General features: G+C 40.2%; 3 protein-coding genes across 16 annotated transcripts; 1 reads left to right on the forward strand and 2 right to left on the reverse strand.

Moving 5' to 3' along the window:
* Positions 1-6,674: 6,674 nt before the first annotated feature.
* LOC140517334 (eukaryotic translation initiation factor 1) lies at positions 6,675-8,029 on the reverse strand. The gene has a single exon (XM_072628476.1). The coding sequence runs from the start codon at positions 7,885-7,887 to the stop codon at positions 7,546-7,548; it is 342 nt and encodes a 113-aa protein (XP_072484577.1). The 5' UTR covers positions 7,888-8,029; the 3' UTR covers positions 6,675-7,545.
* A 17,710-nt stretch (positions 8,030-25,739) lies between these two features.
* Positions 25,740-86,274, reverse strand: ERLIN1 (ER lipid raft associated 1). 3 transcript variants are annotated; one of them, XM_072628489.1, is made up of 12 exons: positions 86,153-86,274; positions 84,084-84,207; positions 81,362-81,443; positions 67,300-67,346; positions 65,464-65,525; positions 63,372-63,497; positions 61,843-61,916; positions 52,561-52,619; positions 37,427-37,518; positions 30,797-30,886; positions 29,706-29,785; positions 25,740-27,979 (listed from the first exon to the last, which is right to left on the reverse strand). In XM_072628489.1, exons 2-12 carry the CDS (start codon positions 84,194-84,196, stop codon positions 27,758-27,760), a joined length of 1,047 nt encoding a protein of 348 aa, XP_072484590.1. In that variant the 5' UTR covers positions 84,197-84,207; positions 86,153-86,274; the 3' UTR covers positions 25,740-27,757. The 3 variants fall into 3 exon arrangements, with proteins under 3 accessions (XP_072484590.1, XP_072484591.1, XP_072484592.1); XM_072628490.1 differs by lacking the exon at positions 86,153-86,274 and adding an exon at positions 85,603-85,692; XM_072628491.1 differs by lacking the exon at positions 86,153-86,274 and adding an exon at positions 84,623-85,428.
* A 39-nt stretch (positions 86,275-86,313) lies between these two features.
* ZNF774 (zinc finger protein 774) lies at positions 86,314-114,868 on the forward strand. Of its 12 annotated transcripts, none has more exons than XM_072628485.1 (6): positions 86,314-86,729; positions 87,383-87,718; positions 100,398-100,487; positions 110,118-110,240; positions 110,691-110,797; positions 112,361-114,868. In XM_072628485.1, the coding sequence occupies exons 4-6, from the start codon at positions 110,134-110,136 to the stop codon at positions 113,602-113,604; spliced, it is 1,458 nt and encodes a 485-aa protein (XP_072484586.1). In that variant the 5' UTR covers positions 86,314-86,729; positions 87,383-87,718; positions 100,398-100,487; positions 110,118-110,133; the 3' UTR covers positions 113,605-114,868. The 12 variants fall into 12 exon arrangements, with proteins under 12 accessions (XP_072484586.1, XP_072484583.1, XP_072484587.1 ...); XM_072628478.1 differs by lacking the exons at positions 86,314-86,729; positions 87,383-87,718; positions 100,398-100,487 and adding exons at positions 101,547-102,495; positions 105,403-105,478; positions 107,250-107,295; XM_072628482.1 differs by lacking the exons at positions 86,314-86,729; positions 87,383-87,718; positions 100,398-100,487 and adding exons at positions 101,327-101,535; positions 105,403-105,478.
* The last annotated feature ends 29,311 nt before the right edge of the window (positions 114,869-144,179 follow it).

The following is a 144,179-nucleotide window of genomic DNA, read 5'->3' on the forward strand; positions in this document are numbered from 1 at the left end:
GTACTGGAGAAGGGTACAAGTATTAAGTGACTACGGTGTGCCCAGTACTGAGATAAATACTCTCTCTCCTTCTCTCTTTTGTATGTATGTATATATAATATACATATACATACATATAAAATTTCCTCCAAAATTATGTTAAAACAATTTTTTAACATTTTTAAAGTTTTGCGTTCCAAATTCTATCCCTCCTTCCCCTTTTCCCTCCCTGAGATGGTAAGCAATCAGATATAGGTTATACACATGTAATTTCCACATTAGTCATTTTATACAAGAAGACTCGAATAAAAGAAAAAAAAGAAAGGAAAAAACTGAAAATAGCATGCTTCAGTCTTTATTCAAACAACATCAGTTCTTTCTCTCAAGGCAGACAGTATGCTTCATTATTAGTCCTTTGGAATTGTCTTAGATCATTGTATTGTTGAGAATAGCCAAGTCATTCACAGTTCTTCATCAAACAATATTTCTTTTACTGTGTGCAATATTCTCCTGGTTCTGTTCACTTCTCTGTGCATCAGTTCATGTAAGACTGATTTCCAGGCATTTCTGAAATCATCTTGGCTTGTCATTTCTTATAACATAATAATATTCCATTACAATTATATACCACAACTTCTTTAGTCATTTCCCAATCAATGGGCATTCCTTTGATTTCCAGTTCTTAGCCACCACAAAAAAAAGAGCTACTACAAATATTTTTGTACAAATATGTCCTTTCTCATTTTTTTAATGTCTTTGGGTTATAGACCTAGCAGTATTATTGTTGGATCAAAGGGTATGCACAGTTTTATAGCCCTTTTGGCATAGTTCCAAATTGCTGAAATAAGTACTTTGCAAATATTTCATTTGTTCCTCACAACGATCCAGTGATTATGATCACCATTGTACAGATGAGGAAACTAAGGCAGAGAGAGGGTAAGTGACCAGGTTAGGGTAATATGGTAAGTGTCTGAGGCTGGATTTGAACTCAGATCTTCCTGATGCCAAGCCCAGTACCTGGGGAAGAGAGAAAAGAGAGGGAAAAGGCAAAGGGGAGAGAGAGAAGATAGCAGAGAACAGTAGTATTTCCTTATGAAAATATTGATGTATGTTTGATAGTCATACTAAGCTTCCAAAATACAAGGAAATACAAGGTTGATTAGTTTAAAGTGAAGTGGACATTATTTCCCCTCCCCCCCAGAGCCCCTGGGTTGAGAAATGTCTGTTGAGTTTCTAGGCAGGGTTGGGCCTAGTAGCCACTTACTGTTAGTGGCTACACTCTCTGTTGTACCCCTTTGCCTAGCAGCTACCTGGGCCCCCCTCTCTGTTGTACCCCTTTGCCTAGCAGCTGCCTGGGCCCCCCTCTCTGTTGTGCCCCCTTGCCTAGCAGTACCCAGGAACCCCTGTCAAAACTGTTCTGTGAAAAATGTGTGCTATTGGAACCACAAGGCTGTACCGGGAAGTGCTAAGATGCTTAAAAGGCACACACACCTTTGTTCGGGGCTTCCTCTTTGGAGGACAGCCGCCGGCTGATAACGACGCTCCCACATTCTCAATTGACTCTTGCCTGTGCCTGTCTCAGTCTGTCCATTTCACTTGGAGGTCCCACCGAGATAGCCTTTGGCTCTGTGAGCACAGACACCTGCCTGTACTTTTTTTTTTTTTGAGAATGCCTCTGGTTCTATGTGCACAGGCACCTGCCTGTGATTTTTCTTCAACCAAGACAGCCTCTGGCTCTGTGTGCACAGGCAAACCGTCTGCCCTGGACGGCTGGACTGTGCTTTGACTTCAGGGGGTGGCCACCGGGATTGATGTTCCCCGGCCCTGATCTCAAAGCACAGCCAGGCGAACCAGGCTCCCAGTAGCAAAATTCCTCTGATCTGGCCATTCTGAGCACCCTGTCTGTGTAGGTGAGTACTCTTGTGGAGTAAGTGGTGAGGCTGGATGCAGCAGGAAAAGCCCTTACTGGCCTCTGTGGGACACCGCGTGAGGTCCTGTGTAGACTCTCCTGTATTTTGGGTTTCTGAGAGTCCTGGACCACTTGACTGACTCTGCGCTCTGTATCTGTCTGGCTCTTCTGTATTTTTTGGGTTTCCGAGAGTCCTGGACCACTTGACTGAGTCTGCATTCTGCATTTTGACTGTCTCCTGTTTTGTGTTTTTGTTTGAGTCCGGACTGTCTAACCGTGTCCGTGCATTTTGTCAGTCTCTTGTTTTGTGTTTTTGTTTGACCCCCAGTTTAATCAGACTTTGTATCTTACTCTCCTTTCCCGGTCTCATGGGCCAAAAACAATCAGGTCCCGAGACCCCGTTGCAGTTCATGATAAAGTGTTTTAAACAATTCCAACAAGCTGCACCTGGTTATGGGTACACAGTCTCCAAGGAGAAATTAACTTTACTCTGTCAACAAGAGTGGCCCACCTTCGGGGAGGATTGGCAACCCGAGGGGACTTTTGATAAATCCATTGCAGGATGGGTGCAGAGAATATTGAATGGGGATCTGGGCCATCCAGATCAGATCCCATATATCAGCATCTGGATAGATTTGATTCCCTGCCCTAACCGTAAGGTCTCTCTAAAGCCTCCCCACACATGGGGAAGAAGACAAAAAAAGAAAAAAGAAAAGAAAAGACACCTCAGAGATCAGTCTGTGAAACTCCCAAGTGAAAAGGAGGAGACTAGGCGCCACTGGACTTTGTTCCAGAGTCTCTCTCACTTCCACTTGCAGTTTCACAACTTTTTCTTTCAAAAACTTTTAAGGAGTGGACACAGATGCGAAATTTTCTTGAGTAAAAGTTAGAACCATCAAGATTTTTATTTTACTCTATAATCCAGAAATGGTGTTAGAGAAAGCCATTTGTAATCTGAATTTTGTTGAAACTAAAAGATGTTGGAAAAATTGTGTAAGGTCAGTTATGTTATTTAGAAAACCAGGTATTTTCACCTTTGCCTGTTAAAAAAAAAGTTACAGCTAAGAAGCTGCTGTTTTAATGCTAAAGCTAAAATTGTTAATTGATTACTATGTGTGGAAAGAAATGAATGGTGTAATAATTTATTTAGACTGGTTCTGCCCATTCAGAACAGTCCTCTTATATGTTTGGGGTTGGCAGACATGGGATCCATGCCGATTCCTTTTGTTTTGTAAAACTGCCAAGGCCTCTTTCATGTGGATGCGGTCATCAGTCCTAAGAAAATTGTTTGGCTTGTATAATTCATAAATAATGAATGTGACTTGCTCAAAAGTTGTAACAATTGGCTTTTATATCAGGACAAGTTTTAAATTTGAGAAGGAAGGATCTGAAATGAAATCTCTTATGTATGTGAGTCCTATTAATCTTCATTGCTTATTTCAACTCCATGGGAATACAAATAACTGTATTTGGCTTTAAGTTGGGATTAGTGAAATTTGTTGTTTAAGGTAAAAGCATTTGGGACCATAAATATTTTTGTTTAAGTTTGAATTTGGGTATAGTTGTCTGCATTAAATCAGTATCTGAAAGAATATGCCACAGGTTACTCAGAGGGACTGTGATCCTGCATCCTGTACTATTATCAGGTGAAATTTGTATCTGGAGAGGAAACACCAAGGGGACAATTCTATACTCAATCTAGGATGGGATCCTCCTGGTCAGTTTCTCCACTGTGCCCTTTTATAAAGGAATAGTTCCCACCTGACTGTTCCTGAGTCTGGCTATAATACAGATACTGCATGATTGGAAAATTTCACCCCTACCTGAATTCAAACAGAGTTAAGGATGTTCCTTAGCCAATGTGAAATTATAGTCATATCTGAAAGCTGATTATTGGAACTTGCTATCCTAAGATGTCATGGGACTATTAACTGACTGTTCTTCTGAGTCTAACTCCAGGTATGGATAGTAAGAAGGGTGGTCTGAGCCTCTGATCCATGATGTCAGTAAGCCTGTGATGGTAAAGTTGGGAGAACGGCTGTTCAGCCTGGGCTGAGGTAGGATTCTCCTGACTCAATTTCCCCAAGGACACATGGCAGACTTTAAGCCTGGCTGAATGCCAGCTGACAATCTGCTCCTGCCTGGAATTGACATGAAGTTAGGGAGATGTTGTTTCCCTGCAATGTCCCTACTCTTAGTGGCAATTTCCTATAGTCAAAGGTTTTGTAAGTCTAATATCAGATTTATGAAACAACAGATTGTTGGTAGGGGAACATCTGAGGTTAAGTCTAAAATTAAGCTATCAGGTTTAGTACTTTAGATCTGAGTGTAAGATGTAAATACTGGGTTCTAATGTGGATTTCTTAAATATGACAATTGGCCAAAGTCCCAATTTTGATTTTGTAGAGTGATAAAGGTATAAAGCTTAAGAATGGTCATCTGAAATGGTATTAAGGTCAGTATCGTAGGAGAGTAGACATCCGGATTTCTACAAGAAGATAAAGAATGTGCAGAGATGCTGTGCTGAAGATGACTGAAGGAGCATCTAGATCAGAAAACTGCATCAGATGATGTCCCTTCTCAGATGAGATGGAACCTCTGAATGGATAATTCATTGATCTACCTTTGTATCTTAAATCTCTGTATCTGTACTTATAACATGGGATAGTCCCCTTGTAAATAAAGGGGATAGATGAAGGGAAAAATGTATAGGGGAAAGAATGTGAGGATTGTATTTAATTTTCCATAAGGCCTTTCTCCTTGGATACCTGAGTTTCAGGTATCCGGGGCTTGTGGATGGTCGGTTGGTTTCCCCCCCTTACCATCTACCAGCTTTCTTTGTGAAAGCGCTGTGGGCTGTAGCCGAAACCTGGAAGTCACTCAGATCTCCTCATTGTTTGTTGTACTGTTGTCTTGCTTCTCCCCCTACCCTCTTTTCTAAAGCCACATGAGCAATTAAGTGGGATTCTCTGCGTTAGGGTCTGTAAGTTGCCTCCCTCCACCAGGTTCCCTGACCTGATGGAGGGACGTCCCTTTCTCAAGAATCGTAATATCACCTATCACCCTCTGAATCGTCAAGTTCCTCATACTGGTCAAAGACCCAACCCCTCCGATGTTGGGACCCTGTGAGGCAGGGTCAGCTCTACGTCCAGTCTCAGCAGGAAGCAGTTTCAGAAGCCGAGACCTTCATCTCTTATCCCGAAATATGTTGGGTCCCATCTGCTTAAAAGGGGACAAGGTGGGGTGCTTAAGTACATGTACTTGGGCCCCAGAGTTCAGGCCAGGTAGAAAGGATGAATAGGACCCTGAAGGAGCATATTGCCAAGCTAAAGGATGAAACTGGTGAGGCCTGGGTGAGTCTCCTTCCTTTTGCCCTGCTTCAGGCTGGGTGTACACCCCCCCAATCCCATGGCTCTCTCGATGGCCCCCCTTTGAAACCATATTCAGAGTAACCCCCCGGTTGTTCCTTGAGTTGTTAATTCTGGGTGTTGGCTTCCCAACTTTTCTAATGTTGCCCTCCTTAAGTCCTTACAGGCTCTGCGCGAGGTCCAGAGTGCTCTCAAATCGTTATATCAAGCAACAACTACCCCGGGGATCCTCGCTTGAACCTCGGTGGACCGGGCCTTTTCAAGTGATCCTGTCAAATTTATCAGTGGTTAAGGTCGCAGGACGCAAGGCGTGGATACATCGTTCACACGTCAAGCCAGTTATACCCCTTTGGACTCTGATGAGTCCCTCGTTTAAATTAGTTACATGAAAAGGGGGGAGTGAAGTGGACATTATTTCCCCTCCCCCCCAGAGCCCCTGGGTTGAGAAATGTCTGTTGAGTTTCTAGGCAGGGTTGGGCCTAGTAGCCACTTTCTGTTAGTCGCTACACTTTCTGTTGTACCCCTTTGCCTAGCAGCTGCCTGGGCCCCTATCTCTGTTGTACCCCTTTGCCTAGCAGCTACCTGGGCCCCCATCTCTGTTGTACCCCTTTGCCTAGCATCTGCCTGGGCCCCCCTCTCTGTTGTACCCCTTTGCCTAGCAGCTACCTGGGCCCCCATCTCTGTTGTACCCCTTTGCCTAGCAGCTGCCTGGGCCCCCCTCTCTGTTGTACCCCTTTGCCTAGCAGCTGCCTGGGCCCCCCTCTCTGTTGTGCCCCCTTGCCTAGCAGTACCCAGGAACCCCTGTCAAAACTGTTCTGTGAAAAATGTGTGCTATTGGAACCACAAGGCTGTACCGGGAAGTGCTAAGATGCTTAAAAGGCACACACACCTTTGTTCGGGGCTTCCTCTTTGGAGGACAGCCGCCGGCTGATAACGACGCTCCCACATTCTCAATTGACTCTTGCCTGTCCCTGTCTCAGTCTGTCCATTTCAGAAAGTACACAGGTCCTAGAATTCATAGAGAAATTTGTTTAAAGCCTCCCTCCATGTGACTGTGGACAAGCAGTCTAACATTTCTAGATTTCAGTTTCCCAAATATGAAATGTGAATAATGATACCCATAGAACCTATTTTACAGGGTTGTTATAAGACTCAAATGAGATAATATGTGTAGTGCTTTGTAAATCTTAAGGTGCTATTAGATTTCAGTTATAATAAGTAATGCCTTAATGTGGTATATGAGGCAGCTGTTGGCACAGTGGACGGAACGCTAGACCTGGAGTCAGGATGAGTTCAAAACTTCCCTAGGTCACGTACTATCTTTGTGAACCTGGGCAAGTCACTAACTCTCACTTTCAACTTTTTCATCTGTGAAACAGGGATAATAATAGTACCTACCTGCCAGCATTGTTGTGAGATTTTTTTTTTTCTGAAAACCAGTTTTATTTAAATAAGAGCTTAAATACATTACATAACATTTAAACTAAAAAAAAAAAGAAAAAAAAGAAACCAAAACCAAACCAGTCTGTTACTTCACATGGCATTGGGCAGTTGTTGCTAGTAAATTGCAAGCTCCGCAGTTACTACATTGACTGTTTTGATACATGAATTCAAAATTTGTTCCCTTGTCAAAAGTTTAATTCAGGTAAAGATGGCCTCACAGTATGGTGTTTTCTCCACTTGTGCATCCCCCAGAGGTAGTGCACTATTACTACTAAAAAAAAAGTCTGGTCAGACAACATTGGACCTTGGTGTGATGTAAGAAAGAAAATGTCCTGCCCCAAAATGCAATTCCTCCCTGGTCAGGTGGTGCAAGTCATCAGGGGAAGCCCTGTTCTACTGCCAAAGGCTAACTCTTTAGCTTGGTGGTATAACTGGACTGGGTGGTGGTGGCGGCCTTAACTTACTCTTCTGAGCATCACCAAGGGCAGCTCAGACAGCAGTAATGTTCTCTTAAATAGACAGGGAGCACCAAGGAGCCTCTGGACAGACATGGTCTCAGATGCTACTAGGGCTTTGGACTTGACTGAAACATTAAGATTATTTGTGTTTCAGGCTGGACACTGCCAGGCTTTACCTCTGTTTAAATGAGGGACTGCAAGACTAGACAGCATGGCTCTTTTCAGTTTATTACATGAATGAGTTACACTAGTCCAAGTTAAACAGCGGATCCCAAATGGTTACATTATACAGGCTGTGAGGTTTTTAAACTTGTGACAAGGGACAGAAGGGAATTTTTCTACTCATTGCAAGGAAATCCTCACTTAAGCTTCAGTGAGCCACAAGCACTTAAAACCCATGAACCTTCAGCTGGTCGTCCTTAGCCAGTCCAATCTCGACGAGGAACTGGCATATGTTCTTGCGCTGGTCACCCTGTAGCTGAATTACTTCTCCATATTCTGGATGCTCAATTACAGTACCATTGCAGGCAAATTTCTTCTTGAATGCCTTCACTAGTTTCTTTTTATCGTAATCATCAGCGATCCCCTGGACAGTAGTGAGGGTCTTCCTGCCGTTTCTCTGTTGAATTCTTATATGGATATAATCCTCAGTCCCAGCAGGAAGCAGGTCATCACCCTTACTTGCATCAGCAAAGGGGTCGAAAGAGTGGAGGTTCTGGATAGCGGACATACGATACGATTCCTTTTCCTCGGTGGAAACGGCCTGCGGAAGGCGGTGGCGGGAGAAGGCGGGCGGGGGGGACGGAGCGTCGGGAAGCGAGGGGGCTCGAGGGGGAGGCTGCTGAGTCCTCGGCGGCGGCTCAGTGACTGGGCTGTTGTGAGATTTAAATTACATATATATGTGTGTGTATATATATATATATATATATATATATACACACACACACACACACATGTATATATATACATATATATATACGCAGTGTTTTGCAAATCTGAAAACAATATATAAATATCAGCATTTATCATTTAGATTCCTGTTTTATGAGTCTCTGAAACTAGAATAAAGTCTTTTGACCTCATCTTGTCTTCAACGACTGGGCAGATCAAATGTGTTTCTTTTTAAATCTGGGAAGATTCAGAAAGAAGTTGGTGGCAACCTTTGTTCTGAAAAGCCCAACCCTAGACAGACTTGGGCCCCAAAGGTCAAACCAACAAAAGATTACCCAATGAGTAGGCAGGTTTAAGAAGCTTGAGATACAGGCTCCAGGCTTCAGACTGAAATGTGATCATATCAGGTCAGGGAAATAACCTCACAGTTTCCTGACGTGCCTTATGACATGCCTGCTTCTCCAATTCTGTGACCTTGCTACTACTGACTTTCTGCTATGAATTATCTAAATTAGGAGTCAAGGATATCATCTGTGCCTTACTGTTAAAATCCACCATTAAGATTTTTCTTAAAAAATTGTACTTATTATTTAATAACACCAGTCTCCTAGGGTTATTGTAAGAATTCAATGAGACCATATTTGTAAAGTGTTTTGAAGACCTTAAAATGGTATGCAAATATTAGCACTTATTATTTGATTCCTCTTTTATGGGTACCTGAGACTAGAATAAAAGTTCTTTTGATTTCATCTCATCTCCAGTGAGTGGTCTGACCTGTGCTAGGACCAGGTTTCTCCCTCTCCCCTTCCTGTAGTTTTGGTTAACCCTAATTTCTGAACTGATCCCCACTGCCCTGAGTTAGTTTCCCTAGATCTTTGAAATTTAGAGCTCTGGATCTTCAGAGTCCTTCATAGCATCTTATGACAGAGTGCCTTGGAACCCTGGAATATTCCAGTCTGCACATAGGCATGGGGTACTTGCACCTGCCATTCCTAGTGGCTTCCAAAACCTGTTGTAGGTTTCCAATATCTATGAAGCTTTCTCATGAAGTCCCTCTGGTTTCTCTGCCTCCAGATACAAAGTCTCTATCCTATCTATGGTCATGCTGGGAGGTTGGTGGTTTGTTTGAAGTATGGCTAGGATTTTTTCTAAACTAGTGATCTCAGAGAGGTAGTCACCAATTAGGAGATCAGGGGCAGAAGTTACGACTGGATGTTAAGGTAGCTGGTGAGGCCATGAAAGATATGGCCAAGACTTGACTTCTTTCCTGATCCACCAACCATCCAGAAGAATTCTGAAGACAGAAAAGCATGGAAAGATCTATATGAAGTGATTGCAGAGTGAGTAAGTATAATCAATAAGACAATACATACAACAATAATGTAGCCACAAAGAGGTAGCTACAAAAATATGGCTATGACAGTGTAAGTAAAAGAACAATCATACGTGTACAAATCAAAAGTGAATATTGTGAAATTATAAAGAACAATCAGGGCATGAAAAAAGATATATAAGAAGATACTCCCACACTAAGATGATCTTAAATGGATACCATCCTTACTGGATACCATCCCACCATGTCCTATAGTATGACAGCTTTCATCCACTTGGATCTCCCTCCAGCATCTTAAACTCAACATTTCCAAAATAGAATTCATCATATCCCCTACAAATTCATTTCTCTCATGAATTTCCTTGAATTTTTGTTGAAGGAACATATGTTCTGTCTCTCAAGGTCATGAACCTAGTCATCCTTGACTCTTCTTTCTCCCATGCCTTCCTATCCAATCAATTGCCAAGTGTTGTCAGTTATATTTCCACACTATCTCTTACATCTAAATACTTCCCACACAGATACTACCCTCTGTAAAACTTCCAAATCTTTCACTCAGGCTGTTGCTGTAGCTGTTTCAGCCATGTCTCATCCTTCATGATGCCATTTGGGGTTTTCTTTGGCAAAAATGCTGGAGTGCTTTGCCTTTCCTTCTTCAGTTCATTTTATATATGAAGAAATTGAGGCAATCAGGGTTAGGTGAGTTACCCAGTGTCACACAGCTAGTAAGTATCTGAGGCCAGATTTGAACTCAAGAAGAGGGGTCTTCCTGACTCCAGGTAGGGCACTCTATCTACTTCACTACCTACCTAGCTGAAGTTATTGTACTAGCCTTCAAATTGCTATCCCTTCTTCCATTCTTTGCCCTCTCCAATTCTTCCCTCACACAGCTGCCAAACTAATTTTCCTTATACACAAGTCTGACCATATTATCCCCCTGCTAAAAAATCTTCAGTGACTCTATGTGATCCTTAGGATAAAATAATAACTTAAGTTTGGGATTTAATGCTGTCTGTGATCTAAGTTTCAACTTCTCTTTGCAGACAGTTTATATAATTCCCCTTCATGTATTGTTTTAGTCAAATTATTTTGCCACCACAAAAAGAGCTGCCATAAACATTTTTGTACTTGTAGGTCTTTTCCCCCTTTATATGATTTCTTTGGGATGTAGAGGTAGTAGCGGTATTGCTAGATCAATCTGGTTTGGTTGCCCTTCAGATAAAGTCCCAAATTTCTTTCCAGAATGGTTGAATCAGTTCATACCTCCACCAACAACCAATTAGTGTCCTAATTTTCCCACATCCTCTCTAACATTCATCATTTTTCTTTTTTGTCGTATTAGCCAACCTGATAGATGTGAAATGATACCTCAGAGTTGTTCTAATTTGCATTCCTCTAATCAAAAGTGATTTAGAGCACTTCTTCTTATGACTGTAGATAGCCATGTGGTATGGGTATTGATTATTCTTCAAAAGTTTGATAGATTCTCCCATGAATCCGTCAGGACTGGGTTTTTATTTCCTTTCTTTGGGAATTGCTTTAGAGATCATTCTATTTCTCTTTTCTGGGATTGGGTTATTTAAGATCACTATTTGATCTTCTATTAATTTTGTCTCCTGTTCTGTTCTCAATTTTGTTAGCATATAACTGCTTAATAGGTTCTGATTTTTTTTTTTGCTTCTGGTTTTATTATGATTTAACTTTGTTCCTTTTTTAATCATATTGATTTCATTTTCCTGTCCTTTTCTTTTTTAGATTTCCTCAATATTTATCAATTTTAGTCATTTGAAAGAACCAACTTTTAGTTTTATCATTTCTATAGGTTGTTTTTATTTCCAGTTTATTTCTCTCTTAACTCTTAAGTAACTTCTCTTTTGTGCTTATTTTAGATTTGGTTTTTTTCAGCTTTCTAATTGTTTTTGCCCTCTTTGTCTGTAAAGCCATTACTTTCTCTTCAGTTATTTTAGTTTAATGTACTTCAATGTAACCTTATTCCCATTAGCTCTCTTCCTTTTTACCCTCAAGACCTGACCTCTCTTACCTGCACCCTTTCTTCTAGATTTATAGTTTTGCTTAACTTATTGATTCCTTTTTCCTTTTATTTAGTTATAAAATTCTCCCCTTTTTTTGCTCTCTATTAAATAGAATCCCCCTCCCTCTTCTCCCTTTCAACTTGCTTTGTTTGTTAGTTTTTAAATTTAATGTTTGTGCCTTTTTCTAAAAAGAATTTCTTTTATTCTCTTTATAATTATATCTTCCCTTTTTGTCTACTTGTCTGTTGTCCCTTGATCCATGACCTGTCTATTCAATCAGTCTTTCATTAGTCTTTGTATTCCTCATGGAATTAGTGCTTGCAATGTCACTATTTTGAGTTTCCTCTTCTAAACAGTTTACATATTTTTGCCTTGTAGATCTTTCCTGTTGTTACTGTTATTGCTTAGTAGTTATTCAGTCATGTTCCACTCTTTGTGACCCCATATTTGGAGTTTTCTTGGCAAAGATACTAGAGTGGTTTGCCAATTCTGTTTGCAGTTCATTTTACAGATGAGGAAACTGAGGCAAACAGGGTTAAGTGACTTGTCCAGGAGAACACAACTAGTGTCAGAGGTCAGATTTGAATTCAGGAAGATGAGTCTTCCCAACTTCAGCATGGTACTCTACCCCCTGTACCAAAGAGCAGCTCAGATCTTGCCTACTGACCCCTTTTTCTCTTGTCACTCACTCTTAGAAATAGAAACTCCTGCAGGTGACTTAGAATATTGTCCCCATGGTAAGGATTTTCCTTTGATTGTGCAGTTCATTAGTAACCTTTGCCCTCCCTTGATATCATTTTTTCCATTTGCCTTGAAATTTCTTCCCTAGACCCATGCCTTTTCATTCTTCTGGGTGTCAGTCATTCCCAAGTGAAAGATTCCTCCTCACTGGAAGAAGGATAAGTAGTCTCTTTATGCACTAATTTCCTGCAGACCATACCCATTGTAAGGTCACCATCTCCCTTTATAGACTTTTTTTCTCCCATAAGAGCATTTCTCAGTGATTCCCCTTCCTCCACTGTGCCTCCCCATAAATCAAGTTCTCTCCCTTGCTTTCTCCTTTTCTAATCCCTCCCCATACCTCCTTGCCCATTCTCCTATAGGCTTTCTTCCTCCCAAGAGAACATAGGAGTCATTTTTGCTTCATTGTTGGCCTTTGGCTTGTTCTGAAAGTTTTAAAAGGGGTAAGAGAAGAGAGGGCAAAGAGAATAGTGTAAAAAGGAAGGTTTTCCCCATAATGTGTGAGGGGAGTAAATACATATAGGAGGGCTAGTAGGGGTAGGAGGTCATCCTACCCTTGTTCATGTGAAATGAACAAAGGAGGACTGAACACATACACAAAAAGTCTGGTGCAGAAATACAGAAAACTCAAATGGGAAACAAGCAGAGAGAGGGAGTGGAGTTAAGAGGGAGGATAACCTTAGAGAGAAAATAAACACAAGCAAAGCAAGCTTCCTGATTTTGAAAGGCCAATTAAAATGAAAGAAAAGAACTGGTACCTCAGGGTGAGGTTCTCATCAATAGGCAATGGATAAACAAATTGTGGCATATACATATTTTAGAATATTATTGCACAGTGAGAAATTACAAATGATATGATTTCTTTGAATCATAGAAGTATGGACTGATGCAGAGTGAAGCAAGCAGAAGCAGGAGAACAATTTATACCAGGACAAAAATACTGCAAAGAATAAGAGTGTAGCCTTCCCTCTTTTCTGATCACCAAGGCATGTGCATGGAAAAAGCAAATCACACATCTGATGGCTCAGAATTATCAGTCTTCTTGGAATGTCTTTCAGCTGCTCCTGTTTGATGCATTCCCCACTGGGTTGAATGGAATTACAGTCTTTCCCAGGTGCACAGTCACTACATCAAGCTAGATCACTCCTGGTTGCTGCTGTATACTGTTCTTCTTGGCTTATGGTTGTATACTTCTATGGTCTTGTGACTTCTGAGGTTGTCTTCACTACCTGCTTCTGGGCTACATCCCTTCAGGATGCCTATAGTCATCTCAGCTCCAGTCTGAGAGGCTGCAGTGGCTTGAAAGCATTTCTCTGAGGAAAGTACCCTCAGGCAAATGTTAAGTCTATTTTGGAAACTATTTCCTTTCCTCCCTGAAGGATCCTCATCATTATCCCCAGCTTCTATTTTAGGTTTAGAAATCCATTACATCTCTCACTTAATTTCTGATTGATACTCCAGAAGAATTTAAGAAGCTGCCCTTGAAAAAAATTACCAAAGTGCTTTTTGGTTCTGAGGCCTCTTAGTTACTGTCCCATAGATTCCCTTTTTTATCAAAGGGGCATGGCATAAGAACAAAACCAGTAGGGATTTTTGAGGCATTCCCTTCCATCTCAAACCTTTGTCACAAATTTTTTCCTTTAGCCTGCATACAAATTTTCTAGGGTTCTTGAGCTGCCTCATACATACTACACTCCTTAACCTTTCCCCCACCACCATGATCCCCTTTAATTTATCTGGTTTCTTTTGAATACTAGGAAAAGTTTCAAGCAGGAGATTGGACTTTAGTTGGGACAGCCAGAAGTGGACTGTCTGTCATATCTGAGGAAGAGCAAAAAAGACCTGTGTCATATAAAAGTAGAGGAAGAAGATAGAGGAGAATGTGTGATGTACCTTAATCAAGGCAAAGACTAACAAGGAAGGGGAAATAATTCCTGTGGGCTCTCAGGAAAAAAAGTGAATCTATAGGAAAATAAGTGAGGGGGCAAAGGGTGGGATGCAGTTGGGGGGAAAAAGGGGAAGTATTGTTTCAGTGGTGAGATGGGGTACTACCAATGAATATTCCTATGGGAAATATTCTAGAAATAATCTATAAAGGAAGATGGGAACTTTACAATAGATATAATCCGCAAGGATCTGGAGCTTAGAGAGACCACTCATCCTGCCTCAAAAGGGATTCAGAGATTCTGGGGGTAACTGGTATACAGAAGAGTGGAAAGACATGGACCCAGAGAGACGATTTCAAGTAAAATGGGAAAAAATTTCCAATGAGGAAGGCAAAAGTTAGTAATAAATGACACAATCAGAGCCATAGTAAAATCCCTATCATGGGGCAATATCGTTTCTATTACCTACAGGATTTGGCATTTCTAAGAGTGGGGGCATTATAGAATAAAAGGGGCCAGAAACAAAGATCTTTATATCCCCAGGGCTTAGTAAAGCCCGGCACAGGGGGTTAATATGTTTACTAACTGACAGATTTACAAAGCAATAATATACAAGTTATTTAGTATAGGGAACCAAAAATAGGTATCTCAAAAGTATTAATTCTTTTTTTTTACATGTTTCTTTTTATTTTATTGTTAAAAAAAGTACAAAATCTCATTTTCCAGTCAGCTGTGCCCCTTCCTTCTTCCACCTCTCCCTCCAAGACTTCCTCCCCACTGTCTGGGGACAGATAGGCTCCACTTTCCACTTATCTCCTCTCTCTTCTCATGCAACCTGACTCCAAAAGCAATGGTAGCTATGGCACTGTCAAATCTCCAAAGTATATTGCTCAGAAGCTAAAGGACATAGAAGAGAACAGGGATTCTGGGGACTCTGGTGGTTTTGGTGAATCCAAGGACTCTAGGGCCATGGAAGCATTAATTCCTTGAGGAAGACAGGGACTCAAGGAGGCCTAAATAAGTGTAAGGGCCATGAATTTAAGAATAAAAATCTAGAATAGACAGAAAGGAAAAATAAAGAATGAAGAAAATAAGCAAGGGGGGAATCTTACTTACAGAACGGCTCAGATAATTAAAATTTAAGTACAAAACAAATTGAAGGGAGGCAAGGAAAAGAGATTTTCCTTACCTGAGAGAAAGAGAGGAAGAATTAGATAATTAGATAAAAGAAAGAAGAGAAAAAGAATTAATGAATTAAGCAAAATGTCAAAAGCAGAGGAAAGTATAATAAATGGGAGGGTGGAAGCTTGAGGGTGATGGGAAGAGAGCCAGTAAGAAGAGGGATGCCTTAAAGTACGTTAAACTCATTAGTGTTCAATATTGTACTAGAAATGCTAGCTATAGTAATAAAACACAAAGAAGAAATTGAAGGAATAAGATTAGGCAATGAGGAATGAGGTTTACTTAGAGAACCCTTAATGTCAACTAAAAAATTAATCAGGACAATTATCAACTTCTGGAAAGTTGCAGAGTATAAAATAAGCCCACAAAAAATCACCAGTATTTCTGAACCTTACCAACAAAACCCAGTAGGAAGAGATATAAAGAGAAATTCCATTTAAAATAGCTATAGATAGCGGAGGGTAGAGTCAAGATGGCAGATTACAGGCAGCAACCCACCTGAACTCTCCCAAAATTCCCATCCAAACAATTTTAAAATAACTCCTCAAATTGAATTTTGAAGAGGCAGAACCAACAAAAGGTCAGAATGAGAGAATTTTCCAGCCTACGGCGCCTTAGGAGGTCAGCAGGAGAGATCTGTGGCCCTGGGGTGGGAGCTGTCCAGCAACAGCAGCAGTAGTGGGTCCAGAGGCAACTATGATATCAGAAGTAGTAGTAATGGATTCAGGAGCTCTTAGCCCAGAGACAAGAAGAGAGCTATACAGCTGGCCAGACAGAAATTACAGAGGACCCTTTGCAGGTGCTAAGTTCAGGGAGCAGCCATTGGTAACTCTATTGCTCACATGAAGTTCTGGGTCATAGTTCTAGAGCAGAGAGGAGCACTTGTGATCAACCACAAGAGAACAGGGGCCCTTGGCATAGTACCAAGGAAGAGAAGAGCACTAGCACTTGCAGCTGAAGGGGAGTAGGAACCATTCCTTGGTAAAGGCCACAGTGCAGTCCAAGAGAGCTGTGACCACAACTCTCCCTGGATCACACAACCCTGAAAGCACTGAAAATATGTAGACCCCCAAAACTAGTTCTGAAAATAGCAGACTGAAAAAGTCTGAAGTTTGGAACAGTGCCTCCTCACCCTGAGGTAAGCAGAGTCATACCAGAGTTCTTAACTCCAAAGTCAAGAAACAGGCTAGGAAAATTAAAAAAAAAACACAAAAAAGAACTTGACCATAAAAAGCTACTTCCAGGGCAGGGAAGATCAAGAAATAAAGATAAACTCAGAAGACACTAATTGAAAAACAGCTACAACCAAAGCTTCAAAGATAATGTTAATTAGACTAAAGTCCGACATTAATTCTTGGAAGAGCTAAAAAAAATAGAGTTGTTTGCCATTTCCTTCCCCAGATCATTTTATAAATGAGGAACCAAGGTAAACAGGGTTAAGTGAATTGCCCAGGGTCATGCAACTAGTAAGTATTTGAACTCAGGAAGATGAGATTTCTAGTGCTCTATATTGTGTGTCCTTCCACAAGTGTGCTCTAGGTGTTTTCATTCCTTCCACTGATAGCGTGTGTACTGACAGGAAAGTATGCCTGAGGTTTATAGGAAAAATGTTTCATCGCCACTTCGCTTACTATATTTTATGAAGTACCTTTGCTTTGTCTCCTCTGGGCAAGTGTAAGTAGAAATATATCTTTGGGGGCTCACAAGATATGGTTTCTTTTGATGGGATACAGAGTATCTTTTAAAAATTTTAGTATTTCATTTATCCCCAGTTACATGTAAAAATAAAATTTAACATTTTTTAAAAATTGAGTTCCAAATTCTCTCCCTACTTCCCTCTCCTCTCATCCCTCATTGAGAAGGCAATTAAGTTGATATAGGTTATATATGTGCAGTCATGGAAAACGTATTTCCATGATATTCATTGTTGTAAAAGAGAACACATACCAAAAAAACCCTAAGAAAAAAAATTTTTTAAGTATGCTTTAAGCTGTATTCAGACTCCATCTGTTCTTTCTCTGGAGATGGATAGTATTTTTCACCATAAGTATTTCTGTATTGTCTTGGATCATTGTATTGCTATTTGCTATGTCCTTAACAACTGATCATCATTTAATACTGCTGTTACTGTACACAATGTTCTTCTGGTTCTGCTCATTTCACTTTGCATCAGTTCACATATTTCCAGGTTTTTTCTGGGAGCATCCTGCTTGTCATCTTACAGCACAATAATATTCCATCATAATCATATCACAGCTTGTTCATCCATTTTCCCTCATCCCCTCAATTTCCAATTCTTTGTACTCATATGTCATTTTCCTTTATTAAAAAATTTCTTTGGGATACAGACCTAGCAGTGATATTGCTTGACCAAAGGTTACACATGGCTTTATAGCCCTTTGGGCACAGGTGTAAATTACTCTACAGAATAGTTGGAACAGCATACCACTTCACCAACAGTATCTCAGTTTTAGTGTTTCAATTTTCCCACATCCCTTCCAACATTTGTCATTTTCCTTTTCTGTCATTAGCCAATCTAACAGATGTGGGGTAGTAGCTCAGAGTTGTTTTAATTTGCATTTCTCTAATCAATTGTGATTTAGAGTATTTTTTTTCACATAACTATAAATAGCATTGATTACTTTGTCAGAAAATTATCTGTTCATCTCCTTTGACCATTTATCAATTGAGTGGCTCTTATTTCTAACGATTTTGCTCAATTCTCTATATATTTGAGAAGTAAGATCTTTTTCAGAGAAACTTGCTGTAATTTTTTTCAGTTTTGATTACTATGTATTTCCCTCCATCCTATTTTCCCTGTTTATCCTACTCTTTCTCTCCTTTCACCCTGTTCAATCTCAAAAGTGTTTTGCTTCTTTTACCTCCCCTAATCTACACTCCCTTCTATCACCCCACTCACACTTCTCTTAGACCCTTCCCTTCCTACTTTCCTATACAGCAAGATACATTTCTGTACCCAACTGAGTGTGTATTATTCCCTCTTTGAACCAATTCTGATGAAAGTAAGGTTCATGCACTACACCCCCACCTCCCTCATCTTCCCCTTCATGGTAAAAGTTCTTTTACACCTCTTTTAATGCCAGATAATTTACCCCTATTCTACCTCTTCTTTTCCTTTTCTCCCAATGAATTTCTCCTTCTCACCCCTTAATCTTATTTTTTAATAATTATCCCATCGTATTCAACTCACACCTGTGTCACAAATATATATATATGTATATATATACATACATACATACATATATATATATATATATATACACACACACTCTGTCTCACTGACTAATGAAAAGTTTTTAGGAGTTACAAGTATCATTGCCCCATGTAGGAAAATAACAGTTTAAACTCATTGAATCCATTGATTTCTTTGTCTTATTTACCTTTTTATGTTACTCTTGAACCTTGTATTTGAAAGTCAAATTTTCTATTCAGCTCTGGTCTTTTCCTCAGGAATGACTGCATATCTACCACTGAATATCCATTTTTCCCTTGAGGGATTATACTTAGTTTTGCTGGGTAGGTGATTATTAATTGAATTCTTAGCTCTTTTGACTTTTGGAATATTATATTCCAAGCCCTTCAGTCCTTTAATGTAGAAACTGCTGAATCTTGTGTTATCTTGATTATGGCTCCATAATATTTGAATTGTTTCTTTTGGACTCTTTGCAATGTTTTCTCCTTAATCTGGGAGGTCCACAATTTGGCTATAATATTCCTGGGAGTTTTCATTTTGGTATGTATTTCAGGAAATGATCAAGGGATTCTGTCCATTTCTATTTTATTCTCTGGTTCTAGACTATCAGAGCAGTTTTCCTTGATAATTTCTGGGAAGATGATATCTAGATTTTTTTATCATGACTTGGGAAATAATTCTTAAATTATCTGTCCTGAATCTATTTTTCAGGTCAGTTGTTTTTCCAATGAGATATTTCACATTTTTTTTTAATTTTTATATTTTTTAATTTATTTTAAGTTTTCAACATTCATTTCCACAAAATTTTGAGTTCCAAATTTTCTCCCCATCTCTCCCCTCCCCCACCCCAAAATGCCTTGCATTCTGATTGCCCCTTCCACCAATGTGCCCTCCCTTCTAAGACCTCTCCCTTCCCTTATTCCCATCTTCTCTCTTGTCCTGTAGGGCAAGATAAATGTCTATACCCCATTACCTGTATTTCTTATTTCCCAGTTGTATGCAAAAGCAATTCTCAACATTTGTTCCTAAAACTTCAAGTTCCAACTTCTCTTCCTTCCTCCCTCCCCACTCATCCCCACTAAGAAGGCAAGCAATTCAATATAGGCTATATGTGTGTAGTTTTGCAAATGACTTCCATAATAGTCATGTTGTGTAAGACTAACTATATTTCCTTCCATCCTATCCTGCCTCCCATTTCTTCTATTCTCTCTTTTGACCTTGTCCCTCCCCAAGTGTTTACTTCTAATTGTTCCCTCCTCCCATTTGCCCTCCCTTTCATCATCTCCCCCACCCCACTTGTCCCCTTCTCCCTTACTTTCCTTTAGTGTAAGATAGATTTTCATAACAAATTGAGTGTGCATGTTATTCCTTCCTTGAGCCAAATGTGATGAGAGTAAGCTTCACTTTTCCCCTCTCACCTCCCTCTTTTCCACCCACATTGGAAAAGTTTTTTCTTGCATCTTCTGTGAGAGATAATTTGTCCCATTCCATTTCTCCCTTTCTCTTCCCAATATATTCCCTTCTTTTTAGATACGATCCCTTCCTATTCAACTCACCCTGTGCTCACTCTCTTGTTCTCTCTCTCTCTCTCTCTCTCTCTCTCTCTCTCTCTCTCTCTCTCTCTCTCTCTCTCTGTCTCTCTCTCTCTCTGTGTGTGTGTTGGGTGTGGGTGGGTGGGTGTAGGCGTGGGTGTGCAGGTGTGTGGGTGGGTGTGTTTATAAGCCTTCTAACTACCCAGATCCTGAGAAAAGTTTCAAGAGTTACAAATATTGTCTTTCCATGTAGGAATGTAAACAGTTCAACTTTAGTAAGTCCCTTGTGATTCTTATTTCCTGTTTACCTTTTCATGCTTCTCTTGATTCTTGTGTTTGAAAGTCAAATTTTCTTTTCAGTTTTGGTCTTTTCATCAAGAATGCTTGAAAGTCCTCTGCGTCATTGAATGACCATCTTCCCCCCCATTTTTCCCAGGTTTGCTGGGTAGGTGATTCTTGGTTTCAATCCAAGTTCCTTTGACTTCTGGAATATCATATTCCATGCCCTTCAATCCCTTAATATGGAAACTGCTAGATCTTGTGTTATCCTGATTGTATTTCCACAATACTCAAATTCTTTCTTTCTCACTGCTTGCAATATTTTCTCCTTGACCTGGGAACTCTGGAATTTGGCTACAATATTCCTAGGAGTTTCTCTTTTTGGATCTCTTTCAGGAAGTGATCAGTGGATTCTTTCAATATTTATTTTGCCCTCTGGTTCTAGAATATCAGGGCAGTTTTCTTTGATAATTTCATGAAAGATGATGTCTAAACTTTTTTTGATCATGGTTTTCAGGTAGTCCCATAATTTTTAAATTTTCTCTCCTGGATCTGTTTTCCAGGTCAGTTGTTTTTCCAATGAGATATTTCACATTACCTTCTGTTTTTTCATTCTTTTGGTTTTGTTTTGTAATTTCTTGGTTTCTTATAAAGTCATTAGCTTCCATTTGCTCCATTCTAATTTTTAAAGAACTATTTTCTTCAGTGACCTTTTGAACCTCCTTTTCCATTTGGCTAATTCTGTTTTTTAAAGCATTCTTTGACTCATTGGCTTTTTGGACCTCTTTTGCCAATTGAGTTAGTCTATTTTTAAAGGTGTTATTCTCTTCAGCATTTTTGGGGGTCTCCTTTAGCAAGCTGTTGATTTGCTTTTCATGATTTTCTTGCATCACTCTCATTTCTCTTCCCAATTTTTCCTCCACCTCTCTTACTTGATTTTCAAAATTTTTTTGAGCTCTTCCATGGCCTGGGACTACTGCATATTTATTCTGGAGGTTTTGGATGCAGAAGCCTTGACTTTTATGTCTTCCCCTGATGGTAAACATTGTTCTTCCTCATCTGAAAAGATGGGAGAAAATACCTGTTTACCAAGAAAGTAACCTTCTACTTATTTTTTCCCCTTTTTTGGGCATTTTCCCAACCAGTTACTTGACTTTTGGGTCCTTTGTAAAGAGTAGGGTATATTCTGGGGACTTATAAGTTCTCAGTTCCCCCAAGGTGGCACAATTCAGGCAGACAAGTTTATTCCTCAGGGGCCTCCAGCTCCACCACGCCCCAGGACTGTGCTCAGGGCTGAGATTCAGAACAACTGCTCTATTCCTCCAGGGGCTTTAGGCAGGGGCAGTGCCAAGGTTCAGATCAGCTGCTCAATTTCCCCAGGGACTTTAAGCTGAGACACTCCAACAAAGGCCCCTGGAGGCTGCTGCTGCCGTGGCTGCCAACTGAGACAGGGGCTACAGGAGGACCCTGTACCCTTCTCACTATGGTTGAAAAAGTCCTCTCACTGACCTTTGGCACCTATGGGTCAAGGGATCTGTAAACTTTTGCTGCTGCTGCTGCCAGGGATTGTCCCCAAAGCATTGTCCATTCCTGCTCCTCCCAGTGCCATGCAGCCAAGACTGGGCTGCGCTCCGCTTCAAGTCTGGTGTGACAGACCTTTCCCATCAGCCTTCCAGGTCACCCTGGCCTGGAAATCTCCTCCAGTCCATTGTTCTGTAGCTTCTGATGCTCTAGAATTTGTTGAGAGTCTTTCTTTACAGGTATTTTATGGGCTGTGGGTGAAGAGCTAGAGTATGTGCATCTTTCTACTCTGCCATCTTGACTCAGCCCACATTTTTTCTTCTATTTTTTCATTCTTTTGGTTTTGTTTTATTGTTTCTTGATGTTTCACAAAGTCATTAGTTTCTACTTACCAAACTCTAATTTTTAAGGAATTATTTTCTTCAGTGAGTTTTGGCAGCTCTTTTTCCATTTGGTCGGTTTTGCTTTTCAAGGAGTTCTTTAATGAATCTTTAAATATCTTTTTCAGTTTGGCCAATTCTGTGTTTCAAGGCATTCTCTTCATTAGATTTTTGTAACTCTTTTACCATTTGGCTTATTCTGTTTTTTAAGATATTATTTTCCTCAGCATTTTTTTTGTGCCTCCTTTACCAAGCTTTTGGCTCTTTTCATGATTTTCTTGCATCAGTCTCATTTCTCTTCCCAATTTTTCCTCTACCTCTCTTACTTGATTTGTAAAAACTCTTCTTGAGCTCTCCCATGGCCTGAGACCAATTCATATTTTTCTCTGAGGCTTTGGATACAGCAGTTTTGACTTTGTTGTCTTCTGAGTTTGTGTTTTGATTTTCCCTGTCATCATAGATACTTTCTTTAGTCAAAATATTTTCCAGCGTATTTCTTGACTTTTAACTCGATGCTAAAGTGAGGCTGTACTTCCAGAGTAGAGGGACCACTGTCCCAAGCTTAAGGATTTTTGTACAGCTGTCATCAGAGATAACTCTGGGGGCCTGTAAGTTTTCAGTTTTCCAAGATGGTATGATATAGGTAGAGGGTATGCTTACTACTCTCCTGGCTTGTTCCCTGGCTGATGACCAAAAGCACTCTTTCCCATGCTGGAACTGTGACCAGGGTCCCAGCTTCCCTGTGGTCAAAATTTCTATTGGGTTAGTGCTCCCCCTCACCTTGGGACTGCAACCTAGGACTTCAACCCAGATCCAAATATGGGCAGTGCAACAGAGTCCTGTCCCAAGTGCCAACAAGGTGATCCCTGTAAATCTCCTTCTGACCTATTGTCTGACCCCCTAAACCATCTGTGAGCTGAAAGGTCCAGAAACCACCATTGCTGCCACTTATTCAGTCACCCTCAAGGCCTACTACTAGTTTTCTGGGGTACAGCCTGTACTGGACTCCACTCTCACCCCTGTGCAACAGACCTTTCCTGCCAACCTTTAAGTTGTCTTAGGATGGAAAATTGTTTCACCTTGTCTTTTTGTGGGTTCTGCCTCTCCAGAATTTGTTTTGAGGTATAATTTAAAGTTGTTCAGAGGGTTTTGGGGGAGACCTCAGGTAAGCCCCTGCCTTTTCTCCACCCTCTTGGTTCTACCCCCAACACAGAGTATCTTAAACCCAAGGTAGCTTCTGTGAGGACCACAAATGAAAGAAAGGGGTCCTTCTGATGCCATGTTTATTTTAAGAGGTTGGAAGATTCAATAACCAAACCTTAACTTGCTGAAGAACAAATCCAAAAAATACACATCGTTGAATTACAACATCAGTTGGCAGGTGTTCTCCTCAGGCTTCCATAGCCAAGGCACATGACACTATAACTTGAGGCAGATTCCAGAATTTGGTATTATCTAAGTAGATGAGTTCTGCAAGGGATGTCTCAATCTGTAGGCTCCTTGGCACCTTCTCTCCTTCCCCATGACCAGCACTTTTACCTCCCACCTTCACAATGCATATTCTCTCCTAAGCCTCTCTATTTGGATAGGAAAACCGCTAAAGGGCTGTCTGTGAACACAATTGGTCAAAGACAGGACAATGCTTCCAAAGCAAGTATTTTACAGAAAAATAGCAGCTTGATTTCTCCAACTTCACAATGAAATAAGAGCTGTTCATATAAGTCCACAAAACTTTCCATCTTGAACAACCCCATCCCAGACTCAGGAATTACTATTTATGACTATGACGCCAGTCAGGGAGAAAAGAAGTCTTTATTGATCTGCAACAAAGATAATTTGAGGATCAAATACCTAAAGCACTTTATAAAACCCTAAAGCATTATAAAAATCAGCTATTATTACCTATATCTGGTGGTAAGTGGCCACCAATTTATTTTACTCTCATTTTGTAAATCTCTCCTTTAATTTTCAGGACTTCAATTGGGTATTTAATTGGAATTTTAAAATCTGTCAGTTTTCTAGTTGTTTTTTTCTTAAATTTTTACATACCCAATTCATTGATCTGTTCTCTTATAGATGTAAGCATTTAGGAATATTAATTTTCCCCTAAGTGGTGCTTTGGCTGCATTGCACAAATTTTCATATGTTGTCTCATTGTCATTACCTTTAGTATTTTTGTATTCTTTCTATCATTTGTTCTTTGGCCCTCTCATTCCTTAGGACTATTAGTTTCTAATTTGTAATGTGTTTCAAAGGCCTTTTATTTAATGTAATTTTTATCGCATTATGGTCATTAAAAGATGCATTTCTACTTTTCTTTGTGAGGTTTTTAAGCTCTAATACATGGTCGATTTTTGTGAAGGTATGGCCAGCAATAATTGCTAATGATGAAACCAAACAACCCTGGATTGCGACTAAATAGGGAATCCCAGTTTTTTATGAGGTATTGAAATGGGATAGCTATTTCTTCCTTTCAGACCATCTTCCTCCACCTTTATGTAGCCACTTGTTGTTCAAAAGACCCATTATTCTTTTTCCACTACAATTCAAATTTATAAAGAACTCTCACTTCTCTTAAATAGAACCTAGTCTTGGCCATGACACTACCTGGTATGACCTTTTAAAAAAGTATTCAGACTCTCTCCCACCCTAACACCTCCACACCTTAGGAGGGTCTGTTTACAGCCACTTAGTGGGATATTTTAGTGGGTTCTTGCCACCATCCTCCTCTCTTTACCCTTCACCCCTAATCCCTTCTTGTAGTGAACTCCTGTTATTGGGCCTCCGGTAACTACTTCAAACCTTTTGAATTTAGCCTTGTCTACTCCTATTGATATTCAATCATCCAAAAGTAAGAACAAACACAAAGAGGCACCATGTGTTCATGGCCACACATATTGGCCTAGGTGGGAAAGAGTATAGACAAAGTGACTGCCCTTCTTCCCATCCAAAGACCCACAGCAGTTCTTTTCCTTCTCAAAAGTTACCAGGGAGAGAGAGCTAGAGTCTCGGTTGGAAACTTTTGTATGTACTCTCTAGCTCAGGGACCAATTAAAAGGCTTTTCTTCACTACACAATGAAGCAGACAGGAAATAATCACAGAATACCTGTCCATGCTGTGAATTAGGAGCAGGACCTTTTCATTACACATTATCACATTCTTCTGGAAGCAGGTCCACCAAGTCTCCCAGGTAGGTTGACAGAATTAAGTGTAAGATGTCCAGAAAGGTAGGAAGCGGCCTGGTTGTGAAGGTCGGTAGGTGAAGAACTGCTGAATCTCAAAATGACCATCACTGAAGCCTTCTTCCTTTTGCTATGGTGTGAGGACTAGCATACCCAAGGTCCTTCAAAAATGGCTAGGTTATAGCCTTCCCTTCTTATTCCTTTCCCCTCACATCCCTAGCTCAGGGTGTTTCTTGTTCCTTTCCCCCCACATTCCTAACCAAGGTGTTCCATTTTAAGCCTTGAGCCCTCCTTATATGATTTAAAATATCTATAATAAGAGGCCCTTGGCTTTATATATTACCCATCTGCCTGATTCTTTTGTGAAACTCCCCTCAAGTTCCAAGACAGATAACACCACTCAACAGTGACAGTAAAATCATTTTATTTATTTTTTTCAAAAAGTAACATTTTGCATATAAATTTCAACTTCAAGATTACAGCATATATTTACCAAAAGGCACATCCCCAAAGAAGGGACAGAATCAAAAGCCCATTGAGTGAGCACTGGGAAACAAGCTTCTTGGGGAGTTTAAGTGGATGAACTTCCTTTAAAAATTCAAAAAAAAATTTCTTCCACAATGGCATTCCATTTCTAAGAGCTGGCAGGTGTAGGGTGAGGAAATGTAAACCCACCACTACCACCTTAGGGTGATTTTCAGATCAAGAGCTCATTAAATGGAGGAGAATATCTGGGACTAAGAGTACAAAGGGTCAAGGACACAAATTTTTCCACGACAGATACTTCAATCAGAAACAACAATAAAGCCATGTGGATTGCCGAGTTTATTTTGATCAACTTACCAAGAAACTTTAGAGTTATAGGAGGCATGAGGATGCAAAATTGAATTGAAAACTGAATTTATAAAGTAAGCAAAGAATAAAAACAGATTTCCAATTACAATTCCATCACAGTGCACAGCCCAGGAAACTGATCTTAAGAACTAATGTTTGGGCTTTCCCTTCTTGGCATAATGGATGTTCAGATGGAACATCTTCTACCACCTCCTACAAGAAGACAAATGAAACATCTTCATAAGCTGCACACTCAGCTTTTGGAAGGGTCTTGAGGTCCGAGTAATGTCTCCCAGACCATTAGGATATGTATCGATTCAGAATCTTTCTCTCTGTGACATTGCCCAAAAGGGACTCTTCTTCCTTTTCAGGTGCTGTTGACAGGACAATGGCCTCCCGGTGACAGTTTGGGAAGGACAAACAAGCTGACCACTTTAACATCCCAAGACCAGATAGTTACCAACTAGCCAGTGAGGAGGACACAGAAAGGAAGGGATGTCAAGGTGCACTAACCAATACTTCTTACTACATTAGGGTTTTTGATGAACAGTAGCAAGAATCATTGTGCTAGAGTTATCAGGGCAGCCACAGGACCTGGCCTCAGAAATAGGCAGAGCGCTGGGGTATGATGATGCCCCCAAATCCAGTTTTAAGAACAAAACTTCTTTCATTTAGGATAAAAGTGTGTAGCGGATAGCAAAGTCCTATTCCATTCTCAGGCAGCTGCTGAGCTGAGAACACCCAAGTCATAGTCTTAAGACAGCTTGTTACAAACTCCTTGGGTAGAAATATAGTCCAACAATCACCTGAATGAGGGGAAATCAGGAACAGCAGTACTTTGGTCCATAGAAGAAAGGATTAGTTTAATGACCTTAGAATCAGGAGCACCCTGTCCCTGAGTCTGTTGCTGCCACCTATGTACAATTTCCACACACCTAAGATGTTGCAGCAAGAAATCTTCAAGAGTTTCTAGTTGGATGGCAAGGTCTATGGACCAACTGGCCATAAACTCTGCTGCTGGACAACAGAAGCCATTCATTCAGAAGGTCCTTTTCCAAAGAACCTCAGTGGACTACATGTCAATCATGCCTGTGAATTCGGGGTCTGGACTCCAAAGGGGAAAGTAATGAGCCCTGGGACCCAGTCATCTGTAGTTTTGTCTTTACTGTACTTACCATACACCTGGGTCTCTTTGGCCTGGAAACACATTTTCCCCAGAATCTGATGTAAACATATGCAGACTGCCACTCAGAAAAGCCACAACTCCTACAGATTTTTGTGTTTAACATTCCAGTGCAGGCAGTGTCTTAGCATTAGTCTTTTCATCATTCACAAATGCCTAGCTTATAAAGGGACACACACAGAAGGAGCTTGAAAGAGCTGTGGTTGAAGAAAACCACCTGACTGCCAGAGAGTTGCATCCTACAGTCAGTGGATAAACCAGGCCCATCCCAGGAGAGCAGAGTAGACTGAGCAGTATTTCTGTGAATTAATTTGCAGTCATTGTAACCCTTGTCCCAATTATTGCCCCCACCCACCCACCCTCCCAACTGCCATATCTTGGTACAGATGAGTTTTTCCAGCTCTTGCATCAACCTGTGCTTGCTTTGTTTCCAATGGGGCTTTTCTCAGAGGACTCCGGCGCCTCCTTAGAGAGGAGGGAGATTTCTCTCCCAGTCCTGGCATCTGGATATTTGAAAGCACAAGAGGAGTCCATGAATATGCTAGGGATGCTGCTGCCAAAGTAGATCTTACTGTTTGCAGCAATGGCCTGATACTTTTTAAGCTCCAGATATTCCGGGGTTAGTTTAAGCTGTGTGAAACAAACAAGAGGAATGCTGTTAGAACACTTGAAACCCTCCCTGCCTTTTACAAAATAATGATTTATCCTTTCTCTCTTTCCCCTGAGAACTGCTAGGAAACAATTCTGAATCCATGAGCAACACTTGGCCCCCTGCCCTCCTCCATCTAGAAGCCAAATGTACCTTAATAACTCATATCCCTCCCCAATCTCACACCTCCAGCCCAATTCATTCATTATCTAGTCCTAGCCCATTCCACTCTGTCCTTTAAGAAATACAAAACTATTGACCAAAGTTCCCCACGTCCTCAGGCTTTCCAACCAAATATCCTTCTGCCTTTTCACTTTCACAAAAATGTGCCTGTCCCCTGAGAACACTGTATCGTGTGTAGCCCATTCCACTGGTGGCAACTCCTCTGGGATCAGTAGGCTGGAAGGAGAGGCCACCATGCTACTTCTAGACTAAAGGGGCTCTTCACTTTTTGGATCATGAACCCCTTCTCAGAAAAACGTTTGCTGCCTACATTCATAATCGAAAGAAATAATAAATTCCAGATGCCAGTAAAAATAAGGATGCAATTTTTTGCTCATCCAAGTTCACACACCCAATGACATCTATTTACAGATGTAGACTCCAGGTTAAGAACCTATGTTCCACATAATACCTTATCACCAGTCATTTGAGCTCCATTCAAACCAACTGTACTAGCCTCCTCTTCCATCCTTGTCACCTGCTGTCACACTGCAAAGGTTACCTACTTTTTATCCCTTGCACTACGCTGCCTACTGCCACTAAGGACAGTCACCTGGTAATCCAGGAGAGTTCAGGCTCTACAAACTTCTTCCTGAATTCATCAGATTGTGGCCTCTAATTCTGAGGATCTTAGGTTCACAGATGTAAAGCTCAGAGAGGCCCCAGAGAACACCTAGGCCACGGCCTTGTCTCTACCTCTACCCAATCAGTTTTCTAAGTCTTGTCCATTCTTCCTCTATGACATCTCTCCCATCTGTCCCATTTTCTCCTTTGTTGGACACTTATTGTGTTACTCTGGACAAGTCACTTAACTTCTGTCTCAGTTGCTTCATCTATAAGATGGGTGCAATAACAGTACCTACACTTCAAAGGGTTGTGGGAAGGATCGAATGAGATAATATGTGTAAAGCAACAACAGTGCTTTAAGATTTCCAAGAGCCAGCTCTTGGTAGATTATTTCCAAGAACGTTTGTCCATTCTAAGATCCTATGTTCCCAAGTCTCAACAGGAGCTCCACCAGGGCCCGAATCATGTCCCTCAAAGAAAGTGGCTCCAGCACCCTGGCAGATTTGATGACCAGAACATTGTCTAAATCCTTGTTCCCCACTCAGTTTCCCAAAACTGAATCTCTGTCTGGTTTTTAGACTGATCTAAGCACTGTCTCCTTGCTGCTACTGGTTGTATTTCCCCTGGAGCAGAAATTCTGATTACATTCAAACTGTACCAATGATTACTTCAAGTTCTGATCTTATATCCCCCTTTCTTTCCTCTGCCCAGGCCAATCAAGAGCTAACTTTCCCCAACTTACTTGGATGCAGAAACTCCATAATATATACTTTCCTTTAGAAATTAGACGAAATCACCTCTATCCCATTATTGCCAACAGGTGGCTTAAGGGAAATACCAGACCAAATCCCACTCTTCTACTTTCCACATCCAGAACACCAGAAAATAAAAAAGGTTTTGGGGAGCAAAGCCAGTCACCTTGTTTGAAGTAGCATGTTTGTGTGCTGTGTAGTATTCTGCATCTGCTCTTGCCTTCTCTCGGGCCAGGAATGCAGCATCTAGTAGGCAAAGCACAGTGAAAGAATGCTAAAATAAAAGTTTCTAGACTGTCTCTAAGTTGGGGAAGATTTCAGATTCCCTCCTAATGAGTGGCACAGCCCAGAATCTGAGGGTATATAAGCAGAACAAAATATAGATTACTCACTTAGGCTTAAAAAAATAGTCATTAAATTAAGCATTTTTCAATTAAAATAGGCTTAAAACTCTGTTAGTTTTTAAGTTTGCCTATTTCCCCACTATCTCTTCCTTTCTCTTTTCTCTCTTTTTTCTCTTTCCACTCATACAGTCCTAACACCACTACAATAAAAGTAGTATTGGCAATGCCATATCCCTTAAACAAAGTTACTCTCCCCTCTCTGGAAATGCAACAGGAGCATACCTGGCCTTAAGAAGAGGTATCATTCTTTGCACCTTCAAGATCAACTGACAGAATGACTGAATCAATCAACAATGATGGAACATACCATTCCCTCACATTCTGTCTAACCCATCCCAAGCATCTATCAATCAGTTCTGGAAGAAACAATTACTCCTGAATTGCTTAGAGGTAAGGATGGAGAGACAAAAATGACAGGGTACAAATAAAAAAGAATCTGAATATTCAAAAAATATATGGGAGCTGAAGAAAACTAACTTGTGAAATCAAAAGAGTCGTGACATCTACTAAGGACCCAACATTTGTTTCCTCAATTATGGTAGAGAATCTATAGTAAAAGTTAAAAATCAAGTCACAATAAATATACATGAGAAGAAAAAGGCAGCTAGCTCATCAACCCCATTTTTAAGAGGGCAAACTAAGGTCTGAGGTCAAATGATTTGCCCAAAGTCACAGACCAGAAGCTGTGAACATAGACAGATATTTTCATTGAGCTGCCTAAAACTGGCCTGGCTGGCACTCGTGACCAGTCAAGAGAAGACTTTGGTTGTAGTTATGCACTCTCCCTGTCTCCTGCAATGACAAGAATTTTCCTTTCCCTGAGAATGAAAGGCCCTCAACTGCAACAACACACCTTCAATTTCAGAAATGCGTTTCTCGGTTTCTTTCTCCATCACCTTCTGCTGAAATCGGATTTTTGCAACCTGTGCAGTTTTCTCTGCCTCTACAATTAAGAACAAGAAAAAAATGTCCCTTTAAATTAAAAGCAGTATTTATTAGCACACACACACACAATCTAACACTAAGTACTATATTATAACATATAAATCTTTTCTCACCACTAGTCTACAAAGTCAAAGACAGAATAAAGGAGGTACTTAATAAATAATTGGCAAGATAATAAAAATGAAGACATAATTGCTACTTAATTGCTCTTAGGTGCCATGACAAGAAAACAGAGTTCAAATGCAGTCTTTGACCTTGAAAAGCTCAGTCCTTATTCAGGTAACATTATATACAGACATGAGAAACAGAAGGGCAAACGATACCCCAAATAACACACCTGCATGACTACATACCCAAGTAGGGAGGGAAAGAAGAACATGGAAATGACCAAAGAAAGAAGGGGCAAACTGGGAAAAGATTCTTAGAGGTTGTGAACTGGCAAGAATTGAGAGAAATTGAGAGAACATCATCCTGGAACTAGAAGCAACATGGGCAAAGGCTCGGAGCTCAGTATGAGCAGTCACATGGAGGGGATGGCAGAGAGACTCAGTCTAGCTGGAGAGAAGAGCAACGAAAGCTGAGGTTTGAGCTGGGCTTGGTAGTTTCATCTGACATAAGGCTTTGAAAGGAGCAGGTGCACTGAGGCAGAGCCAAGATGGAGGAGTAGAAAGATGCACATACACTAGCTCTTACCCCACAACCCATAAAATACCTGTAAAGAAGAACTCTAGAGCAGCAGAAGCCACAGAATAAAGGAGTAGAGATTTCTAGCCAAAGTGACCTGAAAGACCAACAGGAAAAGTCTGTCGCACCAGACGCGGAGTACAGCCCAGCCCAGCCTTGGCCATGTAGCACCAGGAGAAGCAGAATCGAGCAGGCTTCAGGGACAGAATCTCCAGCAGCAGTGCAGGTTCCTCAACCCACAGGCACTAAAGGTCAGTGAGAGGGTTTTTTTGGCTGGCCAAGAAGGGAGCAGGGTGTCCCCATAACTCAGGCTTCCTCAGGTGGCAGCAGCGGAGGCAGCAGTGGACAGGGGCTCACAAGGAAGGCAGCAGCCCACATGCATTGTTGAAGGCCTCAACGTAAAGCCCCTGAGGGAACTGAGCCCTGTGTGGCAGCCCTGCCCTCACCTGAGCAGCTGATTTTAATCACACACTGAATAGCAGCCCAGGCCCTGCCTAAAGCCCCTGAGGGATTGGAGCAGCTCATCTGAATCTCAGCCCCCAGTGCTGGCTTGGCAGAACTAGAGGCAAGGTGGTTGTGGACAGGAAACTCAGAAGTCAAGTAACTGGCTGGGAAAATGCCCCAAAAAGGGAAAAAAAATAAGACCATAGAAGGTTACTTTCTTGGTGAACAGGTGTCTTCTCCCATGAGGAAGAACAAGGCATACTTTCAGAGAAAGTCAAGGCCCCTGCCTCCAGGGCCTCCAAAGGGAATTTAAACTGGACTCAGGCAATTGAAGAGCTTGAAAAACGAGTTAGGAGCTTACTAAAGGAGAAGCAAAAAAATGTTGAGGAAAATAACACCTTTAAAAAGAGGCTAACTCAATTGGAAAAAGAGGTCCAAAAAGTCAATGAGGAAAAGAAGGCTTTAAAAAGCAGAATTAGCCAAATGGAGGAGAAGGTTCAAAAGCTCTCTGAACAAAACAGTTCGTTGAAAGAGAATTGAGTTCAGGGAAATGAATGATTATGAGATAAACCAAGCAGTTAAAAAACAAAACCAAAAGTTTGAAAAAATAGAAGATAATGTGAAACATCTCACTGGAAAAACAACTGACCTGGAAAATAGATCCAAGAGAAACAATTTAAAAATTATGGGACTACCTGAAAGCCATGATCAAAAAAAGAGCCTAGACATTATCTTCTATGAAATTATCTAGGACAACTGCCCTGATATTCTAGAAACAGAGGGTAAAATAAATATTGAAAGAATCCACCAATCACCTTCTGAAAGAGACCCAAAAAGAGAAACTCCTAGGAATATTGTGGCCAAATTTCAGAGTTCTCAGATCAAGGAGAAAATACTGCAAGTGGCTAGAAAGAAACAATTTGAGTATTATACAATCAGGATAACACAGGATCTGGCAGCTTCAACATTAAGGGATCGAAGGGCTTGGAATGGGATATTCCAGAAATCAAAGGAACTGGGATTAAAACCAAGAATCACCTACCCAACAAATCCGAGTATAATACTTCAAGGGAATAAAACGTCATTCAACGATATAGAGGACTTTGAAGCATTCTGGAAAAGACCAGAACTATATAGAAAATCTGACCTTCCAATACAAGAATCAAGAGAAGCATGAAAAGGTAAACAGGAAAGAAAAATCATAAAAGACTTTCTAAAGCTTGCTACATGGAAAGAAAATATTTATAACTCTTAAATCTTTTCTCAGTATTTGGAAAGGTGGAGGGATTGTACACACACGCACGCACACACACACACACACACACACATAGACAGAGAGTACAGGTTGTGTTGAATCAGAAGAGATGATATGCATACACACACACACAAGAAAAAAATAAAATAAAAATTAAGGGGTGAGGGAGGAAAATACTGGGAGGAGAAAGGGAGAAATGAAATGGGGCAGGCTATAACTCATAAAAGAGATAAGAAAAATCTTGTTCAATGGAGGAAAAAAGGGAGAAGGCGAGAGGGGAAAAGTGAAGCTACTCTCTCCACATATGGCTGAAGGAAGGAATAACATGCTCACTAAATTTGATATGAAAATCTATCTTATACCACAGGAAAGTAGGGGAGGAGGTGACAAGTGGGGTGAGGGGAATGATAGATGGGAAGGCAAATGGGAGAAAGGAGTTACTAGAAATAAACATTTTTGGGAAGGGATAAGGTCAAAAGAGAGAAAAAAAATAAGGGGGGATAGAGTAGGATAGAGGGCAATGTAGTTAGTATTACACAACATGATTATTATGGAAGTCTTTTGCAAAGCAACACATATTTAATCTGTATCGAATTGCCTGCCTTCTCAATAGGGTTGGGGAGGGAGGGAGGAAGTTGGAATTCAAAGTATCAGCAACAAATGTTGAGAATTTTTATTGCATATAACCAGGAAATAAGAAATACAGGGAATGGAGTATAGAAATTTATCTTGCCCTACAAGAAAAAAGAGAAGATAGGGATAAGGGAAGGGTGGGGTATGATAGAAGGGAGGGTATATTGAGGGAAGGAGTAATCAGAATGCAAGGTATTAGGGGGTGGGGGAGGGGAGTGATGGGGAGAAAAATTGGACATGTTACAAAGTAAGGTAAAAGCAATTAGTATTAAAACAATTGACTGAATTAATTACTGAGAATAAATCAATGATGTCTTTAGTTTGGGGAAAAGAATTTTAGTCTAAATTTCCTAGAGGAAGGTAACCTCAGGTAAAATTTGGCATTGATGGAAAAGTTAAGGTTTTAATGGTAAATCTGATTTTATGATTGCTATTTAATCAGGAACTAGAACATGTATAGAAAGGCATGTAAGCCACTTAAGACTTACCTCAAAAGATGTTCCTTTGTCAAAATGAAATTATAATCATATTGGAAACCTGGTTACTGGAACTTGCTATTTAAGATGCTATGGGACTATTAAGTGACTGTTCTGAGTCTAACTCCAGATATGGATAGCAAGAAAGGCGGTCCGAGCCTCCAATTCACGATGCCAGTAAGCCTGTGAGACGCTGGTATGAACTGCAAAAGGTGATTTCATGGGAAGGGTGAGAGAGCAGCTGTTCAGCCTGGGCTGAGGTAGGATTCTCCTGACTCAATTTTCCCACTGACACCTGGAAGACTTTAAGCCTGACTGAATGCAAGTTGACAATCTACTCCTACCTGGAACTGACATGAAGTTGGGGAGATATTGTTTCCCTGCAATGTCCCTACTCTTGGTGGCAATTTCCTGTAGTCAAAAGGTTTGTAAGCTTAATACCAGATCTATTAAATTATAGATCATTGGTAGGGGAACATCCAAGGTTAAGTCTAAAATTAAGCTATTAGGCTTAGGACTTTAGACCAACAACAATGAGTTAGGGTCCTTTAATTCTTAGTAATACTGTGCAGACAATTAGGTCAAGGGCTTGTGAAGTTAGCAAACACAAATATTATTTGTGTCTCAGCTGGTCAGTGTTTAAAAAAAAAATTCTTTTGTGGTTTATATTGTAAATGCTTTAAAAAGAAGTATCACCTGACCAAAAGTTGGAATTGTTTTATGTGTTATGAACTGTGTTAAAAATGAAAAATAAAATTTAAAAAAAAAAAAGAAAGGAGCAGGTTCCTAGGTAGAAGAAGGGCAGAAACAGTGTTTGGGGACACTTTCTGGCAGATATAGCTGCTGAACTCCATCAAGAACACTCGAGGTGGTCATGGAGCTCACAAGCAAGGATGCCCAATGCAAGCACATCAGACACACCAAGACCACAACAAACCAATTATAGTAAAAATTCAATCAACAGAAATTTTTTCTTGGGGAATAATAAAAATAATAGCAAACATTTCTATAGTGATTTCTTTGTGCCAGGCAATGTGCTAAGCACATTTACAATTAGTATCTCATTTGATCCCCAGTCCTGGGAGTTGAATCCTATGATTAACCCTAATTTACAGTTAAGGAAATTGTCTTACACAAAGGTTAAGTGAGACTTGCTTAGTTAGGGTCACAGAGCTAGTGAAACAATGGCCTTCCTAACTCAAGGCCAGGCACTCTGTGCACTATGGCGCCACCAAGTTGCCCCAATATTTCCCAACTTCCATTCATGGGAGGTACACTTGGTTTCACAACACCTTACTTTGAGATTCAGAGTAAATTACAAAAATGGAAAGAATTTCCCAGCTGTCTGTCTTGGCCTTATTGCCAGAAGACTGAATACTGTGTAGCACAATTTTCTTGTTTTCCACCACAAGCATCCAACATCTAACCAATCAACCATCATCCAACACAATGCAGTGTCTTGACATTTGATTAGAAATGTAAATATGAAAAAGAAACTCAACATCACAGGTCTAGCCCTAAGTCTAATATTCTATTTTAAGCTCTTGGAGAATAGAGACTGTGTCATTTGTCATCTTGTATCCCCAACACCCAGCACAGTACTCTGCACAAAAGTGATGAATCTGCTGAAGTCATGGGAGAACCTCTGATCCACAAGCAGGACCCAGTCTTTCCAAAAAGGTGATACTTCTCTGCCAATGACATCAGAGTACAAAAACCAATTATTCTTATGAGAATTTCTCCTATGATTTACCTCCTGAGGCTATCTTATTACAGCAGACTTTTGAAATTTCAAGGATAAATAATTAAGAGCTACCTATCAGAATTTCAAAAGGCCCTGATAAATGAGAGGCCTATACCCCAAAGCACCCTGGCTTCTGTTCCTATCATCTTCTATTTCCTTTAGTGAGCCATAACACTAAATGAGATAGCTATCTTTTCATATTTGTTTTATCCAGTGAATAAAGTTTTATCTTCTTTCTCTCTTAAAAAAAATCTTAAAGATATTTTCTATGTTGCTCTCTAAAAACAAACTGAAGAAACAATAGCTATACTGACAGGCTTCTGGCTTGTGTGTGGCCCTCCTGGTTCTGTTTCTCTACAGGGAGGAAACCCCCAGAGAATTCAGATTCTCCACTTTACTCTCAAGGTTTTGCATTCTCTTAAAAAAAAAAAAAAGGTGAAAAAATTAAAATAGGAAGTTATTATGGAAAGCTGGGTGCACATACACACAACTACAAACAAATCTTCCATAAAAAAGAGGAGGAAAAAAATCAATATCCATACTAATGAAAATATAATTTTTTTGGCTTTGGTATACAATTTGTATTTTATTTCTCTGCCCAATTATGCTTTGATCTAATTAATATGAAAATAATTCTGCAACCTTAAATGTAAAGCAATAGATAGAGAAGGGGCCAGTGATAAGACAAGCAGGGAAGTGGTACAAAAGGCCATCTCTTTCTTTGTTTGACTCATAGTTGTTGGGTTTTTTAAGTTCTTAGGGGGATATTTGGCCAATAATATCCACTATAAACATCCCTGGAAATAAGTGAAACAGTAGTATTTCCACCAGCATAGTGGAGGCTAGAGTTAAGTATGGCCTAATTTCACATCTTGTTTTGGGAGTTGTGGGGTTGATTAGAAGAGTCAAGGGAGAGGGGAAGGTCCAAGGAAGCATTTAGGTAGCACAGTGGGGAAAAGCTGAGTTCAAATCTGTCCTTAGACATTTATTAGTTGTGTGACCTCAGGCAAGTCATTTAATCTCTGCCCACCTCAGTTTCCTCAACTGAAGAATAGGGATAATAATCGCACTTAGCTCACAGGGTTGTTATAAGGATCAAATGAGACATTTGTAAAGTACTTGCCATAGTGCCTGGCATACACTAGGTGCTTAATAAATGCTACACTCTCCCCTCCCCTGCAAAGTATGTCTGGGTCAACGCAAAGTTCAGTATGAGATAGCAAGTTATCTGTTAATAGTACTAACTCATTCAACATACATGTAATCCAAAGGGACATTCGTTGTAAAAGAGAAACTAGGTACCTATAATAGCCTTTTTCCTCTCTGTTTCTGCTTCTTTCTCCACCACCTTTTGCTTCTGTGCAGCTATAAGGAGTTTGGTCTTCTCAGCTTCCCTGTGGAGTAGAATATTTTTAAAATTAGGAATGATTCAATTCAATAAATGTTGTTAAACGACTTACAATGTGCAAAGTGCTGTAATGGATGCTGAGAATACAAAGACAAAAGACAAAGTAGTCATTCAAGAAGTCTGTGTTCTATTGGAGACACCAAAGAACTGAAAACAAAACAAAAATCAAGAAAATCTGTGGTGGGGATAAGAAGGAGAAACTATGGCATGGAGTGGCAGAGGAGGTGGCTTCCCAGTTGAACCTGTAAGTTAAGTTAAGGATTTAACTTAATCTTTAGATTAGAGGTGAGACTGGAGTACATTCTGGGACTGGAGCTCCCAGACAGTGGGCAAGTTTGTCTAGAATGCATGAAAGGAAGGTAAAAGGAACAAGTGGAAAAGAGAAGAGTTTTAAATGCCAAACAGAGTTGGACTAATCATTTGGCATTTGAGAATGACTGGGGAAGGTACCACTCAAAAGCAAGGAAAGCACTGAATTAGAAGCCTACTGCAATAATTCAGGTTAGAAGTGATGAGGCCTGAAGTGTGAATGGAAAGCAAATGAATGTGAGATATTCTTATCTGAGCAGTCACTGAGACTTGGCAAATGATCTGCAGGCAGCTAGGTGGCCCAGTGAACAGAGCATGAACTTGAAGCAAGGCAGGTCTGAGTCCACATCCCATCCTACATTGTTTATAGCTGGGTGACCCTTGGGGTCACTTAACCCCTGTCTCAATCTCAGTTTTCTCATCCATAAAATGAGGGTAATGATAGCATCTGCCTCCCAGGGCTGTTGTGAAGATAAAACGTTTGCAAACATCAAAGTGCTACATCAATGTTGGTTGTGGTTGTCAGGGTGATGGTTATTACAGCAGCGGCACTGAAGGACTTGTGGTGTGAAAACTTGCATAAGGTTTCACATCTGAGTGAGTGAAAGGATGATGATGTCCCAGAAGAATTAAGGAAGTTGGGAGGAGATTTAAGGGATGGAAATAATATGTTTCATTCCTGAAGGCAGGAAGGACTTGAGTTCAAATCTGGCCTCAGACACTTACTAGCTGTGTGACTGTGGACAAGTCACTTAACCCCAGATGCCTCCCAAAAAAGGATGTAAAAAGATTATGGAATCTGATGAATTAAGATTCAAGAAGCATAAAGAGAAGGTAGTTTGCCTTATAAAGTAAGAAAAGATAGTGAAACAAATGAATGGTTGAGTAAATTGAAGGAGTGGATTGGTAGGTGGGTCAAACTGACTTAAAAAAAGTGAATTTGTGATGTCTATAGGTGTCTATAGATGTCTATAGATGTTCAATTCAGGTATAGATGTCTAGCAGGTAGCTGGTGATGCAAGACAAAAGGTTCAAGGGAAAGATAAGGTCAATATATCTAAATCTGGGAGTCATTCAATACAATTCAACTCAACAAGCACCTACTATGAGCATGACAGAGGACTGTGCTAAGGACCAGGGAACTAAACAGGCCAGGCCCTCAAAGAGCCTGTATTCCACAGGGAGAAAAAAAAAATGTGTGCACAGAGAGTATACATAAAGTACATACAGCATATAATGAAGTAATTTTGAGAGTGCAGGGGAGAGAACTATCAATAGGGAGATTAGAAAAGGCTTTCTATAGGAGGTGGCAGCCAAGCTGTGCTTGGAAGGAGCATACATGAGAACAGCAAGCACACTTCCAGGAATGGGAGGCAGTTTATACACAGATAAAGAGGCAAGGGATGGAATAGCACATGCAGAGGACAGGAGGACTCAGAGAAGAGAGAGGACTTTCACTTGGGGTGGATAAGACAACAAAGATGAACAACAGAGAGAAGACAGAGTGGCTCAATGGTCCACTGCTGTTTTCAGGCTGTCTGTCCTATTAGACTATAAGGGGCAGATGCTGCTCTTTTGCCTCATCTGTGCCCCCAGGGCTTAGCACAGTGCCTTGCCCATAGGAGGCACTTCATAAATGTTTGACCACTCAGTTCTTACTTTGTTTTCACTGCAATAATAGGAAGGTGATACCCAAGGTTGGAAAGAATAAGACAGTACTTTGCTGCACTTGACAAATTCAAGTCACATGCTAAGATGGAAGAATGGCAGGAAATAGTAAAGCAGAGCTTCTCTCCACAAGACTTCTGTAAAAAGATCTAGAAAACTCACCAGACTGAACCCTCATAATGGAAAGCCAGAAAACCTCAATAGATCATGTCTGCCCAGCTCAGCAGAAGGAGATAGACAAGAGGATGCCGGGGACCAGGGCTGGGCTGGAAGTATTCTGTGTAGAACATGCTAGTGCTCAGGGAAAGGATGAACAGCAGGGCAAGAGAAGGTCCCAAACTCATATCATGGCTCCACCAGACACATCTTGGGGCACTGAGACGGGGACAGGTGCAAACTGACAGCTCAGTCACCAGTTTCAGGCCACAAACCCACGGCAGACTGAGAAGGGGTGGGATTCTGGGTACAGGGGTCCTGGTTAGGGTGCCAAAAAAGGAGGTTGCCAGTAAGCAGCAACAGCACCTCAAACCATAGCTGCAAAGTAGGGTCTCAATTCCAACATCTAGCCTAGCCTGGAGAAGAAAAACCAAGGCAGGAATTCCAGACTAAACATTGCTCAGCAACAGCAATGTTGTACAATGATCAACTATGAATGACAGCTATTCTCAGCAATATGAAGATTCAAGACAATTTTGAAGGATTTCTGATGAAAAATGCTATCCAGCTCCAGACAAAGAACTGATGGAGTCTGAACACAGACTGAAGCAGACTTTTTTTAAAAAATGCTTTTTTAGCATTATTTTTTGGTCTTTTTTTTTTTTATAACATGACTAATATGGAAATATGTTTTGTATGACTACACATGTATAACCTATATCATTCCTTGCCTTTTCAATGAGGGGGGAATGGAGGGAAGGATGGCAAGAACTGGAAACTCAGGATTAAAAAAAAGAATGTTAAACAGTGTTTTTACATGTAATTGGAAAAAATCTATTTTTAAAAAGTAGTTATGAAGTACTTGACAAATACAGAGCTAAGTGCTGGAGTTAAGTTCACACTCTAAAGGAGTTCACATTCTAATGAAGGAGACAACACAAAGGGAAAGTTTCAGCTGCAAGTCAGGATTCTTAGGGTACAGTCCCTAAATAGATGGTAATACCCATTCTTTAATGTTATTTCCACTGATAAAATCACTGAATTATTTGATGATGCCAAGGCCTTTGGTAGCAAGAATGATGTTTTCTGGGTTGCATGTAGCTCTAGCTGTAACACCTGAAGGAACAGTTGCCAGACTGCATTTCCAAAGAGGCTGCTTCCCAGGATGATGGTTGCAGACATTACAGTGAAAGCATCGCTACTGCCAAGGCTTTGGGGTTCAGAGTCCCTGGACTGTCCCCCACTATCATCTGAGGGGCAATGGTAGTCAAGGTAGTGGCAGTACCAGTAGTTAGGCTTGCCTGACACGTTCTGTCTCTCCTCAGGGTACCTTGCCTGACTCTGTGGATGACGTTTGGCAGTTGGTAGGGATATCTATAACCCCTTCTTCACAGAAATTGCTTCCTCAAATGACAGCCGTGAGAACTGGACTGGAAGCAGAACTGGTCATCTGGGGGAGCTACCAAATCCAGGACTGTTGGACTTGTCCATCTACTGGTGCCAGTTGGTCAGTAGTCGTTGTTAGTAGTGACAAGGAAGATGGATTCCTTCTCTGCAAAGATGTCTCCCCCCTCAATGATGACTAGCAAGAACTAGGCTGGAAGTAGATCTGGTGGTTTGGGGGACACTGATATTCCCAAGTCTCTGTGGCTCAGAGTCCTGAGCTGTCTGCATCAGGGTCTACAAGGAAATGGCGGTCAAGGTGATGGTTCAATTTTCTTGGCAATCACTAATTCTTGTTTCTTCCTGGGGGGCCTTGCTGCTTCAGCTAAGCTGGCTTGCAAGTTCTGCAGGTAGTAGCCGGTGAGGATGACTGGTCACGTCTTCATAGAGTCGCTTCCTCAGATGATGGCTTAGAGAGATGGGATGAAAGCAAGACCAGTGGTCTGAGTGAGTGAGGAGAGAGCTCTTGTGTCTAGAAATTCAAGCCGTCCCAAAATGGAATGAAATGTTGCCTAGAGGGGTGGTAAGTTCCCCCTGCTTGGAGGTCTTCAAACAAAGGCTGGACTTTCATATCCCGATTGAACTCATTGGTCACTGAATTAGTCTTCTGGAAGTTGTGATTCATCATGTCATTGATTATTATATAGATTGTACTTGTGGGGCTTTTTATTTCACTCTATACAGTTCACAGAAGTCTTTCTAAGTATCTACCTCATTTGCCATGTCTTCTATTACAATAATACTCCATTATTCTGATATCCCATAATTTGTTCAGTCATTTCCCAACTGATGGGAATCTACTTTGCTTCCAGTTCTTTGTCACAAGAAGTGCCACTCTCTGTACTCGTGAATTTGCAGGTCTGAACTGAACAGAGTCAACTTCATAATGACGATAACTAAACCCATGGGAGCTGATGAAATAGCAAGAGATCATAGCAAGAGAGTGTAGAAAAAGAAGGCCCAGAACAGACCCTGGGGACACCTACAATTAATGGATATTATGGATAATGGATAATGATATAGCAAAGGAAGTAAAACAAGGTCAAAAGTCAAAAGGAGAAAAGCTAATCTAGAATGAGAGTGTGGTCACCAAAGTCAAAAGCTGTAGTAATCTTGAAAAGAACAATTTCAGTCAAGTGACTGGGGGGTACCAAGAGCTGGACTGAAGTAAGGAAATGGAGGCAATAAGTATAGCCAAAGCTTTCTGAGAGTGGTTATAAAAGAAGAGCTACATGAATGGCAAGGTGGTATTTTTAAGACTGGGGGGACACCTGGTCATGTTTTTAGGCAGCAGAGGAGTCAACAGAGAATGAAAAATGATCAAGAGGTCAAGTTTCCCAAGGACATAGGAAAGAAATGTTAGCATGATTGGCCTTTTATCAGGAACAAAAACAGGGAAGAGAATGAGGGATGGTATAGAGAGGTTCTGGGGAGCAGAGGGAGCTCATGGTGAATTCTCAGCAAAGTAGGATGCAAAGTCCTCTGTTAAGATGGAGAGAAAAAGGATGACAATGTGAGGAGAGAATTGGGCAGTTTAGAACAGCCATTGTAAAATGAAATGGAGATTCAAAGTTTCATGCAGAATTTACTTTCTGTATTCTGCTTTGTGTTTGGAAATGTTCTCTTTTTTGACAGTCTAGTTTAGAATAAAAACTTTTTAAAAATAGATTAGCCATTGCAGGGAATGTAATATGAGTAAAATAGGAAAGAAGAAAAGGCTTTCTGTGTAATGAGACCCCAAAATTCACAGTGGGCTTGGTCAGAATGGTTGAATGACTTTCTTTAGCAGTGTGCAGGGAGGAGTTGAGTTTTGACAGTGATGGAACATGGGGTTAAGACATACAAGGCATATTTCAATACATGATAGAGCCATGAAGAACACACCCTTTCCAACAGTGCCAGTCTCAACACATATCCAGTATTCAGGTACCTTACATGTAAAAAGGGGCAGGAAGGACTAGATGATCTTTCAAATTATCTCCTCCTGATGTAAATGCTACAAATAAGGCACCTTCCTTTAAAATTAAAAGTAACTCAGTTCACTATACAACAATCTAAAACTGTGAGCATACACTCGTGAAAATTTTTAATGAGCTAAAATTTTTAAATTATTAAAAATTCAGAGGGTACCTCCCTAGGCCACAATAGATAAAGGGTCAAATGTCAATTGCCAAAAGAATACCAACTGTTAATGATCATTTGAAAAAATAATCACTCAATTCAAAGAAAAGCAAAAATTAGAATACTGCTAATATATCACCTCACACTCACACTGACAAGAATGATTAAAAGCAATGGAACTATTTTTTTCAATCTTTTTGGTTTGACATATTTACAACTGCGAGGACTACACCTCAAAGACACCAAGGAAAAAGGAAATGATCCTACATTTACAAAAGCTCTTTCTGTGGTGGCAAAAAGATAGAAACTAAGGAAATGCCAATCAGTTGAGAAATGACTTAACAAATTTTATTATATGAATATGTAATGGAATACTATTGCGCTGTAAGAAATGAAAAACAGCAACAAACCCAATGCAACCAAAATCAGGAGGGAAGCAGAAAACTGGGAAAGAATTTTTGCAACTAGTATCTGCAATAAAGGCCTCATTTCTAAAATATATAGAGAACTGAGTCAAATGTACAAGAATACAAGTCATTCCCCAATTGATAAATGGTCAAAGATATGAACAGGCAGTTTCCAGAGGAAGAAATTAAAGCTATCTATAGTCATATGAAAAAATGCTCTAAACCACTATTGATTAGAGAGATGCAAATCAAAACAACTCTGAGGTATCACATCACACCTCTCAGATTGGCTAACATGACAAAACAGGATGATAACAAATGTGGGAGAGTTGGAACACTAATCCATTGTTGGTGGATCTGTGAGTTGATTTAGCCATTTTGGAGAGCAATTTGGAACTATTCCCAAAGGGTTACAAAAATGTAAATACCCTTTGACCCAGCAATACCACTTCTAGGACTGTATCCCCAAGAGACCATTAAAATAGGAAATGGTCCCACACGTACAAAAATATTTATAGCAACATTCTTTATGATAGCCAAAAACTGGAAATCAAGGGGATGCCTATCAATTGGAGAATGGCTGAATAAATTGTGGTATATGAATGGAATGGAATACTATTGTGCTGTAAGAAATGATGAACAGGAATACTTCAGAGAGGCCTGGAAAGACTTATATGAACTGATGCTGAGTGAAAGGAGCAGAACCAGGAGAACTTTATACACAGTAACAACCACAGTGTGTGAGGAATGTTTTCTGGTAGACTTAGTACTACTTCATTGCAGTGCAAAAACTGAAAAAATTCCCAATGGTCTCTTAAGGCAAAATGCCTTCCACATCCATAGAAAGAAGTGTGGAATTCGAATGTAGAATGTAGCAGATCATTTTCTTTTGTACTACACTTTGGTTTGTTTTATGATTTCTCCCATTCATTTTAACTCTTTTATGCAAAATGACTAAGGTGAAAATGTATTTAATAGGAATGTATGTGTAGAATCTATATAAAATTGTATGCTGTCTCAGGGAGGGAGTGGGGAAGTAGGGGGGAAGGAAGGGAAAAAAATCTAAGATATATGGAAGTGATTGTAGAACACTGAAAACAAAATTTAAAAAAATTAACACAGACCTAAAAAAAAAAAAAAACCAAATCTAAATTAATAAATGTTCACCAATGACTTAGAAGTCAAAAAAAAAAAAGGCATCTTCCAAAGATTAAAAAAAAAAATGAAAAACAGTTAGATGGCACAGTGGATAGAGTAACTGGGTCCAGAATCAGGAAGGCCCAAGTTCATAACCAGGCCCAGATACTTAGAAGTTGTGTGACCCTGGGCAAGTCACTTACCCTGTCTGCCTCAGTTTCCTCAACTGTAAAATGGAGAGGATAACAACACCTACCTCTTAGAGCTGCTGTGAGAATTACATGAAATAATATTTACAAAGCATTTAGCACAGTGTCTGGCACATACTAGGTGCTTTAATAAGTAACTGTTTACTTCCTTTCAAAGAGACATTGAAAGACTTTTATGAACTGGTGAAGAATAAAGTCAGAAAATAGTTTTTATGAAGACTAAAACAAACAAAGCCAGAATAATTTATACTGTAACATCAACATTTTTTTAAAAAAGCTATTTTGAAGAAATAAAACCAATGAAGACTGAAATGAGCAGCACCAAGAAAACAACTGATAAAATAAGAACAATACAAAAACAATACAAAAAGAATGCCATTGACCAAGTTCCAGAGGCTGGACAACGAAGTGTACAACCCGCTTCCTGACAGTAAGGGGATGGTCATACTCAAAGTACAGAATGAAACATATTTTTTGGATACAGCCACTGAGGGAATCTGTCTTGTCTGACTATTCATATTTGTAATAAAGATTTTGTTTTTCTTTTTTTCCTAATTAGGAGTAGAACAAAAGAGGAAAAGATTTGTTAATTTAAAAAATAAAACTTAATTTTAAAAAAAAGAACTTAATAAAAACAATGAAACTCAATGCTCAAAGGGGTGTGGGAGAAAAGGGTACACTCACACTCATTCACTGCAAACTTGTGGAATCTTTTTGGTGAACAACCTGCCAGTACACAATAAAAATTACAAAAATATGATTCGATAATTCCATTGCTATGAACACAGCCTGAAATTAACAAAAATTAAAATTTTAAAAATTAACAAAAAACATTCAAAAAACATCTATCTGCTGAGAAATTTTTCATTTCAGAATTATATGTAATTGCCCCCCAAAAGCTGAAATAACCCTAATAGTCCACATACAGGAACGATTAAATAAGATACTTTAATTTAATGGAATATTATAATAAAATGAAAACTTGATAAGCATGAAAAATAAAAAGAAGGAAAAAAATGCAAAGTTTAAAAAAAGCAGATGCAGAAGAAGGGGATTCATGTGATCTACAATCATTTAAGAGAAAAGAAGAAAAATAAATGGACAAAGAATTGGATGGAGGCTTAGGCATAAGTGACAAATTATTAATATTTTATGCATTCAAATTAATTAAAATGTATATATTTACTGAGCAAGCTCAGCTAGCTGTATTGGTGTTCAGTATTAAGTTTTAGTAAAATATGTCATTTTTTTTAAAAGATTGTCAACCAATCCATCAATAAGCATTTATTAAGTATTTACAAGGTAGGCATTGTGAATACAATGGAATACAAAGAAAAAGCAGAAACGGTCCCTCAAGAAATTTACCTTCTAATAAGGAAGACAATATATATACATATATAAATCAGAACATGCAGGATAAATACAGAATAGGTGGAAAGACCCTTAGAGGAGATGGAACAAGCAGCTAGGGGGACCAGGAAAGTAAGATCGCCAAAAACTGTAACAGCTAGAGGCTGGGAGACAAAGCACACCAGGTGTAGCACAGAGCCAGTGCAAAGGCCAAGGGCCAGGGATGGAGTGTCATGTTTAAGACTGCTAGCAGGCCCAGAGCAATAGGGAGTAAAATGCAAGAATATTGGAAAGGTAGGGAACAGGTAGGTGGAAGAGTTTTAAATGCCAAACAAAGGACCTGTACTTTCAGGGCTGAGTGAAGAATGGATTGAAGTTGGGCAGAAGTGGGGGGAGGGGCAGGACTTGAGGACCTAGGACAGGGGTGGGCCCCGCATGCAGCCGCATGTGGCCCTATAGGTCCTCAAGTACGACCCTTTGACTGAATCCAAACTTCACAGAACAAATACCCTTAATAAAAAGATCTGTTCCGTAAAAGACCGTACCCAAGGACATAGAAGATCTGTGGCCTTGAAGCCACAGGTTCCCAATCCCTGGCCTAGGAGAAAGGCTATTAGAGCCTGAACTAGGCTGATAGCTGAGTGTAGAAAGGAGACATATACAAGAGAAGTTGTAGAGGAAGTCAGGATTACAAGATTTGACAACTAACTAGATATGTGGGATGCCACAAAAGAGAATTTTAGAAAAGTGAAGTGTTTGGAGGAAAAATAATGAGTTCTGAATCTGAGATGCCTGTAAGATATTAAGTTTGAAATATCCAACATTTAGTTGGTAATGTGGGACTAGAGCTCAAAAGAGAAACTAGGGACCAATGAACAGATCTGGAAATTACTTGCAGAGAAATGATCATTTAACCTATGGAAGCTGATAAAAACACTAAATTAAAGAACATAAAGAGAAGAGGGCCCAGGACGAAGATTTGGAGGATTATCTACTGTTAACTGGCATAGAGGAAACAAAACTGAGGAGAGATCAGTCATGTAGGAGAACCTGAAAAGTATCCTAGAGGAGAAGATGGTCAATAATGGCAGAGACTGCAGAGGTCAAGAAGGATGTAGAAAAGGCTATTAGATTTGGCAATCAAGAGATCACTGGTCACTTTGAAAAGTCCAGTTTCAGTTGAGTGACGAAGTTGGAAGCCATCCTGAAGAAAGTTTCTAAGAAAGTAGGAGAGGAGGACATGAAGGTATCAACTGTGGATAGCTTTTTCAAGGAGTTTAGCTGAGAGAGGGAGAAAATATGTAGTCTGGTAGTTGCTGGGCACAGTAGGATCAAGTGAAGGATATTTAAAATGAAGGAGATTGAAGTGTACTTGTAGGCCAGGAGGTAGGCAGAGAATAAAAATTAAAGAAAGAATGGGTTGAAAAAAGGTTCAATCTTCTGAAAAAGAAAGGAAGAGATCAAGAGTATATGTAGAGCAGAGGTATCAAACATGAGGCCTTAACCAAACGAAAATGTAATTGGAAAACATCTAACAAAGTAAATAAAAATACAATAAAACATAATGTTATTGTGTGTTTATCTAAGTCAGTGTTGTTTAGTAGTCCCTGTTTCTATTTGAGTTTGACATGACTGATACAGAGAAACTAACTTTATCAAGGAGAAGGGAAATCTGATCATCAGAGACTGGAGTAAAGGAGGAGATGGTGGGGGTGAGATATTTGATCAATATGAAATAAAGACAGGGCTCTCAGGGAATGGACTGAAGTTTTTTGAAGTATAAGGCAAGATCCTCAGAGTGAGCATGTGGGAAGTGCAGGGAGTGAGTGGTATGGGAAGCTTGAGAAAAAAAAAAGTGTTGAATAGCTACTGTGGTAAGTGTGTCAGAGAACTAGGGAGGAGGAGGAGGAAGGATGATTTGCTGTAGTGAGGGTCCCAACTGAGATCAGTTTCAGGATGTCCTACAGTTCTGTTCTATAGCACATAAGAAAGACCTGAAATAGTATTTGATGGTGGGAATCATACAGGAAGTCAGGAAGGTTAACAATAGAAAAAGCTGAGATGGAAAAATTCATTCTTCAAGGTCCACAGACACCAGTTCATTCTCTGCCTTTCCTTATTCCACCCTGCCTCTCCACTTTGTCTCTCTCCTACAGCCTTTGTTATACGCTGCCTTATACTCAATTATTTGAGAATTTATCCTTTGCAGATTCTGTCAAATAGGATTTAATTAGTCTGGGTCTGTAGATTCAAATTCAAAGACATCAGGTGCTTATTCACTATATTCTCACTCATCTTAGGTTTCAATTTTCTCTGTCCTATTTGCTGTTAATTTAGGGCAGGCCTGCACAACTTGCAAGGCCTCGAGGGCCGCAGGTTGAGTAGGCCTGATTTAGGGTGTGGTCTTGTGCAAGTCATTTAACATCTCTGAGCCTCAGTTTCATCTTCTGTAAAATAGGGTTTCTGATATTTGTATGACTTAACTCACAGAGTGGTTGTAAAGAAAGCAGTTTGCAGACTTTAGGTGCTATATCATAGGTTCTTTGGAATTGTAGTTGGTCATTGACTTGATCTGAGTTGTGCAGGCCTGCCCTAAATTAATGCTGGAAACAGGATTTAAAGTAGGTTTGTCCTTGCTCAATATTTATTAAGCATCTACTTTGTTACAAATATAAGTATTATATACTGGGAGATGCAAAAATATATAAGATAGAACCTACTTTCAATGTTCTTTATAATCTACTAAAAGGAAATAGGATTTATATAGAAATAAACTTAATATAAAATCCGTTAGAGTTGGAAGGAACCAAGAGATCAACTAATCCAACATTTTCATTGTACAGATGAAGAATCTGAGCCCTAGGGAGGTTAAATGTGTTGCAGTAGTTGTCCTTGCTATGTACGAGCTATGTGACCACTGATAATTCACTTAACCTCACTAACCCTCAGTTTCCAAATCTGTAAAATGGAAATACTATTTTTACTACATATCTCACAGGTTTGTTGTGGTAGAAATGCTTTGTAAATCTTAAAAGAAGTACATAAATTAGTTATAGTTATTGTTGCTAATTGTTATAATAAGCATCATGACATAGTGGATAGAGGGCCAAGAAGTCTTGGGTTCAAATTCTGCCTCCAAAGCATTATCTATGGTACTTTAATCTTCTCTGAAAACTGTACGTTGCAGGTGAGTTGCCAGGCTATATCAGTAAAGGAAATGTCTAGACTGCAAGTTCTTTATACCAGTGAAATCTCAGGTTCAAACCAAAAACAAAATTGTCATCATTATCATCATGATTCCCTGGGAAACCAGAGTTTTCTCTAGGAGTTCTATCTGTTGGTTTATGCTGGGACAACAGGTGAGTCAGTCTATTTGGAAACCTTAACAACAGAAATAAGTAGCCCATGTCTAACCTAGTGAGTTCTGACTAGGCATTTGACTGTGTATTGAGGTTAAGAAGGAACTATATGGTGTACTGAGACAAAATAGAAGCTTTCTAGACTCTCAATCAAGGAGTAATATAGAATCAAAGAATTTTTTTTAAGACTTTGAAGGAACCTTTGATATCATCATAGTCAAACATTTACCATATACCTACTACGGTATGCAAGGCACTTTGAAAGTGTTAGAAATGCAAAGTATAATAAATAACAATTCAACCCAAAAAGCATTTGTTAACTACCTTGCCCTTGAGCCTATATTCTTATGGGAGCCTACAACCTTCTTTTATGGTAAAAAGGATATTTGCACATAGAAAGGTAATGCTACATAAACCTGTTTCTGAGGAGCGCCACATGTACAGATACTAAGTGCCTCAAGAGTTCAGAGGTACAATGAGAAATGAAAAGTATGAAGAATTCAGAGAAGTATGGGAAAACTTAAATAAACAGACGCAGTGTGAAGGAACCAGGAAAACAATGCACAATGACTACATTAGTGTGAATGGAAGGAACAACAAAAAAATCCCTGAATATTGTAATTATATTGACCAAGGATGGTCCTAGAATAGAAAAAATATACTTTCTTCCCCCTTCGCTGAAAGGAAGAAGAGAGAGAGTGGGGAATCCATGAACATAAGAGTACTATACATAATGTCAACACATGGTGGATATTGGTTAGATCTTTTGTACATCTGTTTTTTTATATTAAAATCTTTGTTAAAAAAAGCTTAAAGAACAGTGCAGGAAAATAAATGTAATGGAAAAATAAAAGGTAAAAAAATAAAATTTTTTTCAATCTTCAGGGTTCAGAGAAAAAAAACACAGCAAGCTAGGGTAGAGAGACAAAGAAGGCTTCATTTTCCATGGTGAAAGTGAAATATGAAAGACCTTGAGGGACTTCAACAAGTGAAAAAGAAGGGGAAAGGCTTTTCAGGCATAGAGAAATATGTGACAAAACTAAGGCCCAAAGAGATGAACAGTGATTTTGACCAGTGTCTCCTAAGTGATCAGTGGCAGAGACTAACCAGGGCAAAGCCAATATTCAAAATGGTTAACCCTAAATGTTTCTCGTTCAAATTGCTTATTTCATTTCCACAAATTCAATATATTCACTTAACAACAGTGAACATCTGTTAAAGAATTCAATTTTTAAAGTTATTGTATTTTCTAAGTCAAAATGTAGCAATGTAGTAGCACCATTTATATGGGGGAAATCACACACACACACACACACACACGTCTGATCTAGAGAAGAAAATTCCTGACACCTTTGAATCCTTGCTTCACAACTCTCCTAAAACATGGGTTAGACAAGCTAAGATAATGAAACTAAGAAATAGGCTGTTGAAATGCAAACCCAACTTTTAGTATCAACTCTGATCCAGACTGAAAGGCTGATCCTGTCTCCTCTTTCCTGATCCAGTATCTACCTTGACCTCACACCCATCCCCCCTCAAAAAAATATGCTGAAATGCTGAACAAGTAGCATTAAGTGGAAAGTGGGAAAAAAAAGATGGAACCTGGTTACCGAGAACCTTAATCTCCTGTCATTGTTCTATTAGCACTGGGAAGTCACTGAATGTTTTTGGGTAGACATGATTAGAGCAGTACAGATCAGCCTGGCAACAACAGATAGGCTGAATTAAAGAGAAAGACACTACCAGGCATGTGGTCATGAAGGCCTAAAGGATCAGCCTCTTTGAAGGCATCGTAAGCTTGGGGTGCTTGTGGTACAGCAATAGAAAATGGCACCAAAGTTATCAGTTCTTTTCCCTAATTAGTACAAGACTGACAAACCAAAGAGTGGAGCATATTATCTGGAGCTCAGCAAAGAATTTGACAGTCTTATTCATAATGCTCTGGTAAACAAGACATGGGCTAAATGATGACAAATAGAATCAGATAGCAAAGACAGGATGTGGCAACTGAGAAGTGAAGAGTGAAGGATTATTCATCATCAGGTTGTGAGCTTGGGTGACTAGAAGTGCAGTGGTACCTTCAACAATAACAGATAAGTTAGGAAGAGGAGAGGGATTTCAGGAAAAGATAACTAATTCCATTTTGGACATGCCAAGTTATCCATTATCCCTACCCTATCTCCTCAAATCTCTAGCCAAGCGCAGGACACAAACCAGGCAGACTGTCTTCAGAAACAAGACTCTACTCAAGAAACAGTTTACCTTGGAAAGACTCTAATGATTCTATATCACTCTGAACATACAACTGCACATAACAGATAAACAAACTTTAGGTCAATCACATGCCCACTATAATAATCAGTACAATAAAGGAATATGGTTTGAAAGCTTTCATGGATGACAGATTCTTTTAAATCAACAGATTCTACTGATGGCTTTGCACAAGTCCCTTTCTAGGCTTCCAACAATGGTCCTGGGTCAAGATCACATACCCACTCTCCTGAGAGTACCCTGCATTGCTACTTCAGTGTTTCCTTATGGGGTTCAAGCTAAAAGAATAGCGTATATAGGATGGCATACATTTCAAAAGGCTATTAAAAACAAAGACATAAGCCAAGTTCCAAAGTGAAAGAAGAGAAAATACTTTATAAGAAAAACAGAAACTAAAGTAACATTGCCCTGGTGATGATATTTTTGAAGGTGTCTACAACACATATGAAACTAATAAAGAAACAAAGGCACACATGCTCTGCTGCCCCCTCCCCCAACTGCTGAGTACAGTTTAATGCTTATATTTTTCCTAAACTGCTGGCACTGGTCTTCAGACAACCCTATATGGAATCAATGTGATCTCATGAACATTACTCACATTAGTTCAAAATTTCTTCTTATGGCTTCTGGGATTTTGGGTTTTGTAACACGCACAGCCTATTAAGAAAAAAAGCCAAAGTACATTTTAAAAGTATATCTAAATATATCTTTAAATCGACAGCTTTGCAGCCTTGAAGTGTTTATGTATATATCACAATTAATTCTGATACCCATCAACAGCAAAGAGGAGAGTCTACTGGAAAATTCTATACAGGTACACCCTACCAAACATTGTTTGTTAACTGGTTTAGCAAAAACAGAATGTTAAGTAAAACCTTACAGGAAACACTTAATTCCATAAGAACAATAATCCACACAGTAACTGACATGGCAATAAAATGTAGATCCCAAGAAGTCAATGCAGCTAGCACTTCAAGCCCTAACCCAAACTGTCACCAACCACCCAATCTGTGTCTTGGATAATCAAGGGAATGATATTAACTCAGGGTTTAAATGTAATGTATTAACACCATTACTACGTAACTACCTTTAGTTCAACCAACAAACATGCAGGATACACTATGTATTCCATGATGCCACTTAAAGAAGAAAGTTTTGTCCTATCTTACCCTAAGGTCAAGCAGTTCTGAGTTAGTGTTACTCCAATCAGCCTGAAAAACAAAGCTACCTAACTTTCTCCACAAAATAGCACTGATCTCCAATTTGATATCTTTGACTTTCTTACTATTTTACAAAGATTCAAAATACTACAAATCAAAGACTGGGTAGGTTGAACTATTAATCCAAAGGAATTCTGGTCATTAGTGCAATTATAAAGATTTAACAATGAATGTATATCTCTGTCCCCAAACCTGTACCATGGATGACAGTTGCATAGCTAAATGACTAAAAAAAAAAACTTATCCAGGATAGTCGGGCAGTAGCAAGACATGCTACAAATAGAGGTACCCTTCCCTCCTCTGGGTCCAGGCTATCCCAGAACTGATCTGGACTGTTTGAATGCTCAGATGGTTTGGAGATGGCTGTCATTAACTTTATTCCTTCCATTAAGCTGGAGGACCACCAGGCTTTACCATTTGCCTTGCCTACATAATCTTGTAGACTTCCAGCACTGATAACTGATCTTACTGAAATAACTGAAGGACCTCTGTGACTTTTACCATTTGACCCAAAGATGCACCTTTGGGACTTTGGGGCTTTCCATTCACCTTGCAGCTAGATTTCTTTTATAAGTTACCTTCTCCATTTAGACTGGGAGTTACTTGTCAGCAGAAAGGGTCGAGCTTTTTCTATTTGATTTCCAATACTTAGCAAGTGTTTTCTTGGCACATAATGCCTTTTCATTTATCATTTATTAATTTATTATCGTCTACCTTGTAACAGCTAAGAGCATTTCCTTCTCTATGTTATACAGTTTTACATAGGGCACAGTCAATCTAACAAAACTTGTAGTTACTCTACGCATTTCTTCTGAGCATTGTGTATTCATATTAACAAAGACTAGAATTTACCTAGAAAGTATCACTTGTAAGGCACTAGCTTACCAAGTACTTAAAAGCACAAAAGTCATTAAAATTTTTTACAGCTAAAGCATAAAAAAAATGAAGACATTTTAGATTTTCCTAAAGAAGTAGACAAAAACTTCAGTCCAAAGGGCAAAATATTAGTTTCTAAATGACAGCCCTGCTTTAACCACTATATGAAACAATTAAATCTTTAGATGCTAATCAAATTGTAGTGCTCTTAAACTAAAAACATTCTACTACTCTGTCTTTGCATTAGGTTCTGGCTGTCATATTTACTCTGATGGATCCATAATTTCAAACTAGGTACTCTATCTACTACTACACATTGCAGCCTTACCATGACTCTTATTTTTTTAACCAAACCTGTACTTTCACTGGTGTTAGGAACTCCCAGTGAGGAAACTTCCTCTGCCAATGAAGATCAACAACTGTTCTGTAATGTGCAAGCTTAGAGAGATTAAGTGTCTTGCCCATAGTCACAAAGTATGTATTGGTGGCAGACTTGAATTCAGTTCTTTCTGGCTCAGAAGCAAGCTCTCCAACCACTAAAATCCCACTTTCTACAGAAAGTTTTCACAATCCCCCTTAATACTAGTGCGTTCCTTATGTTGATTATTTCCATTTCATGCCATATATACACACACATACATAAATCTTGTTTGTTCATAGTTGCTTGGATGTTGCTTCCCCCATTAGACTGGGAGTTCCTTGAGAGCAGGAGATGTCTTTTGTTTGAGGATTTCTCTTTGGACTTTCTTGGTCTCCTCAAATTTTCGTGGCTGGCCTTCAGGAAGAAGGCACTTATTAAATGCTAATGGCTTACTGAACGACACTAAGCCATACTGCCTCTTTCATGTCTTCTTATCACTGAGTGATTTTTGTTCAAGTCATTCCAGAAATAGTCTGTGAAGGATCTCCCCAAGGTAACAAAGGTCCTTTTCCTTGCCACTGCTAAATTTTCTACTTGTACTACTGAACCCAACCACACCCTTCTGCTAATCTTCAATCTCTCCTTATCTAGTGGCTTCCTCCCCTCCTTGTCTAAAAACATGCCCAGGCCATCTTCCCTTTTAGAAAAAAGAATAAAAAACAAAAAACCTTTGCTTGACTCAAAAGAAACCTGCAAAACCCAGGAGCTAACATCTCTTTTTTTCTCCCTTTCACAGCTAAACTCCTGGAGAAAGTTGTTTATTCTCACGAGCCCCACTTTTTCTCTTCTCATTCTCAGGTGAGAAAGTTAGCAAAGATCTCTTAATTGTCAAATACAATATTCTTTCAGTCCTGTTCCTTCACCTGTCTTCAAGCACTGTTAACCAGTCTCTTCTTTTAGATACAATCTTCTCTGGGTTTTCAGAATACTGCTCTTTCTTGGTTCTCATACCTTCATCTCAGTCTTCTTTGCTGGATTTTCAGCCCTGCCCAGCCCCTCACTGTGAAGTTGGACCTCTTTTCTCTATACTCTCTCTATAGTCAGCTCCTAATAGATTTCATTATCTCTAGGCAGATAATTCTTCAGTCCAATACCACCAATCCCCTATTGGAAATTTCAAAGTGGATATATTATAGGCACCTCAAACTCAATATATCCAAAACAACTTATTATCTTTCCCCAAAAAGATACCCCTAATACCTAATTTACCTATCTTTTTCAAGGGTACCACCATCCTGCTATTCACCCAGGTTCACAACCTCAAAATTACCTTGACTTTTCATCCTCTTCCACACCAATAGTCAGTGAATGAGCGCTGTCTCAGCCAAACTGAGACCTGTTAAAGATCATACCTTGAAAAGGCCAATGTTCCCCACTGCATCCTGGGCCATCTCCAGTCATCCTGATCTGGCCACAGAACTCAGATAACTCAGGATGAGAGAGTGAGGCTGATGACTGCACAGCCCTCCCTCACTTAAATCCAATTCACTTGAATGTCAGAGCATCACCTTCCTGAGGTGATGAGAATGAAGGACAAAAAACAATTCAACCAGTAGCCAAGTCTTGTCAACTCTACCTCCACAATATCATTCACATCCACCCCTTTCCATCTACTAATAGTCATCACTGTGGTCCAGACATCATCACCTCTCAATGCACTGCTGTAGTAGTACAAATGAACTCCCCAAATCAAGCCTCTCCCTTTCTAAGCCATCCTCCACACAACTGTCAATATAATATTCAAAAAACCTATATCTGACCATGTCATACTCCTGCTTAATAAACTCCCTTGGCTCCATATTGTCTCTAGGATCAAATGCAATCTCCTCTGATTTGCACGTAAAGCCCTACACATCACTCACTTTCATGCATTCTATGGTCTGGCCACATTTGGCCCTTCATGCAACATTCCAAATCTTCCACCTCTGTATCCTGACCCAAATATCCCCCATGCCTGGAATGTACTTTCCTCTCCTCTACATCTCACCTACACCTCCTTCTGAGTTCAGGGCCTTTCTCTACAGGAGACCTTTCCTATTCCTTTCTGTTGTTTGTGCTCTTCTCCAAGTATATTTATGTAATACAACTTTGAGACAATGTGGCCCAGCAGAGCACTAGGTCTGGAAGCAGCAAGTGGGTTTCAACCCCAGCTCTGACAATGGCTAAGTAAATAAAGATGGGCATAAGTCCCTCAGTCTTTCTGAACTCCAGCATCCTCACCTGTAATAACACCTCTAGTAGGGGCACTTTCACTGAGAAAGCTGCCTGGATAAAGAGAAGCCACCCAGCTCTCACAAACTCATGCCAAACAAATTCACACCACACAGAATAATGATCAAAAAATCCAATGAGAAACTACAGTGACTTTCCACCCTCAAATACAACTACCCAAAAAAGATAGCCAGAAGCACAAGGATGATAGCAGAGGGAGGCCCCATCAGCAAAGCCAATGTCAGCAAATGGCAGCCTCCTGGCACATCCAGAGATGTCCAGGGACATGTGTAGTCTGTAAGATTCTGTGTCCAGGGGCAACAAAAGTGGAGGGCTCCCTTGAAAACACCTCAGGGTGGTCACAAAGCACTATGGTAGGGACTAGGAAAGTGCTGGAGAGCAGTACAATGGGCAGCAACCAGTATGACACTACAGTGCTCAGACAGAGAAGAGTCAGTCAATAAACACCGATTAAACACCTGCTATGTCCCAGGAACTATGCTAAATGCTGGGCATACAAACAAAAGCAAAAGATCTCGAGGAGCTCACAATTTAATGAGGAAGAAGTGTTCGGGTCTAGAGGACTGAAAGTTCCTAAAAACATGTCCTGAAATGTCAAAGAGAGTCCTGAAGATCCAGCCCTCTGAACCTCAAAGATCCAAGAAGCACTCCCAGAAATGCAGGTCATGCCTGAAAGCCAGCATTCCACCTAAAGGTGCATTAGTAGGTAGACCCTGCCCCTGACACAAGGACCTATTTCATAAACTAAAGCTAGAGAGATAGTCAAAGAGAATCAACGAAAACACCAACCAGTATCAAAAATCATCATAAATCTAGAAGTAACACAAAAACTATCACTATCAGGACTGCAGACAGACATTCTAAGGAAAAAATGGATTTTCTACAATTAAATGAATACCATGTGAAGTTTTTCAAATATTAATAATTTCAGGTGATCTAGGAGGTTTGGCACCTAAATAATAATATGAATATGAAATACCTTCAGTGCACAGCCTTTGGTTATATGGTAATGTTAGTTCTGACATTACTGCTGCTGGGCCCCCTTCCTCTCATTTTCACTAAAAATCCCTCCTCCCCAATCAAAAGAGAGAAAAAAAACCTCATAATAAATAGCAAAGTCAAGCAAAACAAATCCACACAGGGGTCATGTCCAAAAATGTAAGTCTCTTTCTGAATCTTGAGATCCTCACCTCTCTGCTTCATCCTCAGTTCTCTGGAGTCATGCTTGGTCACTGCACTGAGCAGCGCTCTTAAGTTTTTCCCAGTTGTTTTTCTTTCGTGTTGCTGTTTTTGTATAAAACTTCCGTTCACTTTACTCAGGGTCAGTTCATACTAACCTGGATTCTCTGACATCATCTCTTCTGTTAATCCCTATGGTGTAGTCATATTTCATTACATTTATATACCACAATTTCTTGTACCCTCCCTTGGCTTCCAGCTTCTCCATCCTCTCCTCTCTTCTCTATCCCTCCTTCTACTTGATTAGGGAGCTTGTTTTGCGACAATTCCCTTCCCAATATTAGCCTACCCCTTCACCACCTCCCACCTCTTACTGCCCTGCTGAACTGGTTGCATATCTCTACATGAAACTGTGTGCTGTCCCCAGTCCTCCTTTGTTCATTTCAGAGAAGAGTCAGGTTCATATGGTGCCCATTCCTCTTACCCCTTCCTCCATTTCTCTATCCTCGTCTTTTCTCACTTCACCCCCATGTTAGGAGAATTAGTGTGTTCCGCCCTCTCCCAAGACCACCCTCCACCTCCTTCCTACGACTCTCACCAATTACTATTTTTCCCTTCCCTTTCAAAGAACAAACCCAGCTTCCCCCAGAACCTCTGTGGCTCTCATTTAACCCTCCCCATACCCTTGAGGACACGAAGGTTCCAAAAGGCCCCTAGTTTCTTCCTCCTCGTTAGAATCTTCTCACCGTATCATTACCCAGCTCCAATTACTTGGATATACTTTGGTGATAATAGTCTGCATTGATATAGTGCTTTAAGGTTTGCAAAAAAAAATTACCCACATTATTTCATTTGATCCTCACACAACCACCCTGGGAGAGAAGTATTATTATCATCTTCATTTTATAGATGAGAAAAGCGAGGCCCTGGTTAAGTGACTTGCCCAGGACTCACAAAGGTAGTGACTATCTGAGGCTGAACTTGAACTGAAGTCTTCCTTACCCCAGATCCAACACAAGTTTGTAGTGAGCCAAAGCTTTTGTCTCTTTTCCTAAAATGTTAATTGTTGCTCCAAAGCTCCTGCTGAGACTTCTCTGGACAGTGGTTTATTTTTTTTTTTGGGGGGGGGGGGGGGTTGTTTTTGTTTTTACAAACCAATTGTCCACCAGGAGTCACCCAAGACAACAAAGGCATCAGGATTAAAAGCCATGCCATGAAACAATGTTGCCAGGGTGGGGATCCTGCAGCCTTGAGGCCACATGTGGCTGTCTAAGTCCCCAAGTGAGGCCCTTTGATTGAATCCAAACTTCACAGAATAAATCCCCTTAGGAAAAGGATTTGTCCTGTAAAATTTGGACTCAGTCAAAAGGCTACACCCAAGCATATAGAGGGTCACATGTGGCCTTGAGGCTGCAAGTTTACCCACACCTGATTTAGAGCATGGGTTTTTACCTGGGGAGGGAGGGGGCATGCCAGGAATTTTTGTTGTTGAAGCTGCTTTGTTTTAATATTTTGTTAACTGTATTTCAATATAATTAGTTTCCTTTGTAATCCTATACATTTTATGTACTTAAAAATTATTCTGATAATTTTATGCATTTAAAAATATTATTCTGATAATCTGATGGGGATCTATGAGTTTCACCAGATTGTCAAAGGGGTTCAGAAAACAAAAAAGGTTAAGAACCCCTGGTTTTATAGGGTTGGCAAAAGACCATAAGAGTACATTGTATTTCTTGGAGACAAGTCACTAGAAAACCCCTGTCATAGAACTCATGTTTCCCCCACACTTCTGAATTTTTCTATTAGTGTCAAGGGTACTGAGATCTTCCAGTTACCAAGGCCTAAACTTCAGTGTCACCCTTGACTTCTCCCATATATCATTACTAAATCTTGTCATTTCTACCTTCCCAATATCTGAGGTCCCCTCCTTTCCACTCATACAGCCACAGCTTTAATGCAAGCCCTTGTCACCTCTCAACTAGGCCAATGAATAATCTTCTCTCTGATTCCCCTTTCGACCCAGGCCAATTACATCCTCCACTTAGTAGTCACGGTGACTTTTCTAAAGTTTATAGAGCTGATCATGTCACCTGCTCACCCCAGTTTAGACCCTTATCTTGAGCTATTCCAATAGCCTAAGAGGCATCTCTTGCTTTTAATCTCTCTTTGTTTCTAATATTCACCCTACACACCCAAGCCAAACGACCTTCCCAATAATACTACCATGACTGTTATCTCTACTCAAAGACCTTCCATATAAAAGCATGTCATTCAAGGATCAGGTAGAAAAGGAACCAGAGTCAGAGAAGAGGAGACAGTGACAACAATCTACACACAACTAAAATTAGACCATTGATGTCAAGTTAATTTGCTCTATCTGGTCTCAAGGAGGCAGATTTTGGCTCAGTCTTAACAACATCTTTCCCAACAATGACAACTATCCAAAATAGCATTGGCTGCCTTCTCCAAGCGGGCCCCAGTCTACCCTTCCAGATTATCTTTCACTACTTCCTGACACAAACCCACTCATGGTGAACCAAGCCTGACTCTAGGATTCAAAGATACAGAGGTACAAGAGGCACCTTAGCAAACCCTTCACTTTATGATGGAAGAAGCTAAAAGCTAGAGAGGTGAAGTCACTTCTGCACAACGACAAGACAGTAAGTAAGCAGTCTGGTAGGGATTCAAACCCAGCTTTTTTGACGTGAATCTCATAGTATCGCCACAAGACAGAGGCTTTCCAGTCTTCATGGTTTTGCATATACTGACCTACCCAGAATGTTCTTGTCCCCAGTCTTTTTGGCTCTCTACATGCTACTCCTCTATCAAGTCTTATCTCAAACCCCACCTCCACAAAGCCCCCTCAACTGCACTAGGCTAAAGTATCTCCCCAACTCTTGGGCATTTTCACAGCAACCACAGACCTTGTCAAATCATTTGTTGTTGCTGGGACCTATTATTGAACCTTTTATTGTAATTTATCTCCAGACCTTTATGTCTTATCTTTCAAACTAGAAGATATGTTTCCTGAAAGCAGGGATCATAGAAGTCATACTTCCTTCATAATGGCATGATGCAGACTACAGTACTTTGGTTTACATATGGGACACGATAAATATTTCATGTGCTTTTTGTTTAAAATAATTGCCTAAGACAATGACCTTAAACAACAAAACAACTTTTTAATTAATTTACTTATACTTTTTAGATTAATTCCACCATACAAACACCTGCAACATCATCATATTGGCTACTTTCCACTCTATCTTATCCCTTTTTCCATTGTGTCTGTTCATTTGCCCCCAGATAAGTATACATTTCTTTTACATAGTCACACTGTGTGTGTGTGTGTGTGTGTGTGTGTGTGTGTACATGCACAATGCGCATTCGACTGGTTCCACTTCCTTCACATAGACTTCACACAAGTCCTTCAATATTTCTTAAGATTGCTCATATTTATCATCTGCAACTGCACTGCATCAGTATGTTTCGATAGCCGTGTCCTAGCTGTTAGACATTTTTAGGTTGCAATATTATTATAAATATCTTTAAATTGGGAGATCTTTTTTTCCTCTCTAATAAATAAATAGGGTATGTAGTCCCAATGAATGATTATTACATCAAGGTGTATAATTATTTTTTTAAGAGCCAGATCCCAGAAAGAACTGAAATTAATGAAACTATCTTGTAAAGCAATATAGGTGTGCAGACTTGACTTCTTTAATAAGATTCAGCTTGTTTACTCGTTCCTCTTAAAAGCACTCAAAGGGAATGGATGGTAGTTAAAGTAAACAGTAATAATTTTTAAATGTGCTAAATCATAAAGTCATCAAAATCTTTATTAGAGATGACCTAACATTTAATTATTTTTATATAAAATTTGTTGAATGAATGAGACCTGAATTTAGAATCTCAAATTCCTCAAAACCTCCCAGGATATTGGGCCTACCTGTATAGTGAGACCAGGGGCCATGACGTTCAGATCTTTCTGTAGGGCCTGCTTCAAGTTTTCATCTATCTGATCTGTTTTTGGAGGCAAGAAAACAGGAGGTGTTAAAACACATAAAATTTTTGCTATTCTACTAAAATTTAAACAAAAATTATCATGATCAATCCTGGACTTTAGAGAGTTAGACTCTTTTCTGAAGCTCAAAATTCTTCTTAAAGAAGTAGTGTTATGGGCAAAGGAGCACTCGGACTTGGCTTCAAATCCTGACTCTGCTAACTTAATGATCAGGTAATAGTGGGGAAGCCACTTAACCTCTCTAGTGATTTAGCACTTTCATTTGCAAAATGAGGGGCTGGGACTAGATAGTTCTAGACTGAAATCCATGATCCTACGTTTGTAATGTAGCTTTCTGTGGTGGGAAAAGTGGCAGGGATTATCACATCAAGAAAGTTAGAGGTTAAACAAAATGCTCCAAATTACTCAGTCAGTGGAGAATTTAAGTCTTTGACCTATGAAGTCCTAAAATTTCACTAATCTGAACACTAATATGTAAAAATCTGCATCAAGTTGAATTTGACAATCACTCTAATAACCATGTCTCTTTTCTACAAGACATAATAATATATCACTTTTCTACCACTGTCAGTCTTATTTTGATTTTGGATACAAGTCCACAGGAAAGTCTGTAAATAGAGTTTTCTCTCCAATACATCTACTTTACACAAATTCACCCTATGTTTTCTCTATTACCAAATTAGTGTGTTCACCAATCTTAGATTAACAAGTGACATTACAAACCTGGACAGACCAAACTGCCCCATCCCTATAAGGTCAAGTGAAATCAGTTTTATCCCATGGAGCCCTAGTCAGTAGATTTGAATCAAGTGATAGTTCACAATTCTCAGTGCTCTACTTGGTAGATATCCTAGACAACTGTTGCCTACATGGCAATCCCCACTGGCACATCCTTCACTAATGGAAGATTTTACTGTCAACTTCCTCCTATCCCAAAATGATTTTGAGTATTCATGAAAAAGAGAAGTACCTCCTCACTTTATTTTATCCAAAGAAAACATTCTACTCGAACTTCAAGAACATTCATCTATTCATTCACACCAGAGATTGTAGAATGAATACCCCTCCTGATTCCCACATATCTGTTTCACTAAGCGAAGTCAAGCTATAAAGAATTTGCAAGCAGATAAATTTACCCAATCTCTACTTAATTATGCACCATGAGTTTAAGAAAATAATTATCTGTCTTTAAAATGATTTTCTCCCAAGGCATTTAAAATCTAAACTTATAAAAAATTTTACCTCCAATCATGTTAACCATTTAGAGTAGTTTAACAGTATTACTTTCAAGGACATAGTTATTTTTTATAAGTTTAAGAACACTGCTCTCAAGAGAACACAAACATTTAGTAAATTTTTACTTTAAAAGCATCGATAAAACCAAAATAATTTAGTACTGGCAGACTAGGGGTCAAACTGCAGAGTCAAAATGGGGGAAGACAGGAAGCACTCACCAAACAACTCAATGTAAACTTCCTGAAGAGTGTGGGCACTGCAAAACTGGTTCAATTCATGATGTATTTTATTGAAGATTAAAGTCTTATCATAATCTGCAGTATAGTTTCTCACGATATCAAATACTGAAAGAGAACACACAAGATAGCCTTCCACAACAATACCCAGTGTCAAAAAGAAGAAAGGGAACTCAGAGCATTTTTAAGGGTACTCAATCAAGAATGCAGCTTCTACCTAAGCTAGAGTTTTCCAACTATAGGGTGTACTCCCCAAAGCTTTGGAGAACACAAAATAATGACCAAAAAATTAAGCCATTTTCAAGTATAACAATCACAAATACTCCTTTTTTGTTTTTTCAAAGAAAACAAAATCAATAAAAAGGAGAATAGAAGGCAATGGAAGCTTATGGAAGGGTTGTGTCCCAGAAATATAAGATGTGTCCCCCTATCAGCCCATCCTGGAGCAAAGATGGCCAGAGGCCATACTGCAGATATCAGATTTGGAGGTTTCTTGGCAAGCAGGGCAGGGGATTATCACCGTTCTTCAGGACACTTGGCCTGAACGGGATAGTTTTCTTGATGCTCTGGTCTCAAATCTCATCCCCCAAGGAAGAAAGAGGCTCCCAGGGGACCAGGTAAACAGAGGTAATAGAGGGCTAAGACCCTTCTCAAGTCTGCCACTCATATGTGGGATGACAAATGCATGTCTTTCCTCAAAGTCCCAGGTATAGAGTATACTGTAGTGTAGAGGTTTAAAGATTGAGGAGCTTATCCATCATCATGATTTCTCCTTTGCCTTTGGGAGGCAGTTTAGCGTAATGGGAAAAGTACCATATTTGGATTTAAAGGACCTGAATTTAAATTCTGGCTCTGTTACTTCCTATCTGTGTGACCCTGAGCAAGCAGCCTCTCTGGGCCTCAGTTCGCTCAACTGTAAAATAAGGGTGTTGAATTAGATGACCTTGATGATCAATTCCATCTCTATATCTATAATCCTAAAACCCTCAGTGCTATACAGTTATAATTTATTATCCTATACATACCTTTCATTTTATATTTTATTATAAAATTTGCTACAAATTCTTTATTATAGTTAAATAACATACTAGCTAAACAAACTATTTGCATCAATTGTACTGAAGAGTGGAAGGAGGGGCAAACAGCCTCCTAATCTGTTTGCAAACAAAGGTAGCATCATTATTGTAGTGTCCGTCCAAATGCCTTGCCTAAGCGAAGACAAGATGTCAATGACCAGGCAAGGGCACAATGATTTCCTTGGTGAAAGGAAGGTTTAGAATAAGCACAGTTTGGAGAAGTTAAAGTAGGGGACAACAAGAAGGAGAACACAGGGTTCTTGGACAGCTAGGAAGAGGAACAACCCAGATATCTAAAACAGAAGGCTTTCTTTCTCAGTACGACTTATCCCCTAAGGTAAACCCAATTCTGAGCACCTAGTAAATGCTTCACACTAGGTTGGGCAAGTTGAGGGTACAAAATAAGTAGAAGATACAGTCCTCTCACCTATATGGAGTTTAGCTGTAAAGTAAATCATACATACACACACGCACGCACACACACAAATGTGACCCCATGGTAGCATAGAAAAAGTATTAATTATGCAGTACAGATAATAAGCATAGAAGGATACGGAAAAATTAATGTAGGCTGAGTTTGAGGGAAAGAAGTAGTACTGAACCTGAGACTCCAAGGAGAGTTAGAATTTGGATAGATAAAAGACAGAAGTGAGTATATTCTTGACAAAAGGGAAAAATGCAAGGGGATATAACTGAGTCAAGTCTGTTGGGGAAATAGTAAAGAGACTGGTTTATGGTGGATTAGGGCTGGAAAGTATCAAGAAACAAGGTTAGATATGTAGGCTAGTCTTCTAACCTTTGCACCTATCATACTTGGACTTCCAAATAATTACCAAAAAAGGTTAGGCTTGGGTAAAAATTAAAATGTCCTCAAATGAACTGTTACTCCCAGTGTTACACCTACCTGAAGACTATTAAGTTAACCACTTTCCCAGATATCAGCTATGTATACTTTGATTCTGACACATTAGCAATAATAGAAGAGATGGGCACAATACCTGCAAAAGGAGCCAACATATTAACAACTTCTATTCGGTCAATATAGATCATGACCCCACCACTAGGAAAAAAAAAAAAAGACATGAAGAAAGTGAATTAACTATAAGATACGTGAATGTAAAAACAGACCTGCAAAACCATCTGCTCAAATATATACAATGAGTCATCTCCGCTAGATGAAAAAAATCTGAAAACATATCCTGTCCTTCACATATCAAGATGACATTATCAGCAATGGGGATATATTTGGATGCTCTATCTATCTACATTTACCTCTTTTTTTCTTGTAATCAAAGGCACACACAGTCAATTCTCATTATTTTGATAGTTATGTTCTATAAAGTCACTGTGAACACAGAATTAGAAATACTGAACCAGAGGTCCCAGGAGAAATACAAGGCTAGGTCCTTGCAAGCCTCTGGTCATAACATTTACTTTAGTAGTTTCTGGAGCAATCTCACATTTAGACTGGTGAATTTCCTCTTAGTTTTTCTGGATACACCCTTATTATTAATGCATTAACACTGAACTCACATTCAGCAACACTATCACTATCGCTCATGCTAAAATATGAAATTTACCTAACACGTATTTTCTTTGGAAAACACACCACAGACTTCTTGCACTTAGGAACACTTAGAAAGCACTTAGGAGCCATTTTAAATAACAAAATCACAAAGAAAAAGCAGAAAAATTAAAAAACGTGGCACTACATAGACATCAACAAGGATACTTGTTTTCAGTGTTAGAAATCAGTATCACCTTGATCTATCACAGTTGGGAAAGTGCACATCAGGCAACTCCAATTTTTCACCACTCTGTGTATATCCACGAAAGTGCCACAAGTATCGATTTTGGGGTTACAAATAAATTTTAGCAAGCAGGCTAATCCACAAATATGGAATCCTCAGATGAGGACTGACATTATCCCTCTTCAAGATGACTATAGGAGTGAGTCATGTAGTCTATGATTAAAAAACTAGCCCATTAATTAACATGGGTAATTAATTACGATGACCAACAACACACTTTGAAAATCAACAGAAGAAGCAGCTAGGTGGCTCAGTGCATAGAGCCCCCAGTATTGGAGTCAGGAAGACCCAAGTTCAAATCCAAACTCACTTACTAGCTGTGTGACCCTGGACAAGTCACTCAAACCTCACTGCCTCAAAAAAAAAAAAAAATCAAGTGATTCTCCCAAATAACTCTACAAGAAATCCATATAAAAGACAGAAAATATGACTAACACAAGAAACAAAGAAAGTCTCTACTTTTATAGAAAATATGACTAACACAAGAAACAGTCTCCACCTTGTATAGGAAATATGACTAAAGTCTGCATTCTCCATAGGCAATCACTTCCCTTTACAGACCCAAAAACTTTCTAGGTATCTAATATTATTTATTAATCTACTTGCATGTAATGTCTGAGATGTCATAATTTATATTCTTCTCTTTTTGGAACAATTCAATGTGCTGATTTTATTCTTCACATATTTTGGGCCTAGATGCTTTTGCCTCTTTTGTATCAAAGAATGTTTTTCCATAAAAATGCCCCTGGCAAATGGTTTGTACATTTAATACAGTTCTACTATGTTGCTGAACTTTCCTCGTGGAACTCCCTTTGATTCAATAGAATTTAAGACCACTGATGTTAAGGGTATAATATAAAGGTTTTGTTTAGAGACAGGCCTCCACTGGCATACTAAGTCTAGAAACATCCCTAAACTTGTCACATGTGTATTTTGAAGGCTTTCTAAGTAATTCCTAGATTTGTGAACAAGAACCTCCTCTATAAAAAACAGGAACCAAAAGCAGGCAAAGGGAAAGCTTACCTTGTTCCACAGGGCACATTTTTAACTTCATCAGTTTGTAGTGTTGTCTAGAAGAAAAAAAATCAATAGTCAAAATATATGCATGTAATCCCCAAAGCAATACATACTCCAGAAGCAAGCCTTTGCAGGGGACAAGGCACAGTACTGAGATAATAAGGTGAGAAAAGGTTCCCTTATTTATGCCATTCCACATGTAAACTGAGGGTATATTACAGTCATCACCAGTTATAAATTTGCCAGCCATAGCCATTCTCAAAAGCCATCTCCCCAGTTTTATAGGGATTCTAATACAATAGCATCAGCAGAAAGAACCCCATCACCTCAGAAATTACAGATCGTCCCAAGTACTAATGTAGAAGCATCATGGCAGCAACTGAAAGGTACCAAAGATGGGCTCCAGATGCTGTTAAGAAAATCACCACCAAATTTCCCCATCTGGGTGAGGGTATGTAGCCACATGGCTCATCTACAGGGATAGCCCAATAGGTGAAGAGGCCATGAGCATGTCTTTATCCTTGGACATTTGACTCTCCAGATTCTCATGCTGTACAAAGAGAGTATACATTAACTTTGCTAACTTCTTGTATTCTACATTGCAGCTAAGTTGGACAACAATCTGTTCTCCTCATCTTTACCCTACAGAATTCTGTCTTCCATCAAAGCTAAGTTCAGGTGTCTCCTTTTCCATAAAGCCTTCTTTGACTCCCCTAATTGTGAGTGCTCTCTCCTACTTCCATTTTCCTTGTACTTCCATTCTTTGCGTAAATGTTGTTGTATCTCCCACTAGAATGTTAGCTCCTCAAGAGCAAGAACTTTCTCCTTGATGTATTAGTTATAATCAAGACAACATAATGCCTTGTACAAAGTAGGCACTTAATGTTTGTTGACTGGAAATGAACTCAGAAAAACCCTTAACAAAAATGACTAAGTACAGTACTTTCCCTTTGTCAATGACCCTAAAATACAGATCCAACTGCAGTCACGGGGTTAGTTAAACCTTCCTCTCAGTGAAATCCTCCTTCAAAGGAGCTTATCAGTGTGCTACCTTCATCATGCTATCCTGTCTCAAGTGATTTGTTCTGTAAAATTTGGATTCAGTCAGAAGGCCTCATTTAAGGATCTAGAAGGCCATAGGTTTCCCACCTTTGGACTAAGGTCCTCAGTCTTCAAAACCCTCCTAAGTATCTATTAATTACAAGGGGTATAACAAAATACACATTTTAGAACACAGCACTATACTTCAGGAGGAAGAAAGGAACAAGAAACAGAAGAAAGAAAAAGACAAGAAAAACCCTAATCTTAAGGAGCTCACAATCTAGCTAGATAGACATAACAAATTCACAAAAAAACTGCACAAAACAACAAGCATAAAATAACATATTACAAAGATTTATTTCTATGATCTTTAAAATAATTGCTTAAGTGCTAGGGAAAACAGGCCAGGTGAGTCAAGTGAAATTTAATCAGGAAAGGTTTCCTTGAGAAGGCATTTTAAAGACAGGTCTTGAAGGAAATTGGAAACCAGAAATAGGAGACATGAAACCAGAAATAAAGCCCAATGTACAAATACACACAGTTTGGATAACAAGATAAACTAGAGAGCTTAATGAAAAAAGACAAATTCAACTTCAGTTGATACAACTGAAAAAGTGATTGAATAAAACCTACTACTAAAATATGGCTCTGGACAACTGCACTTATTCAAAAGAAACAGAATTGGTTAAAAGAAGGAGAGGAGGAAAAGAAGGGCAAAAGGGGGAAGTAGCAATATATATTAAAATGATATGCTTATGTGAGAAAATCCAGGAATAGGGAAAGAGAAAGCAATCATGAAGAACATTTAGGTGACAAAGATCTCAACTAGGGAGGTAAAGAATTCACTATTCAACAAAAACTGTTGGGAAAACTGGAAAGCAGCCTTGTAGAAATTAGACACAGACAACATCTCGCACCATAAACTTTTCCAAATGCTGAAGGCCCCAAATACACCAATATTAATAACAGTGCCTTTTACAGTAGCAAATAACTTGAAACAAAGTACATGTCCATTAAGTGGGGAATAGCTAACCAACTTATAGTATACAAATGTAATATTACTACACTATAAAGAAACAATAAGGTGGGGCAGAGCCAAGATGGAGGACTAGAAAGACACACGCAGGGTCTCCCCACATAGCCCACAAAATACCTGTAGAGAGGGACTCTCAAAAGATTTTGGAGCAGCAGAAGTGGAGAACAACAGAGTGGAGATTTCCAGCCCAGGGTGATGTGAAAGGCCCATGGGAAACATCTGTTGCACCGAACACTGAGCAGAGCCCAGCCTAGCCTTGGCAGCATGGTGGGCGCGGTGCAACAACACTCTGGGAGGAGGACACCTCAGGGGCGGAATCTCCAGTCTCAGCAGCAGGTCTTCAGATCCCTCAACCCACAGGTGCCAAAGGTCAGTGACGGGGTCTTCTCAGCTGGCCAGGAAGGGAGAAAGGCCTTCCCATAGCTCCAGCAGCAGGCAGAGGCCACAGAGGCTACACAGCAGTCCTACTGACCACTCCATTGCTGGAGCATAAAAACCCCTGGGGGCATTGAAGAGCTGAGTATTACCTCAGCCCTGTGTGGAGGCCCTGAGGGAGCTGGTCTTTGTCTCACACTGAATGGTGGCCCTGCCCATCCAACTTATCTGAAAATTATCTGCTGACTTGGCAGAACTGGAAGCCAGGTGACTGTGGAGAGGTAACTGCTAAGATTCTGGACACAAAAATCCCTCTCTGCATCCAGACCAGTACACACTTGATCGTGCCACCTTGGAGGAACTGAGATCTCACAGATTCCCAGAGTATACCCTACTCTTGACAAAGGACCCAAAAGTCAAGGAACTGATTGGGAAAATGCCCAAAAAAGGGGGAAAAATATAAGACCATAGAAGGTTACTTTCTTGGTGAACAGATATCTCCTCCCATCCTTTCAGATGAGGAAGAACAATGCTTACCATCAGGGAAAGACATAAAAGTCAAGACTTCTGTATCCCAAACACCCAAAACAAATATTCAGTGGGTTCAGGCCATGGAAGAGCTCAAAAAGGATTTTGAAAATCAAGTTAGAGAGGTGGAGGAAAAACTGGGAAGAGAAATGAGAGAGATGCAAGAAAAGCATGAAAGGCAGGTCAACACCTTGCTAAAAGAGACCCAAAAAAATGCTGAAGAAAATAACACCTTGAAAAATAGGCTAAATCAATTGGCAAAACAGGTTCAAAAAGCCAATGAGGAGAAGAATGCTTTCAAAAGCAGAATTAGCCAAATGGAAAAGGAGATTCAAAAGCTCAATGAAGAAAATAGTCTTTCAAAATTAGAATGGAACAGATGGAGGCTAATGACTTTATGAGAAACCAAGAAATCACAAAACAAAACCAAAAGAATGAAAAAATGGAAGATAATGTGAAATATCTCATTGCAAAATAACTGACCTGGAAAATAGATCCAGGAGAGACAATTTAAAAATTATGGGCCTACCTGAAAGCCATGATCAAAAAAAGAGCCTAGACATCATCTTCCATGAAATTATCAAGGAAAACTGCCCTGAGATTCTAGAACCAGAGGGCAAAATAAGTATTCAAGGAATCCACCAATCACCGCCTGAAAGAGATCCAAAAAGAGAAACTCCTAGGAACATTGTGGCCAAATTCCAGAGTTCCCTGGTCAAGGAGAAAATATTGCAAGCAGCTAGAAAGAAACAATTCAAGTATTGTGGAAATACAATCAGGATAATACAAGATCTAGTATCTTCTACATTAAGGGATCGAAGGGCGTGGAATAGGATATTCCAGAAGTCAAAGGAACTAGGACTAAAACCAAGAATCACCTACCCAGCAAAACTGAGTATAATACTTCAGGGGAAAAAATGGTCTTTCAATGAAATTGGGGACTTTCAAGCATTCTTGATGAAAAGACCAGAGCTGAAAAGAAAATTTGACTTTCAAACACAAGAATGAAGAGAAGCACGAAAAGGGAAACAGCAAAGAGAAGTCATAAGGGACTTATTAAAGTTGAACTGTTTACATTCCTACATGGAAAGACAATATTTGTAACTCTTGAAACTTTTCAGTATCTGGGTACTGGGTGGGATTACACACACACACACACACACACAGCACAGAGCACAGAGCACAGAGCACAGAGTGAATTGAATAGGATGTGATCATATCTTTAAAAAATGAAATTAAGCTGTGAGAGAGAAATATATTGGGAGGAGAAAGGGAGAAATGAAATGGGGCAAATTATCTCTCATAAAAGAGGCAAATAAAAGACTTTTCAGTGGAGGGAAAAAGGGGAGGAGGTGAGAGAAAAAACATGAAGCTTACTCTCATCACATTCGACTAAAGGAAGGAATAAAATGCACACTCATTTTGGTATGAAAACCTATCTTACAATACAGGAAAGTGGGGGAGAAGGGGATAAGCAGGGTGGGGGGGATGATGGAAGGGAGGGCAATGGGAGGAGGGAGCAATTTGAAGTCAACATTCTTGGGGAGGGACAGGATCAAAAGAGAGAGTAGAAGCAATGGGGGGCAGGAAAGGATGGAGGGAAATATAGTTAGTCTTACACAACAGACTATTATGGAAGTCATTTGCAAAACTACACAGATTTGGCCTATATTGAATTGCTTGCCTTCCCAAAGGGAATGGGTGGGGAGGGAGGGAGGAAGAGAAGTTAGAACTCAAAGTTTTAGGAACAACTGTTGAGTATTGTTCTTGTTACTAGGAAATAAGAAGTACAGGTAAGGGGGTATAGAAAGTTATCTTGCCCTACAGGACAAAAGAGAAGATGGGGACAAGGGAAGAGAAGGATGTTAGAATAGAGGGCAGATTGGTGATAGGGGCAATTAGAATGCTTGACGTTTTGGGGTGGGGAGGGGACAAATGGGGAGAAAATTTGGAACCCAAAATTTTGTGGAAATTAATGTTAAAAGTTAAATAAATAAAAAATAATAATAATAATAATAATAATAATAAAGAAACAATAAATATAAACATAGAGAAGCACTGGGAGACTTATATGAAAAAAGTAAAGTAATCAGAACCAGAAAAACAATTTAAAAATGATAACAATGCAATTTTAGACAACTACAAAAGCAATCAAAGTTAAGTGTTGCAAAAGAATAATGGGGGGAGAAACACAAACATATATCAAGTGCCCACTATGTGTCAGGCACTAAGCACCTTACAAATACTATCTCATTTGATCCTCTCAACAACCTTATAAGTGCTATTATTTATCCCCATTTTACAGTTGGGAAAACTGGGGCAGACTGAGATTAAATGACTTGCTAGTAAGTATCTGATGCCAGACTTAAATTCAGGTCTTCCTGACACCAGGCTCAGCATTCTATCTATTGCACCCTCGAGCTGCCTCAAAAGAAGTTTAGCCCCAAGGAATTAGGCATCTCTCTTCTTTCCATGGATGGGAGACCATGGGTGTGGAACAGTTCATATAAAATTATTGTAGGTGAAATAAAAACAAAAAATAGTTTAGCGTGGAAAACACAAGTCAGTGGGATATGATAGGGAATAAGGTAGATGAAGGATATATTTAAGTACATGAAGAGCCTTTACAGGGAAGAAGGAATGATTTGTTCTGTTTAGCCTCAGAAGACAAAACTAGGAGGCATCTACAACAAGAACGTAAAATTTCCCAACAACAGAGCTCTGCCAAAATGGAAGAGGATACTTTTAAAGGCAAGCTTCCCCTCTCTAGAGGTCTTCAAGCAAAGGTCTGGTGACCAGCTGAAGATTATGTTGTACTTACTCAGCTCTACCCTCTCTCCTAACCTCCAGACTCAAATTTCCACCTGCCTAGTAGACATCTCCAACTGGATATCCTGTTGACATAGGAAACCCAATATATCCAACACAAAACTCATTATATTTCCCTCCTAAACCCTCATCCCATCTTCCAAACTTCTTTATTACTGTTGAGCACACCACTATCCTCCCAGTTAGCCAGGCTCCCAAACTAGATGTCATCCTCAACTCCTCACTCCTCATGCCACCATATCCAGTCTGTCAAGTCTTGTTGACTTTACTTGCATAACATCTCTCACATATGCCTGTTTCTCTCCTCTGACACCACTAATACCCTGGTGCACTTGAAATTCATCCTCACATATTTACTAGCTGTGTGACCCTGGATAAATCACATAATGTTTGTCTGCATCTTCCTCAACTGTAAAACTGGGGTAACAAAAGCATCTAGTTCACAGGGTTGTTGTGAGGATTAAATGAGATAATAGTAAAGCAATCAGCATGGTGATTAGCACAAAGGAACTTACTAAGTACTACTTAATAAATGTTCCTCCTAGTCCCCCATTTGATCCCTTGCTTGGGAATACTGTAATAGCCTGGTAGTTTATCTTACTGCCTCAAGTTTCTGCCTATTCTAGTCCAACTTCCACTCAGCTAACAAATTAATATTCCTAAGGCACAGGTCTGATCACCTCTCTCTCTCTCTCTCTCTCTCTTCTCTCTCACACACATATACACACACACACACACACACACACACACACACACACACATATGCACACACCCCATTCAATTATTATATGAACTTCAGGATCAAATAGAAAAATCTTCTGTTTGGCATTCAAAATCCATCACATCGTGGCCCCCTACTACCTTTCAGTCTTCTTATATCTTCCATACCACCACACACTATGAAACCAGTGACATGGCCGCCTTGCTACTCCTCAAATAAGACACTCCATTCTCCCAACTCCCAACAAATACTTGAATTTCAACAGACTGCCCCCATCCCTGGAATGCTTTCCCTCCTCTCAGCTTCCTGGATTTCCCTGGCTTTCTTCAAGTCACAGCTAAAATCCCATCTTCTACAGGAGGCCTTTCCTGATGTCCCCTAATTCCAGTACCTTACCCACACTGGTTATCTCCAATTTATCCCTTCTGGAACTTGTTTGTACATAACTGTTTGCATACTGTTGCCCTCCTTAGACCATGAGATCATCAAGAACAAGGACTGTCTTTTGACTTTTTTGAATTTCCAGTGCTTAACACAGTGCCTGGCACATAGTAGGCACCAAAGTAGGCTTACTGATCTAGTGACTGGCAAAGGTTTAATGGCCAATTAAGTAGGCAGGAAGAGAGGTCTTTGATATTTAGGTATAAGTTGGATCAAATGGTACCAAATTTACTTTGATTCTGGTATCCTATGATTCTGAACATGGACAGAATTCCTACAAGAATCACACTTAAGGGTCCAGGGTTAAGAACAAATAGGATAATATATGAGCAAAAGTCACTGTTCAATAGATAAGTAATTATAGGATATGAACAAACAGTTCTCAAAAAACTGCAAACTATTAACAACCACATGAGTGAATGCTCTAAATCACTAATAGTAAGAGAAATGCAAATTAAAACAATCTGAAGTCTAGCCTCATACCTGCAAATTTGCAAAGACAATGAAAGATGCAACTAATTCAGGCAGGGGTGAGAAACCTTCAACCTTGAGGCCATATGTGGTCTTCTGTATCCTTAAGTGTGTCCTTTTGACTGAATCCAAATTTTACGGAATAAATACTTTTATTAAAAGGATTAATGGATTAGTGATTAGTCCATATCCAGGGATTGTAAAAGGTAGTCACACCAGTACATTACTGGTAGAGTTGTATACAATCAATTTGGAAAGCAAATTTGAATTATGAAAATAAAGTCTCTACAATATCTACACCTTTGACCCAGAAAATCCAAGGAGGTCATTAATAAGAAAGTCCCCACATTCACCAAAATATTTATAGCAGCACAATCTGTGATAATGAAGAACTAAAAATAAAGTAGATGCCCACTAATTGGGAAATGTCTAAACAAACTGGTACATCAGTGTAATAGAATATTACTGTGCCCTTGTTATAAAGGGTTTCTTTTTCTTTTTTTATTCAATGCAAGAGGAGGAAGGAAAAATGCTTTTTAAAATAAATTTTAAACTTAATAAAAAAAAGAATATTACTGTGCCTTAAGGAATAATAAATGATATAAAGACAGACAGCTAGGCGGCAAAGTAGATTAGAATACTGGGCCTGGAGTCAGGAAGACTTATCTTCCTGAGTTCAAATATCACCTCAAACACTAGCTTTGTGACTCTGGCCAAGTCATTTAACCTTGTTTGCCCCAATTCATCTGTAAAAGGAGCTGGAGAAGGAAATGGCAAACCATGTATCCTTGCTAAGAAAACCCCAAAAAGGAACACGAAGATTCAGACATGACTGAAATGACTGAACAACACAATATGATAAATATAAAGCAGCATGAAAATATCTGCATAAACTGATGCTGAGTGAAGCAGAGCCAAGAAAACAATAAGTGTCCACAACAGTATAAACAGAAATAACCTCCAAAAAGTATGAAAAGTGAATGTTACCAAATTATAAGGAACAAGCATGGCTCAAAAGAGATATCAAAAGACACACCCATACCCCTCCCTTTTGCAGAGGCGGGAGGTACACAAATGTTGCACATTACATGTATTTTTCAGACTTTTTCAATGTATTGATCAGTTATTCTGATTTTTTTCCTCTTCCTTTCTTTTTTTGTCCTTGAGAAATATTATTTGTTATACAGATGGCTCTCTGGGAAGAGGGTGCTGGAGGAAATTCTGGAGATATTTGGGGAAAAAAAGACATTAATAACAATTTAATAAAATATGAGGCATATGAATGATAATAAAATGGCATTTTAAAAAAATACCACAGCTGTTTGCAAGATGACTAGCAGACCAGCTGGAAAGTAACAAAACTGAGATAAGAAAAAATGAAGGTCTAGGTGGGGGTTGGAGCAATGGAAATGGAAGAGGATCAATGTCAATCTAAGAGCAACTGTGGAATAAGGATACAGGTGCACAGGGGGTGGAGGAAGGAGAATAAAAAATAACCACAAAGTTTAAAATGTGGAAAGATAAAGATATTGAAAGGAATAGACAAAGTGAAAAGCAGCATATCTGTGGTGAGACAAGGAGGAGAGTGACTGCCTTCTACACCATTTCTTATGATTTTTATTTATAGCACTAAGAATTTTCTAAAAGCTGTTATACATACTTTGGAGGGTGGGATCTTTCCATACCACTTCTCTAAGCTCTTACTTTTCATTGTGTGTGCCAGAAATGTTGGAGCAGAACTCTACTCAAGATTTTCATATCTAAGCTCATTTAACAATATGATAGATGCTCCCTGGGAAATCCTTTATTCTAGTGAGCAGATTCCCACCAGGTCAGACAACAAGAATGGTACTTTGGCAAGCAGATCTACACACAAAGGTACATGCTTAAAAGTTCACCTACTGTCCCATTCTACAGGCAGGTAAAGTTTGGGCACGATGAACACAGACCTAGACTATGTTCATTTCCACTAACTTGACACCTCACTCTTCTTCCTCTAGGACTGGAAGAGGGGAAGTGGAGAGGGGATAATGCAATGAATACTGACAATTGCATACAATGGTCCTCTTTATTAGAAAATCTCTCCCTTTATTAATTCTACAATTTTCCTCTACTCCCAGGACATGTACCAGAATAGGCCAAGTTCACAGGCTACATTGTATCTTTCCTAAAGTTGTAACACAGAGATTCAACACACCACCAAGTAACCTACCTAATTTCCACAGGAAGTACATAGAAACAATCTTTACTTTTGTTTCTCCCTGTAGTTCTCATTCTTCTGACCTTGAATGAATTTGTATCTTTCTCTTCTTGCTCAGTTTCAAAAAAATCCATTATCTCCCTCACCCATAAAATACCTTACTGAGATATTTGTTTTTTAAACTACTAATTCACTTGATTATACAGTATATTACAGGGTCCATAATTTCTTTCTTTTCTACGTAAACAGGCTAATTGTTTGCACAAAGGGAGGAACCATATATTTTGTTCAAGGTCCAGAACTTATTGTTGAGGAAAAGATAAGTTAATATTTAATATTTCAAAGGCATATAGTGTGACTATAAACTCCTTTTAAAGCATCCAATTCTTAACAGATTCCATATTTCCAAAGATTCATGATACTGTATCTATTTCTTATTCTAATTGTTTAATATTTGATGACCTCACCAGCTCCCAGGAGTTTAATTATCACCTTTATGAAGACAACTCTCAACTCTATAAACCTAGCCCTACTTTCTCTACTCTAAGGTCCAGTCCCAGACCTCCAATTACCTCCACAACTCCATCCCTGTGTCTTTGCAGAGGCTGTCCTTCACACCTGAAACAAATTCTACCTCCAATTTTCCAAATCCCTAGTCTTCCAAAGTTCGAAGCTCAGCTTGCCTTTCCTGGTATGGCTTTCCCCACCTCCAAAATTACCTTTGATTTACTTTGTATGTATTTTTTCTGTTTCTCAGGGAGAATGTAAATTCCTAATGGTGGAGACTATTTCATTTTCTATCGTTGTAACCCCCAGAACCATAGTAAACACTTAATAAATGTTTGTTGATTGACTGACAAAAGTGGTTTGCATCTCAAATGATGGAAAGTAGGTACCACGTCAACTGAATGTTGTCTATTGTAGAGGCCCACCCAAATAAAATCAGGTAATTCCAGACTAAAACAGACTCTTAAAAATAATCCTGCTCTATCCTGTTGCTTTAGCTCCTTACAATAATCTAGTTAAATTTCATTTTTACAAATTAAAGGGTGCACATTTCTGGCTACAGAAGGCAGAAATAACAGGTGAGCTGTCCTAAGACAACAGATCTAAGGCCAGAATTCAGGCCCACTGATCTTCAATTCAGAGTTTTTTCCCCTCTTTTACCACTGATAATGATTCAAATCAATGAGCATTTACTTCATATTTTCCATGTGTTTCTATCTTGTTGGCAAGGCAAGATGTGATCATAGAAAACAACACATATGTAAATACATAATACATATGGGAATGAAATATAATTACATGCCAAAATTCATGTCAGTGTAGTCACAAAAAATACCTAAAAAAGTTTCACGAATAAGGGAGGATTTGAAGTATGCCTTGAGAGACAGGGGGATGTGGAATGTGAATGGGCACTAAACAGGTTCAAAGGTCTTCTGCCACTTCCTCTTTCACTCCAGCTTACAAGTCAAGGCAAACTCCTCAACATGCACAAGTGAGTCTATTTCATCCCATCTTCTTCCAAATATTGCTCCCTTTATCATTCCTACTCTCATATTTATCCATCTCTCCCTATCTACTGGCTGCTTCCCTACTGTCTAAAAAACATGCTCCTATTTCTTCCATCCTCAAAAAACTCTCACTTGATTTCTTCATCCCCACAACTTATTTCCCCTATCTTTCCTGGCTTTCTAAACACATTGCTAAGGCTGCCTATAATAAAAGCCTTTTCTCTCACTTCCTTTTCTCTCACTCTCTTAATTCTCTATGGTCTGGCTTCCAACTTTCTCACTCAGCTGAAACTGCTCTGCTGTCTCCAAAATTTCAATCTCTTACTTAGCAAACCTAATGATGTTTTCTCAGATCTCATCCTTCTTGATCTTTCTGCAGCTTTTAAAACTGTCGATCACCCTTGTCTCCTTGATACTCTCTTTTCTCTCTGTTTTCTTGACACTATGAGTTCGTTCTACCTATCTGACCACTCCTCAGTCTCCTTTGCTGGATCGTCATTCAGATCACAGCCAAGAACCATGGTCTGTCCCACAGGGTTCTGTGCAGGGCCCTCTTCTCTTCTCCCTCTACACCATTTCACTTGATTTCATCAGCTCCCATGGATTCAATTATCATTTCTAGCTAATGATTCTCAAATCTACTTATCCAACCTGAACTTTCTGCTGAGCTCCAAACTCACATCTCCAACTACCTACTGGATATCTCAATCTAAATATTTCATAGACATGTTAAACTCAAACATATCCAAAACTGCACTCATTATCTTTCCCCAAAAAAACCCTCCCTTCTTCTTAACTTGCCCATTATTGTTGAAGATATGTATCCATAATTCTCCCAGTTACTCAGGCTCAAAATCTAAATGTCATCCTCAATTCCTCACTATCTCTCACTCCCTCCATATCCAATCTGTTGCAAATGTTGTCAATTTTACCTTTGCAACATCTCTTGCATATACCCCCTTCTCTTCTCTGACACAATCTCACATTTAGACTACTGTAATAACTTGCTCGCTACTTGCCTGCCACCAGTCTCTCTCCACTTCAATTCACTCTCCACTTGGCTGTCAAATTCATCTTTCTAAAGTGCAGGCCTGAATGACAATGCTCAATAAACTCCAGTGGCTGCCTATCACCTCCTCCAGGATCAAATAACAAACCCTTCATAACCTAACCCTTCCTCACTTTTCTAATCTTCTTACTCCTTTTACACATGCGCATGCATAAGCACACGCACATGCACATACATACATACATACACACACATACACACACACACACACACACACACACACACACACACACACAGAGGATTTGCTGCTGGCAAATATCTCATCTCTTAAGACCATGAATGATGTTCAGGATTCACCCTTTAAGTTTTTAAGATATAGAATAAGAATGATAAGAATGACGCCAAAGGGGTTTCAGCATCATCTCATCTTAGAGAAGATTGCAGCTCAAACACTTTGGAATAGATAAAAATTATAATGATAGCGGAACATAAGTTCCAGAAAGAGGTGAGGAAAAGTTACAGCAAACACAAGATTATAGGTTACATTGTAGTTCAAAAAGTATACTCGTCTTTTTTTTTTTTTAATCAAACAATGATTCTAGCAAATGCCTGCATAGGAGAGCTTTTTTATTTGATAAGATGATCACTGTTTTTGTCAGAATATTTCTATTCAGCATCAGAATGCTTACTATGCACAAAGCACTAATCAACAAATACTCAAGTATCCATTAAGTACCTACTGCTACCATCATGCAAGGAACAGTGCTCAGCTCTGGAGAGACAAAAACCAGAAGAAAACTAGGACTTGCTTTCAAGTGGCCTCCATTTTACGGGATGACCTTGCAAAATGCTTAAGGGCATTGGCAAAATAAATGTTCCAACAATAACTCAAATACAATTCTTCATAATGTAATAGATAAAAAAAAGTGTTAAGACAGACTTCACTGTGTATGAGAACACAGGTCCTCTATACTAATAGAGTCCACTGACCCAGTTACTATGAATACCCACCTTTATTTTTAGTGACTACTCCTGTTCTATTTTCAACAATAAAAAGGTATAAATACCAATAAGCATTAAGTATCTACCATGTTCCAGGGCTGTGGTAGGCATCAGATGCAGAAAGAAAGGAAGAAACAAAGAAAAAGACAAAAAAACAAAAAGTCTCTGCCTTTAAGAAGCTAACATTCTACAGGGGGAAGGGGAAGGAAAAGGAGGAAGGATTAAAAAGGAAAGGATGACACTATATGCACTTATATAGATCCAGTATATACAAAATCAATATGGAAGTTGTTCTAGTGAGAAAAGCAACTATTAGTGGGGGGAATAAGACTTCATGTAGACATTGGCATTTGAGCTAGCTTGAAGAGAACCAGAGATTCTTAATGGTCAGATGAAGCAAAGAGAGCGCACATTTCAGAAATAGGAGAGAGCTAGTGTAGATCAAGGAGATGGAGCGTCACCAAAAGGAATACTAAGAAAACCTGTTTAGCTGACCTGATGAGCTCCCCAAAGGAAATTGGGCATAATAAGGTTAGGAAGGGAAACTGAGAACCCTAAATACCAAAGATTTTATATTTGATCCTCATGGTAATAGGGAATTACTGGAGTTTAGGTAGAGACTAAGACTGTGTCATAGGTAGAGAAAAATGAGTCCTCAGAGAAAGAAAACCTCAAGGCTACCCTGGAGAATTCCTACAAAGTATTAAACTACCTGCCCAAACAACAATTTACATGTAGAAAAAAGAGTATTTAAAATGAATGATTTTTCAAAATTTTTAAATGATAAAAAATAATTCTACTTATTTAGGAAAGAAGGAAAAAATCCCCATCCCTCTGGCTACACATTACTCCTCTTCACACCCACTTGTCCAAATTCTGGGTTTCTCTGGGCATCACTCACCTGAACAGATCTGTAGGTGGTAATAAAAGGCAACATAATATGATAGCCTGGTCCACTGGGGCTAGTAAGTAAAGCTCCTCCCCTGAAAAAAAAAAAGATGTTTTATGTGTCAAGGTTATTAAAGAAGAATGATATTATCTTTCCAACCTAGAATTCAGGAAAAAATGTTCAGCAGTAACTCATTATAAAGTTAGAGGCTGTAGAAGTTAGAAGGGGTACAGAGGCTTTGGAGGTCATCTAGTCCAACCTGTATCTGAACAGGACTTTAATGCACTCAACAACATTGCTGAAAAGTATGGAACCCATGCTTAAAAATCTCCACATGAAAGAGAAACCATTATCTCCCATGGGGGCAGCTCCTTCCATTTGAGGAGAGTTTTAATTGGGAATTAAACCTGACATCAAGCTGAAATTGACTTCTCAGAAACTCTGGGGATCATTCCTTGTCTCGTCCTTGAGGGGACACAGCAAATCTGGACAAATTCCTCTTCTACAGGATATAAATGCCTTTCGTATATTTAACAAAGTGATCATGCCTCACCTGCCCCACCTTCCCCCTCAAAGCTTTTCTTCTCCAGGCTAGATATCTCCAGTTCTTCCAAACAATCCTCATATGGCACAACCTCAAGTCCTCCATTATCTTGCCTAATCTCCTTTGGAAATCCCATCTGACAATATTCTTCCTTAAAATCTTGTATCTAGAACTGAATACAACACTCCAGAACTGCAGAATACAGTGGATTCTAATCTCTCTCACTTTAAACACCATGCCTCCAAGAATAAAGCATTCTCTTTTTCTGTCTGTGATGTCATAGTCCATGTCTGGAGCTTGCAGTCCACTTGATGGATGAGGTATTTTAACCTGGATTGTTGTCTAGCCATACTTCTACCACTCTTATACTTGTGCAGGTGGTTCTTGAACTCATCAAGAATGTTTCATTTACTCCTACTAAGTTGGCTCTACTAAATATATCTTCTTATATTTGGCCCATCATTGTATACTCATAGTCCTCTAATTCAATGCATTAGCTAACTTTCCCAGCTTTGTGTCATCTACAAATATGTGCTATCATCTATACCTTCATCCAAGTCATCAATGAAAGTGTCAAGCAGTACAGGGTAAAGCACAGGTATCTGGGGCATTCCACTGAAGACCTCCTGAAGATGACACTGCACCATTAAAGCCACGCTTTGAGTCCAAGCATTCCAACCACCTAACTGTACCATGATCTAGCCAATCGTTTTTCCCCACAAAGATGACAACCCATCCAGGGCAAGTTCTTTGAACAAAAACCAAAAAAGACAATTATTTAAATTGGTAATGTGAAGGTTGAAAAAGGTACAGAGGCAAAATGGACTTATTTATTCAAACTCTAGGATGCTCACACAAGAAACTGGGACTATGTCCTGTAAATTAAAGGAAGTCATTTTTGACAAACTTCATTTCATTTCTATTACATCCATGTTCTATTTTACCAGGTGTACCTATAGAATTGGTTTCCCCAAGAACCAAGAACTAGTTTTTCAATGTCAAAAGATCCACAATTTCATTAGTGAGCACTCCCAACAGGCCTCAGTAGTTGGTCTTCATGAGTTTCAGAGGTGCCCCTCTCTAAAATCACCTAGTTGTCAACTTTCTGGTGAGAAGCTTTTCCACACTCAGCTAGGCTGGTCAACTCAACATCTTTCTGACTTTATAGGGTTTATCAGAAGTCCCCTGGTATAGAATCTGCCTCCATGCCATTGATGAGAATATTGATATTAGAATTTATGGGAAGTAAAAAGGTATAACATGCTGAAAATGCAAACAGGTTTTATAACAAATATATGGATAATCAAATCTTGGCAATTTTATGGGAAATGGAATATTTGCAGGAACTCTAACCTGATAAGCCTAGATCTTGGATGGTACATCCAAGTCATTGTTAATTTGAAACAAAATACCATTCCTAACTACTAGTCACAGTTTGTCATTTCTTCTACCAAATTACCCCTATAGTGACCTACCTGTAAAAATATTCAAAAACAAGCTTGTTTAAAGTATGTCTATGTCCTCAATTAGAAAAATGTGTTCAACTCAAGAGTTAGGAGAAAGGATACACTGAAACTGGGAGTGGTAATACTCTTTTAATTAACTCTCTGCCCAAGGCCTCCATTGACTGATCTCCCTGTAGATAACAGATCTCTGTGAGAAGTGCTGGCAATAACATCTAAGAGAAACTAAATTTTCCACACTATTTTCCCCTTACCCTGTAAGCTAGACTAACACAGGCTGAAAAGGAGGAAAAGTAGAGTGTACCCAAAACTATTTACACATTTATCTGCATCTCATCCTTCTTAGCCATAATGTGTTATGGTCACTGTTTAGAGTGATCAGATTCAGGAAAACTCCTGGAGAAAAAGGTTGTCAGGAAGAAGCTAACAAACAAATAAGAGTACCAGCCCCACAAACACTGAATGCCACTGAGGCTCAAGGACAACCCTGGGCCTCTGCAGTGTGTAAAAGTCAAACCAGTTGTAACCAATGTCGGTGGCACCGCCCCCCGCAGTACTATGTACTTCACAAAGGTTGCTTGATGATAATCAACCCAATTCCAGGACTCTGAGACAATACTGTAGTAAGGACAACTTCCAAATTCCCAGGGATCATAGCTGTCTTTGTTGGATAACCTAGGCTGGATGTACACACTGGTCTGTTGGGCTCCCATGACCTGGCACTCACCTGTAGTACACAGCAAGGTGTCCCTCCTCGATCCTGTGGATGGAGGCGTAGAGGAGAACCACCACCAGCCCTGCAGCTGCAGCCCCCAGAGCCCCGGCTTGAGTCATATTCATCCTGGCTCTTCCTATATGAGGAGCGAACCAATAGTTCTGATCTCCCTTTCCCCAGATGGTCCAGTCCCCTCTCTATAACCAATGTTGAGAAGTCTAGGTCTCCAAAGGAGCCTCTCTTCCTCCCCTCCCTCATCTGCACCCTCATAGAAATGGTCCCTTCTTCTCTGACCCACCCATTGCCCAAAACCCACCATAATTCCACCCTTATTTCCAGTGACCTCCCTCTTCCCCAACAGCTATTCCCACAAAATCCTCCATTACCCACTTATCACATCTTTTCCATTCAGCCCACCAGTTCACTCCCCCTTCCCTCTCCAACCCCCTTTTTCTCACTCAATAATTCTAAATGAACCCCACCCAGCCACCCCATCCATCCCTCAAGGACAATCTCTATCTCTCTCAATTACAACATCTCCTGACAAATACCTTTTTCCTTCAGTTAACAGCAATTTTCCCAAGACACTTCCTCTTTACCAATAATCCCTCTTTTCTAGAATCTCCCTTTCAACGATACTCTTTCTTTCCTCCCTCAATGAATTTCAGTCTGATCAGACATCTCCTACCCTACTTATCCCCCCTCAGCAACACACCCATCTACAAAGTCACTAGCCTTAACATGGTCTCCCCTCACTCTTCACTGTGAGGATCCTCACTCCTACCTGTGACCGAACCTTCTGGTTCAGTAAAAAAAAAAAAACCTCCTACTCCCCTTCTCCTCCAGAGACACCTCCAGAAACGCCCACTCTCTTAAGTGATAATTTTTCCTTCCCCTTCAATGACAATGTCTATTCCTGACAAATGGTCCCTCCACTTTGCCTCAGACAGTCCTTATAACGGCTGACATTAATGTACAGTCTCTTAATGTAGCCAGCTTCACATACAACTTATCTCACTTAATTCTAACAGCAATGCTAGGAAGTAAGGACTATAGGTATCCTTATCCCTAAGGGATAGTGTCAGGGAAGCCAGGGAACTGTCCGTGGTCACACAGTGTCAGGTGGAAGCTGGACAGCCCTGAGTCTTCCAAGTCTAGTGGCAAACTCTCTCCCGTCAGGATATCCACTTTTCAGTCCTGCTTCTCAGGGGCAAAGAAACAGGGAATCCCAAGTGACTCTTCCTTCTCTCTCTGTGACTAAGTCCACCCTTAGTGATCTCCCCCTCCTCCATGACTTCCTATCACCTAAGGAGTGGCTCAGCCTCAATACTCCCCCTGGACTCCGACTGACCGAAGAGACACAAACTGCCCTCCGGGACACCCCCTCACATCAGCCTCTGACCCTCCCTTCCGGCCATTCTTGCCCCACCCCTCACTGATCATCCCCGCTAGTGAGTGGTCGCCTGCTCCTCTGCAGCCACCACCCTCCAGACTGCCCTGGAAAAGAAGGCTGACTGTGTAGCCAGATGACCTGCTTAGAGGCGGCTAGGTGGCCCAGGGAACGGAGCACCGGCCCGGGAGTCAGGAGGACCCGAGTTCAAATCCGGTCTCTTCCAGCAAGTTCTCAGCAACTCCTCTCCCTCCCACCCCCTCCGCTCTCGGGTACAAGTCATCCACGTCCCTCCCCCAGAGAAGGCCTGGGCTTCGGCTTCCCGGTGGGGAGCGCCAGGGGCTGCAGGTCGCCAGTCCGAGCAGGAGCTGGACTAGATGACCCCATCGGGCACCTCCTCTACCGGGCCCCCCACACCTGCTTTCTCCCCGGCGGCAGCCCCCGCCCCTGCCTGACATCGCCTCTGCTCCCTGCCTCCCCTCAGCCTCGGGCCCGGGCGGGCAGCCCCGCCCTTCGGGACAACCTGGGGGACCGGGGTGCCCGGCCCCCGCCTCGGCGGAGGTGGCTTGTGACGGCCGCGCCCCTCAGTGACGCCCCCTGCCCCGCGGATGCCGCCTCCCCCTCAGGTACAGCCCCCTGAGGAGGGAGGATGCCTCTGCCTCCCGCCCTCCCCGCCCGCCCCCAGTCTCACCGATCGGCTGCGCATCTCCCCGGCGACGCGCCGAGCTCGTCGCCCACCTTGCCAGGGACCACCGGCCGCCCACAACCGCCGGCGGGCCCACAGTCCCGCGCTTCTGCGCAGGCGCCCGGTATACGCATGCGCGGTCACATCCTGTACGGTCAAAAGGGGGAGACGGCGAGTGAGCCGAGACAAAACTGGTCTCTCGCTCTCGATGCGCGTTGCTTGGGTTTGTCTCCCCCTGGTGGGGATGTTAGGATAGGAGCCTAGATCCACGTGGCACAGGCGTGGGAGGCCTGCTTCCGAGGAAGGGTGGGGCAGGGACATAGACCCTGAAGCTCCTGTGCACCATGTCAATTTCTGGGAGGTTTTCTCTTTCACTAGGGAGCTGTGGGATAGAGCAAACAGCTAGGTGGGCAGCCCCTCAGCTTTGCCTGCCATCCACCTTCCCAGCTGCCCAGTCGATCCAATAAAGATTAAGATTCTGCCTGCCTTCTCTGAACAAGCATACTTTCATACATATATGCATGTATAAGAAAGGAATGAATCAAATGAAACAGAGATTTCAACAAACCACTGGAAGTGTCTGGTATGTCAAATTCATTTCTTTCTTTTGCAGAAACTTCTCACTAAGTTGCAGTGAAAGTTATGAAAAAGAAATAGTAATTATGCAACTGATAATTCTGATAGATATAAGGACTTGAAGTGAACAAACATCCATTTCTTTTCATTCAAGTTTTATTGTAACTCCTCTCCTAAACAAAAGGTTTGCTTGGAAGGGGGGAAAGTGGGGAGGGGGGGGAAGTAGGGGGGAGGGTTTCTTTTTGTTTTATTCCTGGAGGATGGGTTTGCTTCTTATATTTCGATTTTAGCTCAGTTGAACTTATAGTTATTAACTGCCAATAAATGCTTGTTGAACAGGCTTAAGTTCATGCTTGGACATATTAGACTATTTTAAATGATTAAAACAATTATTATGTTTTATTATGGGAGTATCATATATTTGCCTTCTCAGTGTGTGGGAGCAAGCTTACAGGGAGGAAAAGAATTTGAAACAAAAGTTAAATGAATTTTTAACAACTTATTATATATGAGAGAAAAAACTTGGATGATCTTGCTTGTGTTACAACTCAGAAATGGGAGTGGAAATTCCTCACTGTGATCTTGTGGGAGGGGTTAACTTTGTTTTTCAAAGATGTGACAACACACCAAGAAGTAAGATGCCCATTCATCTCCTCTTAGAAAAGAAAAAGGCAGCAAATAAGAAATGATGAACAGGAAGGCTTCAGAGAGGCCTGGAAAGACTTATATGAACTGATGCTGAGTGAAAGGAACAGAACCAGGAGAACTTTATACACAGCAACAACCACAGTGTGCAAGGAATTTTTTCTGGTACTTCTTGCAGTGCAAAGACTTAAAAAATTCCCAATCGTTTCTTAAGGCAAAATGCCTTCCACATCCAGAGAAAGAACTATGGAATTCAGATCACAGAATGAAGCAGATCATTTTCTTTTGTATTATGTTTTGGTTTTATGGTTTCTCCCATTCATTTTGATTCTTCTATGCAACATGACTAAGGTATGTATTTAATAGGAATGTATGTGTAGAACCTATATAAAACTATGCCCTCTCAGGGAGGGAGTGGGAGGGAGGGGAGGGAGGGGGGGAAATTTAAGATATATGGAAATGATTGTAGAACAGTGAAAACAAATAAGATAATAATTTTTTAAAAATTTGTACCAACAAAAAAAAAAAGAAAAAGGCAGCAAGACACAATGGATAGACAACTGGCCCCAGAGTCAGGAAGACTGAGTTCAAATCCTACCCCTGAAACGTACTGGTTTTGTGTGTTGCAAAGGTACCAAGCTACATTGGGAGAAAGTATCCTCAGCTGGGCCTTTTGTACCATAGAGTCAGAAGGACTCAGGACTGTGGGTGTGTGCTTAATAAATAAGTAGTCTGACAAGAGGAAATTCCAAGGGTGTCATTATGTAGCTTGTAAGGACAGATTGTATTCATTTGTATTCCACAATGTAGCAGGAAACTAGGTAGCGAAGTGAAAGCAGTGCTGAGCCTTGAGTCAGAAAGAAGTAAGTTGAAATCCAGCCTTAAATACTTAGCAACTGGTCCAGTCACTTAACATCAGGTTTGTCTCAGTTTCCTCAACTCTAAAATGTGAATAATAATGACACATACCTCAAATAGTTGTTGTGAAGATCAAATGAGATGCTATTTATAAAGTGCTTAGCACAGTGCCTAGCACATATTAGGTAGGATACAAATGCTTATTCCCATCCTTCATTGCTTTTCAAACCTAGCTCAAGTGTTGAGAGGCAGCTTAGCACTGGGAATAAAGGTCTGCCCTTGGAGTCATGAGATCTGGGTTCTAGTTCTGCCTGTGACATCGCCTGACTGTGTTACCCTGAGTCAGTCTTCGAATCTCTCAGCACTCTAGGGAAATCAACCTAGATGTCCTGGGAGAAGTCCTTAGTTTGGTGGTTGTTTTTAAGCTGGTCTTGTGATTTAATCAGTGGAGTATTTGTCCACTCAGCCCAGAGGAGTAAAAGGAGGAGTTGGGCCAGGAACTGAAGCCTCATCTTCCCACTTCCAGGGGCTGCTGCCTCCCGGCATCTGCACCAGCTTTTTCAATTCTGCATTTTCTCAGACACTTCCACCTCTGGGCTAAGTTGCAGGTGGGACACAGATAAATACATCATGGTACTTCTAAGCTATCTAAGGGCAATTCAGTTCAATAAGTACCAAGTGCCTGTTCTGTACAAGGTACTTTGCTAGGTAATCTGCAAACTAAGACAAAGTGTCCCTCCCTTCAAGGAGTCTCTGGGATCCCAATGTAAAAGCCAGCCTCATACTTTTAGGGCAGAAAGGATGTGAGAAGCCATTGAGTGCACTCCCCTCACTGGAACATGGAAGAAATGAGAGCTGTAGAGGGGGAGCCACCCAGGAAGGCTCTTCTGACTCCAGAACCAGAGTTGTTCCCATGGGGCCATGCTTCCAGGACATAGATAAGTAAATACAAAGTCATGTCAAGAGGTAGATCTAGAGTTGGATGAGACCTTCAGGTATGGTGCTTCCCAATTGTTTAGGGACTTGAATAATAGGTTCAGGAACATGGGATGGTTCAGAAGAGAAAGTGAGGTTTGTAACCTTGCACATCCCTCCCTCACTCAAAACAAAGTCAAGTGCAAGACATGTCATCATTTCTCTGATGGCATGGTCTTCTTGGAAAACGGAGGACAAACACAGAAATTTTATATATATATGTATGTATGTATATATGTATTTATGCATGTGTGTATGTATGTATGTGTATATGTGTATATATGTGTGTGTGTATATATATACATATATATGACTCCAATCCCCATACCTCAAATATCAAAATACAATTTTTTTAATTTGCAGAGAGTTGTGTGAGGCACTAAAAGGCTAACCCATGATCATCCCACCATTTGAGGCTACCTCTCAAAAAGATGCAAATCTAACAAACATGAAGTGTCCATTGTGTGAGAGCCACTGGGGGGTGTACATAACCAAACAGGCAAGGAGACAGACTAGGTGGAATAAGAATGAGAGAATGAGCATAAACATAAGGCTATGAAGTAAATTGGAACCAGATGGTAGGTAACCTTGAAAGTGAAGATCAGTTTATACTTTAGTAGGTAGGCAATGAAGAAGGTTTTTTTAGCCCAGTAGAGAGAGCTGAGGCAGCTATATGATAGCAGTAGAATCAGGACAGAGCTGAGTTCAAAGGCTACCTCAGACACTTACTAGTTGTGTGACCCTGGGCAAGTCATTTGACCTTGTTTGCATCAGTTTCCTCATCTGTAAAATGAGCTGAAGAAGGAAATGACAAACCACTCCATGATCTTTACCAAGAAAATCTCAAATGGGGTAATGAAGACTCAGACGCACCTGAAACAACTGAGCATGTTGTTGAAAAGAACCGTTGAACTTGAAGTCACAGGATTATAGATGGAAAGATGGAAGAGATCTCCAAGGGCCCCACCTTTATAGCTTTGTGGCAAGGAGCAAATGAGAAAATGTATACACAGCGCTCTGAACACTTTAAAGGGACAGACAAATGCTAATTGTCATTAGAAATAACTAGATCACTGTGGGTTAGGGTTAGAAAGATTACTCAGACAAGCAAATAAATTTAAATGGAGGGGAGATGAAACCAGGGCAAGAAGACCAATTAAGAGGCTATTTAAATAAATTACCTAGAAGAGACTCTAAAACAATGTTACAATAGATGGTGAGAGAAGGGAGACAGCAAAAGATATTGCAGAGAGAGATAATTATCAAGACTATTCAAGTAAAAAATAAATGAACAAATGGTAACATCATCGAGAGAAACATGTTAAAAGGAAGGGCAGGGCAGGTTGGGTATAGGGAAGAAAGAAAGACTGATTTCAGCTTTGGATATTTTGAGATTAAAATACCAACTGGATAGTCAGGTGAAGATGTCTATGAGTCAACTGGAAAAAATTGGCCTAGGACCTGGGAAGATAGTAAAGGTAGGAATAAAGTTTTAGGACTTCATCTGTATAGAGGTGATGGTGGCAGATCCTTGGCCACAAGCTGAAATGGGGTACAAGATTGACTTTTCTCAGGCACAACCTGTAAAACTAATTCCAGTCCTAGACCCAGCCTTATTCCTGACCACTGACTCACAGACTTGGCAACACACTGATCCCTTAATCTTACCCCCTAACTGAGTCTTAACCACAGCCACAGGCTGATTGAAACGCCTGGATACTGACTCAGCTTGAAAAGCATCCAGAAATTTAGACTAAATCTCAACCATAGCCTGTAACCCTCCACACAAACTGATCTCTAACCCAGAGGCAATTCCCTTCACTAGAGAGAACCCTCTCTTTGGTTACACAATTACTCAGAAATTTGGCCACACCGTTACATTCTGCGCTAATGTTATCCCTGGACTGAGCCCTAAACATGACCCAAGACTGAGCTCTAATACTGGCCTCAATTGCAGCTGTAACCTTTCATTCACAGCCTGAGTTCCAACTCCTCAATAGAATTATCTTATCCCCCTAACACAAATGGATAATTTAACCAGGTTGAGCCTATCTGACTAACTCAATTCAATTAAATAAATGTTTATTAAACATATGCTAAGTGCAAGCCTCAAGGAATGTACATTCTACCCAGAGGGTATGGCACCAAGAGAAGTATGCCATGATGAAGAAGCTAAATAATATTTAGGTCTCTTCTGAGGATGGGAATGTGTAATTTTAGTTAAACAGTGGTCTGTATTCTCTAAAGGAAAGGAGGGAGAAAAGTCACACATACAAAAAGTCTTTTGCTCATCCCTTTGCATTCCTTCCTTAGCCCCTTCCACAGTCCGTGCCTGGTACATGGTTGAGTGGAAAACAGCTATTTTCTTTTCCACTTTCTTACATGTCCAATAAATAATGTGGCCATTGTAAACAATGTTTTTGAATGTGGAAAGTTGTTCGTACAGAGAAGAAATTCTAGATTCAGAGTGGGGGCAAAAGTCATAGGTTTCATATTTTCATATTCTATAGTAATATTTCATTTTCATCCCTTAGCTTAAGTTCCAAACTGAATGAGTCTGGGTTTTTATTTGGCTGGCCCTTTGGAACCCAGAAGCTGCCATGGGAGGGAAAATAATGTCAGCATGTTTAAGCTGAGTATGCTCTAATGTGTGTGGTTCATCCTTTGTTTCCGAAGAAGACCATGCCATCAGAGAAATGATGACATGACTTGCACTTGACTTTGTTTTTGAGCGAGGGAGAGCTGTGCAGGTCACCAGCCTTACTTCTCCTCCAGAGCCATCTGAGTCCAGCAACCAGATATTCATCAGGATGACTGGAGATAACCCAGGATGAGGCATTTGGGGTTAAGTGACTTGCCCAAGGTCACACAGGTAGTGAGTGTCAAGTGTCTGAGATGAGATTTGAATTCAGGTCCTCCTGACTCCTGCACTGGTGCTCTATCCACTGTACTACCTAGCTGCCCCACACCCTCCATTAGCCAATGAAGGAAGGAGTCAGGTGGGGATGGGATCAAAAATACAAGTAGAGGGGACAGCAGTGATAAGAAGGTCTACCACTTTCTCTGAGGCAGGAGGAGAGAAAAAAAATAATGGTGGAAGATAGAAAATGCTTTTAGATGTAGAGTACGTGAAATAAGGGACGTTAACATGGGCAATACACATCTCTTTCACAGAAAATGCCTCTGCTGAGAGGAATCCTGGAGAGAGTCATATAGAACACTTAAGACAAGAAGAAAGTTTGAAACAGCCACTGTGAGGAGTATAACAGAGAGTCAATCAGGGGGAAATATCTGGATTGCCCAATAGCAGTGAAGGCCTGGTTGTGGTAAGGTAACATGAATTTGGAGAGGACTAAGTCAGTATTGGCAGTATGACTTTGTCTAACTGCATTCCACAGCTCATGAATAGGATCAGAAGGAAGATATTGAGAGTGACCTAGAGTAGATGATTGCGAGGGCTTGACTAGCAGAAAAATAAGGGATACCAGAGCCAGAAGTAGAAACCAACTTTGTTGCACTCATGGGATGGGATGGGATCAAAACCAAGGGAAGAAAAGTAAGACAAGAACAAAGATGATGGACTGTGAAAATAGGGAAGAATTCAAGGACTGGAGGTTACTATGTGAATAATGAATAGATTTAAGAGAAGTGAGGTAGAAGGAAAGAGGGAAAGACCGTATGGGGTAAAGTGAAGTTGAAGGTTAAGGGAGTTGAAAAGGTTGATTACCTGGAAGGACAGGATATTCCAGGGGATATCTCTGCATGTTGAAGTCACCAAAGATGAGAACAGGACTTGGACTGTAGTCAAGTAATGTAAAACTGATTGAAAAAAAGGAGAACTAACTGGAGTCCAGTAGATGGCAGCAGCCAAGATTCAATCCACAGAATTAGCTGAACACTGGCCATAGGATCATAGGTGCCAAGGTAAAAGAGATCTGAGGGATCATTTGGCCCAACCCTCTCATTTTACAGATAAGGAAACTGAGGCCCATAGAGGTTAAGTGATATAACCAAGGTTACACAGATATTAAGTGGCAGGGCTGAGATTTGAGCACAGGTCCTCTGACTCAAATCCAGAATTTTTCCTACTTCAACAGAATGAAACTACTCATATACACAGAATAAGCCCTTTGAAAGAAATGATCCCCAAATTAGGCAAAAAGCCTTACTCTGGCTATCACTTGGCCTCCAAACAAAAACTACAAACCTATCCTTGTATAATAGGGGTCTGTGTATACCCTGTTGTGAGGGAGCTAATGTCAAGCATTCTAGTTCTGTTTAGTCATTTAACATTCATTTTGAAAAATGATATTTAATTTGAAGATGAAGCAAAAACAAACATAGAAACACTTCCCCAAATAGCTTGGAAGGGAACATCTTTTTCCCTTATACCACTTTGATGGTAGGAATGGAGGGATAGGAGAGATGAAGGAGGAACTAGGTTCAACTTGGTTCAACCCTTGTATAGCATTAGTCCCACTAAGATTGTGTCCAAAGGTAGCATCTCTTCCAGTTGGATACTCATCTCAGCCTCCCATGGGAAGAGAACTCAAAGGTTTTTTCTAAGATTGTTCCTTGTTCCTTAAGGCATTAATGCTAGACTGGCTGCAACACTGAGTCTAGGCTCTGACTCTCCATTTCTTTTGGCTCATTCTTTCAACCTTTTGAAACTCCTAAGGTCAGAGACTCCATTCCCTTCACTAGATGCCATGAGGGGAATCCAATAGGTCTTTCTGACTGTCTCCACAGCCAGTCAAAGAGCCTTCTCTTTAACATGTTGACCAAACCAGTTACTGAATGTTCAGAGGTGCTCCATATTCTCCAAGGCACTGCCCTCACATATCATCATCATCTCCCAGAAGCAACTCCTAAGTTGCCAGGCCTAGAGGCCTGTGTGGGCTACCCGAGTCTTTCTTACCTCACCTCCGAGGTCTTCGGCTGGCCACGCCGGATGCACATATGAGAGAAAGGACGTTCCAGAGTCGAACAAGGGTTGAGCTTTATTTCAGGGTCTAGTTACAAGTGCAGGGAGGTCTTCCTTAGGAGGAAGAGGGGGAGATTTCCTAAGGAGGCTAAGATCTTAAGGGATTGGAAGTAGAAGTACAAGCAGGGAGAGAGGGGGAGGGGAGAGAGGAAAGAAGAAAGCTGAGCCTACTGTCCTCTTGGCTCCTCATGTGCTAAGAGAGCTTTCAGGCTTCCTCAATCCTACTTAACTCTCCAGCAGCATAGTTTGCATCTAAATACCGTGCTGTTAGATAACAATAGTGTGCCCAGATCCGGGACGACCTCGAGGGCAGGGAGACTCCACCCATCACGTATCTCCTGGGGAGAGGCGGAAATACCCGAGCTAGCCAAGCTAGCTCAGTCTGACCTTCTCGAATCCCCGCTGTTCATGGAGGGCCTCGTAAGACTCTAAGATTTAGAAGTCCCACTTTTACCCGCCCGAGACCATCCACACGGATTTGAGCTTCCAATCCCAACACTAAGTGACCTCCGTGTGGAGGGAAGTCATCTCAGGTAGTCTGGGCATGCACTAGACAGCCATTACACCTGTATATATTTTGTACCTACTTTATCTCTGTATCTGTTGTTCTTCCACCCTCAACCCCTACATAAACTCTCTGAGGGCAAGAACTGGTTTTTCATTTCATCTTTGTATCCTCAGCAGCTAGTTCAGTGCCCTGTATAGTAGGTGCTTAATAAAATTGATTTACCTAATAAAAATGAAATAATATGTTCAGTGTTTTGCAAACATGGAAGCACTCTGTAAACATCAGCTATTGTTATTATTGTTGTGGTTAGTAAGAGATATTTGTTGAATTGCATTGAAAGGAATCCCTAGCTGCATCCAGCAATTCTAGGGTCATCTGTCTACAAGACAGAAGCAGGGCTCAAACCTGAGACAAAATGAAAACCTTAGGAAGAAAGACTCATGCCTACTTCTAACACATAGTGACACTATGATCCTGAGCAAATCACTTAACCTTTTGGTGCTCCTGCCTGCCTCTGCTTCTGTAAGTTAGAGGGAAGTTGGGGGACCTGCCCTGAAGAACTGAATATTTACATTCAGAATTACTCACCTATATGAATTCTTAAAAACAAAAAATAATGTCCAAACAAAACCCATGCACAAGAATGGTCACTGACCTCAAGAAACTTACATTCTTCTGGTGAATTATGTGAGAGCAGATAATTTCTCTTCTAAAGCATGGACACTTGGGCCATGCTCTCATGTTTCTCTTCTGAAGCATATTCACATGTGGGTGGGTGGGGGGGGGAAATCTGGTTAGTCTTCCTGAGTTTGTTTACTCCCAGGTCATCTATCTCAATATTGGAATCTGTTCTCAAAGATTTAGGGGGATTGGGAAACAAAAGATAAATCTGCAACCTTCATTTTACACACCATTCTAATCAAGAGGCTGTATTTTCTCTTACAGAAAGAAGTCCATGAGTTTTGCAACAGAAACAGAGTTTCTTAATAATTCAGGGACCATTTTCATTTGTTTGTTTGCAGCTCAAGTCCACATGACTGAAGTGGGGCATGATTGTAATCAGATCTACTCTTTTGGAAACCTTATTGACCACCGGTAGCACTATAAATTGATCTAACTGTTCTGGAAAACAATGTGGAATTATGCAAGAAAGTTACTAAATTATTAATTCTCTATGACCCAGCAATCACATTACTAGGCAGCCTGAATAGGTCGATGGCAAAAAGAAAGGACTCATATGTGCAGAAGTATTCCTATCAGCACTATTTATAATAGCAAAATGCTGGAAATAAACTATGTGCCCAACAACTGGGAAATGGCTGAACAAATCATGGCACACAAATGGAATGGAATATTACTATGTGGAAAGGAATGACAACTATTAAGAGTTCAGGGAAACATGAGGAGACCACTATGAAGTAATGCAGAATAAAGAAAGCAAGGACAAAAGAACAGTGTTGGTAATGATTACAACAATGTAAATGAAGATATAACTTATGGCCCTTCACCCCAAACACTGAGCTAACATAGGCTGCATTTAATCTTGGAGATAGTGCCCCTGAATCATAATTCTCTGTTTCATTTTTGCCTTATCCAGAATTTTCACTGGAAAGTTCAGCATATCGCTTATATCTAGGTCTCCACAGATATAGCTAAAAGGGTCTTCAGCTCCCACACAAGCATTCAAGGTTACGACGTATAGCAATATATAGGATATTTCACCAACTTGTCCTTACACTTGTAGATTAGGTCCCCAGAGGGACATTTACTCTCAGGGTTCCTGAGTATATACTATAACAATACTCCTCAAAAAATATAAGCCATGAGCCCCTACTGGTGTACTTACTATTAATAATCAACCTGTAAATTAATTAGCTCTTACAAAGGCACTTGCTCAAACGGTAGAGCCAGAACAATAATTATAAAATATCTTCCCATAAACTTGGGGATGTATTCTCCCACAAATACACGTATGTGTGAGGAGAGTGAGCACATTCTTAAAGTACAATGGTAGTATGGCACACATGTAGGAATGTGCCAATGCAAATAAGGTTTGCTCAGGTAGGCTTATTCCTCACAGGACATAGCATCTCTGCTGGATAGATTAAACCAATGATTCTCTGAAGTTGCTTCTCTGTGTGCAGGTGTAGTCTCTACTACCTTCAACTCAAGGGTCAGCTGCAATCCTTACCTAGGTCCTACAATGCATTTTCAGAAAGAGTAGAGATTTTGGCCTAAGACTAGCATTTCATGCCAGTTCTGCTGTTAGTACCTCAGGTTTATCAATTCCCAGAGAGCAGATGGGAGAACAGAACTTTAATCTTTCTTTTCAACAACTCTTATTGGTTCAGGACTGGCTTCTCTCTGTGAGATACCTCACCCTAACTTACATTGACCATGCAGTACATTTCTCAGTTGCCAGTCACAACCAGGCAATAGCCATTTCCCTAATATTCACCAGATAGTTCTGGGGTTCTGGAGTATCCTACTCTCAGGATAGCCTGTTGGTCTATGCCATAAGTGCTAACTGTGGGAGAGAGATACCTAAGCAATCTATGCACTGGGAGTAAATTCATTATTTCTACTAGCTTTTCATGTGCAAATGAACAACTCAAAGTTTCTCTTTAGGAAGTACAAACAAATCAACTCAAAAATTCTGCATCCTTTACAAGGTCTACAACAGACACTTAAGTGGTCTGAGAGATCAAAACTATTTCCATAATAGTACTAAGACATTTCAGTTTCTAATAAATTATTGATTTAATAATATAGATTGATTAGATATAATCTACATTAAAGGGGAAGATCTTAATAATTTATAAGAGTGTAAAAAGTCCTGAATCCAAAAAGTTTGAGAACTGCTGGCAAAGAATGACCACTCACATCTAAAACAAGGCCTCATGCTCTACAAAGAGCAAATGTCATCTGAGGGAGACACACACCTGTACGTTATGTCTGTGTAACTTGCTTCTTATGACCAGCAACCTAAAAATTTGCTAGTCTGGAGGGGGCACACCCTTACAAATTAATATGAAATATAGACCTGCCTTTATTTTACTCCACCTAAAAAGCAAAACAAAATGTAGGACCTAGGACAAAATGGCTCATCAGGCCAATACAATTGTCCTCTCTCTGGTGAGTCCCCATTCACTTTCTTTTCCCCACTTTCCCTCTGATTCTAACCACCCTTTATGTGTAATCTTCCACAGTTACAATGTAAGCTCCTAGATGAAAGGAACTTTGATATTTCCTTGTATTTGTTTCCACAGGCATAGCACAGTGCCTGCAGCATAGTAAGGACATTAGACATAAAGAGAGAAAGACTTGAGTTCTAATCCTACCTCAGATACTTACTATATGAATGATCTGGGAAAGTCACTTAACCTCTCTTACCCTCAGTTTCCTCTTCTTTGAAATGGAAATAATTTTAGCACCTCATAGGATTATTTTGAGAATCAAATGAGATAAATGGAAAGCACTCTAAAAGCTAACTATTATTATTTTTAAAAATAATAAATATTATATCTATATTAAATCAACTTGTTCAGTCATGTCTGAACCTTTGTGACCCCATTTGGTGTTTTCTTGGCAAAGATACTGGAGTGATTTGCCATTTCCTTCTCCAGTTCATTTTACAGATGAGGAAACTAAGGGAAACAGAGTTAAGTGACTTGTCCAGGGTTGTCTGAAGCTGAATTTGAACTCAGGTCTTCTTGACTCCATGTGCCACACCACTTCACTGTCACTTAAAATTAATTATAACATATAAAGTGTCAGCATTTTTTTCCCCAGTCAGTTCCTCTAAACCTACATCAGGATTCTTCTGTCCATTCATTCTCAACCATTTGTCCTCTTATATGGTTATAGTCAGTATGTACCCACTCCTTTCTCTTGATTCTTATTTTTTTTTACCTTTTTTGTTTTATAAAAGCCTTTTCAGATTTGTTGGATATATTGTAACAGTATTTTCCTACATGAATTTATCATAATTCATTCAACCATTCTCCTATTGTTGAACATTTCAGTTATTTCCAGTTTTTTGCAATTATTAATATTATGAAAATCTTTGAACAGATAACTCTCTTTAGGCATCTGTTCATTTAACCACCATTTATTAAATGTTACTGCATGGGAAATACCATTTGGCACTGGGAAAGACAAAGGTGAATGAAACATAGTTTCTACCCTCATGAAGCTTATAATCAAAGAAGGAAGTTGTGACATAGACTGAAATTTAAAGTAACTTTACAAGAGTATCCTAAGCATAAAGTAACTATAGTTCAAAAACAATGCATTAAAAGCTTAGGAAAAGTACAGAATGTTTTGTGGGAGTCAGAAAAAGAAACAGAATTTGTTTTCTGGAATCAATTTCCTTAAAAAGCTTTTATGAACTTCACTGGTGAAACGATCCCTGGTGACTGAGCCTACATTACCAAAGACAAATAGGAAACCTTTCCACCTGCTCTAGAAATGGAGTTCTGTGTGTGAAGGAGGGAAGGTCAGTGACCAAGAAGTCAAATAAGGACCTAAGAGAGCTCCTGGGTGGATCTCAGTAAGGGGAAATGAAGCTAGAAGAGGTTTTCTCTTAGATCTTTTACTTTTCTCATTTACTCCTAAACTTCAATGATCATTTTAAAGTTAATAACCCCCATAATATCTCTATCTTCACCCTCAACCTCTCCCTGTAGCTCAGTTCTTATATTTCTAATGGTCTTGGTAGGCCTCATCACTTGGCTGACCTACCATTCCTTTAAATTCAATATATCTAAAACCAATCCCATCACCTGTACCCCAAACCTTGCCTCTTTCTAACTTTTCTATCTCTTTTAATAGCACCACTATCTTCTCAGTATCTTAGGTTTGTAGTCACAGTTTTGACTCTTCCTTTTTTTTCACCATCCAATCAATTGTAATCTCATTCTTTCTAAGTTAAAATCATAGGGTCATAGATTTAGAACCAGAAGGAACCTCATAATGCCTTGTAGACTTCCTTCTTTCTTCATTCTCAATGTAAGCGCCCTAGTTGCCAACCCTTATCTCTTCTAGACTACTGAAATATCCTCCTAATTAGTTTTCTTGTCTCCAGTCTATCTCCCCTTCTCCAATTCATTCCTCGCTCTAGGATCAGAGTAATTTTCCCAGTGCATCTCTACAGTCATGTCACTTTTCCATTAAGAGAGCACCAGTGGCTTGCTATTGCATTCCAAACAAAGTATAAATTCTTGACTGACATTTAAGGTCTTCTACAAGTTAGCTTCAATCTATCTTTCTAGCTTAAGTTTATATTATACTGCTTCTACTTCATCTATGTTACAACCAAATCAATATTTTCCTTTACCTGCTTTCATCCTAAAGTCTCCCATCTCCATCCTTTTGTTCATGACCCTCACTCCCACCAATTCCATACCTTGTCATTAAACCTCTCCCTTCCTTCAAGAAATAACCTGGATGCTACCTCATCTCCATCCTCTCAGGTTAAAGTGACTTCCTTATCCTCTTCCTCAAATTTCTCATAGTCAGTCAGCTGGCACCTAGCATTTTGCCAGCATCACCTCTCTGTACTTATGTCTCTCTTGTATCATAGTTCTTTTACCAGGTGACTTTCCCTTTGCTTTAATTAGATTGTCAGTTCCTTGAAGGTAGGGTCTGTGTCAATTCAGCAAACTCAATTCAACAAACACTAATTAAAGGTATTGTTTTCACAGCACTAGAGAAACAGAAAATTTCCCTGCTCTCAAGCAGTTCCCATTCCACAACGGCCTATCTATGCAGTGACAGCTCGGATCACAAGCAAGGTAGGTAGGTAGATGAGGCAATTGTAGATCAAGAAGTCTTGAGTTCAAAATTGACTTCGGGCACTTCCTGACCCTGTGACCCTGGTCAAGTTACTTAACCTCTGACTGCAAGAGTTTCCAGATCTCTAAAACTGGAGTAATAATAGCACCTACCTCTTTGGATTGTTGTGAAGATCAAATGAGTTAGTACTGCAATCCTTAATATTGTAAATTTTGCGAACCTTGTGGCACTACATGAATATTAGCTATTATTAATATTAGGCAGGGCCTTGTAGGCTCTTTAAGGAGAAACATCAAGGAATTCTACAGATTCAGATATGGGACAGACATTTCAGTTCCTGATAGCACCCTGCCCTGACAGGTGAGGTGCAAATAGCCCAGGATCTGGAGTCCAAACCCCTGGGTAAAAATCCGTACACTTACACTATCTGTGTAATCCTGGACAAGCCATTATCTTTCAGTGTGCCTCAATTTCCTCAAATGTAATAGGGAGGGGATTAGACTAGATAACCTCTAAGGTCTGTTTCAGCTGGAAATGTATTCTAAACTTTTGATTCTGAGTTCTTTTCCGTTCTCACTTCTCACCCAGCTTCACTACTCGGGGACATCACCCTCTCTCCCCTTTCCCTCCTCTACCTCTCCCCTACCTCTGTTCCTGGGAGTCTTCCTCCCTTAGATTATAAACTCCTTGAGGGCGGGGACTGCCTTTCTTTTCCGTATTTGCATCCCAGTGCCTGGCACATAGCAAGTATTGGCTATTGGCTCCTGGGACTACATTTCCCATAATCCTCCGCGCCACTCGGCCACCTAGCCCATTTGACAGCTGGCCCCGCCAGTGGAAAAGGAAGGTTTCCCAACGTTAAGATCGGGTGGCCAATGGCCGGATGGCAAGGGCGGATGTTCCTGACACCGCAACCTGCGTACAACTCCTAGTTCTGTCCAGAGTGGCCTGGCCTGAGCCGGGCGGGGCGGCCAGGACTTTCTTGGCTCCGGGGGAATTTCCCTTCCTTCTCCATCCCGGGTCGGGCCTGGTCCTGCCCCGGGGGTGGTGAGTGGATTCGGGTTCCGGAGACAGGGCTTGGGGATGGACATAGGGGCAGAGGGGGAATAAGGCCTCGGAGTGGGAGCAGAATCGGGGGGAAGGTAGCAGGGGTGGGTGCCTGCGCATGCGTGGACTCTGAGTGAAGGCAGACCCCCACTCCCCCTCTCCCCTGCCTGGGGTTCTCCAGGGACTGACTAGTGCGTGTCATTTCCCCGCGGGTCTGGGAACTGGCCTAGGTGTGATCATAGAGCATGCTGGGAGCCAGAATCCTCCCAGGAGCTCGCCCGGGACCACAATTCCCAGCATCCTCCGCGTCGGTGGCCCGCCCCACAGTCCTCTTTGACAACCATCTGGACCAATTGAAAAAAAGAAATTGCAAGACGCGGAGATGTTAAACCAATGGCAAGAGAGCGGGGGTGGGCGCCTGACGTCAGACTCTTTCCTTAAGTCCAGTGTGGGCTCGCCCCAAACCGGGTGGCGGCCGGCTAGACTCTAGGCTCCGACCCCTGGCTCAGGCCCCTGGCTAACATTACTTCCTCTGGCTGGGCCGGCCCGGGGGCGGTGAGTGGATGGTTGCGGGCCTGGGGAGGTCAGCGCTGGGGTCGGGACTGGTGGCTCGTGCTGGAAACTTGGGGGAGCAGGTGGGTGATTTGGGCAGAGGACGCCTCCCCCCTCCAGTCAGACTTGCAGCTGACATCTGTGCGGAGCGCTGAGAGCAGGGGCAGGGGGGCGGGCAGTGCCACCTCCACTTTGCCCAGGAGGAAACTGACACCCCAACTCCAGGAAGGGTCTTCCCCAAGGTCACGTGGCTGGGAAGTCCCAGAGTCCCGCTTGGGATCTTCTTCCTCAATCAGCAAGCAATTATTCAGTGCCTACTGTGTGCCAGGCGCTGGGCTAGGAGCTGAGGAACAGGTACCAAGAATGAAAAGATCTCTGCTCACAAGGAGCTCATCTAATGGGATGACAGTATGTACATATCTTAATATATACAGCATAAATAAAAGTAATAGTAACATACCTAGAGTGCTGTAAGGTTTGCAAAGTGCATAGATATTATCTTATTTGAGCCTCACAACTCTGGGAAGAAGGTGCTATTCTTATTTCCATTTTATAGATAAGAAAACGGAGGCAAGCAGAGATTGTGCAGTGATACTGTTACTGTGGTAGCATTTGAACTTGGGGATTTCTGACTCCAAGTCCACTGCTCTCTCTGCTGTGCTGCTAGCAGCCTTTATATAATTATAAAGTGAATACATATAAATACAAAGTAGTTAAATTGAAGGTAATTTGGGGTGACAGGGAGGGTACTAGCTGTTGGGGCCTGGGGAGGAGGAGTGGTGATTAAAAAATCCTTCCTAAAGAAGATGCCATAAAGGATGGAAGTAACTGAAGTAGAGGTAAGGAGGGAATGCCTTCTGGGCATATGGGGTAGCCTCTAGAATCTGACACTTGGGAGAGAGAATGTCATGGGTGACAGTTCTGGTCTTAGAGAAGGAGGGAGAGTAATGTTCAATGAGACTAGACAGGTAGGTTGAAGCCAGGTTGTGAAGGACTTTAAAAGTGAAACAGAGGAGTTGATATCTTATCCTAGAAGCAACAGGAGGTCACTGGAATCGTTCGCGTGGGGAATTGTGTCAGTTATGGATTTGAGGAAAGTCATTTTAGAAGCAGTGTGTAGGATGAGGTCTTGAAACAGATATTTTTGCTGCAGTAATCTAAGAAGGTGAACCACCAGAAACTAAGGTGGTAACCAAGTGAATGGACAGAAAGGGCCTGAGTGTAAAGATAGAAAGGACAAGATTTGGTAAGATTTGATTGATTACTTAGGGAGAAGGAGAGGGAGGGGTCTAGGATAATGCTTTGGTTAGGAACCTGGGAGACTAGAAGGTTAGTGATAACTTTAGCAGAAGCAGTAAAGTTCAGAGGAGGAGAGAGTTTGAGGAAAAGAGAATAAGTTTAGTTTTGGACATGTTTTGTTTAGATGCTATCTCATTGCTTTCCAGAGTACTGTGGCCTCTAATTTTCTGCCCCCCAAACCTCAGTAAAACCACCTCAGTTTCTTTAACTTTTTTCCTTTCCTTTCAGACATGTACACTGTATATGCAATCTTTGTGTTTTAAAGTTTGTCAAGGGAAAGTGATTCAATATTCAAAACAAGAGAGTGTCTAAAAGATGTGTATGCTCCTCAGGCTGCATGCTGTACTCCAATTAATACCAGACTCCCATTCAGTGTTTACACGGGGGACTTAGAGTACTAGAATGTCACAGCTGGAAGGATCTGGGGAGATCAGTTCAATTCAACAGATACTTATTTAATACCTATTGTGGGCAAGATACTATATCAGGAACTGGGGATACAAAGATGGATGTGAGAGACTCTGGTTTTCAGCTTCCAAGGGTGGGGAGCAGACAAGTATACAAATGACTTTCTCTAACAGAAGGGAGACTAAGGACACTTCTAGAGAAGAGTGAAGGGGAAATTACTTTGAGATATTGGAGCAGAGAATGGGAGATCGAGCGAGAGAGGAGTGAGTATAGAGTGGTACAGGGAGGATCATTGGCGTATTTATTTTACGCATAAGGTAATCAAGGTCTAGAAAGTGAAATAACTTGTCCAAGGTCATACATTTATTTAGTGAGTTCAATGCAGTTTGAACTGTAACTCAGGTGTTTTTGACTCCCATCCCTGTGCCTATTCCATGTCAGAGATCACCATTCTTTTTTTAATTATTTTTTAGCATTTTATTTTCCCCCAGTTACATGTAAAAACAGTTTTTTTATTATTTTATTTGTTTTCAGTGTTCTACAATCACTTCCATATATACCAGATTTTTTTTCCCCTCCCTCCCCTTCCTTCCCCGCTATCTCCCCACTCCCTCCCTGAGATAGCATGCAATTTTGTATAGGTTCTACACATACATTCCTATTAAATACATTTTCACCTTAGTCATGTTACATAGAAGAATTAAAATGAATGAGAGAAACCATAAAGCAAACCAAAACATAATACAAAAGAAAATGATCTCTTTCATTCTACGATCAGATTCCATAGTTCTTTCTCTGGATGTGGAAGGCATTTTGCCTTATGAGACCATTGGGAATTTTTTAAGTCCTTGCATTGCAATGAAATACTAAGTCTACCAGAAAAAATTCCTCACACACTGTGGTTGCTGTGTACAAAGTTCTCCTGGTTCTGCTCCTTTCGCTCTGCATCTGTTCATATAAGTCTTTCCAGGCCTCTCTGAAGTCTTCCTGTTCATCATTTCTTATGGCACAATAGTATTCCATTATATTCATATACCACAATTTATTCAGTCATTCCCCAATTGATGGGCATCTCCTTGATTTCCAATTTTTGACCACCACAAAGAGAGCTGCTATAAATACTTAGGCACATGTGGGACCCTTTCCCATTTTTATGAATTATTGGGGATACAGTCCTAGAAGTGATATTGCTGGGTCAAAGGGTATGCACATTTTTGTAGCCCTTCGGGCATAGTTCCAAATTGTTCTCCAGAATGGTTGGATCAGCTCACAGCTCCACGCACAATGAATTAGTGTTCCAGCTCTCCCACATCTTCTCCAACATTTATCATCTTCCTGTTCTGTCATGTTTGCCAATCTGATAGGTGTGATGTGGTATCTCAGAGTTGTTTTGATTTGCATTTCTCTAATCAATAGCGATTTAGAGCATTTTTTCATATGATTATAGATAGCTTTAATTTCTTCCTCTGAAAACTGTCTGTTTATATTCTTTGACCATTTATCAATTGGGGAATGTAAGAACAATTTTTAACATTTGTTTTTAAAACTTTGATTTCCAAATTCTCTCCCTTCTTCCCTCTCAACTTCCCCCCTCCCCCCATTGAGCAGACAAGCAGTTCGACATTGGGTATACATGGAGCACCATTTTTTAAGGGAGAAGAACCCCTTTGGATAATAGTCTTAAGTATGTATTTAATATATTAATATTTATATATTATATATTTATTTATATTTGGATATAAACATTTATATATTTATATTTAATGTATAATATTTATATACATACACATATGTATGTATATGTCTCAGAAATGCAGTCTATCTACATATTAATTGATGCCAGAAAGATCTGTATCATTTTATCCTTTTTTTATTTAATTTATATTATGTTTCATCCCACAAAAAGAGCAAATGGTTATTTCTCCTCAGAAGGCCTTGGTTCTAATGTACATGTGCTTTAGAAGCTGGAAGGAGAGCCCTGACACTATAGATTATATGTAGCACTTTAGTATTGTAAGTTTTGTTAGAATAACCATTTTGAAGGCAGGCTGGTCCTGAGGATTGAAATCTGGGAACAAAGACTGGAATAGAAGGGGGAACAGGGAAGTAAGTATAGTCATAGGAAGGATGAAAGAGAAGATGCTTGAAGGGGGTCCTGTGTGCTTAAAGTGTTGAAGAGGAGATTTGGGCTGGAAGTATTTGAGTGCCCACCCACTATGTACCAGGTAACGGCCACACAGAGACGAAAATGAGACTGTTGTTGTCTTCAAGGAACCTAAATTCTACCGGGAGATACAAATATTCACAAATAAGTAAATGCATAATACATATAAAATAAACACACTGTGGTTGGGGTGAGGAGGGAAGGTTGACTTACAATCGGAGGGATCCCAAAAGACCTCTCCAGGTACTTGTACATGGGCTGAACCTTGAAAGGAACTAGGGGTTCTGAAAAGAAGTAGCTCCAAGGAGAGTCTATTCTAAGGCCTTGGGTCTGGAGCCAGAGTGGGTCGGGGAAGACCCCTCTCCACCAGAATTAAGAGCTTGCTTTGGGCCAGGTGCTTTGATGAATGCTTTAAATACAAAGACATGAAAAAATAGCCTCTGCTGTCAGGAAGCTTACAGTCTAACTAGCCACGTGGCCACATACAAATAGCTGTTTAAATACTAGGTTTTATACTGAGTGTGTGGAAGATTGTCTCTGATGGGAAGCACCAACCATGAGAGGGGAAGCTGAGCGTCGGGTAGGATTTGAGCTGAGACTGGAAAGAAGGCCCATGAGCCGCTTGAAAAACCACTGAGGGGGTGTACCAGGGGCAGCAAGAATACAGATAAGTACATAGAGGAGAGTAAAGTATAAGACTAGAAAGATAGGAAGGAGTCAGACTGTGAAGGACTTTGAGGGCCAGACAGCATTTTATATATGATCCTGGAGGTAAAAGGAAGCCAACAGTATTTATTGAGTGGCCTGGTCGAAACTGTACTTTAAGAAAATCACTTTGGCAACCAGAGAATGGATTGGAGTGAAAGATACACAGACAGGCAAATAGAATGGAAGACCATCCAGAAGACTAGTGCAAAAATCCAGGCTTGAGGTATAAGGGTCTGTGCCAGTGTGGTGGCTGAAATGAAGAGTGAAGGTAGAAAAGACAGAATTTGGTTACAGATTGAATATGTGAATTGAGGTTATGACCCTGCTTGGCTGGGGAGATGTTGGTGCTCTGAACACCGAGCAGAGTAGGAGGTTCAGAAGAGGGGAGCATTGGGGAAAGCATGTAAAATTCACAATGATTCTGTTTGGGGCAGAAGCAGGAGATGGATTATGTAGGACCAACTGCAAGGAAGTCAGTTTAGGGGGAGCATATGTATAGTAGGTGAGGGAGGGGGATTGATGTGTGGAGCCAGATTGTGAAGGGCTTTAAATACCAAACCAAGGAGTTTATATTTTATCCTAGAGGCTCTGGCTAGTCACTGAATCTTCTTGAGCGGAGGACAGCCATGGTGAGTCCTGTGCTTTGGTGATCACCACTTGTTCTGTGTGGAGAATGGATTGAGAGGAAAGAAACTGAAAGAGCACTTGCTGGGGTTGTCATGATAGAAGAAAGACGGGGGCAGGGGGCGGGGTGTGTGATAAAGAATAGTGAAAAAGTAAATTTGTCGACCGACTGGAGAGTGGATGTGAGAGTGAGTGAGAACGAGAGCTGAAGATGACTGGTAGGTTTCAAAACTAGGTTAGTAGGAGAATGTTGTAGCTTGTGGGCAGGTGGAAGTTTGTACAGTCTTCAGGGGTGGTCACCCTGTTGATTTGTCTTCCTTGACTATACTTACTCATGAAGCACTTAGCACAGTGCTGGCACCTATTGGGGCTTAATAAAGTCTTATTAATAATAATTAATAAGTTAATTGATTACAAGGAGAGGGTTCCATTAGACAAGGGGGAGGGGCATTGATGTAGCAAAGATTTTTTTTTTAAAGCAGCAATGAAACATTTTTGAGTTTACAGAAAAAAATTGAGAAGGGTACCCAGAACCTATTAAAAATTTTACTACTTAATTTTAATATGTGCTTTAAAAAATTTACAATTTTAGGTACAATCTTTTATTTCTGATTTTGTGTATTTTTTTGTTCAATGATTAACTTAATAAAAATGAAACATTTTGAAAAAGAACAGTGGTACTCTTGATAGAAATAGGTAAGTCAGGGAAGGTTGGGATTGGAGGGGAAGATAATTCTGTTTGAATCATGTTGACTTTAAGATGTCTGTTGGATATCTAGAGGGAGCTGTCAAGTGGAGTGGAGCTCAGGGAGGATTTGGAGCCATTTACAGAGATGGGAACTAAAAAATCACAGGGTGGAGCCTCAACACACTGTAATGGGCTCTGAACTTAACCTTGTTTTGTGTCCTGGCCTATTGGGGCAGTTGGATGAAAACTGTGGACTCTTTCTCAGAGTAATGTTTTTAAATGCATAACAAAAAATTTGTAGAATTACAGAGGAAACCGATTCTATGTATTGAAATAAAGATGCTATTTTTTCCAATCCAAGTTCCTGGCCTCCTTAAAATTTATCCACTGATCCTGGGGGGGGGGGGGGGGGGAGGGAGGGATAGGATGGGGGAGGGGAGGTTTCCATGATCCCAGGTTTAAAACTTCTTTAAAACGTCTAGGCCAGAAAAAATGTATCAGTTTATGGATGTATTAGGAGTTGATGATATGATTACAATCTGCTGAGAATAAAATGATAGATCTAGGGCTGGGAAGGACTTTAGGTCAGCTAATACAGCCCTCTCATTTTTAAAAGGAGGTCCAGAGGGAAAATCTTTGTACAAGGTCACAGGAGTAATAAATAGACATAGATTTCACACCCAAATGGTCTTACTCCAACTTTTTTGCTTCCTGCACCATGCTGCCTCCTTGTGGTCACATTGACCACATTCCTATGTAAGCTCTTCATCTTTATACTCTGTATTTCCCAAGTAATTCCATAAATACTTGTTATTTTGAATGACAGATTTACCTGGTAGACAGCTGTGATTCCCAAAAACATTTTGTTTTCCCCTAAAATAACTTTTGCTCTCTCTCTACTAGGCTAGTCCCCAACATTGGTTGAGTTTTGTCCCTCAATGAACTCTTTCTAGTTTCCCTCTATTCAATTTTACCATTTTCTTTTTTTTTCTTAAGATCATTTTGCCAATGTTAAAGATGACTTTCAATTCCCAGCATCAGTAAAGCTGTAGAATAGAATGGTGCTCTGGGAAGTTTCCTTTAGGAATACCACTGGATTAGTCCCTGCAGACTGATACCAAAGCATTGATGACCCTGTGGGTACAGTTTTAGAGTGAGCTTGTCTATAAATTACTGACATAATTGGAGTTCTACCAGTAAAACTATGTTTTCCTAGTTTGTAGATGAGTATGTAGTGAGATAGAATAAAAGGTTTTCTTTAAATTATGATTTCACCATGAACAAATGAATGAAAAAAAATTAATTCAGCCTTTCCTATGTGTCAAGTACTGTGCTAAATATTGAAGATTCAAAATAAGAAAATTAAGATAGTCCCTGCTTTAAAACATCTGACATGAGTGTTCCTTACAGAATTCATATTAATAACTGTCCAAATTCTGTGCTGGGGAAAATTTGGAACCATTTGCACTGATGAGGAAGTTGGGCAAGAAAAATTTATGGTGAAAAATCTCTGGTGGTTAAGTCTGGGAAACTTGAAGTCATACCTTTAATGAAATAAGCATTTGAGAACTTACTAACTTGGTGCCACCTCACACCCATGGCATGAGTAGCACTGCATGTCAGAAAACAATGTATAGATTATGTTGGAAAATCCTATCAATAATAATGATGATGATAGCTAACATTTATGTAGCACCTACTACATGCCAGGAACTGCTAAGTGGTTTAAGTACTACCTCATTTGAACTTTACAAACCTGTGCTTTTATTATCCCCATTTTACAGATAAAGGAACTGAGGTAAATAGGTTAAGTGACTTGCCCAGGGTCACACAGCTACTAAGTCTCTGAGGTCATATTTGAATTCAGTTTTTCCTAACTCCAGGCCCAGCACTCTATCTGCTGTGCTCCTCAGCAGCTGTCCAAGTTGGAAAAGGTTCTGGACTTGGCATTAAAAAACCTGGATTCTGTCACTTGTTTACTATGGGACATAGAACAAGTTGTTTCCCCTCAGTTTTCTCTTCTTCAAAATGAGAGTGTTAGACCAGGTGTTCTCTCAAGGTCCATTGCAGCTCTAAAAGTCTGTGACTGAGTCTGAATCCAGGAAGAAGCAGACACTAAGTTCAAATCTCTTGTTTTAGGGATTGATGACACTGGATGATGTGGCTGGGGACGTCCGGGAGGAATGGGTTGTCTGGACCCTGCCCAGAGAATCCTCTCCAGACTTGCCATCCATCAGGGTTAGAAGAATGGGCTCTCAATGGGTAAGGATTTCTGTTTTCTCTTTAGAGTCAAAGATTAAATGCATTTGGAAGAGCCGTTTCCCTAAGGGGTTTAGGGACATTGGTCATTGATTCCCAGATTTTTTTGTGTCTTTCAATTCCCCCATCTTCATAGCTCTTCCCCTTACATAGAAAACCCATATATCAAACATAATAATCAATGCCCAGACCAAAGTCTTTCCTGGGGGTGACAATCATGTTAACTCTTCCATGGGCACAAGTAGAACCTTAGCGCTAGAATTTTCACTCATACCTAAGAAGAAAAAGTGGAAATATCTTCATCTTGTTGAATCAGTCTGTCCTTTCTTCATTTGGACTGGGAGAAGTCACAGACATCATCACTCTCTAGCAGTTTAGTTTATCTGACAGAGAAAGAAACAAGACCTGAGTTTGGGGCACAAACCAATAATTCATGTCTGTTGTCATGAACAGGATTTCCAGACCCACTGTGATCTCCCAGCTTGAGCAGAAAGCAGAACCCTGGGTCCTGGATCTCCAGAGCTTGCAGGAGGGGGGGATCCTGAGAGAAGCTCACGCAGGTGAGAAATGAGGAAGAATTTTGTTTATGTTAAGGACTTATGAAGCTTAACCCCTCCATCTTGGCTGTATTATACCACTGATTTAATATTTGCTAGCCATTATTTAAATGAGAAAAGTCATTTTTAAATTAACCATTCAGCATTTTACATTGTCTTTCACTCTGTGAGAGGCAGTAGTACATGGAGACTTAAAGCCAGGAAGGCCTAGATTCAAGTCTTTCCTCTGACACGTAGTGTCTGTGTGATCCTGGGCAATCACCTAACCTCTCAGTGCTCCAGCCACTGTAAGATACAGAAAGGGTGCCAACAGACGGTACCCATTGTAGAGAAACTCTCTCTACACCAGGGGGGTTTTCATATCAATGAAATTAGAGGGCCAAGCCTCACTGTAGTGACTTAAGTCTGACTGATTTTACCCAAATTGGACATCTAAAAAGTTTTAGTGTAGTTTTAAACTTTAATAACTTCAGAAGTATAAATGCTCCAGATTTAGAAAACAGATTTTGAAAGGTTAATTATTTAAATTTTTAAAATGTATGTTATCTTACTGAAATTCAAAATAGCCACTGTTTTGTGCTGTATATGGGTTATCAATTTTCAGACTTTGCAAAAATTTATCAACTGTTGCTCAGTGACTGAAAGGATAGGATTAGTAATGCTAGCCTTAAGATCACCAAATGAATGAGGTTTTGACCCAAAAAAAAAAATTTGTTGGAGGTGGATCCAGTGACTTAGTTGGCCAAGAAAGTGTGTGTGTGTGTTTGTGTGTGTTCGTCCTTCATTGCCAAAGAAGACAATGACATGACTTGCACTTGACTTTGTTTTGAGTGAGGGAGGGCTGTGCAGGTCACCAGCCTCACTTCTCCTCCAGAGCCATCTGAATCCAGTGACCAGATATTCATCAAGATGACTGGAGATGACCCAGGATGAGGCAATTGGGGTTAAGTGACTTGCCCAAGGTCACACAGCTAGTGAGTGTCAAATGCCTGAGGTGAGATTTGAACTCAGGTCCTCCTGACTCCTGCACTGGTGCTCTATCCACTGCATCACCTAGCTGCCCAGTCAAGAAAGAGAACCTCCTCTACCAATCCATTGATCTCAGAAAGTATTACCAGTAACTGTCCCACAAATAACGCACAATGACAGGATTCCTTCTTTTGTTAAAATTAAACTCTAAAATTTATGATTCAAAATTCAGAAAACTAAATAAGTATAAAATAAATTTAAATAATTACATTTTCAAATGATATTTAAGTTTGTAACATTTATTCTTTGTAGGTTTTTAAAGCTTAACATTGCACTAAGACCCTGTATTATTAAGGGGAATAAAGATAATTTCTCAAGTTAAACTTTTAGTTGATTTTGTCTGGCCACCTACAGCAGATAACCTGGCCATCAGCTGATCATGTTCTATAGTCTTTTAAATGAATTTTATTGGAATTTGCTGCAAAGATATACACATCATGGAAACTGCAGTTTTAATGATTCCCCTTCATCTCTATATTTCCTTTCTTAGTGGAAAGGAAATCAATGATTATCTATCCTCTCTTTTCACTTTTTCAGACTTTGAGAACCAGGTGGAAAAGCTGAACCAGGAAGTTTCTGAGGCAGCAGAACAATTTGGGCCATCTTCAGGACGGCCTCAAAAAGATATTTCTCAGAATCCTGATTGGGAAAGAAACTGGGAAAGGGAACATGTATTAGAAAGACAACATGGAACTCTCACAGGAGAGGGACAAAGGGAACTCCTTTCAAAGGAGAGACATTTAAGTAAGCTCCTAGGTAGATATGTAGGTGAAAAACCTAATGTGTGTGCTGAATGTGGAAAAAGTTTTAACCAGACTTCTTATCTTATGAGACACCTGAGAACCCATACTGGAGAGAGGCCATATAAGTGTCTTGTATGTGGGAAAGCCTTCAAACAGAGCTCAGACCTTGTCACTCACCGTCGAACACACACTGGAGAGAAACCCTACAAGTGTAATGGGTGTGAAAAAAGCTTCGGTGACAGCTCAACTCTCATCAAGCATCAGAGGACCCACACAGGCGAGAGACCGTATGAGTGCCCAGACTGTGGGAAGACCTTCAGTCGGAAGCCACACCTTATCATGCACCAAAGAACCCACACAGGAGAGAAGCCCTATAAATGTCTTGAGTGTCAGAAAAGCTTTAGTCGGAGTTCAAATTTCATCACCCATCAAAGGATCCATACAGGGGAGAAGCCCTATACATGTAATGATTGTGGGGAGAGGTTTAGCCAGAGCTCAGATTTGGTTAAGCACCAAAGAACCCACACAGGAGAACGACCTTATAAATGTCCTGAGTGTGGGAAGGGCTTCCGAGACAGTTCCCATTTTGTAGCGCACATGAGCACCCACTCAGGAGAGAGACCCTTTAGCTGTCCTGAATGCGATAAAAGTTTCAGTCAGAGTTCTCACCTTGTCACCCACCAGAGAACACACACTGGGGAGAGACCTTATAAGTGTGATGATTGTGGGAAAGGATTCACTGACAGTTCTGCCCTCATTAAGCACCAGCGGATCCACACAGGTGAAAGACCCTATAAATGTGGGGAATGTGGGAAGAGCTTCAATCAGAGTTCACATTTTATTACCCATCAGAGAATCCACTTGGGAGAGAGACCTTACAAATGCCCAGACTGTGACAAGAGCTTTAACCAGCGTTCACACTTCATAACACACCAGAGGACACACACAGGTGAAAAACCCTTTCAGTGCACCAAGTGTGAGAAGAGCTTTCGGCAGAAAGCACATCTTTTATCCCATCAAAACACCCATTTAACTTAAGGAATATCCCTTAGTTTCTCCATTTCTCTTTGTCCACCTCTGTAAACTCTCTAGCAAATAACTTCTACTCCTCCAAATCCCAGAGCAGGTCATGACAATTTTTCCATAGCCTGTCCTTACTGCCTGTTCCTCAGATTGGAGAGGATAATTCTTGAATAATGCCTCACATGTTATTTTGCACAGAGGGGACAGGCAGAAATGATTTTATGCTGTTGCACAGTGCATGGCACATAGATGTTTGATTAATAAATGCTTGCTGATTGATACTTAAATACACACTTACCCAAAGAGACAGGAAATAGGTGTGGACTAGTTAAATTATTAATAATCTAGGCCCATGGCCTCTAAAAAATTAGTGTGTATCTCAAAGGAGGCTTAGTTGGAAGCAAACAAGAATTGGATAAAGCTGGAAAAGGGTATTATTGTTTGTATTTTCCAAGTATTATTCAGCTGTGTCTTAGTGATAAAAGAAAGCATGGTGGGTTGAAAAGATGAGATGCAGACTGGAAGATGTTTTAGAAGCTTTTTGCAAAGCTTAACTAAAGCTGGTCCTTATTGGACTGTTGAAGACCAGGGGCTATTCCCAAGTTGATCATAGTTTGCTATTCTCATTTTCTGAGGCATATAGACTGTTCAGCATACCAAAGGCACTTGGAAAAGAGGACTTTAGTTTGGTGGGATTTAAATTATCCAAAGGGTTAAGCGATAACAGGACTCAGTATCTCCATGACAACAGAATGGGAAATGAGAGCCAATTTCCTCAATCTGCTGGGAGTTTTGTTTCTTATACCAATAATTGTGTGCTTATGTAACCCTAAGTCACCGATTCTATGCATTTTTATTTCTGTTTAACAGGAAAAAATTCCTAAGTCTTAATACTTTTCTTCTCCTGAGCTCTGACCACCACCTCATTAGGTATCTGTTTCTTTTGCAAGAAATGGTTTCTTATAGATGATGAAACAAAGACTTGAAAAGCTCTGGTGATTCCTTCACGAGCTCAGAGTTGGAATGGACTGAGATCACTTAAGGATGAAGTCTACTCCTGAAAACATCCTAAAAATAGTCATCCTCTGCTTGGAGACCTGTGGTAGTCAGTTCCACTTTGGGACTGCTCTAATTGTTAGGAAGTTTTTCCTCGTGTCAAGCCAAAATATGCCTTTCTGCAACTTCTGCCATTCACTCCTAATTTTTATTTCTGAGACTAAGGAGAACAAGTTCATTTATTTCCTGTAATATCCCATAAAATGTGTGAAGTTGTCTTTTATACTCTGCTAAGTCTTCTCTTTTCCAGGGTAAATTGTCTTGATTCCTCCCGTCCATCTTTGTATGGTATGATCTCTGGTCTCAACATCTTCCAGGGGGCATACTGCAGCTTGTCTGTGTCTTTCCTAAAATAGGAAATTGCACACAGTATTCCAAATATAGTCTCAGCAGAGCATAGTACAGCAAGACTATGACTTTTCTCATTCTGGCCACAATGCTTCTCGGTACAGCTTATGATGGCATTAAGTTTTGACTACCATATCGCACTTTTGACTAATTCAGCTTATCGCCATCTAAAATCCTTAGGTCTTTTCCATGTGAACTGTCCCATGCTTCCCCTTTACATATGCAAATGATATTTAAACCTGTGTTAAATTTATGTTTATTTCAGTTTTCAGTGGAAAAGGTATTCCATCAGTGCATATTGGAACCCATTCTTACTTCATTTTGTGTAATCCTTGGCTATATTCTTATATAGACTGTCCCTAGAAGATACATCCAACATATTAGAAGCCTTTTTCCTCTAGGTCTTTTTATATTTTATATGTTCTTTCCTGTAACCACATGCCTGGCTCACAACTTCTCCCTACTATACAAATGGTATCATCAAGGATGATACTGTGTCATCTTTGATGATACTTGTTGGGTGTGGATCATCATTGGAACCATGGTGCAGCTTGTTCATGTCTACCACTTGTCTTGTTTTTTTCCTTTGGCTCATCTGTGACTTTGATTGACAAAGACTGGTCTTTCAAGAGTTAGAACAATAGTGCATTGCTGGGAAATTTTTGAAAAGATGGATTTTTGCTCTGGGGAACAGCATAGAATCTTTGAAAGATTGCAAAATTTTTCAACTGCAATTTGGCCCACTGTCTTCTGTTTAATTCTGGACCCCTCACTGCTCATTTCTCAATATGTGTTCCAAATAAGTGTACTGATGGACTTGCCATTCATTTACATCTCTGTTGGAGCAATAGGCATTTTTTTCTATTAATTTTTCCTATATGAATTGTTAGGCTGATCATGAATCTTATTGAGGAGGTCCTGAAGTATTCTGCAGCTTGATTCAAGCTGGACAATATCCTCTTCAAATAGGAGCTTCAGTAGACTTTGCCCTCTCTAGAGAATCCCCCTTCCACTTAGATCTTGTTTATGACATTTTTCATGACTGTGGAAAAATTCCATTGGCAAGCATTTTATGCTTTACATGACAGTAAGATCCTTGACAGAGCTGTCTGATTTCATCCGAAGTGTGAGAGATTTCCTAAAGGTGAACCTTTAAGGAGGCATTGGCTCTGTCGAGTCAAATTCTTTTTATAAAATTAACTATAAAATTATAATATAAAACTAACTATAAAATAATATAAAATTTTATAAAATTATAAAAGTAGTAGAATCTTAAGATTTCTGTACCTGTTCAGTCATTTATGTGACCTCAAGGATGGGATCTGCCAGTTTGACTTTTAAATTTAGCCCATTATTCTGGCCTTTTGAGACTTACATAACCTGATTTCATTATCCAGCATGTTAACTGCCCCTCTTGGGTCATCTGTGACTTTGATAGCATTTGATAAGTTGGCTATCTAGACTTTCACCTAAGTCATTCATAGAAATATTAAATAATACAGAACCAAGAAGAGAACTCATGCCCTCCAAGTTGATATTGTCCCATTAATGACTGTAGTTCACTCATCAAACCACTTCCAGATCCAGTCATACTATCAACTAATATATATCTTTGCAGCTTGTCCATAGAGCTAGTATGAGACACTGTTAAATACTTTGCTAAAAATACTGGCATATTGTGTTCTTGTTCCCTGAAATATCAGTCTAGGAGTTCTGTCAAAAAAGAGCTTTGCAGGAATCCATGCAAATGTATTTTTACCAGCTCATGTTTGGTGTACTGCCTCTCTCCAAGATCCCATAATTCCTTTTTGAGAAAAAGGCAGAGAAAACCAGATCCTGACTTCAGATACTGTCTTCTTAACTAGTTCTTAACTCCTGAAATCTTTTTCTCATTTGGCCTCCAATTAATAATGTTAGCACAGCATGGAGAACCCCTAAGAACTTTAGTTTCATCCCTGTGATTCACAACTTCTGTCAATGTTTCCTCTGTTCTTTCTGATGAAAGAATTAGTCCCCAGAAGAGACTAGTCTTCACTCTGCCCAACAAGTTTGGGGAGAGCCTTGGAAGAATTCTGAATATATAACCGTGGAGAAGCAGTAGGCCTCTCTGTTAACATTAAGTCAACAAATAGCTTTGCTGGTACTCCTTAGCATCTGTGGCAGTCACCACTGCACATCTCTTCCTATGACTTTTGACCTGCTGGTGGCCCTGGAAACACATCTTCATTTTGGGGAGCAGGAAAAGCTGCTTCCTCTTCAGAGGACCCACGCTTACCCTTAATGTTAAGAGCTTCATCCCTGTTACTTAGGGCCAAATGTTCAGTAGTCCTTTTTCCCTTCCCTTTCTAGTACATCCCAACCTCCTTACATATTAGGTGTCCTCTTTGTTTCTTCAAAAAGTCCACTCTTTCAAGGGAGATTTCATTTCTTATGAAATGGTAACAAGGAGAATACAGTCATTTCACCAGCTCTTTTATCTTGTGTAATAGGGAGACCAGCCTGCACTTTGTACATACATAGCTGGCATTTGTTACTGATTGAAATAAACCATACTCTCTCTGAAGGTTACTACATAATTTTCTTTGCCCTCAGTACTTGTGGGAAGTAAAGCCCTCAGTGAAGCCTATCATTTTAGTTAAACCTCCTCTTTGCTGTGTGGAGATTCCCACCTTTTTCTCCTGAAGAAACAAGGCTTGTTCACCTAGTGTTGGGAGGAGCTGTCTGACAAAGCCACAAAGCAAACAGTTGACTTTGCAGGATGTGGTTATATTCTTTGCTAATGGTCAGATATCTGACACTGCCTTGCCAGCTTTCTGTTGTAGCTTCCCTTTGGTCATACAGCTAGCCAAAGTCAGAATTTGGCTGCAGATTTAGTTGTCTTCCGTCCTACTATTAAACAAATACCAGCTCAAGAATTTGGTCAAGAAGACAGTGATCGTTGGATAAAGCTTTTTAAGAAGGCATCACACCCTTCGTTCAGTCTGAACTTGAACTTTATCTGGGAATCTAGCCTATTGTATTTACCTACGTTCTTTGGCACAGGGCCAAGGGACTCTGACCTTCACATGAAGAACCAAGAAGTGCGAGCAGGTTAAAGGAGCTGGATAAAGTATGGATGTGTTGCTCCTATAGAGAGAGGAAAAATATTCATTGTAGAGCTATTTTAATCCTCTGAAGACAACAGAGTATGAATAGTGCCTTGGGATCCTTGGAACACATAGTCATTCCCTTTCCGGCTCTTATAGCTGAATTGCATTCTTTTGCTGATTCAATCCTGTGGCTGATTCTGCTGATATATTGATTAAGAGCCTTGTTAAAGTTGAGGTCTTAAGCCTCCATTCGAATGAATTTTCAGATCTTGAAGGTTTTTTTAATGAGTCAGTAATTTTTAACTTAGACCTTCCTGAGTGCACTATCTATACAATCTTTTGATTTCTTTGTATTTGCTTCCTTCTCCATTCCATGTTCTACCACAGTGCTAGGAACATAAGTGCTCAGTAAGTGATTTATTGCTCAGGTGACAATGAAGAAACTGAAAGGGTCTCCAATCTCAGTCCTCCAAACAGAGAGCTCTCATAATTCTGTTTGGTCTAACACAGACCTTTGGGGGCCATATAAAGATATAAGTATGCCATTTTAGGTTTATCTGTGCCTGTCAGTATATCTTTCTTTAATGTCAACCAGTAATGTTGTATGGCAGTAAGTTATAAAAGGACTGTGGAAAGGTAGTAACTGGAGAGACAGACAGACAATGGAAAAATGGTTGAATTGGTATGCTGAAATTGAAGCTGCCTGAAGATCCGTGTCCCAAACTCAGGGGTAGTGAACTGTGAGGCCTCACAACCCCAGGGCAATGGAGAGGAGGAACCAAGTCACACCACAAGCCACAGTGCAACCCCAGACAAATGAGCAAAGGCCTTCATTGGCTGAGCCTAGGTAAAGCAACACATGTTGAACTCCTACAGTCATCAAGAGTGTGTGAGACTAAGCTTCTATCAAATATGCTTCTCCATGTGCTGTGCTGCAATAAGTGTTGTGGGAGGAAGATGGAAGCCACAAGCTTCCAAGTGTTGTAATAGCCAGTCCCTCTCCCTTTTTTCCTCACCACTCCCTTAGAGAGACTTATAGCCATAATCCAGCAGCTTACTGTGTCTCATGGCCCATTCAGCAGAAAGCTATGGATTGAACAAACCTATATATTACTTTGCAGGCCTGCTCCTACCTAAAACCACCTCATACCTAACCCTTTGCTGAGACAGACAGGTCTCTCACACGTAATTTATACATGAATCCTTGCCAGTTTACACTTGTCTTTCTGTGTTATTTAGCTGTATTGGTGTCAGTGTGTCCAACACACATCTATATTAGTATCTTAGATTGTAAGCTTTTGACAAGAAACAGGACTGTGTGACTTGCCTTTTTTTTTTTAACACCCAAGACAGTATGATAATCATTGGGTACTTAAAATAAATGTTTTTGACCATAGTGGTGAAATTTACCTTAAAAAAAAGTTTCATTGATACTTTTTATTTTTTTATGCCATAGACATTTTTTGGTCTTCTACCTTGGATCCCCCAACCCTAACCTTAAAACCCCACATTGTCACAAAGAAAAATATTGTTATTGTTCAGTCACGTCTGACACTTCATGACCCTGTTTGGGGTTTTCTTGGCAAAGATAATGAAGTGGTTCACCATTTCCTTCTCTAGCTCATTTTACAGATGAGGAAACTGAGGCAAAGAGGGTTAAATGACTTGGCCCAGGGTCACCCAGCTAGTAAGTGTCTGAGGCTGGATTTGAACTCAGGAACAAGAATTTTCTTCACTCGAGGCCTGGCATTCTATCTACTGTGCCACCAAGCTACCAGAAGAAAAATAATTAAGTATACACATCCAAGACAGGCACAGTTTCATGTAGGATAACTTTAATCCCCTTGGTCCCCTACTTCTTTCAAGAGGAGGGAGATTTGTTTCATGAGCTGTCCTCAAACTGATATTGACCATAGGGTTTAAATGACTTCATTTACCTTTCAGTATTGTTTTCATTTGTATCATTGTAATAATTGTATTCTGCATTGTTTTGGTTCTGATTTCTTTACTCTCATTAGTTCATATACATCTCATGTTTCTCTGAAGCCTTTTTTTAGTACAAAAATATGTCATGTTCATATGCCATGGTTTGTTCATCTATTTCCCAATTATTGGTCACGTACTTGCTGTATTGCTACCACAAAAAGTTCTACTGTGAATATTTTTGGTATATATGGGAACTTTCAGCTCAGTGGCACATTGGAGAGAGCCCTAGACCTGGAATCAGGGTGGCTTGGGTTCAGATCTGGCCTCAGACACTTACTAGATGTGTGACCCTGGGCAAGTCACTTAATCTGTTTGCCTCAGTTTCCTCACCTGTAAAATGAAAATAATAATAGCCCTTGACTTCCAGGATTGTTGTGAAGATCAAATGAAATAATATTTGTAAAGCACTCTGCAAACCTTAAAGCGCTATATAAACGCTAGCTATTATTAGCTACTAACTTCGTTGAGGTACATGCTTAACTTTTTTTCTCTTGACACTTGCCTTATAGGATTTGAGATCATAACTGAATGTGAATGATCCAAAAGTCTCTTTTCCAAGACATACATCACAGATCAACAGACAAGTTCAACTGTCTGACCATTACAGACATATATTATCAGAGAGAGAAGAGCCAACATCTGAGTTTTCAAAAAGGGGGAGAGGGGCTCCTTAATTGCTACCCAGAATCTCATCCGGCACATGAACCTTCTTCCAAAGAGTAAGCCCTAAAGCAAAACCTCACCTCAGGGTGCATATACACTTTCCAGAGCTGGAAGACGTGACCTTCTTGACCCAGTGCCTCATTAGCAATTAACAAAAGGTGTGAGCCTTCCTACAAAACAAGTCTCCCCTAATTAAGCTTCCCTTAATAGGCTCCAGGTGAGGTCTATTAATGGGCAGGGAAGATCTTTTAATTCCCATTAAGTCTGTACAGAACCCTAAAGGGAAGGAAAGATATGTCTCCCTAGTGGACTAAGGGGTTCAGGTAATTTTACACAGTTTCCCAACCCTTTAAAGGGATGAAATTGACCTGAGATGTCCCTCAAACAGACCAGATGATTTCTGTCTCTAAGATCTTCCATACTAAAGAAAGGGAAGGTTCTCAAAGCAGATACATCATTATTGAAACTGCATTGCAACTAGAATGCTAGCTCCTAGCTTTTAGTTCCTGGGTTCCTGGCTGATCAACAAGATCTCTCAGCTCTGTAGAGAACAGAGAACAGAGAACTAGATTCACATAATCATGGCCCTAGTGATTTCTCCTTTCCCAAGACTCTCCTTGACAGAACAGTCTGCCCCTGTCAAACATCTTAAGTATTGCCTTCACTTCTAGTACTGTGTTTTAAAAAGGATGTTGCTAAGTTGGAGCATATACAGAAGAATGCTGTCAGGAAGATGGTGATACATACCATATGATGACAAATTGAAGGAACTGGGGGTACCTGATCTATAGAAAAGAAGATATAGATGGATTATGATTGCTACTTTCAAATACATGAAAGGGTATCAGATAGGGAGGGGTGTGTGTATGTGTGTAATTATTCTGTTTGGCCCCAGAGTGGGGAACTAGGGCTCTTAGGTGGAATCTGGAGGAAGACATTTTTGGCTTTATATAAGGAATAATTTTTTAATAGTGTTATCCCATAGTGAAGTGGAAATATGGATTTGCTATCACTGGAGGCCTTCAGTGGATACTGTAGGAATGGTATAGGGTATTTGGAGTCAGAGGCCTCAGTTCTAAGTCCTTGGCTACTTCTCTGGGCTTTGATTTCTTTATCTATAAAATGAGAAGTTGGACTACATGACTTTAAAGTCTTCAGTTCTGAATCTAAGGTCCTATGATAAAGGAAATTAGAGAGGAGATTAAGACTTCAGATTAGGATTCAGTTAGGTAGTGTCCTAAATTCATTCCAACTCATTCTATGATTCTTTTTTTTTTTCAACATTTTATCCATCATTTATTTATTTATTTATTTAGGATTCAAATTCTTTATTTATTTATTTATTTATTTAACTTTTAACATTCATTTTCACAAAATTTTGGGTTCCAAATTTTCTCCCCATTTCCCCCCTCCCCCCACCCCAAAACACTGAGCATTCTAATTGCCCCTATCACCAATCTGCCCTCTCTTCTATCATCCCTCCCTTCCCTTGTCCCTATCTTCTCTTTTGTCCTGTAGGGCCAGATAACTTTGTATACCCCATTACCTGTATTTCTTATTTCCTAGTAGCAAGAACAATACTGGACAGTTATACCTAAAACTTTGAGTTCCAACTTCTCTTCATCCCTCCCTCCCCACCCATTCCCTTTGGGAAGGCAAGTAATTTAATATAGGCCATATCTGTGTAGTTTTGCAAATGACTTCCATAATAGTCATATTGTGTAAGACTAACTATATTTCCCTCCATCCTATCCTGCCCCCCCATTGCTTCTATTCTCTCTTTTGATCCTGTCCCTCCCCAAGAGTGTTGACTTCAAATTACTCCCTCCTCCCATTGCCCTTCCTTCCATCATCCCCCCCACCCTGCTTGTCCCCTTCACCCCCACTTTCCTGTATTGTAAGATAGGTTTTCATACCAAAATGAGTGTGCATTTTATTCCTTCCTTTAGTCGAATGTGATGAGAGTAAACTTCATGTTTTTCTCTCACCTCCCCTCTTTTTCCCTCCACTAAAAAGTCTTTTGCTTGCCTCTTTTATGAGAGATAATTTGCCCCATTTCATTTCTCCCTTTCTCCTCCCAATATATTTCTCTCTCACAGCTTAATTTCATTTTTTTAAGATATGATCCCATCCTATTCAATTCACTCTGTGCTCTTTGTCTCTGTGTGTGCGTGTATGTGTGTGTGTGTGTATGTGTGTGTGTGTGTCTGTGTGTGTGTGTGTAATCCCACCAACTACCGAGATACTGAAAAAAGTTTCGAGAGTTACAAATATTTTCTTTCCATGTAGGAATGTAAACAGTTCAACTTTAGTAAGTCTCTTATGACTTCTCTTTGCTGTTTCCCTTTTCGTGCTTCTCTTCATTCTTGTGTTTGAAAGTCAAATTTTCTTTTCAGCTCTGGTCTTTTCATCAAGAGTGCTTGAAAGTCCTCTATTTCATTGAAAGACCATTTTTTCCCCTGAAGTATTGTACTCAGTTTTGCTGGGTAGGTGATTCTTGGTTTTAGTCCTAGTTCCTTTGACTTCTGGAATATCATATTCTACATCTTTCGATCCCTTAATGTAGAAGCTGCTAGATCTTGTGTTATCCTGATTGTATTTCCACAATACTTGAACTGTTTCTTTCTAGCTGCTTACAATATTTTCTCCTTGACCAGGGAACTCTGGAATTTGGCCACAATGTTCCTAGGAGTTTCTCTTTTTGGATCTCTTTCAGGAGGTGATCTGTGGATTCCTTGAATACTTATTTTGCCCTCTGGTTCTAGAATATCAGGGCAGTTTTCCTTGATAATTTCATGAAAGATGATGTCTAGGCTCTTTTTTTGATCATGGCTTTCAGGTAGTCCCATAATTTTTAAATAGTCTCTCTTGGATCTATTTTCCAGGTCAGTTGTTTTTCCAATGAGATATTTCACATGATCTTCCATTTTTTCATTCTTTTGGTTTTATTTTGTGATTTCTTGGTTTCTCATAAAGTCATTAGCCTCCATCTGTTCCATTCTAATTTTTGAAGAGCTATTTTCTTCAGTGAGCTTTTGAACCTCCTTTTCCATTTGGCTAATTCTGCTTTTTAAAGCATTCTTCTCTTCATTGGCTTTTTGAACCTGTTTTGCCAATTGAGTTAGCCTATTTTTCAAGGTGTTATTTTCTTCAGCATTTTTTTGGGTCTCCTTTAGCAAGGTGTTGACCTGCTTTTCATGCTTTTCTGACATCTCTCTCATTTCTCTTCCCAGTTATTCCCCCACCTCTCTAACTTGATTTTCAAAATCCTTTTTGAGCTCTTCCATGGCCTGAGCCCATTGAATATTTATTCTGGATGTTTGGGATATAGAAGCCTTGACTTCTGTGTCTTTCCCTGATGGTAAGCCTTGTTCTTCCTCATCCGAAAGGAAGGGAGGAGATATTTGTTCACCAAGAAAGTAACCTTCTATGGTCTTATCTTTTTTCCCTTTTCTGGGCATTTTCCCAGTCAGTGACTTGACTTCTGAGTGTCTCCACACCCACCTCGCCTCCAGATCCACCCAGCCAGTGCTTGGGGTCTGAGATTCAAATGCTGCTTCCCAGCCTCAGGGCTTTGGGTGGGGGCAGGGCTGCTATTCAGTGTGAGATTAAGTTCAGGTGCTCAGGTGGGGGCAGGAACTCTACACAAGGCTCAGTTCCCTCAGGGGGTTTATGCAGAGACCTTCAACAATGGATCTGAGCTCCTGCCTGCTTTGGGAGCCCCTGTCTGTTGCTGCCTCCACTGCTGCCTCCCAAGGGGGCCTGAGTTATGGGGACACCCTGCTCCCCTCTCAGTGAGCCAAAAAGACTCTCTCACTGACCTTTAGTGCCTGTGGGTGGAGGAACCTGCGCAGCTGCTGGAGATTCCGTCTCTGAAGCCTGCTGGGATCTTCTCCTCTTGGTGCCTCGCAGCCAAGGCAAGGCTGGGCTCTGCTCCGGGTCCAGGGGCGACAGATCTTTGGTGTCGGTTTTTCAGGTCCCTCTGGAACAGAAATCTCCTCCTCTCCATTGTTCTGTGGCTTCTGCTTCTCCAGAATTTGTTGGGAGTTCTTCTTTACAGGTATTTTATCGGTTGTGGGTTTGGAGCTAGCATATGTGTACCTTTCTACTCTGCCATATTGGCTCCTCCCCCCTCATTCTGTGATTCTAAGAGAAGTCCCTCATCTGGACTTATGACGCTGATCTCAAAATTGGAGGAAAGCTAGAAAAGCAGGTATCAAGGGTATAGGGTCATCCTACTGATGACTCATTTTGAGGCTTTTTCCTTGCTATGAAAAACTTAGAGGATGTCCATGGCTTATCTGAGACCAGTATAGACTTCTATACAGTAGATACAGGATGGTAATGGCTATTTCCTTGGGCATATTGGAGGTTAAAGACCTTAAGTGGACTCCAATAATGTCTCACACAGAAAAAAAAATGGGGAATTAGAAGCTACAGGTAGAGAAAGATTTCAGTATGCAACTATTCTCTTTGTCAGATACAGGATGGTAGTTGTGATGTCAATTCAATTTAATGTTTTTAAAATGCTGACTATCTGCTAGGCCCTTCACTAAAGTCCTGCCACCACCCCATCATCCCCTGTTTCTTATCATGTCATGGAGACAACCCTGGGTTTTCAAAGGCAAATGGAGTATAAACTCCAACAGATCCTGCCAAGAATGATTTTTTGAATACAGAGCAGACAATGTCCTGTATGTCTGAGGACCAGCTATCTAAATTTGAAGAGGTCCATTGCCTAATTGACAATATAGCGATTAATATTTCAGGCACAACAATTCTCAAAGATCATCTACTAAGTAGATCATCCTAGAAGGGTTGAAATCTGCCATTGTAGAATAAATAACCAACTTGCATTGACAAAATCAAAAATCTTTTAAATATATATGGGATAGGTACTGGTCATTGATTCTGCTATGGCTAGACTTGCTGTATGGGTGACTGAGGAACTAAAATAGAATGAGATTTATAGAGCTGAAAGATTTATAGAGCTTAGGGATCATCTAATCCATTTAACTCCTTTATTTTATGGATAAGAAAACAGATTCACAGAGGTAAATGGCTTATGGATTTGAACTTAGGGTCTCACATCAAATCCATACTCTTACCTGATGGTTTCAATTTTATTCTCCCCTTAATAATCACTTTTATCTTTTCTAGCACGCAGGTATATACTCATTCTTTCTTCTCCTTGAGTCAAAGTCACAACCTCAAAGGCAAAGCACTCAACTGCACCGTTCCCTAGAGCAATGGTGTCAAATTCAGATAGTTACCCCTTCCACATCAAGACTTTCGCTTTTGAGGTTTTGCTATATCGTGAAAATTAAATGAGAGTTTTGTGGAAGCCACAGATAATATATGAAGGCCAGCAGACAATACAGAAAAAGGTTAGAAACTCAGGAATACATAAAATATATGTTTAGAATTATATAATATCAACATGTTTTATCCTTTAATACCATAGCAATTCAAACTTCTCTAGTATGAAGGGATGGCCAAAAAGTTTTATACGGATTTTTTTAGATAGTTGGGGCATCCCACTCCAACTCCTTTGATGTGGAAGGGATAACTGTAGAAACAAGAACCACTAAACTATACATAAGGATCAGCATGGGTTCATATTGACTTTAAAAACCACATACTAACTTTTTTATGTTTTGTTGTATTTTATTGAACATTCCCCAATTACATTTAAATCTGTTTGAATAGCATTCAGAGTGTTGGTCATCCTACTTGATTCTTCTGCCCTAGAGTTTCTCAGGAAAGTTGAAAGGTTGATGTGAGCATACTCCTTCCCCCAACCCCAAGTTGTCTTGGTTGGACTTTTAGAAACATCAGCAACTTCATTTATTCCATTGTGTTTTCTCTGTTACCCCAAAACTTTGGATCTTGACATATCCATGTGGCAAGATTAATATAATTTTTGGTGTAGGTCCATGTGATGGTGAATGGTGGCACTTTTCTGGGAAATTTCTTGAGGATCTAGAAAGGGCAGGAATTATATGGCATGGATTGTTAGCACTGGAAGAAACTAGATCATCTAGGCTGAAGGGCTTGTTTTACATAGGAGGACACTATATCCCATGGAGGGGAAGTGTCTTGCTTGCTGAGAATATGAACATTTGTTCTTTGTGTGTGAGGAAGAGAAATATCTGTTAATTTTCCATATTGACAACTGTGGAAAATTTTCCAATTTAAAAACCCCAAAACTTATTCTCATAGATTGGACATAGACTGTCCTTTTGTATGTTATGTGGGAAAAATTTAGTCTATTCCATGAGAGGAAAGCCCCAAGCATTTAGAACATGCTCCTGAGGCTTAAAGTATGACTTTTTAAGAGGGCTGGTTAAGTTAGAAAAGCCATCCTCAGGGCCATATTTATACCCCCTTCAGATTCCTTTCAGTTTCCTGTTCTATAAAAATGAAGAGGTTGGACTGGATGAAACCATAAGGTCCCTTACAGCTTCAGTCCTATAATTTTTGCATGAATACACTGAGGCCCTTTATCTAGTCAGCTGTCAAGCTCAAAATGAGTCAACAGTATGATGTTGTGGGTGACCGGAACGTAAGCTTTATTGAGGTGGTAGCCCATAGCAGTGCATAGAAAGTTGGCTTCTTAGGAAGATCTGGGTTGACATTCTGCCTTTGTCACATTCTGGTTGTGTGACCCTGAGCAAAATACAGCATCTCAGGGGCCCCATAGTAGTAACTCTCCAGGATTATAAGTTGCATAGCAGGTTCCGATCTGTTTTGCTAAAGGGAGTTTTCTCACTTAGAATTTCCTATACCAATAAAATCATCCTCTTCCCCCAAAAGGCAGCATTCTAAATGCTGATATGTGATAGTTGCTCTGTTCTCTGACTCAGTTTTATACAATGGAAGGGACTTCAGGGACTGTTGAATTCAACTGCCTTATTTGTAATGAAGAAAATAAGCCACAGACAAATTCAATACCTTGCTCAGGGTCATGTAACTAGTAAGTTTCTGAGGTGAGATTTGAATTGCGGTACTCCTGACTCGAAGTCCAATGCCCTATCCATTAAGACATAGAATATAAATCACCTGGAGTAGCTTCAGAGTAGGATAAACCTGGTGATAAGGAGGTTAGAAAACATGCCATGGGATGACCAGTTGACCTAAGGTTACCATGCAGAACACATATTAAGAGACATTCTTTTTGGCCCAAAAGGGCAGAAGGAGGAGAATATCTGGGAGTTGCAGAGAGGCAGATTCCAGTTGGATATAAAAGAAAATTTCATGAAAATTGGGTCTTTCCAAAAGTAAAACAGGCTGCCTTTTGGTGGGTTCTCTCACTAGAGATTTTCAGACATAAGTTTGGAGGGTATTGTAGAGGAAAGTCTTACATGAATACCAACTGGTAAATGAGCCAACTTTTCTGGGGAACCCTTTCAACTCTGAGGTTCTTTGATTCTGTGGTACCTGTGTCAGGAACTGTTTATAATGCTACCTCCATACCTGATGTAATAGTAGCCAGCTCCTGGATGATTTGCTTCTCCCCCCCCCCTCCGCCCCCACACACGAGAAAAGTCTAGTTTGAAGCATATGTAATGATTGGAAATTGAAGAGTATCATGTGGTAGTGCTGTAATGATATGGTACATTTAGCTTGGTGTTCAGTGGTGTATTCGATTGCAGAATCTTAGCACTGGAAAGGACCTAAGCAATCATTTAAACCAACTTCTCCCTCAGTGACAATCTTTTTTTCAATATCTATTGAAGGTGACTGTTCAACCTCTCAATGAATACATCGGTGGGCCATAATAGAAAGACACAAGAGGGGTCAAGAGATGGGAGGTACCTAGCCCAACCCCATCATTTTTACAGATAAGGGCCTGAGGCTCTGAGAGGTTGTGACTTACCTAAGGTCACACCTAAGGTGGTAAATGACAAAACCACTATTTGAATGGAAGTTCTCTGAATTCAAATCCACTGTTCTTTCTTCTGCATCATCCCACAGACCTAGGTTTTTGTCTTTACTTTATTGCTATCTTGTTGTGTACCTCCAGCTGTCACTTCATCTTTGTGGGCCTGGTTTTTTTAATCTGTGAAGTGAAAGGGTTGGACTGGATGATGTTCTAGTTTCCTTCTTGGTCAGTGGTTTTGGAAACTTAGTGATGAGACACTTCCTACTTACTAAGGAAGCACATTCCATTTTAGGACAGCTTAGGATATAAAGTGTTTCTTTATGTTAAGTTGGAATTTAACTTTCTGTAAATTCCCCCAGCCCACAATGATCTTATCTTTATGTGGAGTCTGGATGTGCCCATGGATGCCTTACTGGTTGAGTTTCAGAGACTGGGGTGATTGAGGGAGATAGACTTATCAGAATAGCTCCTTTTCTCTCTATATAAAAAAGCTACCACAAAGAACTGGAAACAAAGCAGATGCCCATCAGTCGGAGAAAAGTTATTTAAATTTGTTATTTAAATTTGTTATAATGGAATATCACTGAACCACAATAAGAAATTATGAATAGGAAAAAGTCAAAAAAATATGAGAAAACTTATATGAACTGATGCAATAAAGAAAGCAGAACCAGAAAAACAACATATAGTAACTAACAACAATGTAAATGGAAAGAATAAGAAAACAAAGTTGTGTAATTATAATGACTTGGCTTTGTCATCCAGAAGAGTGGAGAAAATGCACCTCTATCTGTTGTGGAGATGGAAAATGTTCTGTCAACTATAGTTGATGTGTTGGTTAGTTTTGTTGAACTGGTTTTTTCTTTCTTTAAAAAAATAATTTTAAATTAGTATAGTCCATATAAACTAAGGATTCTCATCCCAACTCACATTTCAATGACAAGTCGGGTCCCTAAGAGCAAAGCTACATTTCCACTTCAGAGTTCTAAGGGTATGCCCAAAGGATTGGGGATGAGTCTCTAATATTATCAGCTCAGACCCCCATTCCAGTATATTCTCTCCAATGTTAGTCACCAGTGTTTTGCTCCCCAATTTTATTTAACAGCACCAATTAGTTTTTACAAAGGGATATTTTCTGAAAAGATATAACAAAAACAGAAGTTATAAACATTTTCCCCCAGCACCTGGGGCACCCTCTTTCTTATACCATTTTGGTACAGAGGAGAGCAGATTCAGACAACTCAATTACTACAAACATTCATCCCACCAAATTTAGCATAGCTAGTGGATGAATCACTCACTGGTGTTGCTTCTTGTTTGCCTTTGATTTATGCTGGGTTAAGCAGGTCTCTTGGAACTTTGCTCTTCATTGTCTAATTATCAGCAAATCTCAGCACGGATTCCAGCCCTGGGCATTTTAGTGTGTTCACTATTCAAACCTTTTGCAACATAAGGTTGTAGCCCTCTCCCATGATCATCCACCTAAAACAAGAAACAGTAAATGTAAAAGGGCAAAGAAAGAGGGAGAGGTCACATCAACCTCTGGTGGGAAGGGCTTCAGCCCTCTCCCCATTCAGAGACTTACAGCATATCTGTAGTACACAAAAAGCAGCCAGATAGGAAAGAGCCAGGACCAGAGGTGGATCTGTTCCATTGGTTACTGCAGTTCTGGTTCAGCATCCAATCAACATTCCATCTCTTCATCACATGGTTAGCACCTACATCTGCTGTGAGGTGGGGAGCAGGATCCTAGCATCACCCAGAATCATATCTTTTCAGAAGCAGTCTCCCCAACCTGTTCCTAGCTGGCAGCAGGCAGAGTTCACTGAATGCTCTGAGGGTGAAGAGCTATTGCACAGGACCAAGTTACACAAGAAAAGAGGATGTGTTTGGAAATTAACATAATGTAAAAACAAAACAAACATGTATTTTAAAGGGGAGAGAGAATCAAAGCTAACACCTTTTTTTTGTCTCCCTTTTTGCCTTGAGAAGAGAGATCATTGCATAGCAGAGAAGACCTGTGTGGTGGGAGCAAGGAGGTGAGAGAAGGGAACTATGCCCCTGCTGTGCCCAGTTTGCTCTCTCCAGAAGCATAGTGACTTGTGGCAGAAGCACATGGCGAGCTGTATGTACTTACCTAGGTAGTGGTTAGGGAAGAAGGAAGAAAGAGGCAGGAGGGAGGAAGTAGAAAGGATGGAGGAGAGGGAAGAAAAGTCTTCTTTTAGCTAATTTTTAATAGAAGGAGGTAGCTCCTGCAACAAGCATCTACCTCCCTGTGCCTCAGTCAACCTCTGAGGGGGCGGGTAGCCCCAGACTCTGAAACTCAATCAGTACAGCATTTGTGGGCATGCCCCCATTCTATGGGGAGGCACCTCTCAAGTTACTCCAAATAAAGGTCCATGCTCTATGATCACATCAGGTTGATTGATGAATTCATCAAATTGATCAGGGGCTCCCAGGTCAACTACCCTTACAAAGCCATAACTTAGATTATACTGTACATTCTAATCAGATCTGGGCTACAGCAAAAGAGAAATAATTCATCACACTGGGAAATTGCATCAGCCTTGATACTCATGCTTCACCAGGACCCTGTGTCCCACTTATTGGAAGGCTGGGGAGAGAGCAAAGCACTCCTCCCAAAATCTCCATTTAAAGAGGGCTCCCAGGCCAGTCATCTATCCTGTACTTCTACTAGGTAACATCTCTCCTGGATTCTTTCTCCTTCATCTCTTTTCAGTTTCCTTGTGTGTGTTGTTTCCCCACATGATATTATTAGTTTCTTGAGAGAAAGGACTTTCTTCTTTGTATCTGTGTCCCTTCTGCTTAGCACAATGCCTGGCACTAGGTGTTCAATAAAAACTCTATGACTGAATGACTGGTCAGACCATATCTAGATTATGATGTTCAGTTCTCACCTTCTAAACTTAAGAAGAACATTGGTAAGCACCAGAGAATTTCGAGGAGGCACTCAGGATGGTAAAGGGCCTGGAGACTATGTCACATGAAGGTAGATTGAAGGAACTAAAGAAGCAACAGGAGTGGTACTTGTCAACCAGTCAGTCAACAAAAATTTATTAAAGGCCTTCTATGAGTCAGGCATTGTGCTAAGTGTTGGAGGTACAAAGAAAGGCAAAAAACAGTCCCTACCCTGAAGGAACCCACAATCAATGGGGTGAGAACATGCAAACAACTATGTACAGAGCTAGGAAAAGCAGGAAATAATTAAAAGAGGGAAGGCATTAGAATTAAGAGGGGCTGGGAAAGGTCTCCTGTAGAATATGGGGCTTTAATTGAGACTTGAAGTAAGCCAGAGAAGCCATTAGGTAGAGATGCGGAACGAGCATATTCCAGGCATGGGGGACTGCCAGAGAAAATGCCCAGAGCCAAGAGATAGAGAATATTGTTTATGGAAGAGCCAGGAGGCCAGTGTCGTTGTCTGGGAGTAAGGTGTAAGAAGACTGGGAACTAGGAGGGGCTACATTATGAAGGGCTTTGAATGCCAAATAGAAGATTTGGTATTTGCTCTTATTGGTGATAGGGAACTACTGGAGTCCATTGAGTAGAGATGGTCAGACTTGTGCTTTAGGAAAATCACTTTGTCTGCTGAATGGAGGACGAATTGGAAGGAGAAGAGACTCGAGGCAGGCGGACGTCCTTCATGCTGTTGCCTGAGTCCAGGCAGGAGGTGATGAAGTTCTACGGCAGGGTGGTGGCAGTGTCAGAGGAGAGAAGGGAGAGTGTTCAAGAGATGTTTTAGGGATGAAATTGGCAGACCTTGGCAATAGCTTGGATGTAGGGGATGAGAGAGAGTGAGGAATCCAGACTGACTTCTAGGTTTTGAGCCTGAGAGCCTGGGGAGATGGTGGTGTGCTCCACAGTAATAGGGAAGGTAGGAGGGGGAGGGTTTAAGGGGAAAGAGAATGAGTTTGGTTTTTGTCATGTTGAGTTTAACTTTGCTTGAGAGACTTTCACTTTCTGTTGTGCCAACCTGATCTCCAGACTCGGGTGAGCATATGGGCAAGAACTTCCTCTGCACAAAACTGCCACTTCCATCTCCTGCTCTAAATGCTCCCTGCTGAAAGGCTTTTTGGGCTGGGCCTGGCTAATTTTAATCTGTGCACGCACAAAGTGACTTCCACCTTCTGTTGCCAGGCTGATCTCCCACCTGTGGTTCAGGGAGCATGTGGGGCAAAGAGAAATAACCTTCCCTTTGACCTCAGGCCTTCTGTCTCCTGAGGGAGAAGGAAGAGGAAGGCTGGTGAAGAGCAGACTTCTACCTTCTGCTGCACTGACTCCTGCATTTTAAGGGAAGAGTAGTAGTGAGATGGGGCCTCCTGCCTGGCTCCATGACTATGGGCCTCCCATTTGGTGCTGTACTCCACCTTTCATCTCTTCTGAAAAGAGGAGTGTTGCATTCCACTGAATGATGAACATTCTCACATCTGGTCAAACCCTACGCATTCCAGTGATTCTGAACCACTATAAGTCATCATCCAAACTTCATTTTCCTTTCCCCACCTACTGATTTCTTACTCCTATTCCTCTCAACACTTCCACTCCAGAGCTCAACCAAATCCCTTCCTACTATGCCTTCTAGAATGCCTGTTCCATAGGCAAAATACTTCCTTTCATCCTAAATCTTTTCCTCTCCCATTCCTTCCATCTCCTAGCAATCAATGAAATCTGGTTCTCACAGACTCTTTGGACACTCTTTCCATTACTGGCTTCACCTTCACTCGGTTCCCTTGGCCCCATTGGCACTTCCAGGTCATCTCTCTACCTCCTCTTTTGAGCTCCATGCTATTCATATCTATGACCCAATCAAAATCACAGTAGCTATTGTCTACTGTTGTCTACAGACCTTTCCCCCTGCCCCCAGACCAAATCATTTCCCTTCCTTCTTCAATGAATTTGGTACCTAGCTCACACTTTTTCTCTTCTCCCTGACTCCTGCCCTCATACTAGAGGAATTCAAGACACACATTTTTTTCTCCTTCAGTCTAACCACTCAGTTCCTCAAACTATTTGCTTTCCATGACCTACCATGGCCTCCACCTTGCCTCTGTCATACAAAAAGATGGTTATACACTTGCTCCATCCACAAATGCCATTATCCACAAATGTACTACCACCATATTCAAGAATCACCAAATTCCCTTATCCCAGGCATAATCTACAGACTTTCTACTTCTCCCTCTGCCCTCCTTCACAAAACCCTCCTCTTCCTCCATACCTGTAATATTAATTAGAATTAAAGATCTTGCCTGAGTATTAATAGGCCTCACCTGGAATCCATTAAGGAAAGTTTGATTAGGGGAGGCTTATTTTGTAGGAAGGCCCATACCCTTTGTTAATTAATCAGGCACTGGGTCAAGAGGGTCTTGCCCTCTAACTCTGAAAAGTATATATATGCTCTGAGGTGAGGTTTTGCTTTGGGGCTTTGAGAAAGGTTGGTGTGCCAGGTGAGAATCTGGGTAGCTATTAAGAAGGCCCCCCACCCCCTTTGAAGACCCAGATGTTGGTGCTTCTCTCTCTGGCAACTATGTGTGTATGTAATGGTCAGACAATTGGAACTGTCTGTTGATCTGTGATGTATGTATTGCTTACGGTCAGACAATTGAAAGCCCGGAGTGGTCTTTATTTCTCTGCTTGTATTTCCTCTGTTGGTGAGTGTAATTAAAGTAGATTGTTGACCCCTCAAAAGTGGCTTTCCTTTTAGAAAAGCAGATCTAAGAACTTGTACAGCAGGCCCTCCTGTGTATGCCAGGGTGCTTGCTTCAACAATACCTCAATCTCAGATCCCTTGAACCTTCAGTTCTCTCTTAGGCCATCTCTCCTGCACTAGATATTCTCTTCTTTTCCCCAGCTTAATGAACCAGTTCAACTCTACCTAGTCTTCTTCTCTCGAGTCCCTGGTTCTTTCATTATGTGGTCAATTGCACATTTCCAAGCTTCAACCTTGGCCAACTAGAATTCTCTCCCTCTTTGCCTCTTTTTGTATCTCCAGTATTTAGCACAGGACCTGGCACACAATTCATGCTAATAAATGTTTATATGTTTTACAAATACCACATAAATGCTAGCTGTTATATTATTATTATTATATGTATCTGTGTTAAATCCATGCAGTAAGCTCTCAGTTCCTTGAGGGGAGGCCTTGGGTCTAAAATAAGCTTTTTATTTCTTCTAATACTTAGCTTGATGTTCTGCATGTAGAGGATATTTAATAAAAGCTTGTTGAATCTGTTCATACAGGAATGGATATTCATCTCATAAATTTATATCAGTTCATTTACTTTTCTTAGTATCTGATTGATATCATATAAATATCTTATAGATTTTTCTTTCTTCCCCCCCCCCTCCCCTTCTTCTTTCCCACTGAACAATTTAGAGGAATGAATGCTCACCTGAAGGAGTGCATTCCTGAGGACTGCTGGAACCAGGTCTTATTTTGGACCTGGCAATTAGCAGAGACTTTATAGCCTTGGGTGACTTGAATAATTATAGCTCACATTTATATAGCCCTTTAAGTTTGCAAAGCACGTTATATATTGTCTCAGTTGATCCTCCAGACAATTCTGTCAGGCCATCATATCTGTCAGGACATCTATTATGATGTCCATTTTAGGTTAGTCAAGGAAACTGAGGCTTGGTTGAAAAAAAATATTCCTAGAGGCACACATCTAGGAAATGTATGCGGGGAGGTTCAAATCAAGGTCTTCCTAATAGCCAAGTCCAGTTCTGTCTCTATCCACTAGGCTAGATTGCCTGCCAGGAGCCTAAGAATATCAACTTGGGGGCAGTTGGAATATATTTCTAGATCCTGAATAAATGGGGAGTCTTCCCTGGATGATAGCCCTCCTAGGTGTTAGAAGGTAGATGGGCATGCTCCTCATACCAGAAACAGGAATCTGTTCAAGGATTTTTTTTCTGTGTCAAGAGAGAGAAGGGGAACCCCTCTGCTCCTAGGCAAACTATTTTCAGTTTTGTGGCCAGTAGGCAGAGGGGAGCAGGAAGAGGAAGTCCTTGGTCTCAACCCACCTCACTGGCAATATGACTATGCCTCCTGCCAGACTTGATAGATGACTCCTAATGAGAAAGACAGATGTTGCCTCAACAGAAAAGGCTTTCTGGCTTCAACTGATCAGAAGACAGCTGTGTGGATTGGGTGAGAGAGGGAGCTCCAGGTGGGGCTACATCCTGGGAACAAACAGCCAAAGCAACGCCTGGAAACACTTCTTGAGAGCAATGGGGTACTGTGAGAAATGTAGAAACTCCTGGGCAGCAAATGACAGTAGGCTGACTGCAAGAAATCAGCATGGTGAAACCACTTATGGGCATTTACAGAAGAATCTGCATCTGCAGTGACTGGAAATCTACATGGATCACTGGGAGAGAGCTGTTTCATTATCTGACCAGTGTTCCCCAGTGACAAAAAATTGAGCTCAGTCTTGAAGGATCTGATACACAAAGAACTCCCCCTCTGAATCTGCAGGACACATCATCATTGCTCATATCCTCTGTTAAATGTTTTCCTTTTCTGCTGTGCCGGCAGCATAAGACCAGATTCTTGACCACATGAGATAACCTTTCCTAAGGGCACATCAGCTAGGACAACATACAGACACCAAAGGGTGGGGATAGGTAGGAAAACTACCCCAGATCACCAGAGTCGAGCCTTTGCAAGCTTCTTGGAGCCAATCTCTTCCCCATTCATATATAACATTGTATCTTTACAAGTATAGACTGGTCTGACCAGGGTAGACTAGCATGAAAGGCATTGCAATTCCAACTTAAGCACCTGCTCCTCCCCTACTAGGATTCATGTCTGAAACAGGAAACTGGCTGAGTTTCCTCACCTTTGGGCTCATCACGGGTAGGTTGCTCATTGCTAGTAGTTTGCTCATTGGAGGGTTTTTGCATTGTCATAAGATCATAGATTTTAGAGATGGAAGGGAACTTGGAAGCCATCTGGCCCTACCTCCTCATTTGACAGATGATGAAGTGGGGTTCAGAGTAGTGAACTCTGCCCAAAATCACATAAATAGTAAGTGGCAGAAGTTGGATTTGATACTATTAAGGAAAAAAAAAAAAGAGAAAGTCTTCCTATAACTACGGGTGTGTGTTTTGTTCCTAAATAAAGCTTCCACTGATTTGTAAAATAAAAAAGTAGGATTTCCACCCATTTTTTTTTCTGACTCAAAACCAGAGTTGTTTTCCACTTGCTCATGCTGCTTTCCAAGTATTCTGTTTGTAATAGTTCTTTTTGGTTTTCTTAATTGTTTTAATAACATTGACCTTCTTTCTTAATCCTTAACCAGGGGCAAACCCTATGCAGTGTGGTTCAGGCTCAAGTGGGATGGACACATGCCACTTGGTTTCCATAAAAAGGATGAGTGATAGGGCTGATCATCTGCTTGGTCCATTTCTAGGAACATAAGTTCTAAACTAAAGTTGCCAGAGGCATCTGATGGGTATCTATGTGCCAATGCAGCCTTCACCTCTTCACTCCATAACTGTCTGAAATAACTGACTGAGTAGGGAGAGTTTGTCCCTCAGCAGACTAATAAGGAGAAGTGGAATCTAGCACATCTGTCTCCTTTTTGGTCTGTTGAGTGTGTTAGGACTCAGGAAGTTCTTCCCTTGGACTTCCAGCAAGTGGGAAGGGCAACATCTTCTCTCTTTCCCCCAGCTAGGAAGATGAGCACATGACAGCAATGAACACTGTCCATGTTCTCAGGGAGTTCACATATAATTGGAAAAGCAACATGCCAACAGCTGTGTACATATAGGATGTAAAGAATGGATTGGATGATAATCTCAGAGAGAAGGCACTAATTAGTAGTGGTGGAGGGAAGAAGGGAATGGGGAAAATCTCCCATCTTGCACAATGTAGGATTTGATCTGGGTCTTGAAGAAGCCAAGAAGTGGAGAAGGGAGGATAGAGAGCATTCCAGGCAAGGGTAATAGCCCACAAAAAGCCATGGAGCCAGCAGATAAGAGAATCATGTGTGCAAAACAACAAGTATGCCAATGTGGACTAATTATAGAGGAACCAGAGTGTAAGAAGACTAAACAAGTTACAAGGGGCCAACTCATGGATGACTTTGAATACCAGAAGATTTTATATTTGCTCCTGGAGGTAATAGGAAGCCGCAGGAATATAGGAACAGGTGAACTAACATGGTCAGTCATGTGTTTCTGGAAAACCATTTTGGAAGCTTTGTGAAGGATAGATCAGAGTGGGGAAACACCTGAGGCAGGAAGACCAGTTAAAAAGTTATTGCAGTGGTCTGGCAAAGAGGTCACAAGGGCCTCTATTAGGATGATGGTTGTGGTAGAGAGAAGGTGAGCATATGAGAGGTAGAAATGACAAGATTTGACAACAGATTGGATACATGGGATAAATGTAAATGAGTAGTTGAACATAATTCTGAGTTTGTCACCACTGGGTGACGGAAGATAGTGATGTCCTGGATAATAAGAGGAAAGGAGAAAGATTAGAGAGAGGTTGGAGGTCAAGACAATGAATTCTGTTTTGGATGTGTTGATCTTGAGATGCTTATGGAAAATCCAGTTCAATATATCCAAAAGCAATTGGTAATGTGGGAATGGAGGTCAGGAAGGAGATTAGGATTGATATTTAGATCTGGGAATCATCTCCACAGAGATGGTAACTGGACCTATGGGAGATAATGAGATCATCAAGCAAGAAATTACAAAGGGTAAAGGGAAAAGGGTCCAGCATAGAGCCTTGGGGGACAACCATTGTTAGGGGGTATACCAGCAGGAGAGACAGAGATAGACAAATGGAGATGGAGAAAGACAGAGGCAGAGAGAGAGAAAGGAGAGAAGTGTGATCAAATAGGAAGGTCAATAGGAAAGAGGAGAAACAGAAGAGAGTAGTATCAACTTAGTGTGGCAATTAAGAGATTATTGGTAACTTAGGGGAGAGCAATTTCAGTTAAATATGAGGTTGGAAGCCAGACTTCAAAAGGGTTAGAACTGAGTAAGGAGAGAGTGAAGGCACTTAGTTTAGACAGTTTTCTTATGGACTTAGCAAGAAAGAAAGGAAAGATATAAGATCCACAAGAAGGGTTTTTAAAAGATGGAGGAGATGCTGTCATGTTTGTAGATAAGAGAGATTGAAGATTAGAAAAAGAGTGGTATTGATTATGGGGTCAGTCTTCTGGAGAAGATGAGAGGGGTCAAAGATGCCTTGGTGAGAAGGGCCACCTTCTCATGCAAGACAAGAGTGAAGGAGGAGATAGTGGAGGAAGATACCTGATAGAGTGAGATCTTCTTTGCATCTTTCAGTCAATTGTATGATTGTAAAATTTGATCTGATCATTTCCAAGAATGACTGGCAACAAAAATAATTTTATTCTTATTCATGCAGATTGTATGCATAAAGATCTTATAAAAATAAAAAAGCAGGCATGATGATTATTGACATTCTCAATCACTTTTAGAGGGTATTGAGATCGTCATTATATTTTCCAGGCAGGGTAAGTGTCCCTCTTTGAGATATCTTATAAAATGATTCCTCAATGTTTTCAAGATTGTTGCCTCCAGCACAGACTTCCTTAGGGTCTCCTTGGTCTATTTTCACTTCTCTTCCTGACTTTGTTCTCTTAAGTGCTAGTTCATCTTCCTTATATGGCTCATTGCGGACTGAGACGTTTAGGTCCAAATGTGACGTCAGTGATGTTGAAAATAGATCACGATGGGAATACTGACAAATTTGTTCCATTCTCTTGATTAGTTGTCCTTTTGCCAACTTCTTCCATGAATACCCTTGGGATGATGTGGCTTAGCTAGCTCTCATGCCAAACTTCCTGTAGACTTGTTTTCACTTCTTTGCCCTGTTATAGGAGGCAAACTGGCACATATTCTTTCACCATTCTCCTACAAAGTATTTTACATATGAGTTTAATAATAAATTCTATTTATAGAACATTTCAAGGTTTGCAAAGTGCTTTACAAATATTTAATTAATTTAATTTAATCCTCCCAACAATCCTGGGGTGTAGGTACTATTATTATCTACATTTAACAGACAGGGAAACCAAAGCAGAAAGAGGTTGTCACTTATCCACAGTCTCACAGTTAGTGTCTGAGATAAAATTTTAACTCAGGTCTTCCTGACTCCATGTCAGTTGCTTATTTGTGTTCTGATCTGGTACTTTCCTAGCTGTAATATCCCTGTTTGGCAAGGAGACCAAATGTTTACTGGTTAAGGTGATTTTTCATCTCTTTTGCAGGAAATGGAGAGAGGTCAAAGTCATTATCTTTCCTCTTTCCATGTCCCATTTTTCAATTCATTTGAAATGTGCCATGGTTACATGGCACAGTGGATAGAACTGTGGGTCAAGAAGATCTAAGTACAAATCCAATGTCAGATACTTAGTAGCTGTGTGACCCTGGACAAGTTACTTCACCTCTGTTTGCCTTAGTTTCTTCATTTATGAAATGGGGATCATAATAGCATCTATCACTCAGGTTGTTGTGAAATTGTAAGATCATAATTATAAAGCACAATGGCTGACACATAGTAAGTATATAAATGTTAGCTATCATTTTTATTATTATACTTGAGTAGGTAATTTTGAAGTTATTGCAATTAGGTGTAGCATCCTCTCATTTTTGTTTGTTTGCCTAATTTGATGATGACTATGTACATTAGCTGGTTCTAATATGATTTTCATCCATAACTATTTCTTTCCTTTCTTCTAAGAGTCAGGTTTTTTTTGGCAATTGCTATCTAGTGCTTGTAATATCCAGCAACTTCAAACTCTCTTCTTTCTCTATTATTTTTAAGAAAAAGGGTTTTTTTTTGATGACTTTAGTTTATATTACACAATTATTTCTGGATATTCCACCACCCTAGAACTGAACTCTCCCGTTTAACAAAGTTAAAGCAAAACTCACCAATGCAATGGTCATAGGTGATGCTGTGGTTAGGGTGTTGAATGTGGAGTCAGGAAGACTCTGGACAAGTCACTTAACCTCCATCTGCCTCAGTTTCCTCAATTATAAAATGGAGATCAAATTAGCACCTAGCTCCCAAAGTTGTCATGAGATAATATTTATAAAGTGTTTAGAACAGTGCATAGTCCATAGTTGACACAAAAAAACTTCCATTCCACATCTGACAATATTGGGGCAATTTTTTATCCCAAAAGTTAACTGTATCCGCTTTCTTAAAGAAGAGGAGAGCCAATCTCATTATGTTTTTCTTTGGGGGTAGAGGAAACCAACATTAATTTGTACAGTTGCTTTGAGTTTGGTTCCTTAAATGTTAACGATACATAGATAGATCTGAGTACTGTGGAAAAAACTGTCTCTGGTGTCAAAGGACCTACATTCAAATCCTGGCTCTGATGATTACAACTTAAGTGACAGGTGAGAGGCGTAACCTCCCTGAGCCTCAGTTTCCTCATCTGTAAAAGGGGGGGTTGGACTAAACCACCTCTAGGATGCTGTATTCTTTGTTTTCTTTCACTTCTCAAACTTTGCTGAGACTTATTTTCCAAAATGTACTTTTTGATCATCCTTTTTTAATGCCTATTTTGTATTAAAATTGATTTGAAGGATCTTGTCCACAGTTTTGTTGAATTTTCCACTTCTTTATCTTCAGTGACAGATATTATTGTAAAAGTAGCAATTACCTTAACTGTGGTCTTTTTGCTTATGCTCTTCATGAACAATGTAAGACAAGGGGACAAAATATCCCATGAAATTACCTTTCAGGGCATGATGAAACCAAATCCTTCCTTCCCCAGGAAACTCATCATTGGGAAATCTTATTATTCTGTAAGATTGAATCTGCCTGGTATTCATATCTCATCAGCACCCTCTCTGCCTTTCAGATTGGCCCCATGATTGGAGGGCAGGACCATGGTTTTCAGGCCTCTATTTAAAGAGGGGGATCAGTGACACTACCTTTCAACTTCTCCAGAATTCTTCCTAGTGTGACTTCTCCCTCTACCTCTCCCTACTTTTTAACTTCCTTTTGGGTGCTGTCTTCTCCTCTTAGACTATAAGCTCCTTGAGGGCAGGAATTGTCTTTATTTTTCTTTCTATTCATATCTCCAGGCTTAGACAGTGCCTGATATGTAGTAGGCACTTAATATTTATTGACTATTAAGCTCTTTTAACTCTTTTATCTTTCCAAGCAGAACCGGTCAACCCTCCATTTAGGTGCTTTGCCTTCTGGTTTTGTTTATCACAAGAACATAAAAATTAGTATGGTTCAGTTTCTCCAAGGGTATGTCAATTTGCCTATCATTGGAAAAAGACCTCACCATTAGAATAATAGTGATTAAGTTAAAGTTTGTAGATAGCCCAAAGACTATGTCATTGTTAGCACTCTTTGTTTACTTTTCCTCCTTTTATACAGCAGTCACTAGAGAAGTAGAAAAGGGGATTACGCAGGATTGGCCATTTTTAGCTTTTCCTCCTTTCCTGCAGCATTATAGTCAAGGAACTCCTCATTTACTGGTGATGAGTCTCTCAGTATTTTGGGGAGTTGGTCCTTGGAAGGCTTTTGCTAGAACCATATCTGAATCCTTTCCAACATGGTAAATCTGCCAGAGCTTCTGTTCCATTGGCATTGCCTTTGAGGATCCATGTTTTCCTTTACAGCATGATGAAGCATCGGATAAAGAATTTGTAGGCCAAGCAGTCAGGCTCACAAGATTTCAAAGGTCCTTTAGGGTAGGGACAGTTTTCATTTCTGTGTTTGTCAGTGCATGGTATACTGCAGGTTCTTAATAAATGCTTGTTGAATTAAATTTAATTGAACTAAAAATATAGAAATTTTATTTACACAGTAGGAACACTTTAAGGACTGTATTCAGATTCATAGTGAGTCGAGACCTCTTTCTCCTCTCTGGTGGGAACTCCCTTCCCTAGAGACCTGTTTAGTCCATGTGACTCATAGTAATATTCTAGGTTGGGGCCACAAGTTGCAGAAAATTACTTGCATCTGAGCTCATAGAAATTCAAGAGAACCTTCCCTCAGTGGATCACTGCCTTCCCCAATGGGGACCCAAAGTTGTCATAACTTATAGTACCACTCTGGGTGGGGTCCTTGGCATAGGAGGAAGACCAAGAGTTTGCTCCTCCATGTCAGTGTTCTCTGCTGAATTACTCTTTCATCAGCCTCTCCTCTGTCCTAACTCCATGCTGTTGTACTAGGGGTCTGGTATATGTGTAGACTCCATTCCAGAGGGATAGAGCCAACTTCTTCCAGGGTAGGTACTTACACTTACATAGGAAACAAAAATAGGTAAAAGGAGTTGAAACCTTAAAATAAATGAGAAGACAATTTCACTCAGTTAACAAAACATTGATTAAGCACAAATTTTTTGCCAGTCAATGAGTTTCAGTCACCAGACACTAACAAAGTAACTATATCTTGATGTACTGAAATAATTGCTTGATAAACTGATGTCAGTATTCTTTTAAACATTTATTGATATATTCTGTTGGAAATTGGCAATTTCCCAATAAATTTTTTGAACTTTTCTAAAACTTTCCTTTGAACTCCTTTTGAATCTTCTTAAAGCTAAGCAACTCTGTCCAATATAGTGATTATACATCCACGTACTTTTTCATTTGTATACTTTATTATTTGTTAACTAAAAGGATATATGCATCCAACCATTCTGAAGAGCCCCAAAGGGCTATACGATTGTGCATACCTTTTGACCCAGCAATACCACTACTAGGTCTGTATCCTGAAAAGATCAAAATAAAAAGAAAAGGACTTATGAAAATAAAAATATTATAGCAGCTCTTTTTGTAGTGGCAAGGTATTGGAAACTGAGGGGATGCTCATTAATTGGGGAATGACTGAACAAGTTGTGGTATGTGATTGTGACAAAATACTGTTGTGCTATAAGAAATGACAAACAGGATGGTTTCAGAAAAATCAAGGAAGACATATGAATTGGTGCAAAGTGAAGTGAGCAGAACCAGAAAATCATTCATTGTGCACAGTAACAGAAATATTATACAAAGATTAACTGTGAATGACTTATCTATTCTAATCAATACAATGATCCAAGACAATTCTGAAGGACTTTTGATGAAAAATGCTATCCACCTATAGAGAAGGAACTGATGGAATCTGAATCCAGATCAGACATACTTTTTAAACTTTATTTTTCTTGGTTTTTTTTGTCTGTGCTTTCTTTTGCAACATGGCTAATATGGAAATATGTTTTTCATGACCCCACATGTATAATCTCTATCAAATTGCTTGCCTTCTCAAGGAGGGAGGTTGGGAAGGAGGGAGAATATTTGGAACTCAAAATTGTAAACATGTATATTAACATTTTTATGTGTAATTGATAAATATTTAATGAAATAAATAAAAACATATTGAGGGAAAAAGAAGATATATGCTTTAACTTTAGTAATTTGAAATCAGTCTTATTCATTATATTTTATTTTAGTTTTGTTGCCTTTATTTATACTTTGTAATCATCCTATAAGCTGTTTTGATTCTGCTTTTTTCTTCCTGTATGAGTTCACATGAATTTTTCTGAAAT

Source organism: Notamacropus eugenii, chromosome 1 (genome assembly GCF_028372415.1).
Source record: "Notamacropus eugenii isolate mMacEug1 chromosome 1, mMacEug1.pri_v2, whole genome shotgun sequence".
NCBI lineage: Eukaryota > Metazoa > Chordata > Mammalia > Diprotodontia > Macropodidae > Notamacropus > Notamacropus eugenii.

Bases quoted from the DNA above. Each gene is read 5' to 3' on its own strand.
- LOC140517334 (XM_072628476.1), bottom strand. From the start codon at position 7,887: ATGTCCGCTATCCAGAACCTCCACTCTTTCGACCCCTTTGCTGATGCA.
- ERLIN1 (XM_072628489.1), bottom strand. From the start codon at position 84,196: ATGAATATGACTCAAGCCGGGGCTCTGGGGGCTGCAGCTGCAGGGCTG. The intron at 63,498-65,463 runs GTATTGTGCCCA...GTTCTCTTTCAG, and splicing joins TATGTTGGCTCCTTTTGCAG to TATTTGATATCGTGAGAAAC. The intron at 52,620-61,842 runs GTAGGCCCAATA...TTTTCTTAATAG, and splicing joins CCCCTGGTCTCACTATACAG to GCTGTGCGTGTTACAAAACC.
- ZNF774 (XM_072628485.1), top strand. From the start codon at position 110,134: ATGATGTGGCTGGGGACGTCCGGGAGGAATGGGTTGTCTGGACCCTGC. The intron at 110,241-110,690 runs GTAAGGATTTCT...TGTCATGAACAG, and splicing joins GAAGAATGGGCTCTCAATGG to GATTTCCAGACCCACTGTGA. The intron at 110,798-112,360 runs GTGAGAAATGAG...TCACTTTTTCAG, and splicing joins CCTGAGAGAAGCTCACGCAG to ACTTTGAGAACCAGGTGGAA.